The 144179-nt window shown below is 38.1% G+C and overlaps 1 protein-coding gene and 2 pseudogenes across 5 annotated transcripts; 2 read left to right on the top strand and 1 right to left on the bottom strand.

Annotated features, from left to right (window-relative positions):
• Positions 1 to 32399: 32399 nt before the first annotated feature.
• Positions 32400 to 33094, bottom strand: LOC125920443 (40S ribosomal protein SA-like; annotated as a pseudogene).
• Positions 33095 to 47798: 14704 nt separating this feature from the next.
• On the top strand, positions 47799 to 129160 carry KITLG (KIT ligand). Of its 5 annotated transcripts, XM_049626056.1 has the most exons (11): positions 72311 to 72846; positions 73172 to 73312; positions 82177 to 82290; positions 92943 to 93005; positions 106781 to 106951; positions 109093 to 109252; positions 109990 to 110073; positions 118904 to 119013; positions 119958 to 120025; positions 120949 to 121025; positions 127711 to 129160. In XM_049626056.1, the coding sequence occupies exons 2-10, from the start codon at positions 73289 to 73291 to the stop codon at positions 120986 to 120988; spliced, it is 834 nt and encodes a 277-aa protein (XP_049482013.1). In that variant the 5' UTR covers positions 72311 to 72846; positions 73172 to 73288; the 3' UTR covers positions 120989 to 121025; positions 127711 to 129160. The 5 variants fall into 5 exon arrangements, with proteins under 5 accessions (XP_049482015.1, XP_049482013.1, XP_049482014.1 ...); XM_049626058.1 differs by lacking the exons at positions 72311 to 72846; positions 73172 to 73312 and adding an exon at positions 47799 to 48013; XM_049626057.1 differs by lacking the exon at positions 127711 to 129160 and adding an exon at positions 123514 to 125754 and having other exon boundaries at positions 72311 to 73312.
• Positions 125358 to 141607, top strand: LOC125919894 (ras-related C3 botulinum toxin substrate 1-like; annotated as a pseudogene).
• Positions 141608 to 144179: the final 2572 nt, after the last annotated feature.

Raw genomic sequence — 144179 nt, 5'->3', positions numbered from 1 at the left:
AAGCTCACAGTGTAGTTGCCAAACTGCTTTCCAAAAGGGATATAAAAGTTAATGCCAGGAGACTAATCTGCCTATATCTCAGCTTTAAGGAGCTTCAAGCTCCACATGGAAATTGGAATTAAAGGACTTTTTAAGTGGCTTTTGCTTCCTCCACTCTCTTTCTCTTGGAAAGAAACTTGGTGTATATTCCACTCAGCTTTGTCAAGTCTGTTCTGAGTCATTGTTATAGATGCATTTATCTATCTCGAAATATTTTCTGTAGTAAGGTACAGTATAAATAAATAAATGATACATTTGCCAACCAAGCACAAGGCATGTTTTTGAAATTGTTTTAAAGTTTTGGGGGAACATAGTATTCTGGGTCTGGGCATTAAACTCTAAATTCCAGTTAGTGTGTAACCTCAGACAAGATTTTTTTTCTATAACACCCCTCCCAGGGAAATTTCTACTTTAGTGTTACATACAGTTAGCCCAGTTAGCCCTGTTCATCATAGTACAACCATTTTGAAAAACATACAAAATAGATTATTAAAAAATACTAATATACTTGGACCCAATAATTTTGTTCTTAAAAATTAATTTTAGGGGTGCCTGGGTAGCTCCATTGGTTAAGTGACCGACTTTGGCTCAGGTCATGATCTTATGGTTCGTGGGTTCGAGCCTCGCATCAGGGTCTGTGCTGACAGCTCAGAGCCTGGAGCCTGCTTCAGATTTTGTGTCTCCCTCTCTCTGCCCCTCCCCTGCTCACACTCTACCTCCCTCTCAAAAATAAAATAAAAACATTAAAAAAATTTTTGTAATTAATTTTAGAAAAAAATGCCCATTGGAGCTAAATGCTCAAAAACAATTTAAAGATTCAAATGTAGAGAAATGGTTATGTAATTCATGAAGCATCAGGTGAATAAATAATAGTAAAAGTGGACATTTATGATATTTTCCTGCCCAATATCTGTAACCTCTTTTTTTGGTAACAATTCCCAAATTAGCGTTTCCCAACAATTCTCAAATTAGCCTTTCCCGTATCCTGAGTGTTTCAGTCAAGTCTTTCCAGACACTATAAAGATATCCTATGCTACATGGAATAAAGGTGTTAAAATGGCATCATTCTCAAAATAGCCAGGAGTAATTGTTATAAATATACAGCTAGAAAGAAAGACTTCTGACAAATGTATTTTAGTAAGAAAAAATATTTAAGTATTGAAACTGTGAACAAGAGTAGCCGCTCATCCTTTTTATGTCTTGATTCAATATCAAAGAGCACTTGAGCTGAATAAAACTGAGTTAGAACTGAAGCTTCAAAATTACTTTGGTAGAGACTAATAATACCCTACACACTGTTAAAAAATATAGCCCTATTTTCTTATATATTACTTAGGTAAATTCAATATTCATTTAACATTCATAACATAATGTTTTAAAAAGTTTAAATAATTATATAGATATATATATACACTTAATTATTACAATGGAAAAATAAATAGTAATATACCATGATGATGAAAATATGAAAAATATGATATATTCTCAATTAACTACATTAAATATGTTCTTAGTGATATCTGATTAAACTTTTTTTTAACTCTGATTTTTTTAAGGGCTTCATTCAGCAACATTGCTTCATTCACCAATTCAGTCAGCATATATTTACCACCTACTATTTGTAGGTATTGCTCTATGCTACTTTATTTGTGTGTATTTCCCAATATGTATTCTTCAGGAAGGAAACTGAATTGAATGTCAGTTCAATAAAAAATATAATTGGGAAAGCAAGACTGCAATAAGAAAATCATATAGCCACAATATCTAAAGTTTAGGATTTAGATAGTCATTTAAATTCCATATATTATTGGATAGTAAATATTATGAATATGCATGAATAGCTATGTGTGAATATGTATGAATAAATACAGATGAATTCCATATATTACCAATGTCCATACCAGCTTCTGAAATTTAATTTTTATAAGCAGTGCTCAAAGACAAGGGGGAAAATACATCACAAAGAAAACTAAAAATTTAAGAAACATTTTAACCCAGGACAACAGAAATCAGGGAAAGAAACCATTCCAAAGAAATGAAACTTAACTATGACAGAAAACAAAAAATAGATCTTATTTGAAATCATATACCACAGAGTGGATTCCTGGCCTAAAGGTTATCCATTTCTTTGGAAAATATTTGTAGAAAAGGCAATGGTGTGACTATACTGAATCCATCTAAACATTCATTGCTAACAGATAAGACATTTGTGGAAATCATTGTCCTTGATTTTCTTAGGTCCTAAAATATGTTTACCCCAAAGCCTAAGCACTTTTAATATTATTCTTTCGAAAGAAAAGTTTTGTTTGGTGTTCCCAGAAACATAAACAGTTCATTAGAAAAGAGTAAAACTCTCAGACTTGTAATACAATGTTATATGGAAGTACAGCCTCCCCCCAGCCCTCCAGAAGCCTTAGCCAGGCTTGCTAACATAATCCCCCAGTTTATCCTTCAAAGCTGCTCTTATCTTGGCAATGTTTCTTCAAGCAGCTGTGGGCTTTGCTGTTAGTGCTTGGGGCCTCCCCCATCTTCATTACAGACAGTGAATCTTTGACAAAGTGCCTAGAAACTTTGGCAAAAGTCTCTGTATATGTACTTAAGAGAAGGGGTCAACACATTTCTAGAAGCGTAAGAGCTGATTACCTTTGTATTTGAGCACAGGCAATTAATTGGCGGTAGAGATGGACCAGAATGCACTGAAACAGACAGTAGCCTGTGGTTTAGTCCAGTTCACTCCTGCACAAAGAATAGGAGAGATAAGAAGCTACTTTATGTGATTAGGGGAAAGAAAAATCCATACTTTCCATATGGGAATTTCTCATCTGTTTTCTTAATGACACAGAGAGAAGTTGAAAGAGACTTTTAAGCTGTTAAAACTCTTAACATATTCTCTTTGGGGCTGGGAGAGTATGAATTTCCTAATTTCATCAGAACCATTAATGACTTCAGTTCCTTCCTTTTTCAACAAAGGAAGTGAAGGGATTCTTCACTGCGCTATGATTTTGAAAAGCATTAGACAGCAGGAGAAATTATTTGTAAGCATGCTGTGGAAAGAAACAAAATTTTTTCTTCTCACTCTAGAAGTGATTCTCATTGTTGAAACTCTAAAAGCTCTTTAAAGGTTAAATAACTTATTGTAAGGGAAGATACTTATAAGTTAGCATTACATAATAATTGGGATGTCATCTTTTCTCCCAGGTTTCTTTCTATAAAGGATGCCTTAGCCTCTATGAAGATTGCATGTTTTATTTCAACTATAAACTTAAGATAGAATTAAGCAAATGTCAAGAGGGGTACCTTTTCTTCCATGCCCTTCAATTACCATGATTTTTTTAAAAGAATCTTTTCCTTACCCAAATAACTGAGATCAAGAGAAGTAAGAAGTGAAATGTCAGATATATGGAGCAGAACCAGGAGACAACTACTGAAAGCAAGATAAGGAAGATTGTTCAAAACCCAGGTAATTTGAAGTGAAGCAAAAGGAAGAAAGGACAACAGGGAAAGAAGTACAAGATCCTGAAACCAGAAAGAGCAAGGAGCTACAACCTTGGACTCAAAATGTAGGGCTGCAAATACTTTGTAGGGCAGGAGAGAGAGTGAGCAGAAGAAAGCTGCAGCTATTGTGTGTGCCAGCAAAGCCAGACAGAGACGGATTTAAATTAAGTGATACAAGTACTAGGAATATTTTTTTTTAAGATTTAGGTATAATTTATTTGAGTAAATTAAGTAAAATGAGGCATTTGTTTAATTCTGAATTCCACCTTTGCAATTCATACACATACATGTCTTATAGATATAGGTATATAGTTATAGCATTGAAGAAGAGACAAGCCCTAACATTGTAATGAGATGGGCACTGTTTTACATGGATAGTCCATAAGTAAATCACTCTTAAACAACAATATACTTGGCTACTTAGATGCTTACTCGAAAACAAAAATCAAATTATTTACCTTAGGGACTTAGATTCATTACATCATAATTATTTATAATAAAATATAGATGCATTTTTCTGTACAGTAATAAAAGTCAGAATGAATAAAAATTTATTATACTATGAAAAATATGGAACTTTGAGTTTTTAGTTTATTTATTGTAGTTGGGATTTAGTAAACTCCAAATAATAGTATCTTTACAATTATTCAAAAAAATGAAATCAATGGGTCAAGGAAGAAGCCTCGAGAAAACTTAAAATATTTTGAATTAAATGTAAATAAAGATTGCTAAATTTGTAGGATCCAGCAAAAACAGTGCTTAGAGGGGAATTTATAGCACTGAAACCATGTATTAGAAAACGGGAAAAATCTAAACTCAGCACTCCTTGCCTTCACCTTAAGAAAATAGGAAAAGAAGAGCAATATAAGCTTAAGTCAAACAGAAGAGGAATATTAAAAATTATAGCAGAGATCAATAAAATTGTAAAGAAGAAATCAGTAAAGAAAATTAACAATATACACTGATTCTCTGAAAAGATCAGTAAAATCAATAAACTCCTAGCCAGGCTAACCAAGAATAAAAAAGACACAAATTACTAGTATCAGAAATGAAAGGGTCATTACTACTAACTCCATTAACACAAAAAGAATAATAAAGGAATTTTATGAATAGGTCCGTACTCAAAGTTTAATAACTTAGATGAATTATGCCAATTTCTTTAAAGACATAAATACACAAAACACAAAAAACAAAACACACAAAGGTGAAAGATAATTCAAGTAAACGTATATCTGTTAACAATATTTAATAAATAATTAATAACATTCCAAAAAAGAAAGCAAAGCCTAGATGATTTCTGTGGTGAATGCTACCAAATATTTAAGGAAGAGATTATACCAATTCTCTATAATCTCTTCCAAAAAATAGAAGCAGTGGAACATTTTCTAACTCATTCTTTAAGGCCAGAATTACACTAATACAAAAACTAGTTAAAGACATTACTATAAAAGAAAAACCATAGACCAATATCTCTTATGAACATAATTATAAAAATCTTCCATAAAATACTAACAAATTGAAACCTAAAATGTATTAAAAGAATATCCACAATGACCAAATGGGATTTATTCTAGGTATGCAAGGCTAGTTGCAAAATCAATTAATGTATTATTTCAATAGTACATGTAAGTCAAACCACTGTGCTTTATACCTTAAATTTATATAGTGATGTATGTCAATTACATCTATAAAACTGGAAATAGAATCAGTTAACGTAGTCTATCACTTCAATGGGCTATAAACAAGAAAAGTCACATGATTTTATCAATAGATACAGAAAAAGCATTTAATAAAATCCAACAACCAATCATGATAAAAATTAAGCTAACTATGAATAGAGAGGAATTTCCTCAATTTTATATGGAATATCCACAAAAAAACAATAATTATACTCAATGGTGAGCTTTCCCATTAAGATCAGATACAAGGTAAGCATGTTGCCTCTTATTATGCCTTTCCAACATCATACCTGAAGTCATAGCTATTACAATAAGAAAAGGAAGTAAGAAGAATATATATTGGAAAGAAAGAAATAAAACTGTCTTTGTTTGAAGTCGATACAACTGTCTAGGCACAAAACCCAAAATTATCAATATTCAAATAACAATAATAATAATTCAAAATAATTCAGAATAATCAACAATCAAACAACAACAAAAAACCTCCTGGAACTGATAGGTAATTATATCAAGTTTTCAGGATACAAAGTTAACAGACAAAAGTCAACTGCATTCCTATATATCAGCAATGAACACATGGAATTTTAAATTAAAAACAATTACCATTTACATTACTACTCTCCCAAAATGGGACATTAGGTATAAATAACAAAATATCCACAAGGTATATATGAAGAAAACCACAAAACACTGATGAAAGAAATCAAAAAAGATCCAAATATTGGAGAGATATTCCATGTTCATGGATAGGAAGACTCAATATCAGGATGCTTGTTCTTCCCAACTTGATCTCTAGATCCAATTAAATCTCAATAAAAATTCCAAGCAAGGTTTTTCATGGATTCCAAAAATTAATTCCAAAGTTTATAAGGAAAAGCAAAAGTTTATAAGGAAAAACAAAAATATTGTGTTAGCTAACACAATACTGAAGGAGAAGAGCAAAGTTGGAGATCTGGCACTCCTCAACTTAAAGACTTATTATAAAGCTATTTTAATCAAGACAATGTGATACTGGCAAAACAGACAAAGAAAGAAAGAAAGAAAGAAAGAAAGAAAGAAAGAAAGAAAGAAAGAAAGAAAGAAATGGACCAGAACAGAGTCCAGAAATAGATACACACAGGAGAAAACCTAGATGACCTTGGGAGTGGTGAAGACTTTTTAGATAAAACACCAAATATGCAATCCATGAAAGAAATATTTGATAAGCCGCACTTTATTAAAACCAAAAGCTTTTGCTCTGCCAAAGATAGTGTCAAGAGAATGAGAAGACAGGCCACAGATTGGGAGAAAATATTTTGAAAAGACACATTTGATAAAGGACTGTAATCCAAAATATGTAAAGAACTCTTAAAACTCAATGATAAAAAAATCCAACTAAAAATGAGACACGAACCATATGATGACATCATATGTCATCAAGAAAATGTAAATTAACAAAAACAGACACATAGACCAATGGAATAGAATAGAAACCCCAGAATTAGATCCACAAACGTATGGCCAACTAATCTTTGACAAAGCAGGAAATGTAAAAAAGACATCCAATGTAAAAAAGACAGTCTCTTTAACAAATGGTGCTGGGAGAACTGAACAGCAACATACAGAAGATTGAAACTAGACCACTTTCTCACACCATTCACAAAAATAAACTCAAAATGGATAAAGGACCTGAATGTGAGACAGGAAACCATCAAAACCCTAGAGGAGAAAGCAGGAAAAGACCTCTCTGACCTCAGCCGTAGCAATCTCTTACTCGACACATCCCCAAAGGCAAGGGAACTAAAAGCAAAAATGAACTGCTGGGACCTTACGAAGATAAAAAGCTTCTACACAGTAAAGGAAACAACCAACAAAACTAAAAGGCAGCCAACGGAATGGGAAAAGATATTTGCAAATGACATATCGGACAAAGGGCTAGTATCCAAAATCTATAAAGAGCTCACCAAACCCCACACCCGAAAAACAAATAACCCAGTGAAGAAATGGGCAGAAAACATGAATAGACACTTCTCTAAAGAAGACATCAGGATGGGGGCGCCTGGGTGGCTCAGTCGGTTGAGTGACCGACTTTGGCTCAGGTCATGATCTCATAGTTTGTGAGTTCGAGCCCCGCGTCGGGCTCTATGCTGACAGCTCGGAGCCTGGAGCCTGCTTCCGATTCTGGGTCTCCCTCTCTCTCTGCCCCTCTCCCTCTAATGCTCTGTCTCTCTCTGTCTCAGAAATAAATAAACATAAAAAAAATTAAAAAAAAAAAAGAAGACATCTGGATGGCCAACAGGCACATGAAAAGATGCTCAACGTCGCTCCTCATCAGGGAAATACAAATCAAAACAACACTCAGATATCACTTCACGCCAGTCAGAGTGGCCAAAATGAACAAATCAGGAGACTATAGATGCTGGAGAGGATGTGGAGAAACGGGAACCCTCTTGCACTGTTGGTGGGAATGCAAATTGGTGCAGCCGCTCTGGAAAACAGTGTGGAGGTTCCTCAAAAAATTAAAAATAGACCTACCCTATGACCCAGCAGTAGCACTGCTAGAAATTTACCCAAGGGATACAGGAGTACTGATGCATAGGGGCACCTGTACCCCAATGCTTATAGCAGCACTCTCAACAATAGCCAAATTATGGAAAGAGCCTCAGTGTCCATCAACTGATGAATGGATAAAGAAATTGTGGTTTATATACACAATGGAGTACTATGTGGCAATGAGAAAGAACGAAATATGGCCCTTTGTAGCAACGTGGATGGAAATGGAGAGTGTGATGCTAAGTGAAATAAGCCATACAGACAAAGACAGATGCCATATGTTTTCACTCTTATGTGGATCCTGAGAAACTTAACAGAAACCCATGGGGGAGGGGAAGGAAAAAAAAAAGAGGTTAGAGTGGGAGAGAGCCAAAGCATAAGAGACTCTTAAAAACTGAGAACAAACTGAGGGTTGATGGGGGGTGGGAGGGAGGGGAGGGTGGGTGATGGGTATTGAGGAGGGCACCTTTTGGGATGAGCACTGGGTGTTGTATGGAAACCAATTTGACAATAAACTTCATATATTGAAAAAAAAAGTTGAATAAAAAGAAATACAATATCCCTTAAAGAAAAAAAATTTAAAAAAAATAAATAAAAGGTCACCTTTCTGGAATAGGTTGAAACTAAAAAAAAAAATGCAAATTAAAAGAGCAATAAAAATACCACTAAACACCAATCGAGAACACTGTCAACACCAAATGCTGGTGAGAATCTACAGCAATAGGAACTCTCATCAATTACTGATGGGAATGCAAAATGCTACAGCTGGCTATCTTGATTGCTTATTTTCAGATTTCATATTTAATTATTTTTGTTCTGTTTTCAAAATGTACTTTTATAGGTCTCCCCCTTTCCCTTTAATTAAACTCCTCAACTGAAGAAGAATTTACTAGATGCGATGGATAAATTATTGATTTTTTAAAGCAAATCGACTTCTCAGAGCGCCCGGATATCTCAGTCGGTTAAGCGTCCCACTCTTGATTTTGGTTTTGGTCGTGATCTCATGGTTTGTGACTTTGAGCCTCAAGTTGGGCTCCGCGTTGACAGTGCCCAGCATGCTTGGGATTCTCTCTCTCCTCCTCCCCACTCTCTCTCTCAAGCACTCGATCTCTGTCTCTCTCTCTCTCTCTCTCTCTCTCAAAATAATTAATTAGGGGCGCATGGGTGGCTCAGTCAGTTAAGCGTCTGACTTCAGCTCAGGTCATGGTCTCACAGTCCCTGGGTTGCAGCCCCGCATCTGGCTCTGTGCTGATGGTTAGGAGCCTGGAGCCTGTTTTCAGACTCTGTGTCTCCCTCTCTCTTTGCCCCTCCCTGTTCGCACTCTGTATCTCTCTCTCAAAAATAAATAAACATTAAAAAAACTTTTTAATTAATTAATTTTAAAAAGGAGTAAAACAGTTTAAAAAAATAAAGTGAATCAACTTCTCTAAGTAAAATATACAGGGTGGCCATAAAGACTGGCAACATAAATAAACATGCATACTAAATAGTTTATTGCTGTTCTATTACAATATGTAATCTGTCCAATATGTTGTTCCTCATCAACAGTGAATGCGGTACCTTAAGGGAGCATTTTCATCAATCTCTGCACACGCATCTGTGATGTGTTGCTTTAGATGGCTTGTATATTAGTTTGCTAGGGTTGCTGTAAAAGGATACCACAACTAGGTGGCTTAAACAACATAAATGTACTGTCTCCAGTTTTGGAAGTAGAAGTCTGAAGTTCTGGAGACAGATTAAGGGGTTAGCAGATTTGATTTCTTCTGAGGGCTCTGAAGAGGAATCTATTTCATGCCTCTCTCTCAGTTCTGGTATTTTGCTGGCTTTCCCTAGCCTGTAGACACATCATTCCTATCTCTGCCTTCATGTCCAGGTGGCATTTTCACTGTGCGTATCTATGTCCAAATTTCCTCTTTTTACATAGACATCAGGTGATTAGAGCCTCACCCTACTCTGCATAACCTCATTTTGACCTAAGTAAGTACATCTATGACAATTCTATTTCTAAAAAAAAAAAAAATCATATTTTTAAGTACTGGGGGTTAAGATTTCAACATACGAATTTGAGAGGGATACAATTTAACCCATAACAATTGGTATGTCTAATTGTCATTGAAGAAACCTGCACCTTAAGCATATTTCAAAAGAAGCAATCAAGATGTTTCATCTATTTTTTAAAAATCTATCTTCCTAGTCTTTGTGGCCATCCTGACTAGTGTGGCAGCATTGAGCACAGGCTTTGAATGTGTGGATTTTAATAGTATCTCAAGCACTTATAGGCAATTTAAACTTTGGCAAACCACGTAAGTGTTTTCCATTTGTTTCCTTATTATAAAATGGGACTAATAATTTATAATTGAACACAGAATTATTGCAAATATTAAAGAAAATAATTTACATATAGCATTTATGACAGTGCTATCATCATTTTAATCATCTTGTCCCAGAAAAATTCCTCATAAAATATAAGTTCTGGTTCACAGCTATACCCCAAATCCCAATGCCAATTACAGTACCTACAACATAATCGTGTCCTGTAAAGTCTTTTTGGGATGAATACCTGATTTTTTACTTGACTAATTCATACTGAATTATTGATATTTTCACATATAAACACATACAGACACACACAAAATCTGTTCAATCTAAGAGACTTCTACACACAAATCCTAGGATGTCACTGTTTTATACCAGGAATACTCAAGCATTCACTTAGAAGCCTCTAACACCATTCAAATAGAAACCGTTACTAAACAAATGTAACAGAACAATCAGGGATGAAGTAAATTGCACTTTCTTTTTCAGTAGGCTCACCAGGAAAATAAGAACCATTTTTCTTCCTCCCTCTGTAGAAGACAAGGAAGATTTTTGTGTTCTAAAGACTTACACTCTTGAATTTAACTAAAAAGAAGTTGGATTATTTTAGAGGCAGAAGGCCTCACAGAGATTAAAGAGAGAGGAGTATTGTAACTTCAGAATGAGATAAGATTCCATGGGACTAGAAAATATTCTGAAAGGAAGCAGTAACCTAATGTCAATAGGCCTGGAATGTTTGGGGACTAAGGCATAAAAACCAAGGCCTTGGAAATGTTATACAAAGTCTGAGAAGCCAAAAATGCATGCTGTCAGCCTCAGAGCCTCCAGCCATCCTATAGGCCATGTAAAACTGACAACAGGTATATTTTGAGGTATATCCCCTCTTAACTCTAAGGGAAGGGAGAATTTAATTTAGAAAAATAAAATCAGTTTGTTTTGGAACAAACATATCTGGAATAACAATGTAACAAATCCAAAGCTACTGCTTGACCGAACCTATTCTGAAACACCATTCTGTTCCCTTTCAAGTTAGATTTACAAGTCAGCTGGAAACTTCCAAGGATTCCAGGTTGTCTCTCTTCTGAAAAAAGAGTAAAGAAAAATAAATACGAGGATCTGGTGGTTAGATGGAACACCATCTTATTTACTAAACTGCAGAATTATAGAAAGATGGCATTCTTCAGCATTTAGAAAGGTGGTTTAATACGTTGCCAAAATATTTGATATAACAGGTGGTAAAGCCATGTTCTTTGCTTGGTATATTGGGGATGATTCAGGTAAAAAACAAACAAACAAACAAACATAAAAACAAACAGGAAAGAAAGGAAGGAGAAAAAAAGAAAAGAGAAGAGAAGAAAAGAAAAGAAAAGAAAAAAGAAAATCAAAACAAAACAAAACAAAACCCAACTTTGGATGGTACGAGATAAATTCATGATACTAAATGGGAATTTTTGGAAATAAGAAGATAGATGTTTTTCCATACCAAAAGCAACCATGAAGTGGTAGGGAACCTCTCTCTCAATCTGAAATCTCAGGACAGGATAGGCAACTGGACCAACTGGAAACAGCACACATTTCCTATATTTTTCTATTAACTTCTAAGAGAAGATGAGATATATGCCCTCTTGTGGTAGGGAATAAAAGGGAAAAACGGGGGGAAAAGCCTTTAGGAATCTTAATCTACTCAGTAGATTGAATCTGACATTGAGAATTTATAAAATATTTAGACATTCTGTGGGGGGAAATTGTGTTTTATATTAATAACAGAAAAAAATGCTGAATGAATAATCATGTAGAAGAAGAAAGAGGTCAGGGGCACCTGGCTAGCTCAGTCGGTAGTGCATGTGAATCTTGATCTCAGGGTTGTAAATTTGAGCCCCATGTTGGGTGTAGAGATCAGTTAAAAATTTTTAAAAAATCTTGGGAAAGTGTCTATTCATATCTTCTGCCCATTTCTTCACTGGATTATTTGTTTTTCAGGTGTTGAGTTTGGTAAGTTCTTTATAGATTTTGGATACTAGCCCTTTATCTGATAAGACATTTGCAAATATCTTCTCCCATTCCATTGGTTGCCTTTTAGTTTTGTTGATTGTATCCTTTGCTGTGCAGAAGCTTTTTATCTTGATGAGGTCCCACTAGTTCATTTTTGCTTCTATTTCCCTTGCCTTCGGAGACATGTCAAGTAAGAAGTTGCTGTGGCAGAGGTCAACTTGCCTGTTTTCTCCTCTATGATTTTGATGGTTTCCTATCTCACATTTAGGTCTTTCATTCATTTTGAAGTTATTTTTGTGTATGGTGTAAGAAAGTGGTCCTGGTTCATTCTTCTGCATGTTGCTGTTCAGTTCTCCCAGCACCATTTGCTAAACAGACTTTTTTCCATCAGATACTCTTTTCTGCTTTACGAAGATTAGTTGGCCATACATTTGTGAGTCCGTTTCTGGGTTCTCTATTCTATTCTATTGGTCTATGTGTCTTTGCCAATACCATAATGTCTTGATGATTACAGCTTTGTAGTACAGGCTAAAGTCTGGGATTGTGATGCCTCTAACTTTGGTTTTCTTTTCAACATTACTTTGGTTATTCGGGGTCTTTTCTAGTTCCACACAAATGTTAAGATTGCTTGTTCTATCTCTGTTAGGAATGCTGGTGCTATTTTGATTGGGATTACGATGAATGCGTAGATGGCTTGAGCAGTATCGACACTTTAACAGTATTTGTTCTTCCGATCCAGAAGCATGGAATGTTTTTGCATTTCTTTGTGTCTCCTTCAATTTCTTTCATAAGCTTTCTATAGTTTTCACCATACAGATCTTTACCTCTTTGGTTACATTTATTCCTAGGTATTTTATGGTTCTTGGTGCAGCTGTAAACGGGATCTATTCCTTGATATCTCTTTCTGTTGCTTCATTATTGCAACCGATTTCTGTACATTGATTTTATATCCTGTGACTTTGCTGAATTTGTGTATCAGTTCTAGCCATTTTTTGGTGGAGTCTTTTGGGTTTTCCATGTACAGTATCATGTCATCTGCAAAAAGTGAAAGTTTTACTTCTTTGCCAATTTCGATGCCTTTTATTTCACTATGTTGTCTGATTGCCGAAGCTATGACTTCCAACCCTACATTAAACAACACTGGTGAGAGTGGACATCCCTGTCGTGTTCCTGATCTTAGGAAGAAAGCTCTGTTTTTCCCCACTGAAGATGATACTAGCAGTGGGCCTTTTATATATGGCTTTTATGATGTGAAGTTATGTTCCTTTTATCCCAATTTTCTTGAGGGTTTTTTATTAAGAAAGGATGCTTTATTTTCTCAAATGATTTTTCTGCATCTATTGACAGAATCATATAATTCTTATCCTTTTTTCTATTAATGTGATGTAGCACATTGATTGATTTGTGAATATTAAACCAGCCCTGCAGCCCAGGAATGAATCCCACTTGATCATGGTGGATAATTCTTTTAATATGCTGTTGAATTCACTTTGCTAGTATCTTGTTGAGAATTTTTACATCCACGTTCATCAGGGATATTGGCCTGTAGTTCTTTTTAGTGGGGTTTGGGAATCAAGGTAATGCTGACTTCATAGAATGTGCCTGCAAACTTTACTTCTGTTTCTATTTTTTGGAACAGCTTGAGAAGAACAGGTATTAACTCTGCTTTAAAGACGCATGAAAAGATGCCCAACATTCCTCATCATCGGGGAAATACAAATCAAAACCACATTGATTTGTCAGAATGGCTAAAATTAACAACTCAAGAGACAACAGATGTTGATGAGGATGTGGAGAAAGGGGAACCCTCTTGAACTGTTGGTGGGAAAGCAAACTGGTACAGCCACTCTGGAAAACAGTGTGGAAGTTCCTCAAAAAATTAAAAATAGAGTTACCCTACAACTCAGCAATAGCACTACTAGAAATCTATCCAAAGGATACAGGAGTGAGGATTCATAGGGGCACATGTACCCCAATTTTTATAGCAGCTCTATCAACAATAGCCAAATTATGGAAGGTGCCCAAATGTCCATCAACTGATGAATGGATAAAGAAATTGTGTCTCTGATATTTCAGGAAAGTGCCAGTCACTTTATATACATCTTTGTCATTTAATCCTCTCAACAACTCCACAAAGAGCATAATTTTCCCTATTTTAAAAGAAGAAAAGGAGGCTCTGAGAGGCTGAAGAGCTTGGCCAAGTTTCCCATAGCTAGTAAGTAACACTAGAGCAGAAAACCAAGATTGAAACCTGTGTCCACATTCTTTCCAGAATGAAGTACTGTTGCTTCTTCCTCCTATCTTTCCTAGATGAATAAATAATACCCCTATTCATTCTATTTCCCAAACGAAAAAATTAGTCATTTAGTACTCTTCCTCTTCCATTATGTCTACCTCTTCTTCTCTCCCTCATCGGCCACCAGCTCTTGTCAAGTTTACCATCTCCAGACAGTTCTCATATCCCACCTGTCCTGTCTCCTTCCATTGTAAGTACTGCATCTGACGTGCTCACATTTGCCTATGAATTACTAACTTGCATTGCTGCCATTGCTCTTTCTTAGAAAGGACCTACTCCCCTTTCTGTTATCAAGGTGATCTCTCTAATACATGCTGTTTCTTTTTTCTGCTTAAGTGGTACATAAACCCTTTCAACTGTTGTATCCCCAGCCTTGTTCCCAGTCTCACTTCCTGTCCCATAGGACTTCTTACTAGTCCTCCTGCACTACACTCATGATGGTGCTTTCAACTCAGATACTCTTCTCCTTATGTCCTCAGGACGTTTCTCAAACATCCTCTCCCCTTGGTAACCTTTCTGAGCCATCTCACCTCTCCCTAAACAGAATTTAGTGTTTCATAATTGGTGAGTTTCTGATACTTTATGCATACTTCTTTTATAGCACTTAACTAATTGCACTATGATTCTTTGTCTCCAAGCTTATTTTTCCTCAAGACTGTGTTATAGGTAGCGAGCACAATTATCTTTTATAGGTGCTCAGATTTATTGTGTTTTTAAACAGAAGTTTCAGTTACCATTAAAACAGCAAAAATATCTACACAATCAGCTGGCAAAGAAACTATTAAAAAGAACACTTAATACTGGGTGCCTGGGTGGTTCAGTCAGTTGAGCGTCCAACTTTGGCTCAGGTCATATCTCATACCTCGTTAAGTTCGAGCCCCGCGTCGGGTTCTGTGCTGACAGCTCAGAGCCTGGAGCCTGCTTCAGATTGTGTGTTTCCCTCTCTCTCTGCTCCTAACCCACTAGCATTCTGTCTCTGTCTCTCTCAAAAATAAATACATTAAAAATAACACTTAATACTGGAGTTTTGAAACAACAAAAATTTATGGTAATTGAAGTGTTATTTAAATAATTGCGCATAAATGTCTTTGAATATACTTCCTCACAAAACTATTCAAGAATAACCATCATCTATAAAGACACAAAAAAATAAAGTTCTGATACTTTATTGCGATAGAGGACTAGATATTTCAGGAGGTTCTGACCAGTAATTACAAAAGTTTGAAAATTTTAAATCAAACTTCTCCTAGAGTGATCCTTTGTAAAAAGTGTGTTAATGAGTCCAACTCATAAACTCTTGTAAGAGATCAAATCACATAGTAGCTGGCAGCAGTTCTGTTCTATAGAAAGCACTAAATTGTTTCCTAAGAGAATAAGTATATATTAGATAAAGTATACAAAATACTCCATTAACTTAGACAAATAGAGTGCCTATGTACAAAAAGAATAAATTTAATTCCAAAGCAAAAGAAAAATTACTCCATAAAATGTTTTCAATTGTTGTTTAAAATTAAAATAAAGCATTGAATGCATGCAGTTATTTCCCTATTTAAAAAAAATTGGCACAGAATTTAAAGACGTTGCTTAATAGGAAGGCTTAAATACTCTAACTCAAACAGTAATTGTTTTCTAAACATTAGTTTAAGAAAGAATGCCTCTGCAAATTTTTTCAAGTCTTAAAGTATTTTACAGTCACCAGATCTCCCTCTTTTCCCTTCCCACTGGTCCTGTGGCCAAATTATATGCATGTCAAGACCCAAGAGAAAAGTCCCTCAGTAGCTTTTCCTAGCCCTCCCTGACCTGCATGCGTGAAAGCAGAGTTAATTGCCCCCCACGCAGCAGTTCCATTGCACTTTGTAGGCACCATTATTATGGTTGTCGCTTTTGATTATCACTATTTATTTGTGAAGCTTTCTCCTGTTGAACTGACAGCTCCATGCAGACCAGGACCAGTCCTACTGTTAGGTGACAGGAACATAACTAAGAAAAACCTGTTTCAAGAGATCATGGTAGAGCAGCAAATTGGCAGAACATGAATGTATTGCATTGTTCGTTTACTGAGGGAAAAGTTATGACAGTGACTTTATCCTGTCACTGTAGCTTACAACTGTAAAAATCTAGGCATTAAACGAACAGCAGTATCCCAGAAGTATTTGTTGGAAATCACTGAAAACCCTAACACTGAACTCTAGTGCCCTGAAATAAAAGTGCGATGAGGGGAGGAGACATGTTGGAGGAAGCAGGAAAAATACGTCTTTTGCTAATATGCATGCTTAGGAAACATGAGGTATCCTAAAATTTGAATAAACACTGAACTTGTGTATGTCCTGAAAAGCTTAGCAACTACAGGATTTCCTTGAGAAAGTATATAGTTGGGTTTAACCTTGAGCTATTTTTCTCACCCTAAGAGAGCTGCAAATGCTTCATATGTCCTTCTGAGAAATAAGTATATGCAACCTTTTCCGTCAATGGGAGGGCACTTAGCTAAGAAAGTGCTAAGATACTGCTGAACTTCTTGGGCTCAACAAAACAATCAATGCTTTGACTGGTATCTCTTCCCTGGGAAGGAAAAGAAAAGAACCAGACATAGATATAGATATAGATATAGATATAGATATAGATATAGATATAGATATATATAGATAGATAGATAGATAGATAGATAGATATAATCTGGCATTCCAAGGTCTCTAAAACCCATCCATCTATATGAGAGTAAAGACCCCTGAAGAAGTCCGAGGCAGCCCCCAGTAGAAGTGACCAAACTGGGGGGCTTTGAAAATAACAAGAGCAAAGATGAACTTCAGAGGATGGGTATAATCTTCCAGAGGCCAAGTGAGTCCTCTAGCAGCTAAGCTTCAGCAGTTGAGAACTGAGCAAGTGGCTGCCAGATCCTAAAAGCACTTTGAGTCTCTAAGCCAGAGGAAAACAGACCTAGAGCTACATGAAATGAGCTTGAGGTAGGTGTTTCAGAGCAGGACTCTGCTTAAATGGGGTTGCCCTGGGACAGCATCTAGCCCCATGAATAGGAATGGCTCCCCTTTGCTTTTCTCTCTTGGAGCTCTCTCTTTAAAGAGACTTTGCAGAAAGGAGTGCAAATCTTTGAAGCTAGTGTGTTTATGGTAAAGTTTAGCTCCTTCTGATGAACTCATGAGAAAGGTAAACAGGTGACTGCATTGGTCAGGATTCTCCAGAGAAAAAGAACCAATAGAATATATATACATATAAAGATATTTATTATAAGGAATTAGCAATGCAATTATGAAAGTGGAGAAGTCCCAAGATCCGTAGTCACAAACTGGAGTCTCAAGAGAGCTGATGTAAAAGTTTGGGTCAGAGTCTGAAGGCCTGAGAACCAGGCTAGCTGATGGTGTAAGTTCCAGTCTGAGTCTAATTCGAAGGGCATGAAAAGATTGATGTCCCAACTCAAACACAGTCAGGCAAAGAGAGAAAATTCTTCTTTACTCAGCCTTTTTGTTCTCTTCTAGCCTTCGACTATTTGGATGAGACTTACCCACACTGAGAAGAGCAGTTGATCTCCTCCAGAAACACCCTCAAAGATACATCGAGAATAGTGTTTAATCAAATATCCGGGTACCCTGTGGCCCAGTCAAGTGGACACACAAGATTAAACAACATAGTGACCTCAAATGGAAAGATGACCAAAGAAACTTTTAGGAGAACCAATCACAGTCCAAGGCAGAACAAAAAAAGACTTCAGATGCTAATGCTGACTATTATAAATATGGTTAACAAAGGCAGTCAAGAGGGCATAGCGGTATTGTACCACTTCTCTGTAACATGAGCAAACTAAAACAACACAAACATGAGCTGCTTCTTAGATCTTATCTCAAAATATAAGCAAAAATATTTATATTCCATTTAAGATAAAGTATATATTAAATGTCTATCAAGAATGCATTGCATTGACTGCCTTGCTGATCATGCTTTCTGTAAAAGACTGTTTTCTTTTTATTTGTTGTAACTTTACTTCTGGGCCATTATAATAGCTCGGGGCTTACACAATATTTATCTTGGATGAAGTGGCCTAATTTTTGCAAAAATGTATATGTAATACTCTAACCCATCATAAGTACAGAAAATTAGAAGCTTTTGAAACTATTTGAAACCATATATATATATATATATATATATATATATATATATATATATACAGTTGTTTTTTTTTTTAACTATTGCTTGGATTTTAAAATGAGGTCAAGAGTGATTCTGAGAAAATATCAAAAGTTCAGTCATTTAAGAATGCAACTATCAGTGATTTTATAGTACTTGATAGTCTTCTTATTTATGAGTTCCAAGCACCAGAATTTGGTCAATTGGCAGTTAACTATACTAATGAAGAGGAGTAATTTTAACAACATAAATAATCTCAAACCATAGAAGATCTAAAGCATACCGTATTTGATTTTAGACATTCTGTATGTTTGAGTTATTGGGTTTTTTTTCACATCCAGCTTTCCTATGTTTCGCTGACACACACCACAGCCTTCTTCATGAATATATATCAACTGAACAGTGGGAGGAAATTCAGACCCTAAAACCCTACTTAATATTTGGATATTTTAAAAGGAGTCTTAGATAATCCGTGAAGTAAATAAACCTTGTGCAGTTAATTTAAAATTGAATATATACAGTAAATCCAGCTTGAGGAAAATGCTGATGGTGACTTTAGTAAACTAAGGCCATGGGAACAGAGGCGAGCAGAAATATTTTCATCCCCTTTACTGTAAGTTTCCTCACTAGCATCTCCCCAGTAAGACTCTTATGTACTCTGGTCCACTGCCATGCAAGGTTTTAATGGCAGAAGAGAAGAGGAATTTTTTTGTGTTAATAATGACTTAAGGAAAATCCTCTGAGGCCTTTCTTTATTAGGTTCTGAAGACTAGAGGAGGGAAAAAGGAAATTCAATTTTTACATCTAACAATTGAATTTATTTTTATGAACTTTTATAATATATATCCTTACACATATTTAATTATTTATTAGGAATACCTCTGCTTTGAAGGCTGTTAACTTACACAAAAGTTCTCTTCCTAACCAGCTCCTTCTTTTCCTTCCCATTCTGGCTCCCTTTCATTTTTAAGCTATGATGCTTTCTTTCCCAGGTAACACCCATATGTCTGTCCCTTTTTGCCATGACATTCTTTGAGAAAAATCTCTCATCTGTCAAGTTTTCCTGCTTGATATCTTCCCCCTCCTAAGATTCTCCTTATAACGTCCACATTTTCTGAGGTTGTGCTCCTTCAAGTTTCCTGCAACGGGGGGCTTCTTCTTTAACTCCATTTCAATCATGGTCCCTCAGTCAACCTCTCAAGAGTCACTTTCCAGATCATACTCTTGTAACTACTGATGAGCTAAAATGAAGAAAGGGAGGCCAGAGAAGTAAAGGAACACAGAAGCAAAAAGACAAATTAACAGCAAGTTTATTCAATACTGGCTCTGCTTCCCAGGGCAAGGGAGCTGGTAATAGGTCGCAACATCCAGAAATCACTTTGACAGTGCAACATGGTCATGACTGAAAGCCAGGCCCTGTCTGTGCCTGGCGCCAAGTCTGTAGCACCAATTTGTATCTCCCTTTGAGGCCTCTGACTCCTGATATAATCACTGATGTAGGGCGTGCAGTGTCAGCCACAATTCATACCCACATTCACCTTCCAATCCCAGGAACTGGACTACTGACTAGTAATAAAGATTCTTTTTCCCCAAAGATTAAAACTAACTATGCTTAAATAATATTATCTATAAAATCTTCACTGTTTGGGCTAGAATGAGGCCAATATGAATCAGATGATTTTTAACTTGAGGACAACAAAATAATTTAATCTTACCAGTAGTGTCTCTATTTATTTTCAAACTGAAAAAGCTCAAGGAAGAGAAAACAAATTTGGAACTATAGAAGGACTTGGGATTGTGAATTTTTTATTCATGAATCACTATTACTGAGTGTGGTTTTGTATTTCTTAATCTGAAGAGAATTTTGGAGAAGAAAGCAGTGATTAAGAAAAAAACAGATTGCAAAGCAGGCACTGTATCAATGGCAGAATTCCAGGGTGATTGTGAAAAACAACACTGTGACTGATTACAAAGTCAGATTGTTTTTCCATCAAAATTCTCTTTTATGAGATCTGTCAATCAAATAAACTCCATTCATCATTTTAAAGTTAGATGACCTCTAAGAGGTCCTCCAACATTACCCATCTTTTTTATTGCCATCAAATTGCAGTCTTATATGGACAAAATGTAACCCTCACCCCATCACATAGGGTATAATATTATATAAAATTACTTTTAACAGGATATCCCTAAACTTAGGAAAAAATTTTAAATGTTGACTTATAGAATGTAAAAAGTATGATATTCATGTTTACAAAATGTATAATCCTAAATGTAGGGCATTTAGAAAACACAATATACCATGACTAATCTGAGGGCCTCAAGTTTGCAAGACTTTGGAGATTCCCTTTCCTTTAATATCCAAATATAAATCATTCAACTCTTCATCTTGCATGATTGCAGATATCCATGTCGTTTTCATATTCCTGTTTCTTAATTTTTCATTCAACTTTGAAGAATACTTGTGCATTCTACTGGCCAATCTTGGGTGTCACTAGTCATTTCTTGCTCTTTCATGAGCCACTTTCATTATTGCTGACCAATTCACAGAATTCACAAACTGATGACATCTATTGGAAGGATGTTGTTACCTTCCCATTAATCTCAGGGAAAAACAAACAAACAAACAAACAAACAGCTACTCTCATGTCATGAGCTCAATACAACTGTGATCAAAAAATTGTCTCAGATTTCTCTCAGCAAAGTTTAATCCAGACACTAGCGATTGATAAAGCTTAAATATAAATTTAAGTATAAATAAAGAAATGAGAATAAGGAAAAAATTAACAACAGATATTATTTGAGCTCCTAAAGTTCATGGGTCATGCCCTTCCATGAGAAGTTCCCTACTTATAATCTCCCTGCTTTTTCCCTTATTCCCCACAGTGAGCCCTAGACAACAATTCAAGGTCTTTTACTCTGTTTCTCATCATCCCCCAGTGACCCCTATCTCTTGTACCTACCATCCACCAGCCAGCAGAAGCAGAATCAGTTAACCTAACCATCTCTCAAAATTGCCTGCTTTCTCAATGAATACTGCCTTTTTCACTAGATAGCATAGCAGTTTTTCTTCTTTGTGCAAACCTCTCCCAACATACTCTGGACTTTGATTTTTCATACTAATGGGGTGATTTTTCTAAACAAAAGGAGAGTCTCCACTCAAAATTGAATCCTGCTTCCTTTCAACCTTCCCTTACCATAGAATTCATAAGTAGTTGTACTTTTAAAAATATGACCTCATTAAAAACTTTATTTATTAAAAGTGAATAAAATATGCCTCCACTGCATATATTAAATCACTGCAGTCTATGAAAAAATTCTATTGGGTCTCAAATGTATTACACATCAATTTTAAAAGGAAGAAGGAAGAGAGGTTGAAATTGAGGGAAAAAGGGAGAGAAAAAGGGAGGGCAATAGTTCTAGGACTGAAAAAGGAAATATAGCCAAGAAGGGACACAGCGTCTTACAAAATACAACTGGGACTTTGGTATCCTAAGTACCATTAGGAAATTTCAGGATATTGTTGTGTGTGTGTGTGTGTGTGTGTGTGTGTGCGCGCGCACGCGCGCATGTGGTTATTTTTGTTGTGGTTATGATATACTAGGCTATACCAAATTCAGTAGAGTGTTACACATACCAGGGAAACCACATTTTTATGTCCTTAACAATTATAATTTTAAACAAATATAAGAAATTCTCATGAATTTCTGTACAGTGAAATACCAAAAGTATATCAATCCTTCTTCCTTTTTTCTTCTCTAGGTTGGAAGCAGAGGAAAGGTCAACAGAAGAGAGAGTCTCTACCCTGATATTCACCAACCCCTTACTCTAGCTTTCTCACTTTAGGGTGTAACTCCAAGGTCATTTCACCAAGTTAACCCTCAATCACTGTTGCCAGAAAATGGGGAATCTGGTCCAGAGTACCAGAACAAGGCCAAAACAAGCTTGTAGGAGACCTAATTACCTATTTAATCAGCTAATAAAACAAAGACAGGAGGTGAGAAAGATCATACCCACACTAAAGGAAACACAGAATTTCAATAACCTCCAACGTTAAGGAACTAAACTTCTTTATGTTTGCAACACTCCGTCTGTTACCCATACCTACTCCACCAACCCCATTTCCCATCCCAGCCGCTTTACAGACACTTCACATCTAAGTATTTACAAATCAGGAAGAAATAAGGGAAATTTTAATGACTGCTGTATTATGTCAGCAAGGATTCCCCCGATGACTGACACCCAGTGGCAGCAGGAATTCCTATCGCAGAGAGGCACCTGAGGGTTTGGTAAGCCAGGATTTTAAAAGTTTGAAACAATAAACACAATTTCACCAAAGGCATCTTACTTGGTAGGCCCAGGAACAAACACACACATGACAACAAGGAGATTTATTTAAAGGTAAGTTTCTTCTTCACAGTGCCACATGATGCTTACAGTCATACATATCACAGAATCCCAGAACTGGGAGGGAATGCCAACTGTCCGATGAGAAAATGAGTATCAGAGAAGATGTGCCATTTGTGCAAGGCCACCTAAATGACAAGGATTAGAACTAAAACTCGGGCCCTTGGGTTCTCAAGTTAGTACTCTTTTCAATGTACCAATGATCCTCAAAAGTTGGTATAACTGGGGTACCTGGATGGCTCAGTCAGTAGAGCATGTAACTCTTGATCTTGGGATTGTAAATTTAAGCCCCACATTGGGCGCGGAGCCTCTTAAAAAAAAATGTTGATATACCTGAGAATCACCAACAGTGTTCTTTAAAAATACAAGCTCCCAGGTATCACCCTCAGAGCATCCTATTTGGTAGATCAATAGTGGAACCTGGGAATCTGTGTTTCTACTTAGAACCTCCCCCCACCCCTGCCATGAGTCACATGCAAGAGGTCTACCCTCTGAGAAAGTGTCCTGTACCATTTGCCTGCTCAAAGAACACCAAATTTGGTTCACCATATTTATACACATTTTTATTATATCCTTGGTTAGCCTCTCTCACATTGTTCCCTTCACCAATAGGCTCATCATTAAGACTAACTTGTCAACAAATAGATGTTTAAACCCTCAATGCATTATACACTCTAGTATTTTGTGTGGGGGTAGGTGTAGAAAGGAGTCTTCCACATCAGGAGATAGTACTTCTTTTAAAGAATTATACAAGTAATCCATGAATACATGTTGATTGAAAATTTTATATAGTACAGGAGAATATAATTAAAAAGCAAAGTTCTGCCTTTATGCCTTCCCTAATCTCACTCCCCTAACCAAAGCTTTCACTGACAACTATTGGGTGTGTACTCTTCAGATTTTTCTATATATTTACACATATAGATACATAGCTATATATGTCCTTTCTTTCCTTTTGCTTTTGGACAAAAATTCTGCTTATAAAATGATCTCGGCAATTTTTTTCATCATATAGGTGACAGAGGCTATTATCATGAGCTCAGAAGCAATCAAACCTAAGTTAAGGACACGTCAGGATAGGTGACTACTATTGATAATCAGAACATCCACTCTTGATTCTTTTAGAAATGAAGACTTCCTCACCCACCGCCTCAAACACATTTTGTTCAGTAAGTGATATTCCTCAGTCATAAAAAGTATCCGTGAGGGTGCTAAAGGAAAAGGAAAGGGCTTGCAGTCACATTGTATAACTTGTGAATACTATTATAGAGTTCGCATGTGAGCACAAGGTGCTAAATTAATTCAGCTCACTGCAAGCCCTGCATGACTGAGAATCTGTTTCTGTGGAAAAGGTTGCATGGGGCAGGGCCAAGGGTGCAGTATGGGATGCTGCTATGCATTTATATAAAACGTACAGCATTGATTTTGCTTTCTCATATTTCAGGCCTCACAATCCAGCTGTCACTTCCATCACCCAACTGAAATGTCTCTTTTTAAGGTCACCCAAAACTCTTAACTGCTCATTCTCTTGACTTTTGCAGCAGTTTTTGGTTGATGATTCTTCCTTCTGCAGATTCCCCTTCCTTTCTCTCTCCTCTGGTTCTGGTGAAACTGAGTATTTATTCTCCATCTTTACCAATTCCTCTTAAATATTCATGCACCTCAGAATTCCATCCTAGGAGTGCTTGTATTCTTGCTTTGTACCTTCTAGCAGATGGCACCCATAAAATCCTATAGCCTCAGCAATGACACCCAAACCTGCCTCTACAGCCCCATTTTACACTGAGCTCAGGGGTCTTCTTAATAGCATCTGGCAACTCAAACATGGCATGTTTAATAGCAAACTGGTGTCTCCCTCCCCTTCTTTATACCAAGCCTGCTCCCTCTACCCATGTATTAGTCGTACTAGTTAAAGATAAAACAATATATCAGTTCCCTGAATTAGAAACTTTTTCATTCTTTGTTCCTTCCTTTACTTTATTCTTCTCTTCAAATCCTATAGATTCAACCTCCAAAATATTTATTTACTCTATCACCTCCTCTCTGCTCCCACTGCTATCACCCTAGTCCTTATCACCTTCACTTGGACCAAAGTCATGGCTCCCTAGCATGCATCTCTATATGAAATCTCTTTCTTCCTCCGTTCCCAAACATTTTGCACCAAAAATGTTTATGTTTCTGAAACATATAACATATATGTCACTCCTCACTTAATAACCTTAAGTAGTTTCTCAGAGCCTACAGGATACAAATTAAAAATTCTTAAGATACTTTCTAATTCTGCCCCAACCTACATTCCCAGTCTTATCTCTGGTCACAAATAACTTGGCAATTCCCCTCAAATGCCATAAGCTTTCCCATTTATGTTTTTGACCATTTAGTTCCCTCAGCTCAGAGTAAGCTCTCTTAAAAACTCCTTTGGCATGTAAAATAAATTATTTTTCCTCAGTAGATCCATGACTGGCAATATCTCTTCACAACCTCCCTAAAGGCACTCACGAGTTTCTCTGTGCTCCTACTTTATATCTACCTCTATCAGGATGCTTATTCTAGCATTCATTCATACATTCTTCCAGCCAGCATGTAAGTAAGCATCCATACAGTATATCATAATAATACACATCATTTCTAAACCCTACTTGCCTTAGCAAACCTGCTAACCTAGAACTCTGTACCAACTCCATCATATAGAACAATGCCTTTACGTAAAAGGTTCTCAGCAAATGTTTAGGTGAATGGATGAGTGAATGAAGCATATATTTATACTAAACAATAGTCCTGCATGGAAATTATGTTCATCTCCTTTCTTATGAAGCTGGCAACTAGAAAGCCACAGCTTTGACCCTATTACCAGCTCTGAACCCTATCCTCAGAATTTGTTCATTCATTATTTTATTCACTCAGGAATTCAATAACTATCTAGTACCTACTGTGTACTATGTACGGCTCCAGGTGCCAGGAATACAACAGTGAAAACAACACAGATATAATCCCTGATATTACGCAATTTATATTCTAGTGGAAAAGAAACAAACTATAGACAAATACAGAAGTAGAATATAAGGCATTCCAGTCAGTGATGAATATTAGGGAGGAAAAGAGAGCTGAAAAGGGGATAGAGAGTATGTGGAGCATGGTTAAAGGTTTGAGGGAGGGCAATTCTAAGTAGAGAAGTCAATAAATGACTTTGGGTAACATAATACAGGCTTGTACTCCAGGGGTGGCTTCTTACGAAATCCAAGGGAAATGGAATACCAAATCTACCTCCCCAGCCCTTCTCAGGAAAGAAAAAAAAAGGAGTTATAAACAGTACATAATGGTATGGTAAACAAAGAAACCTACAACTCACAAAGAGGACTATAGCACTTCACCATTCTGTGGATTCATAAGGAGCAGGACAGAAATGTTGTTGACCCAGGCATACAACTGTAAGTGCATACCTCTCCCTGGGAGAGCCTCTGGGCTTTATGAGAAAGAGAAAGCTTAAAGCCTAGTGACTTTGGGAGGACACTGTGCTGTCAGTGCAGAGCCTGCTTGGGATTCTCTCTCTCCCTCTCTTTCTGCCCCTCCTACCAATCAAAAGAAATAAACAAGAAAAAAGAAAAAATTAAAAAATGGTATGTATGTAATTAAATATATGAAATTATGTAAAATCATTGGAAGTCGTGGAATTGGAAGCAGTTTGTGGTTGGGTTCTCTGTCTCTTGCGAAGGGGAAAACAAGATATATAAACAAAAATTTTAAATATTAATTTAAAAGTCACCCTACCCAAGCCTACTGCCCACTTCATTTCTCCTTCCATAACTCTTAACTAGGCCACTTCTACTTTTCCATGCTACCAAGCCTGCCTCTACCTGATTAGAGAGTTCAAGTCCTAGACTGTCTCTGATAATGTGCCTGAGCCTCTTCTCCAAAGTCCCAATGTGGGGCTCAAACCCACAAACCACAAGATCATCACCCGAGCCGAAACCAAGAGTTGGACACTCAACTGACTGAGCCACCCAGGCACCCCATTATATATACCATTTTTTTAAATTGTGTCAACAATTTTTATGGTATAAAGCTGATGTGTATCCTTAGAAGACACTGTTTCCACAATTATTTGCATAAGGATATTTAGTACGACTAACAAAAAACATTTGAAAGGAAAGGGAATAGCCTAATGAAATTTTTAGTTTCATTAACAAAATTTAGATCCTTTAAATACCATATTTAATTGTTTTATTGGCATTCTGGACTTCTCTGGGCTTCTCTAAACTTCTAATTGGCAGAAATTATCAATGGGGATACCATTACTAAAACTGTACACAAAGGTTAACGCATAAACAAAAATTGGTATGTTAGAACAGCCATTTTTAAAAGATTTATTAAGTGATGAAAACTACAGTCGTGTCATTTTGGAATTCTTTTTACTATTATTTAGATTGTAAATTTCTTCTGGAAATAAAATCATTTCACAGATTTTTTTAAAGTTTATTTATTTATTTTGAGAGAGAGAAAGAGAATGTGTGTATGTGCACAAGCTGGGAAGGGGCAGAGAAAAAGGGAGAGAGAGAATCCCAAGCAGGCTCCATGCTATCAGCCCAGAGCCCAATGTGGGGCTGGATCTCACCAAAGATGAGTTCATAACCTGAGCAGAAATCAAGAGTTGGATGCTTAACTGACTGAGCCACCCAGGCGTCCCTCATTTCACATATTTAAACACTGAAACTCATCCTAGAATGTGAGCTAAAGAATATTTTTATAGGGGTGCCTGGGTGGCTCAGTCGGTTGAGCGTCCGACTTCGGCTCAGGTCATATCTCACGGTTTGTGAGTTTGAGCCCCGTGTTGGGCTGTCTGTGCTGACAGCTCAGAGCCTGGAGGCTGCTTCAGATTCTGTGTCTCCCTCTCTTTGCTCCTCCCCCACTCATGCTCGCTCTCTCTCTCTCTCTCTCAAAAATAAATAAAGCTTAATAAAATTTAAAAAATAATATTTTTATAATACCATATTTATGAATGGTGTCACTGGGAATGATAGCTTGCTTTAAGCAAGACAGAACTTAGTGGGTGGGACGGAGGGAGGCAGGGAGGGAGGAAGAGAGCAGCTGAAAGACTTGTAGAAATTGTCTCATTTATCTCATTTTTAAAGCTGGTTAGAAGCAAGCAACTCACTAGCAGATGGAGAAATGCTTTCCCTCAGTGACTACTTTTACCTTTTCCATACTTAGAGAATGAAGCCTCTAATCAAAAGGAGGAGGCAAAGCCTTACCAATGACCCAGAAACCTATCATGTCTATCCAGGAGAAAGAAGACAGTGACTGCCATATTCTTAGGTTCCTTGCTCACAACTCAAGAAGATACTCCAATTTGCCTCCACCTATCTCTGACCTACCCCCCCAGAGAGGTGAAAGAAAAGAACAAAGGGAGGCCATGGCTCATAAAATTTTCAATAATATAGCCAGCTTTTTCTTGCTGGTGATATTGGTGCATATCACTCAGATGCTTTGCCTGGATTCAGACAACTTCTCATCCAGTCTGTCTAAGTCCCTGATCCCTGGTCCATTATCCCTGCCTACGTTACAAATCTCTGTGGCGGCACTGGTAGTGTGCTGGAGCTGGCCCCATGATGGCTCACGAGAATGGACTGTTTAAATTTCAAAAATTTTGTGAGCCTATTGATCCCATTTTGGTAGCTTGAAATTGGTTGTGGTAGGAATATTTACACCAGGGAAGCTGGTACATGCTACAAATTCTCCTCTCCTCCCCTCAACTCCACACCTGCCTCATGACCCCTTATAACCACTACTAATCCCCTGCCTAGTTTAAACGTGCATGCTGATCCCTGTTTTACCTAATTTCCAGATGTATCATTATACTTACCCAATACTTTCTGTCTGCAGGTTCATAGTCCTGACTCTTAACTCACTTTGTCTTAGCAAGGCAGTATATTCTGCCAAAAGTTGCCCCATCAGGGGAGACAAATATCCCTCTCATCCAGAGTATTATCTGGTATGATCAGTATGATAGAATACAAGTAAACCCAAGTCTACAGGTGGATTGTACAGTTACTAGCTGTTTAATCCACCCCATTTCTTAAAAGCAACTCTTCTTTCTTGGCATCCCTAATAAAGGCAATGTGATATGTGTAAGAAAGCATCTTTTGGCAAATAGGTGACCATTTCAAAAATGAAAAACTATTAAAGCAGAAAATTTTTTTTCTTGTTCTTTCAAATTCTCCTACACTCTACTGTCACATCATTTACTTAAAATATAGATCTTATCATGACATGAAAATGCTCAACAACTTTGATGGTTCCCTCTTGCTTACCAACTCAAATCTAACCAGAGTGTTTGAGATCTGATCTGATATCAGTTTACCACTCCAATTATACTCCAAGTACTGGCCTTCACAGAGTAATGTACCAGTCAAAATTTTCTACAGGCATCTGGCACTTTTAGCCATCTGTTTTTGCACACATAGTTCCCTTCATTTGGAAAATTCTCTTCTCCAAACCCAAACCTAACGTTCAGATTCTATCTTGCCTTAAAATGTCATCTCAAATAGTCTTTTTCCCATTAGACATCCCTGGTCTTCTCAGACACAAGTGATCTATAGGAATGCATTACATATCCATTGAGAGTGATGAGTTGCCCTGCCCAGAAATTCATGTGGGGTGGATTGTAGTTTTATTTTTTATTTTTATTTTTTGGTAAATCTTCACTTTTTTAATAATTATTTTTGTAATTCTTTAAATGTATTTATCATTTCTCTTAGAGTTGCCTGAGTCTTCACTCCTTTATCTGATTTCAAAGTTTGTCCAATTCGTATATATCATCTCCCTACCCACAACCTGTATCATAATGTGGTTCAAACATTTATGTTGAGTAATTGAATAGTAGTAAATCAGGTTAGAAAACCACAATTTTTAGCAAGACAGCAGACTGAACATTGCTGTAGCAATAAATTAACATTGGTTACACCTGAATTTTTAAATTAGGCATTATTATTCATTATGGGCATAGATGTATATTAATTGTTCAAGTATCCAGTTTCAAATGCAAACTCATTATAAAAAATATCCCCAAACTACATAATTATCAAATATTCATCATGCCATTCAGTAGAAGCACAAAAATTCTTCCAAGAATTTAATAAAATGTCCCATAGATGCTGTACATTTAAGTCTTAAAATTTTCTTTGCATAGCTCTCACATACCTTTTGTTGATTTTTAAAGATTTTTTATATTATTTTAGAAACTATTTTCAGGTATATTTAGCATACAAAAGGGACATATTTAATGTGTACAATTTGATAGGTATTAATATATGTGTATACTGATGGATCCATCAGACTAACCAAGGTAATAAACATATTCATCACACCAAAAGTTTCCCATGTACTTTTGTGTCCCTCTTACCCACCCTCCACTGGTATCCCCAGGCAAAAATTGATCTGGTTTTTTGTCACTATAGATTATTTTTCACTTGCTAGAATTTTGAATAATGGAATCATACAGTGTGTACTTTGACTGTATTTACTTGTCTGACTTCTTTCACTCCATATAATTATTTTTATAGAGATTCATCCATGATTTTATGTGTATCAATTGTTGGTTTTATTGATTGTTGAGTAATATTTCATCATATGTATATAAAATGGTTTGTTTATCCATTTACTTATTGGAAATTTGGGTTGTTTCATTATTTGGTTACTACAAAAGAAGCTGTGAACATTTGTGGCCATGTCTTTGTGTGGACATATGCCTTCATTTCTCTGAGGAGTGGAATGACTGAATCATTTGAAAAGTGTATCTTTTAAAAACTTTTTTTCCTGGAGCTGTATATGGTTGATAAGGATCTTAAAATTAATATTAAATTTTATATCTCAACAATAAAGAATAATTAGGACTATATAACAATAAGCAAAATTATGCAAAACTCACTTGAAATCCAAAAGTACAAAATCTGGGATTTACTTACACCCCCTTGAATTATTAGCATCTTGCTCCTATTATCAATGGTGATTAAGAATTAAACGTAATTCTACTGAGTTTGAAATCTTCCTAAAGAATTGCACAACTACAAATTACTCCAAAAACTTTCTTAACCATAGAGTCATATCAAGGTCCTGTTAAAAAAAATTCTTTTAATTTTAAAAAAGTCTTCTGAGCACTTCTCCAGACCTACTGAATCTCTATAAGGAGGGACTCAGAACATTATAACAAATGTCTTAAGTAATTTAATAATCATATACTGATTTGATATAACCTCCCATTTTTTAATGAGAAAACTGGCCTAGAAAAGCAAAATGGGTACAGCTCATGACAGTCAACTTATTAATGAACATTTCACTGGTTTATGTCATACTTGAAGACAGTAGACAGAATAATCCAAGATTCATAATATATTACTTCCACAATAAAAACAGATGGCTATTTTATATAGAATGGCAAACAAATGTATTAGATGAGAACACCAATATTCTATGAATCATGAAAAAGAAACTAAGTAAAAGTTTGAACTATAGGCAGCATTAAAAAAGCAAACATATTTGAAGAACTTGCCTAAAAATAGTCAAATAAACAAAAATAACTGTTACATCGTCTTTTATGACCTGTTTTCAGATGTCCCATATTATCCCTTCTGCTGCGTTCCATTTATTGAGGCAGTCACAGATGCCCACCAAGTTTTAAAGGTGTAGATGGGGGGAAGGCAGAGACACAGGCTCCACCTCTTGACTGAAGGTTGCAAGAGCCTGTGGTATTGGAAATGTTGTTGCTGCCACTTTTGGAAAATTCAATTGAAAACAGCAAGGCCCTTGCTGAATGTACTCGGGATGACGTTTAACTCGGTACAGCCGCAGATAATTTATTTTAGTCTATATAAACATACCCCAAAATCAGGCTTAATATAGCATGAAATTGTGTTAATCTAAAAGAGAAACTTAGCCAAATGCATTTTTAAAAAAAATGCTTCTAGCATGGTAAGAATATGTGATTCTTGCTACTCGTTTGGTTATGTCTAATTAATAAATGGATGCATACTTTTGGTTGTAAATGTGTGAGTGAATACAAGGTAGCTATAACCACAGCCGTCTCTTTGCCTGCTAGTGTGTGCATACGTGTGTATTTATATATGCACACACAGATATATAAAATATCCTACTAAAGCTAATTCAGGAATATCTTTTTTTTTTTTTTTTTTGAAACTTTCTTTTCCAGCAATCTCATTTCCATTTTCCGTTTAAGAGTGCGTGGAAAAAGAGGGACGCCTGGGTGGCTCAGTCGAGCGTCCAACTTTTTGGTTTTTCACTCAGGTTATGATCTCACCGTTCGGGTCCGTTGGCGAGTTCAAGCCCCGTATGGGGCTCCGTGCTGACAACGTGGGGCCTGCTTGGGATTCCCTCTCGTTCTCTCTTTCTCTCTCTCTCTCCCTCTGCCCCTCCCCCTCCCACCCCGCCCTGTGCGCTCTCTCTCTCTCTCTCTCTCTCAAAGTAAATTTAAAAACAAGAGTGTGTAGAAGAAGAGCTTAAGACCACGCAGTGGTTATTCCTACCCATTCAGTAGCTGGAGCAGTGTCGCTGCAGTCTTGAGGGGCAGGCTGGGCGCTGCACTCCAGCAGGGAACCACGGAAGAGGCCAGAGGACACCTGCAGGCCTTCACTCTCTTCTGTGACCTCAGGTTGAGTTACAGTAAATTTGGGAGCCGGAGCAGTCCACTCACCCTGAAATTCTTCCTTGGTCATGGTCATTTCAGCAGCGGCCTGCTCTTCCTTTCCAATCCCTTCAGGATCTCTGCAGACACAGAGATCAAACGTGACCTCACACGGGCACCCACGCAAGACTGTGGCGCGCATGCGTAGAACTTCCCACAGCGGTAGCCACCCTATCAGACCCTCAGAGAGACACGGCAACGTGCACCTGGTGCGGAAGAGAGTCTGTTCTACGGCGAGGCGCCGTGGCGGGCGGGTTAACCTAGGAGGCCACCGTGAGCAGATGGTGCTTAGACCTGGGATCAGTAACCACAGGAAGTCGCAGCTCCCAGAACCTGCCTGGATCTGGTTAGGGAAGGTTCCAGGAGCTACGGGGCCAGCCACAGGAATGGCTCCAGTGGCAGCAACAAACTTCAGGCTCGCTGGCCAGTATTCCTGGGGGCTATGACACTGACATTGGTCAGGTTTTCAATGGCAACAATGGCACGAACTACCAGCAGAAGCATCTCTCAGGTTCTCTGCAGATTTATGAGGTAATTCCACGGCTTTTTTTTTTTTCCTTCCCATTATGTACTGCGCTGTTTGGAAGTCAAGGCTGGTGCCACATCAGTGGGTTCCTGCTGCAAGGAAATTGAGCACATCCTCCTCCTTCATTTGCAGGACATTTAGGGCTCCAGACATTGTGAAAATTTCCCTTTAAGTTATGAAGGAAACCCAGACAATGTAATAGGGATCTTCTCTGCATAGCACAGAAAACCGGGAATGTCATTTTTAAAAAAGAAAAGCATTTATACAGTAAAATTAGATTGTGGTCAATTTATATGCAGTGAAAATTTTGTAGAAGAGACACGGAATTCTAGATCTGGAAGAACTCTCAGTTCTTTACAGCTAAAGGTCGCTGTTAGGGGCTGAATTGTTTTCCCTCAAAATTCATATGTTGAAGCCCTAATTTCCAGTAGCTTGAATGTGATTGTGTTTATAGAGAGAACCTTTAAAGACGTAATTAAGCTAAAATGAGGCCAATAGCATGGACCCTAACCCAATCTGACTGCTGCCCTTATAATAAGAAATTTGGACATGCAAAGAGATACCCAGGGCCTGTGTGCACAGAGGGACACCCTTGGGAGGACACAGCAAGAGGGCAGCCATCTGCAAGCCAAGGAGACGCCATAGAAGAAGCCAGCCCTTCCAGCCTTCAGAACTGTGAGCAAATAGATTTCTGTTGTTGAAGCCACCTAGTCAGTGGTAGTTTGTTATGGCAGCCTGATAAACTAACACAGACACTCAATCTACTATTTAAATGCATGAATGGATTTAGAAATCTCTACTTTTCTAAATATTCTACCAAGAGTTTTCTATATGCAAATTTTAAATAAAATGGGGGGGGAGGAGTCTATTCTTTTTTTAAAACTTCATGTTTCTCTGAATTTCCTTCCTATACGTGTGCCCCTCATGCACACATGTCTGAGGTTCTCCAGCCTTGTGTGTTTGGGATCCTTTTATATGTATATATATTTTTATATGAAATTTATTGGGATACTTTTATAAAAGACAGTTCTGAGTATATTCAAAGAATGCTATTACCATAATTCTGTAGGAAAAACACAAATGTGGTTTAAGAGGAGAAGTTTTATTATGAAGTCAACTGAAAATTTAAATATCATTTTGGTTATAATTTGTCTTTAAAAAAATGAACAAAGTGCAGTGGTAGGGCCAGAGTATTTGAGACTGGAGTTAATAGCCATGAAAGGCTTTTGTGCTCCTCTGTTATTATAAACACATTGCCCTTTCTGCATGATAATGATGACACTATCACATAGTCATTATTTAAACATAAGCTGGCAGGAGAAATAATACTAACAGAAAGAACACCTCGGCTTCAATTAAAGAAGAAAAAGTATATTCATAGTTTTTTTAAAGTTGCAAGTATTTGTGTCTACTTGTGTAAGCATGTTGGTTTGTGTCTGCATATCTATGTTAATATATTAATTAGGTGAATAAATTAAGCCATTTATGAGCTGTGTGTCCCTGGATATATTCCTTAATCTAAGCCATTTTTCCCTTATCTATAAAATGGGTTAATATATCTCCAAAGGATGTTGTTGGGGTACTAAATAAGAAAACATGAGCAAAACTTAGTGGTGTGGCTGATACATGCAAGAGATCAATAAATTTAACTATATGCTTTTATTATCATAAAGCTCAGACAGACACTGAATTCCTCAAAGACCTTAGTTATCTTAGGGCCAACAGTATGCCCTAAAGGGTAGACTCTTTATGGGTATTATAGGTTGAATTAAATTATTGTAGGTTGGACTGAACTAAAATAGATAGTAAATTACATTTACACAATGCTTTATATTTCTGATACTTTCTAGAAGTATTCTAATAGTGCAAAAAAAACCTATCGAACATTATTTTCCAGGGCAAAATAAATTACATTAAGGAATTTAACTCAGTTTGGGCTTGATTCTTATAAACCCAATGCTTTTAAACGATGTGTGGTAAGTAGTCATGTACTGTAAGCAGACATGTTTCAAAGAAAATTAAATAATTTTGTTGATATTCCAGTTTTCTTTGTTGGTCAAAATATGTTTTCCTTAGCTATTTAAAGTTGATGAAGTTGATTTGTAATCTTAAAAAGCTTCAATCTTTGTTTCTGACAAATGGCAAAACATTTTGCTAATTTTCAAGTTTCAAGGGTCTGAAATCAGGTCAAGGCTCAAAATTGATAGTGGCACGAGTCCACTCAATTTAGCAAAAGTGTGTTCTCTCTCTTCTTCTCTAAATGTTACAGAGAATTCAGTATCTTTTTTTTTTACATTTAAAAAACTGAACCAATAAGCCAAGGATATCAACACATCATGAGCTCATAAGAGGAAAGCCTATTTTAATTATTTTTGTCTTGCTCTTGCTGTTTACCATAACAGAGGATTTCTAGAAAGGTGTGCCATACCCACAGAACAGAGAGACTCTTCTGTAGTGAGGAGATCACTGGGATGGAATTCAGGAATTCAGAATCCAAGCCTAACTTCCTACGTAAAGTCACATCATCTCTGGTAAGTATTGCTAAATTTCTCTGGATCTCAGCCTTCCTTTCTGGAAAATAAGGGGTATGATATATGTGTGTCCTTCTCTAGGAGGATATGATTATGCTTTGGAAAAAAATGGAGAACACAATTTAAATATGAGAAATTTTTATCTCATATGTCATCTACTATGGCATTCATTTTTTTCTGTGAAAGCAAGTTTTGAGTAAGCCAATGCCTATAGACCTTGTATACCTATAGACCTTGTATAAATTTAATAATGTAGTTCTAATATTTACTGCATACCTACTATGCACCATTTATAGCCTGGCTATCATAAACTAGAAATCTGAAAGAAATTACTGCATAATCTTTAAAATGCCACTACTAGGTAGTCATTATTATTCTGGTTTGACAGAACAAAAGCCACCAAGGGCATCAGTCCTGTATGTTTGGTCCACATGTATGGGAAAAAGTTCTCTAGTGGGACCAGGGAGCATTATTATTCCCTTTTTAAAGAGGGGCTTCTGACACTCAGTAGGGTGATTTGCCCGGAGTCAAAAACAGACAGCTAGTGACAAATACAGACTCCAACACAGATACTGGAAGCTCCATTTAACCTCTGGAGAAAGTGAGGCCCAGAGAGGTTAAAGAATGTGCTCTAAACTTCCCAGGTGGAAAATGGTAGAGCCAGCTTTAAACCCAGGTCTGTTTACTGAAAAGTTAATATTCTTCCCACTAAAAAATGAAACATGTTAGATAAGTGATATGTGCCTCTTCCTTTCATCTAATAAACAGCTGTAAATAAATCATTTTGTGTTTTACAGCTCTCTTGTTCACTTTCCCCTACCTCCTTGGCTACAAAGCCTCTCTCTGCTCGTCCATCTGATTTAGCTGGTCTCCAAAAGTCAAACCTGTGCTATTTTCTTTCCAGAGAGGAAAGCTTATGTAGCATTACACTTTTTTTTTTTTGCCAGCTCTGCTTATATTGCTAACAGTTCTTAGGATTATCTTCCTTAATGATGCCAGATCTTTGATGCATTAGATTTAGGAGAACTGCTTCAGCATAAGGATGAATTGACAAAAACTCTTTATTGTAGTTCAGATAGGAAAACTTTGTACCATTGCAAATCAAGATTTTAGCCAACCCTCTTTGTTCGCAATGTCCTATGGTGCCAATATCCTTTAGTGAACCTTCTCCCTAGGAAGTCTTCCTTCTTCAAATACCTTCTTTAGATTCAATGTTAGGTGCTTTAATACCTTGGCTACTTTATTTCTGCTCAATGTAAACTTTTTAGTTTCTCCTTTTCTAGTTAGCACCCTTGGAAACCAGATGAAAGACAGCTTCTCACTTTGCACTGATAGTTGATCAAGATAAACTGACAAACACAAAGGTTACAGAGATGATATTGTACAACCTATACTAAGGTCAGGTAACCAGAAACCCAGTAACGGGGATTAGGGTAAAAATCAGCGCAGATAATCTTCGGCTTCCAATGTTTGCCCTGAAAAGACTCAATGCTAACCTAACTATTTCCTTTGGTCTACATAAAAGAACCTTGTTCCGCTTTCAGAGTCCTTCATTGTCATGAAATCAGTCATTTGAACCAGAGTCCTTAAGGACATTTTCCATGCTGGGCGTACTCCTTTGAAAGGTATCTAATTATCCTATAGTCCTGACAGCTACCCAGCATGCCCTAGGATTTGACAAGTTATTTTCCACCTTTTGACCACACAAGAAAACTCTACAGTGTAAATACTGTAGTATCAGAAATTAACTTACTTCTTAGTCCCTAAATTCTTTTTAACAGCAAAGAATCATTAACAGATGCAGTAAATCATCATAATTAGAAGGATGGGTTTTTAGAGTTACTCAGGCACAAATTAAATCCAAAATTGGTCACTTTCGAGCTCTGTGACCTTGAGTAGTCACTTAACTCCCTGTGGCTTAATTTCCTAATCTGTAAAACAGGGTAATTGTACCCATCTTTAGCTGGATTTGATCATCTTGATTCTCTTTCTCCAAATAATGGCAATGATTAGCAACACCCTATGCATAGATGGTTTACCAACCAAAAAGTAACAATTGTGTTAGGAGTATTGCAAGGAGTGTTGTATAGATTACTATGAAGATTAAATAATATATGCAAAGTACTTAGCATTTGGTAAGTGCTCCATAGATAATCATGAACTGACCTCAAGCCAATTTAATATGCACAGCTTTTAGGTTCTTTGTGGTATATTATGTGGCCACCAGATCATACTGAAAGCGAATTACAAACAAAATTTTGTAACACATATAGACCACTATATCGACAAATAGACACAACTCAGGTCATATAAAATATTCTTTAAAGTTTGATAAAGTCCTAGCTTTTTGTACAGTTAAGTGCTCTCATTAACATCTTGCATGAAATATTTACTCAAGACAAACACGTCATTAGAAATCCTCCCACACCGGTAACTGGAATCAGTCTGTTTACGGCTCAAGTCTCACGTCTCATTTCTACTGCCAAAGGCTTCAGACTTCCTTGAATTCTTATACCCTATTCCTGTCCATGCCTCTAAAGCAATTTTATCCAAACCACGTATCCTGAAGAGCTTTAATTTTACCAGTGAGCCTTTCTTACATTAATGGTGTAAGTCAATAAGCAAACATTTTCCTGCCTATTTTGCCATATAGTATGCTATTAATGAGTGATATCCGACATTCTTATTTCTAACATATTTCCAACATCTATTAATAAGGTAAATGTGGATGGTATAGATATAGATAATAGAAGTACTGGCATTGATATCTTCTAGAGCATGTAACTTCTAGTTAGAAAGCTAGCCGGCCAGCCCTGGACTGAAATTCTTAAATAGAATACTTACAGCACCTGGGGGATGCACTTTCAATGATACAACACACACAATATCATCCTACATATTTTAAGGCAAAGGAAAGGTATCATAGAAATAATCAGTCCAATTTAAGCATGCCTTCTTTATAAATGAAAAATAAAGTACATATTTAAAAATCAATTGTTATGACAACAATCATCTTACTTTTATCTACTGTCTCACACTGTCTCACCTAGAGTTTAGTTTTCAGAATAAGAAAGGTGCTATCTGGGATTTGCCATGAGAGCCTCCATAACATGGAATGGCAGCTTTGAATAGAAACAGAATAAAGCAAAGGAAGGTGAGTGAGGGTGGCTGGTGTATGTGGCTAATGATGACAATGTCTAGGGCTTAGTAGCCATTTTAAGGTTGAATCTCTAAATTTTGAAAGCTCTCTCTTTCCCCAAGGCCTCTGAAGCATAGGTTGAAAACTGGTCAAGATCCCCATAACCTCTACAGATAGGGTCATTGCAAACAGTTTCTAATTGAGGGAAAACACGGACAATGAGGTACATTGTGAACAAATGTCTTTTATCCAAACTTGATAAATGGTCTTTGATAAATGGTCTGATGACGCTGAGAGAGACATGAAAAATCTGCTACTTGTCTAATTAAGTTGCACATCCACTAAAAAAAAAAAAAAAAGGAAAAGTATCTACAATGCTTATTTCAGACTGTGGAACCCACAATAGTAAAGTTTTCTGTTGCCTAGCCATCTTAATGTCAAACTCATCCTTTATCACCTACCACTCCTTCAAAAAAGAAAGAAAGAAAAAAAATTCCAAATATGCGAGTTTCTCCAATATTCCCTGTTTCTAGTTTTTATAGAAAGAAATAGCCAGGGGAGTTGAATTACATCTTGCCATAGAGCTTTGCAAAGTAGTATATTTATCTATTTCTCTACACTCTATTAACTGTGCCATTCAAGAGTTGTACAGAAAACACTTGTCAATTAGGAAATAAGCCATGTTCAAAACTTCTCATTTAAGTGATTTGTGAAAGAACACACATTTCAAAAGAACAATATAAAAAAAAATATTGCCACAACTGGAGCCATGAATCTCTTTTAAAATCAGATAACTGAAAATGATAGCGTCACTGCCAAAAACACAATGTAAATTAATTTTTCTTATACACATAACAGTTATGAGACACATATGAAAGTCATAACCAGGAAAAGTATGCAAAAATGTACAATTAGATGATATATTTTTTAAATGTCATGGAGAAGAGGGATCTCTGGCAAAATATTTCAAGTTGGTAGGTAATATCTCATGGTATTTAAGCATCTAAAATATATATATATTCAGGGGCGCCTGGGTGGCTCAGTCGGTTGGGCGGCCGACTTCGGCTCAGGTCATGATCTCACAGTTTGTGAGTTCGAGCCCCGCGTCGGGCTCTGGGCTGACAGCTCAGAGCCTGGAGCCTGCTTTGGATCCTGCGTCTCCCTCTCTCTGTGACCCTCCCCCATTCATGCTCTGTCTCTCTCTGTCTCAAAAATAAATAAACGTTAAAAAAAATTTTTTTTAAATATATATATATATTCAGTAGACCCCTATATACATAGAATATGTATAACACACGTATCATTTAAAAAATCAATTTCAACTTTTCTTCTTCTCTAGAAATCCTTCTCTGAATAATCTTTAAATCATTTGCTTATTAATAATAAATCACTCTTCAAAAAATAAATCACTTTTTTTCATATTTTTAAAGATTATTTATTTATTTCAAGAGAGAGAGAGCACGAGCAGGGGAGGGGCAGAAAGAGAGAAAGAGAAAGAATCCCAAGTAGGCTCCGCATTTTTAGCACAGACACTTGAACTCACAAGCCATGAGATCGTGACCTGAGTGGAAATCAAGGGTTGGATGCTTAACTGACTGAGCCACCCAGGTGCCCTGATAATAAATCACTCTTTACTATAAACAAAAGTGGAATATTTACTCTTTGATCTTGATTCCTTAGAAGTAGTGCTTTTGGACCAGCCATAAAGTGTTTCATAAGTCAGTCTGGAGATATGGAGTCTACCCCCTCCTTCAAATTAGCCCTTTGTGGCCTCAGTTTCTTCATCTGTAGATTAACTGTGTAAACTACATTTATCAAAATTGCCTTATAGTTTTAAAAACTATGTGTCCACGGGGCGCCTGGGTGATTCAGTCAGTTGAGTATCCGACTTCGGCTGAGGTCATGATCTTGTGGCTCATGGGTTTGAGCCTTGCGTTGGGCTCTGTGTTGACAGCTCAGAGCCTGGAGCCTGTTTCAGATTCTGTGTCTCCTTCTCTCTTTGCCCCTCCCTTGCTCGCACTTTGTCTCTCTGTCAAAAATAAATAAACATTAAAAAAAATTAAAAACAATGTGTTCATGAAATAACAGCTTCTGTAATCTCTCAGAATTAGAAAATGACAAGCAAAATGTTGATATAAGTTAATTGAAATAAGTTTTCCTCTTTTATTAAAAAATAAATTTGAGTCAAAAAAATATTTGTTAAACTTTTAGTACCCAATATAATGACATGAAAACATTGTTAACTTTTATCAAGCCCTTTTTTCATATTCTTTCCCAAGAATGTTCCATCAAATTCCCACAGCTTACTTTACTCTTTTACTCATCACATTGTGACCAATATCCTTTTCCCTTTCACTGAGTGAGGACTCATGTATTACAAATTAATTTTCCCATTAATTGTAAATGTAATTAAGGTTATAAAGAATGAATGGCACTCTGCTTCAAAGAGGAAGTGTTATTTGCACCAGGATTTGAATGATGAAAAGGAGATTTCAGGCAGAAAATAGGAAAAAAGCTACTCCATGATCAAGGAATAATGTGAACACAGGAACAAAGGTGTCAGAGAAAATGTTAAGTCCAACATGGCTAGATGGACAGAAGTGGCTCATACAATAGATGAGCGTAGGGAGCTATAAATATTGTGGCCAAACTGTGAGGAACTTTGGATTTCATTCTCTAGATACTGAGAATCAACATACATTTATAGACAGTGAGGTGATATGACCAGATTATTACAGATGCTACTGAAATGTTGGCGCTGAATTTGAAATGGACTGGAAAAAACAAAAACAAGGAAGACCATTGGTGTATCTGTTGAAATAATTTAAGTGAAATTCTTGAGACTCTGAAGTAGGGCAGTAGATAACAGAAATATATAATATGTTTTAAAGAAAATTATTAGTCATTTGGAGGTATTCAAAAATATTTGTTAAATTGATTAATGAATAGTACACATGAATAAATGATATGAGTTATCTCCATAAAATTTAACAATTTTAAATATGCCAGGAAATTCCTTCTCTAGGATCCATTGGATTTCTTTTCTCTCATATTCGTAACAGAATGTTTGAATAAGTTTATAACTTTAGAATTTCTTGGGGCACCTGGATGGCTCAGTCAGTTAAGCGTCAGACTCTTGATTTCAGCTCGGGTCATGATCTCATGGTTTGTGGGTTCAAGCCCCGTGCCAGGGTCTGTGCTGACAACATGGAGCCTGCTTGGGATTCTCTCTCTTCCTCTCTGTCCCTCCCCTGCTCATGTTCTCTCTCTTTCAAAATAAATAAATAAACTTAAAAATATTTCTTGATAATCTCAATTTTTCTTTGAATCATATGGTTAATAGCTTCTTGATTACTTGATAAATGTAGAGAATAATGATCTATCTTTATTATAATTATCTCCATGAAACACTAATTCTTTTATTTTGTCAATTTCAAACTCCATTTGATATATGATCAATTTTTATTGACAACATTAAACAGAACATTCTGAGTTAATATTATAAACATTTCTAGAATTTCACAAGCATTTAAACAATTTTTTTATGTTTCATTCATTTTGTGTGTGTGAGAGAGAGAGAGAGAAGAGAATGAATGAGGGAGTGGCAGAGAGAGAGGGAGACACAGAATACAAAGCAGGCTCCAGGCTCTGAGCCATCAGCACAGAGCCTGATGCCGGGTGGGAAGTGCAAGATCATGACCTGAGCTGAAGTGGGACATTTTACCTACTGAGCCACCCAGGTGCCCCAAGAGTTTAAACATTTTTTTTAACATCCCTCTGATTTGGTATTACCCAGGCTCAACTCTTTTCAGAAATGTAATTATTTACTGTTAATTTTTAAATTGGACCTATGATTCATTTTTAGGCACAGTGTAAAGGGAAAAAAATCCAACTACCAATAATTTAAGTATTTAGTATCTTTGGCAATATTTGCTAATCTTTGTTCTATAACCAAGAAAAACAATGAACTAAACAAATGGGTTTGATGATATTCCCTGAATACTAAAAAATAGGGTTACTCAAAGAATACTCCATTAACTGATGCTTTTCATCATTTTTAGGGCTGGTAAAATCATACACCTAGAAGGATAAAGGAGGATTTACATTTTTGTAGCTTGGCAACTCCACAGGAAAGAGTTGATCTTTTCAATTAACTTTAGCAGCTAAGTCTCACAGTGGATTCTGATTGGTCCACCTGAGGCGATGTATCCCAACCTCACCAATCTGGGGATTGGACAGGCCTGGGTCATAAACTCACCCCTACAGTGGGGTTGCAGATGAGGGAAACAGAGCCTGTGAATTACAATCCATACTGAAAGACATGGAATCCATGTGAATTCTACAAAAGAAAGTAGGGTGCTGGTAGCAGAAGAGGAATAGCAAGGTGTGCTGGGCAGATAAAACATGCTTACCATAGTCCACATGCCTGGATTAGATCAATGCTTTTTCTACTTACTGATTGAGGGACCTTTTAAGAAACTACTTTATCTTGTTGTCCTCAGTTTCCTTATTTATCAAATCGAAAAATTATCTCCCTTACATGGTTGTTGTGAGAAGTTAGTGACATAGTATAAGCTAAGAGCTTGGCACAGTCCCTGCCTCAAGCCTGGCATCAGCAACTTAATTAGAACAGAGATTCACTATGTTCTGCTCACTATACTTGACACTGAAGATAAAAAAATGAGTGAGGACAGTCATAGTCGGTGACTTTAATCAAATAATCATACAGACAGATGTTAAACTGCAGCTACTTTGTAAGTGCTACAGAAGAGAAGGAATTCACACTTGAGTTTATAATAAAAGCAGAGCTGACTAAATCAGAAGTTAAGGAAAGCCTGCCTAAGGAAGAGAATATAGAGGATATTGAATTGAGATCTAATGAGAATGAAAAGTTATTTAGGCAAAGAGGAAAGGGTTGAGCAAAGCGATGCAAGTGGAGTCTAAAGGAAGGAGATATGCAGAGGCTCTGAAAGGGTAAGGAACTATGAGGAACAGAGAGAAGGCCCTTGCCTCTGGAGCAGGGGAGCACAAAATGAATGGACTTTGGAGAGGTAGCAAGGGGCCAAACCCTGGAAACCATGAAGTCTTTGCTAAGGTATGTACTGCTTTATCCCAAGAGCAATGGAAAGTCACCAAAGAGTTTTCAGCAGAGGAAGTTGCATGATCAAAGAACAATTCTAATCCTTCTCCATTTCCACCTCCCCCAAAGATGGGAATGGATGGAAACCCTCTGGTCCAGCCTGGTCAAACAAAGAGATTTTAGTTTGGGGTGCCATTTTTGTAAAGAAAGGTACTGAAAATAACATGTGTGTCTAACACAGGGCAGTCACAAAATGGTGAATGAACAAGAGATGTTTTACACGCATGAGACAAGATTTACAAGACTTACTTGCTAAATGAAAGTTGTTTCTTAACAACAAGTGTTAAGCTCAAAACCAAAAACTGTTTCCAGCAATTAATCAGAAACAGCATGATGGACAAAGTAGCAGTGAAAGAATGCAAGCATAGATGAGATCATCATGGAGAGACTTTCTTCCCAAAGTACCGAAGTTGAACTCCCTGAACCCTGTAATGGGAAGCTACTATTTCCACAAGAAAATATTCCCCATGTCTCCTTTTCCACTTGAAGCATAGCCCTGCCTCTTGTTCACTTTTAAGTAGCTCCTAGTTTTCTTCTGCTAAGGGACTGGATACTGGCCTGTGTCTCCTCCAAAGGCCTACCTTAAAGGAAGACCTCCATCTTTCTGGCCCACTTTGGACTACCTCATGAGCTTGATGGAGAATCTTCAAATTTTATATGAGCTCTTCCTAATCTCTTTGAGATATGCTTTTTTATTCTCTTGACCTGATTTCAAATAACATGATTCTACAGCAAAACTGTGATGCAGCAATATGAAGGAAACAAAAAATACAGTTATGGATAAGAAAGTCAGTGACGATATTAATGTAGCTAGGGCCATTGATTGGGCTGTGCAGGTGGGAGGAGGAGACAGAATGGAGAGGGAAAAGAAGGGAAGGAGGGAGGGAGAGAGCGGGTGAGAGTGTACACTATAGGAGATGAATGTATTGAGTACTGAGATGAATGACTTAGTTGAATAATAAAAAAAAAATTGACCTGAATTTCTGAGAGTTTTACCCCCTGGGTTCCTTAAACCTGGTCTAATTTATTAGCCTTTCCTTCCTATTGATTTCATAAAATTAATATGGTTAGATTGATGTTTACTGAGCTTTTGTAATTCTACCAACTTCATGATTTTTGTCACAAACACCCTCCTTTAGTACTAGTTATTATTTATTTAATATTATACATTAAACTGTCTTTAAATTGACCCTTCACATTTTTTTACTAAGAAACTACTTAGGGTCATCTGATGTGATATATATGTGTATTATATATATACACATTTAAAATGTATACATTTTGATTCATACTCCTCTGATAAAATAAAAATACTAATCTGTGTACCATCCTGGGAACCTTTACAGTTATGCATGTTACACTGTTATATGATTTGAGACAAGGTCATATAGCCTGCAGCACAATCTGAAACAACCTTGCTCATACTCCTTTCCATTAGAGTATAATAATACATTTCAGGAGTGTAGATCCTTTAGACATAATATATATGCAAGTGTTTGGAAGATTTTTTGGCATAGCAAAATTACCCCGAAGGGCTGGTTGTGTTAAGATTGGGATTACCAGGGAGGAGTCAACAATTAAATGATTGTCTAGTACTGTCATACTTGCTTCTGTTTTCAGGCTTCTTTCCACTTCTGCTTAAAATGATTTGCAGCACTATTCTGATTGAAAGTAAAAACGGTCATTTAATACTGTGAACTTTTCTTGTGTCCTTTTTTTCAAACATTTATTTTCATAATTGTGGAGGGGTAAGTAGTCTTCTCAGTGGGAGCTCTAGCCTCCTGGAGCAAAGCACTTGCTGAAGGCTGCATAATGACATACGAAGTTCACATTTCCAAGTCCCCAGAGTCCTTTGCCATTAAGTGAATGCAGTAGTCAGAATAATGACCCCCCCAAAGATGTCAAATCCTAATTCCTGGAACGTGTGCATATGTTATGTTACATGGCAAAGGGGAATTAACATTGCAAAGAGTATTAATGTTGTTAATCAGCTAACTTTAAAATAGGAAGATTTTCCTAGAGTATTCTGGTGGACATAATGTAAGCACAAGGTCTTTGGAAGTAGGAGAGTCCAAAGGGAAAGTCAGAGTGGTTTGATGTGAAAACTCAACTCACCTTTACCGATGAAGATGAAGGAGGCTATGAGCCAAAGGATGTGGACAGCTTCTAGAAGCCAAAAAAGGCAAGACAAGGGATTCTCCCCTAGAGCTTCTGTAAGGAATGCAGCATTGCCAACACTTAGCCCAGTGGAATCCATCTTGGACTTCTGACCTTAAATGTGTAAGATAATAAATTTGTGTTGCTTCAAGCCATTAAACTTGTGGTTGTTACAGCATCCATAGAAAACCAACACAGTGAGCCTCAACTTTTTTAAAAATTTTGTTTAATGTTTATTTATTTTTGAGAGAGAGAGAGACAGAATGTGAGTGGGGAGGGCAGAGAGCAAGGGAGACAGAATCTGAAGCAGGCTCCAGGCTGTCAGCACAGAGCCAGACATAGGGCTTGAACTTACAAACTACGAAATCGTGACCTGAGCCAAAGTCAGATCTTAACCAACGGAGCCACCCAGGCACCCTGTGAGCTTCAACTTTTACCTAGTTTCTTGATCTCTAATGGTTATAAGTTTGGCATATTCATTTTTTAACAAAAGTACACTGAACTAATTAATGCAAATTTGGAATCCTCTCATTAAAATACCTAATTCCTAAATTTATACATTATTCTTGTTCCAAAAAACTGTTGGTGTTATGTCTGGTTATCATTTTCTTTTAAAAAATTAATAAAATGCTTTTTAATGGTCTCCAGTTATAAGAACAAATATAGAAGGGTTTTGGAGAGGCAATAAAATATTTGTTCTAAGTATTTTTTTTAAAGGCTATATAGCCAGAAGGCTCTGGATTCCAATTAACCTGTACAATTTACTAGATGTGGTTTGGGAAAATTGACCTAAGCCTCTGTTTCATCACCTATAAAATGGGAATAAAAATGACAGGACCTACACAATAGGTTTGAGAAAAGATTTAACAAGATAATCTACAAAAAGTCCTTAGCATGGCACCCGGTATATAATTAAGTGCATTACATAATGGTGTTAGCTATTATCACTGTTTTTGCATTATTTTTCCTACTTCAAAACTTTCCCTAACAGCTTTCAAAAAGTACAGCTTTTCAAACACTTGCTATTAGAGACCCGCACATTTAATAATCTATCCCTTCTCTTTTAATGTTAATTTATTTTCTTATGTTTATTTTTTGATTTCTAAAGAAACAACAGCAAACCATCCTGAAAATAGCATCTCCCTTAGCAATACTTAACCCTGAGTCAACAAATTTTTTTTAATTATAAATATTCATTCATTCACTGAAGAAATTGTTAAAGCAAATAGAAGGTAAGACAATGGCCTGCTACAGATCCCAATTAAGCTTTTTTTTAAATTTCCCTAAGGCGGGGCGGGGAGGGGGGTGAATTCTTTGCTAGGCACCCAGCGAACTCCTCTCGAACCGCCTGTGTAAAAGGGGGGCCTCCCAGCTCTCTCCAGCGCGCGTCTATCCCCAGGCGGTGCCAGGTGAGCCCCGGCGGAGCAGAGAGGCCGAGCTGGGACTCGCCGCGCCAGGCACGCGGCGCGAGCGGCGGCTGCAGGTTAAGCTCGCGGAGGGAAGCGCCCTCGCGGCTTCCCTTTGGTGTGCGCCTGCGGCTGCCACGCCAGGGGAAGCGCCTTGCCTGTTCAACTTCGGGGGCATTCGCTGCGCTCCGGCCTCCCTCCCGGGTCTCCCCGCCGCGCCCCTGCCCCGTCTTGCTTCCCCGGGGCTCCGGAAGGGAAGGAGGCGTGTCCGGAGCAGGCGGGAGGGACCTGTATAAAAGTGCTGGCGGCGCGCCGGCCGGGGCTTCACTCGCCGCCTTGCGCCGAGACTGGGAGCGCTGCGGGAAAGCACCGGCCGGGGAGAGGGCGCTGCGCTCGGGCTACCCAATGCGTGGACTATCTGCAGCCGCTGCTCGTGCAATATGCTGGAGCTCCAGAACATCTAAACGGAGTCGCCATACCGCTGCCTGGACTGGATCACAGCGCTGCCTTTCCTTATGAAGAAGACACAAGTGAGTAGGGCGCGCCGGGAGCTCGCCGGGTCTCCCAGGAAATCGCGCCCGGAGCTCGCGGGAGGCCGGCTTGTCTCGGCACCGGCTGTCGGGGCGAGTGGGGCTCTGCCCGCCGCACGAGCCAGGAGGGTGCGAGGGAGGCGGGCGTGGCGTGCGCGTCCGAGCGGCTGTGGCCGGGTGAGCCAGAGAGAGGAGGAGTGGGAGCGATGAGAGAGAGCCGGTGTCAAGTTTGGAGCCGCAGCCGTTAAGTTTGGAGCTGTCAGTCGGGAACCGCAGTTCCTGTAAAATGGAAGGATCTGCTCTTTGGCCGGAGAGGGTTTTGTTTTTTGTTTTTTGTTTTTTGTTTTTTTAAGTTATCACGAGAAGGCATTTCTTTGCACGGGAGATGTTTTCCCGTGGATTCCGGGAGATTGCAAAACAGCTCCCAGCGCACCACGCTCGCTCTCGAACCCAGGTTTTTGTGCAGCCCCCCAAGTGGGCGTGGGGCTCGTGTGGACTCGGGTGCAGCCGCGGGAGCGAAGCCAACGGGAGCTCCTTAGCAGCTGCGCTCGGCGGGGCGGAGAACCTGCCCTGCCCGGCCAGCCCGGGAAACTTCGCTCTGCGAGGCGTTTGCCAGGTTTGCGGCTCTGGGTGAGTTTCCAGAGAGCCACAGATGGGGTAATACCACCACACTGCACCCACCTTCTTCCATTAAAGAGGAGAAGGGTTTTTTTTTTTTGTTGTTCGTTTGTTTTGTTTTTAATAGGCACCTCTAATGATAGTTATTGAGGTAATTCCCAGTGCTGCTCAGTTGTGCATTATACATAAACACTGTGGGTAAAGCACCGCCCAGGGGTACAATTAGACTTTTTTTTTTCCCTTGAAGCAAATATTTGACTTATCGTTTGGAAAGGACTGCCGAGGTACTCCCACCCACAGTTCGTTCTGCATTATGGTTCTTACCTCTTCTCACTTCTCCCCTTAGGAATCTATCTGCGTAACTGCCGCGAGTTGAGTAAAACTGCCCTTTCACCCCCAAGAGGATCTCTCAGAGACTGCACTATCTGAAATGTGTCCAAGGGGTGGAAGTGGTGGGGAAAAAAGGAAATTGAGAATGTGTCCACATCGTCAGTTTAGAATGAAGGCATCCGTGAGCAGAAAATGCTTTACTGAATGAGTTGCTTTGTATCCTACTTTAAATTGATATGTAGGCCTGGGAAATGTACACATTCAGAAGGAAGTAGGAAGAACTGAGCTTAGTGCACAGGTGTGGAAAGGTCGGCAGGGGGCGGGGGGAAGGGATGCTGCCTGGCAGAAAGGAGGTTTGTGCAGTCTCCAGGGCAGCCGCCCAAGACTAAGCGGAGCGCGGGTTCCTCTCGAAAGCAGGTTCATAGGCAGAGCATTGAACGCAGCCACACCTGAGATCTGCACACTGTGATGTTGAAATGCAAATGTTAAAGACTGACAACAAAAGTTATAATGTAATTATTTGACTTGTACAAGCCTTCTGCTTTGTGGAATGTAAGGGCGGTGGGGGGGGGGGGGGGGGGTGAGGACCAATTCCTTGTTATAGTAGCATCTCTTCAGGTGGATAGTAGTGGTGGGATCTGGTGGAGAAACTGTTACCTTCTAGTTCAGAAAGAAAAAAAAAAGCCTAAACTTTCCTATTTAAACAACACAGGAGACAGATCAGGTTAATGACCAACACTCCAAAGGGAGACGATGTACTATCCTGTCACTTTGAGAGTCAGTAGGATTGATGATCCTTGCACCCTTGCTTTGCAAAACAAACGTGAGCTCTGTAATCTCCTTTCTCACTTTGATTAAATGGCTGTGTAAATCGGATTACATGGAATAATTCCATTGAAAACCTGAAAGAGGTCGATCTAGGCTGAAACGCTGCGGCGTCAGTGACTCAGTGCTGCCGACCAGGGACATTTGAGAGGGCTAAATATTTTAGAAATGTGACCTGCTCCAACCAAGTTAAAGTGCAAGCCCTCTGGGGATCTTGCTGATGTTAAAGGGTTTGCAGGCAAAGGAGGGCAGTGCCCTTTGTTGAATGAAGGCATTCATTGCCAGGGATTTGATGACCTTCAAGGTTTCCTTTAAGGATACTTCTAGCAATTCCACATTCTTGCCACTAAAAAAGAAGACACTTGGAAATAGCAGGAAATCGATAAAATAATCCGTGGAAATGGGGGAGGGGAGTTAGATTCTCCTTCATATTGTTAAATTTCCTAATCCAAAAGTTGGAAGTTTTCTGTGCAACTGTATGAGGATGGAGAATAGTATAAGGAAATTAGACATTAATATGTAAGGTCATTTGTTCTGTAAGGTCATCTAATAGATGTCTAATAGATACCATAGATGTAAGGTCATCTAATGTTCTTGCCAGGGAGGAATATCTATTAATGCTTAACAGTTTAAATGATCATTTATAAAGATGGCATCTCGATACCAGAGTTCTAAGGCATATGGTTCTATATGTTTCCATTACCCAATACCTAAAATGATAACTTATTAATTGTAATAGTTTTAACTTGAATTACAAGCTCTCCAAGAATCCCAGGGACACCAGGCATTCTGGCTTTTCACTCACACCAAATAAGTGTGGAAATTCCATCAACAACCACTTGGGGTTTGATAAATTATTCTGTCATTTAGCATGTGTGATAAGACTTTAGTATTTGGAAAATAATTACACGGGCAGTAGTCCTTAGGAACAATTGTAACAAATTCAATCAGCCTATAGAAATGAATGCACTTTGCATTTTTCCTATTTCTGATTGTATTTGTGTGGTTTTTACAGTTTCTGAAGAGAATGGTGGCTCTGGCTGAGAAAGAACATCTATTTCAATGTGTAATCATTTTTTTTCAACGTAATGCTCTGTTATACTGGTATATTGAATAACAATTGTGCAGCATATTTGGTAAGACCAATTAGAAGAGTGCTGTCAGTTTAATGGGCCTGGTCCCATGTTTATCGATGTTGTACTTGTATTTTAGTTTTGAGATGGTTTGTGAGAGTTTTTATGACTGCTGTCAGTTTTAGAAATCGTAACATAGGAAAAATTCATCTTGCAAACAGTGTAGAAAGGCCATTTTAGGCACATGTTAGTTCTCTGAAAAGAAACAAATAGAATTCTTGTTAGCTTATGTTATTCCAAAAAAAATAATCCTCTTTTGTTTGTATGAAGTTTGCATCTGGGTGATAATGCAAGTTTATAGAAAATAGCATTTATGAAGAGAGCATTTTAAAATTTTGTCTTTAAAATCGCTCAATTTGGATTGCGTGCTTTGAATAATTCTAATTTAGATAGCTTTTAATTGATAGATTCTGCCAAGACTTTAAAAGTCAAGTGCTAAGTCAATTACATTTAATATAAAACAAGGAAAGAAACCATATGGAAATCTGAAGGCCTGAGCCAAACCAATTAAAATTGCTAAATTTTATGTCTAACTACTGATTTGAAGATAGCAATTGTGAGTTACATTTTTTCTTTAATGATAAGTGGTTGAAATTCTTCCATCACCATAAATAACATTGGAGAAAAAAAAAAATCCCTGCCCAAATAGCTGGTCTAAATATTGGAGGATATTTTATTGCGTGGTCCATTGAACCCCACTGCATGTGCCTTCTCCATCCATGTCTGGGGAGTGCCTCAACTATAATGGAAAGATCCTAGGATCTTGCTTTTGAAGACTTAAACTCTGATTTCTGTTTTACCACTGGTAAGACAAATGACTTTAGGCAAATGGTTAAACTTCTTAGGATTTCTGTTTTATAATCTGTATGATGATAAACTAGTTATAAAGATTCTTTTCCTGATCATTGTAAAGGGCTAAACAAAATTTTATATAGGTCTTTATCCCAGTACTGTGACTTCCTATAGTTACAGTCAGAATTTATTATCCCCCAGAAGAGAATTGCCTTGCTGGCCACTTAAAAACCAAAGAAAAACTGGCTATTGCAGCTAAATGATGCTTAGCCAACAAAGCAGACAGACGAAAATTTTATAAATTTGGATCTGTGGATTCAGTGCCTCTCATTATACATGGTTTTATTTTTATAGACTGTAATTAATACACCTCAAATAGGAATGTGTGAAGACAGAGGCTCTATGTGGCATGAGAGATGTTAATTTTTCTTTAGGCTACCTGGGTGGCTCAGTCGGTTAAGCATCCAACTTCAGCCCAGGGCATGATCTTGCAGTCTGTGAGTTCGAGCCCCGCCCGTGTTGGGCTCTGAGCTGACAGTTCAGAGCCTTGGAGCCTGCTTTAGATCCTGTGTCTCCCTCTCTGTCCCTCTTCTGCTGTGCGTTCTCTCTCTCTCCTCTCTCTTTCCCAAGAGTAAAGCCATAAACATTAAAAAAATAAAAATAAATTGTTTCTTTTAAAGGTAAACCTGAATGAGGGAATTAGAATTGAAAATAAAAATAGAAACTGGAAGTATTATTACCATATCTGATTCATATCCATATTTCACTTACTTTCTGTGTTCCCCTGGTAGGATTCTGAGAGTTTACTGTAGACTGAATATACTTGGTCAGCTTCCTATCCTTGATGTTCTTTCTTGCACTTGCTCTCCTGAGGAAGGCCATGCATTCATTTCTGCAGAATGTCTTTACCGGGCAACATGCAGTGACTTTTTTTTTTTTTTTTCCCATTATGCAAGTTTGTGAGACTTCCCCCTCCCCCTTTTCTCGATTACCTTAATGTTCCCTTTTGTAAATAAGGGTGTAAAGCATTTGGATATAAATCTGAGGAATGATCTTTTATCTTTGTTTTCTACTACATGAATCATGAGCAGCTGCAGGAGACCCTTTTTTGGTGTTTGTCACCTGCGTAGTTAGACCAATTTATAAAACAAATGGAGGGAACACTGGGATGCTTTTATAATAAATACTGTTTTCAGTTATTTTGTGTAGACTTTGTCTCATAGAAACCATTGACTATACCCTTACTAATTTGTAGATGCAACAAGATGTTTTTGCCTTTTCACTTAATTATGGGTATACTAAAAACTGTTTACAGGGGCCAGGAGATTGAGAAACTGTCATTTCATCTCTACCTATTTCCTTCTGCGCAGAAAAAAAAGGAGATGGGCGGGGGTGGTGATTTTCTTATAATTAGGCCTCATGGTTCTTTTTTTAAAATCACAATGTGTGTCATCTAAAGAAAGACTGTTCTTTATGTAGCTCTCTTTCTCTTTTGGCTACATTTTACTATGTTTCTAGGCTGCCACATTGACTTGGATATTAGGGGATAGAGTTCTCTTATTAGCCCAGATAGAAGTTGTATGGCTTTGGGAAGGTATTTTAGTCTCTTTGAACCTTGGTTTCCTCAACTGTAAAGTGAGAAAGTAGGACTAGGTGATTTGTTTTTAAGTTTATTTATTTTTATTTTTTGTTTTGAGAGGGAAAGCATGAGCATGGGAGGGGCAGAGAGGGAAAGGCTGAGAATCCCAAGGAGGCTCCACACTGTCAGTGCAGAGCAGGATATGGGGCTCAAACCCATGAACCAAGAGATGATGATCTGAGATGAAATCAAGAGTCAGAGGCTTAACCGACTAAGCCACCCAGGTGCCCAGGACTAGGTGATTTCTAAGTGCCTTCTAGTTCTAAAATTCTCTATTTCTAAGATCCTAGTAAAATAAAGGTTTGAACCACATGACTTTTGAGCTTTGATTCTGAGATTTATGTAACCATTGCTTTGGTTTGGTGTGAATACAAATTATAACCATTGGTTTATGATTATGAACTAGCCAATGGGGAGAAATGAAGGTTTAAGTATAGACTGTTCTACTTTTAGCCATTTCACCTACTACATGCAATTTCTCTATAATAATAATAATGGTATTTACACTTTTCCTGTTTTAGCAATATCCACAGTTGACGAGGTTTTTTTTTTTTTTTTTCGCTTCTAATCTTTAAATTCTCCAAGTGAAGAAGAATCCTAAGGCAAGGTCAGACAGCCAGAAGAGGTAAATTTACAAAAGGTAATGAAGGCCTCCCAGTATTTATTTGCTTCTCTTTGCTGCCTCTGCAGCCCCCCACATCTGTGTGCAGGGAGTGGAGTAGAAGGAGCATTTAGTGGGCAGAATCAGAGGAATGGGTCCAATGTTCACGCTTGTTCCACTGCCCATCACTGAATCTTAGTAGTCTTGGGCAAGTCTTGGGCAAGTCAGGGGCAAGTCATTGGCAAATCATGGGCAAGTCACGGGCAAGTCTCTGAGTGGTAGTAGTATCTGTGCATCTCACTCAGAGTTAATCCTGAGAAGATCATGAAGTGGAGACCTGTAGCTGGAGGCACTAAAGCTGGAAAAAAGAGGGAATAACCCTTTTGCCGCAGGGAAGAGACCTTTCCTGCGGATAACACATAGGACACTTGGAGTGGCAGAGTCTCTCCTTGCCCTGGCTTTTTTGCAGTTCTAATGTGGTCTCAGTTTCTGGAACACCTCTCACCTATCTCCTTTCCTTAGCTTTCCTTAAGGACTGATACTAGCTGAGAGTTGGGGCAAGCCCAGTAACAGGCAGTCGGTTTTCCTTAGCAGTCAGAAGCCATGGCTGCCTTTTTTTCTTATTGTTGGCATGAATTCTCCTATTCTTCTTGTTGACCACATTCTTAGTCAAAGGTCAGTTGGACCTCTCCTCCAGCGAGAGAATGTGGATGCCTCAGAAAATAGAGCCGAGACAATGATGGTAATGCTCTTCTCAAAACGCCCGCAGAGTCAAATGTGCTACCCATGAAAACAAAGTCAAAATTGAGTGATCCAGACAGTTAAACTAGCAGTTACCTGGATGCAGGAATTCAGTACTTGACTTTGCAGGTTGCCTTGAGGCCTTGAATACCGTGGATTAGAATATGGTCTTAACAGGGGCAGTTAGGGTGCCTTTTCTGTGTTCCTGGTGCATAGATGGCAGCTCAAAAATCCCGCAGTTGCCTTGCAAAGAATGCCTTGCTCCCATGGAAAAGGGCGTAAAGGGCGAGAGCAAGAGCAAACCCACCATCAGCTCACTTGAAAGAGCAAGCCTCCCTCTGTTTCACCTTTGAGGAAAGGGCATCCCCACTGCATAATAGGCCTCCCCTGTGGACCTGGGAGGAAAGAGCACAGCCCAGAGCAGGGCCTTGTGTTTGTCTTGTATACTATACACATGCTGTTGCTCTTTGAGGAACAGAAGTTTATCTTCTGAACAAAAGCCCTGTGGGTGCTGAGAACTTTCGCCTCTTTTTCACCTTGACATAAAATCTCTGAAGCCAATGACCTTTCCATTGAAGTGCCTTGACTAAACTCCAGGACCACAACTCCTCTCCTAATTGGCTTGTTTCTCCTTAATGCACGAATTTGAATCGTTGTAAACCAGGGCACTGATAGAAATGACAATTTAATAGTAGCTGTCTATTGTGAGGGTCTCTCTTCTGCTGAGTTTTCCACTGTTTCCTTGGGGTCCCTTTCTAAAGCCCTCCCAGGCAACTGCCTTGTGAAAACACAGATTCCTTGATTTCCAAGAAGAGTGTTGCAGAGAAAGCGGGTTGTGTTATAAAGGTCTTGAACCCCCTCCTGGGATGTGCTGTCCATACGGATTGCTCTCAAAATTTATATTCACTGCAGAACTTCAGATGGGGGGCAGGGTGGAGAGGTTTCATATGAAATGTGATTTTGAAAACCCAAGGATTGCGAAACAAACCTTGGCAGTCACACATCATTATTTATGGTTCTGTGTAAACCTGCAATTTAACGCTTCTGAAACAGTCAACACATTAGGGATTTACGTTTTTCATGACCAACTAAAACCTCCTGTGATTGCTTTAGTTGGGATCTTCTGGTGATTTTAGAAAACTGCTTTATTTATCTGGCCCTGCCCAGACATCTCTGATGTGTTCCATTATGCAGAGGCCTAACACATGTTATTCTATTGTTTGTTAGATAAATTATCACAGTACAGGGGAGTTGGCTGGTGTTTTCAGCCTCCAGGTGGTCCAAAGTGGACACCAAAATGCCAAGGATAAAAGAGGAGCTAGAAAACATTCATGAAAAATGAACAGGAGGTTATTAGCATAATGTGTTTAATATTAGATGAAATAAATTCTATGTAGAAAAGCACAGAGCTGCAAAATAGGGTTTATATAATCTTTGTCTTCACAACAATTGTAACAGGCTTGTTTTTTTCATTTTTAAAACTTTTTATTTCTTAACCCCTGCCCAGGAAAATAGTTTTTAAACTTCAGTACGTGTTTGTTTATAATGTTCCATGGCCATAGTGCTGTGTCTTAACAACATTCAGAAAGTGGGCTTTTCTTCTCCCATTTGAAACTTAGATCTTTTTTACTTCTGAACAATTCTATGCGCTTTTAAATCCCAAACTGATTTGACCATTGTTTGTACCTCTGTACAAATGTCACACATAAATGATTCATCTTGGGGGAAAATAAAAAGGAAATTTACTGTAGTTAAGTGTTAAATGTTTGACATTTAAAGGTGTAGCCATTTTAAATAGCTCCCATCATTGTTTTTTATAAAATCAAATCATCCTGATACTAAGATCATGCCAAAATGACACTTAGTAGAACACTGATCCAAGATTAATTAATTCATAGAATTTTTCTTCTGGGAGGTAGGTGCTGTTTGTTGTTGTTTTTTTTCCAAATCCCATTTCACAGATGAGGAAATTAAGATAAGGTCTTTTCTCTGCCAACTCCAAGTGTTGATTGCCAACACTAACACCCAAAGATGTTTAGCTGGCACAACCACAGTGCATTCGTGAGGCTAATTCAGTACCTCAAAGATGCATATTCTGTTATAGGAACATTGAATCCAAAAACAATTGCAATTCAGATATTAAAACAGCTGCCAGTGATACTAATTTGAACAACAAAAATTGCGTGATTCTAGTTCCCTAACCGAGTGGTTTATACTAGATGCTTAATAAATACATATCAAATGTTGTGGAATGAATAGATACCTGATTCAGGTTGTTAGGTACTGATATATTTTTAAGAATTTTTTTTTGTTTTTTTTAACAGAAGGCAAATTTTAACTACTATATTGAGTCTATTATACAAACACATGTGTTTGGTTGATGATTGGAAGGGTTACTCTGTTCACCATTTACAGCATTAATTTTCAGTATATATGCAATATAATTTACTAACCAAAACTGGAGACCATGCAAGAAAATAGAAAACATTGGATTGAGTTATAGCTCAGATGTGTTATTGGTTCTGCCACTTATTATTTATATGACTTTTAGTGTTTCTCTCTGAACTTTACTTTCCCAATCTTAAAATAACTGCCTATTATACTACTGAAGAGGTAATGATTAAGTGAGATCATGTCTAAGGGCACAGTGACTTGTACTTACTAAATAATCTTCTGATTCTCTGCTAGAATAGTGCATCACAGAACATTACAGCAAACCCACATGCTATAAGAAATAAATTCATTATTAGCAATACCTGGTTTTGGCTATAGGGCTTGAATGAATAAATGAATTACAATAATCCTTACAGATTAATTCCTTAACTGCCTTTTTTGTATACCATCTACCTTCTTTTTTTTTTTTAACGTTTTATTTATTTTTGAGACAGAGAGAGACAGAGCATGAACGGGGAGGGGCAGAGAGAGAGGGAGACACAGAATCGGAAGCAGGCACCAGACTCTGAGCCATCAGCCCAGAGCCCGAGGCGGGGCTCGAACTCACGGACCGCGAGATCGTGACCTGAGCTGAAGTCGGACGCTTAACCGACTGAGCCACCCAGGCGCCCCTATCATCTACCTTCTTTAATACTCAAGTACTCTTAGCAAATTCAGCAAAATTCCCCCCCCCCAATTTTATCTTTTACCTTTCTCCCCTTTCTTAGAAAGGAAACAGTTGTATAAATAGGCCAAAAGACAAGCTGGTTAAGAAGAGAGACAGCAGCTAATAGAATATGGAAGTAAGACTAGTTAGTAAGTTAATAGTGTTGATTATGTACCGTGGATGAGGCACCGTGCCACAAACTGCACAGGTGGATCTCATTGGATTCTTGGGGGGGGGGGGGGAATTTAAGGAGATAGTGATGTTTTTTTGTAAAAACAAGGAAACTAAAGTTCAGAGAGATTAAGAAAATTTTCCCAAGATTAAGAGGAAAAAAATACAAGTAAGTGGAAGACCTTGGTTTGCAAGACAAGCCTGTTTAATTACAAAGACTAGATTCCTCCTAACCGCTGCAGTAGAATGCACCTGTATTTTAAGTATGTATACACACATGTGGTCCAGAGGACTTGTGTGTGTGTGTGTGTGTGTGTGTGTGTGTGTGTGTGTGTGTGTAAATTATGCCTTTTAATCTAATGTGGGCAAGACTGAGAGCAGGTGGGGCTGAGTTTCTGCTTAAGTGACCTGCTGCTTTTGACCCAGGAGTATAAATAGTTGTGAAGGCCAACAGGAGCCTGGGCTTGGTCCCCAGCCTCTCCCCCCATCCCCAGCCCCCGCCCCCATCTCCTTAGCCATCAGATGCATCCCTCATCTGTTATAAGGGAGGCCCCCTTAGAAACTGTAAAAATGCCTTTTACTTACAGAATTAAGAAGTACTGCCAAATCCTTGGTGTCTTTCAAAGAAAATTGTTTTTGTTTTTGGTTTTTTGTGGGGTTTTTTTGGCAGAGGGAAATTTTAAAATATTTTAAAATTGTGTTTCAAAAACTTCTTGGAGGAACAGGGAGGCTTCAGGGATTACTTTAATCAATTTGCTCTGACCTTCTTTCGTGCTATTTTTGAAGACAGTTTTAAGTGGCTCTGATGATACTAGAAAACTATTTCATAATAATGCCCTTATGCTTATTATGTCTGGCTTTTAAAACTACCAGCCATTTAAGTTGTGACCTTTGCATTGTCATTCTTTGCCCAAGTGCAGGAGTAGTAAAAATTTATTTTCTGCATTGATGTTAGGATTGTTTAAATAAATGACAGTCACAATACCTTTATCAGCAGCATCAGTATGTAACCTAGCAGCACTTTATTGGAAATGAAAGTGTTAACTAGAAGGAATCATTTGAGTACAGGTGAAGGGAACAGAACAGGGGTGTGATGAACCAAACAGACACCAAATAGATGGCCTACTTTGGTTGGCTAAGCACATCATCTTGAGCCTCAGTTTCCCCATCTGCCAAACAAGGGGACCAATAGTGCATTTACCCAGGGTGGTAATGAAGATTACATGAAATCCACAAAAAGCCCTTAATCCAGTGCCTGGCACATTGGCAATAATACATGTTTGCTGTTATCGTGAGCATTAAAGACGTGGTAAGTTTATCAGTGTCAATGACTTCTGTCTTAAAGTGACTTTAATTGTCAGGTCTCGACTGTCAGAATGAAAGGGAGAGTTGAAGCAGTTCACCCAGATAACTCAGGCTTCAGACTCCCTTTAGTCCTGAATAATTTGATTGTTTTCATTCCCTACTTTAACAAAAACTGAAAAAGGGCTAAATGTGCATGATTTATAATCGCAAGATAGTTTACCTAGGAGCAATTACTTCTTTCTGTCATGTGCCCAAGGCCACAGAGCTAATCCGAGGTAGAGCTGCTTCACGAACCAGCCAGTTCAGAACCAGAGTCTCTATTCCTAAACTCTGTGATTGGAGCTGGAGGCACGGAGTAGGAGTCCTTCCCCTGAATTGGTGAGTGGTTTCCTACTTTTCCCCGTCCAGAAGGAGAAGTCATTTTCAGCATCAGCAGAAACACAGCCACCTGTCCAGGGAGAATGGGAAGAGCGTTTGCGTTAGAGGACCTAGGCCTTCCCTCCAGCTCTTGACTCCAGCTTGCCAAGGGATCTTATACAAGTTATTTAACTCTGCTTAACCTTTTCTTACCTGGAATTTCCTCCTCCATTTAAAAAAAATTTTTTTTTACATTTTATTTATTTTTGATAGAGAGCATAAGCAGGGGAGGGGCAGAGAGAGAGGGAGACACAGAATCCCAAGCAGGCTCCAGGCTCTGAGCTGTCAGCACAGAGCCTGACGTAGGGCTCGAACTCACAAACCGCAAGATCATGACCTGAGCTGAAGTCGGACGCTTAACCGACTGAGCCAAGCAGGTGCCCCAAATTTCCTCCTCCATAAAATAAAATAAGAATACTTAGAGGCTTTCTTCCCTTTCTTCCTCTTTCCTCCCTTTTCCTCCCTCCACCCCCCCCCCTTCTTTTCCTTGTTTCCCCCTTTTTTTTTTTTTTAACCGAGAAAGAGTATCCTATGTACCTGCTTTGTGATTGTCACTCATGGAATTACACTACTATAAAAAATAATTGTCAGGCTTAACACATATTTTCCTACTATACTGTTAAACACAAAATTATATGTTTGTGGAAAGTGCTTGACTCATTGGCCTCAAAGACACTTGAAGGAGAATGGACTTTGGGGTTAGAAGGAAGCCCAAGTCCTAGCTCTGTTACTCACCAAGACCGTGTGCATGTTGTTAACATTCTTTCTCTAGGCCTTGATGTTCTCATGTGTATAATGGGTTAATATAGGTAATAGTACACAATTGGAAGAATACGAAGATTAAATGACATAATCTATGGAAGTTGGCTGATGCGAAACCGATGTTTGATAAGTGGTATCTCTAATCTTTGGGGCTATATTTTACCAGCAAAGATAAGATCAGTATATGCCAGACTGTGTACTCTGTGGGTTTGTTCCATTTGTGTGATGGCTATAATAATTTAAAATCTGTTGTTGTTAAAAGGCAGAGGTTATGGGTGATGTGGGAAATGGGATTGTGTATGGTAATTGGAGATGAGTAAGGGGTCTGGCTCAGGATCCACATCCTCCTTTGTAACTAAGGATGCTGACATACGTCTTGGCTACCTCACAAGCTGTGTGTGTGTGTGTGTGTGTGTGTGTGTGTGTGTGTGTGTGTGAGAGAGAGAGAGAGAGAGAGAGAGAGAGAGAGAGAGAGAGAGAAGATAATTGAGCAGTGAGTGCTCTGTAGACCATGCTGTTCCACTCAGGGGTCTAGGTCATGTTATTCTAACTCTTGAGTGATTAAAAAATTCAAACTTTCTAAATATACAAATGCTTTGTATTAATGTCTTCCAAAAATGAGCCTCAAACAACCTTATGTGTAGTATATATTGATAGCTTTGGAGATTCCTAAATCTGGAGTCATCTCTTCAGAAGGATGACCTTGAGTCACAATATTCTGATTTTCTGATTTGTAAAACGAGGTTTACAACAGTTCTAATTCCTCAGGTGGTTGTCAGGATTAAATGAGCCAGTACCTGCAATAAATTCTAGGTGCTTTTAAGCAAAGTGTGTTTTTGCTTTCAAAGCTTTTTTAAGTTTTTTTAATTTGACTTAATTATTTTGCAAGTACTAAATTTAATAAGTGTGTAGGGATCAATAATTTGGTAGTGTTTTCCTTGTGAATTCAGGTTCTATTTTCCTGAAGGTAATTGTGTTTAGAGTGTGAGGGCTTGATTGTCCAGGTTAATCTTCAAGTAAGTTTGTATCAATCAAACAAGCTACTTTTATCAGTCTGTTACTTCAGGTAAACAAGCATTCCATTCTTTGAGGGAACATTAAACTGTTGTGTTCCTTTTGATGGAGTGCTGACTGGTTCAAAGCACTTGTGAAAGAAAACAGCTCCTGTTTCCTGACATTGTATAATCTAAAGAGCCTTTCTAGAGGTTTCTTGACTGAATCTCTTACCATTGCTACCTCAGTGATTAAATTACCAACCTAGAAATGTACGATGTGATTTTTGGGTTCAGTTCAGAGTAGATTTAACAACAACAAAAAAAATTGAACCAAGACTGTGAAACCAAGAAGCGAAATTTCTTTTAAATGGTAAGGGGGGGAAAAAGTATAAGTCCGTTATTTTCAGACCCAAAGGAGAATGGGATGGAACATCGTCACATATTATTTTTGTTAGTGGTCTAGGAGGAGAGTTGGAGTACAAGGGAGCTTAGTTTTGCATCTCTTCCCAAAAATTTGTGTCCTGACATTTGAAGGGTTCTGCAGGAATGTCAGAACAAGAATTTGCCCACACAGGAGATCCATGTCCTGAATACGGTTATGTGGTCTTGATGTTTTAGTCTTTCCAAGGGTGTCCATTTCATTATCCAACAAAACAAATGGTGATTTCTGTAGTTTGAAAGAGTCTAGGGCACACAATCTAGAGTGATTAGAGGGAGTCTCACTGTGTAACTATCCTGGTTTAAAATCCTCCCCTGCCTTTTCATTATCCGCAGGATAAAGTCCAAACCCTCAGCACACTATACAGGGTTCTCTGTTGGCTGTTGCTTATTTCCTCTGCTCCCTGAGTGGTAAATTTTATTATGGTGTCATCTGACACTGTAATAAAGGTGTAGTGATGCACGTAGCACACCAGACTTGGTCTTCTGGCCCTGTCAGCCCTTCTCCATCCTCTGAGTTACTTCCTCTTCCAAGAAGGCCTCTGTGATGTTTGTTTGCTCTTATTCTTCATCCGTACTCCCCGGATCTACCCTGTGCTTCCGTAGCATTAAAAAAAAAAAAAAATCCCATAGGAGCACCCTGGTGTCTCAGTCGTTTAAATGTCCGACTCTTGATTTCCGTTCAGGTCATGATCTCACGATTCATGAGTTGGAGCCCCACGTCGGGCTCTGCACCAATAGTGCAAAGCCCGCTTGGGATTCTCTCTCTGTCTCTCTCTGCCCCTCCCCCACTCATGCTATCTCACTCTCAAACAAAACAAAACAAAACCAAAGCAAAAAATCATAGAATGAAAACAATGTACTGAAATTATCTTCTTACCTGTCTGCCTGTCTAAATTGCCTCATGTTGGTATCTCAAGTTAGTGGCCCAGCACCAGAATCTTGGTAAAGATTTTCCGAACCAAACTCTGATCAGATGCCGCATTCTAAACTTGGATCTGGGTATTTATCATTTTTATGCCTGCTGACCTCAGTTGATATATGGGTTGGCACTAAGGAGAGCGATTTAGTTAGGAGGTAAGAAGATCACTTTAGAATAGTACTATTCTGCATTGGTATCAGTAAGAAGTACGTATAACCATGCAGATAACACTGGCCCACACAAACGTACGTTGTTCAAACATAACTCTGTTTGGAGAGAGAAATGGGCCAGTTGGGCTTGTAGAAGAGAATGGAGACCATGGATTAAAACAGAGAGGAGGGTGGGAAAGTTCTGGCCATCTTTTTTTTTTTTTTTTAAGTTTATTCATTTTGAGCGAGAAAGCGTGTACACATGAGAAACCGTGTGCACGAAGAGGGGAGGGGCAGACTGAACGGCAGACAGAGAGAATCCCAAGCAGGCTCTGCACCATTGGCAAGGAGCCTGACACAGGGCTTGAACCCATGAGCTGTGAGATCATGAACTGAACGGAAATCAAGAGTCAAATGCTTAACTGACTGAGCCACCCAGGCACCCCAAGTTACTGGCCATCCTTAAGGAAATAATACAATAGGTCGAATATCAGGTGCCAGCAGTGTTGCTAACTAAGATGTATAGAAGGTTTAAGAGCCAGAAAAGATTTGAGGCATAATACTGTTGCTGATGAAAAAAAAAAAAAATACATGCTTTATCTCCCCTGTCTGTGGATGTTCCTTTTGACAGAAGAGGAATGTGGGCTTGGGGAGGTTGAGCAAGTGACTTCGCATCTTCTATCTAGTCAGTCTTCAGACCTGATCTGTTTGCTCCTAAGCCTTTGCTTTGTACTGGTATTTGTCATCTTCTTGTATTGCCTGGATAGCGTGTTTTCCTTGATATACAATTAATAATCATATATAATATAATGAATACGATTGTTGTAAGTAAAGTAGGTTCTTACTCCACAGCTTACCTACATTCAAGATGCTTCCTTTTAGATTTTCTTTTCATAGTTTGCGTTACTTAATAGTTAGCCAGTGCAGTAGACAGAGACAGGGTGTTCTATACATTCTGATACTGATGTGTATAATCCCTGTCTGGAAAGTGATAAGAGACAGAAATATGACAATATGAGAAATATTAGATGGCTCAATTTGAGTGACAGTTAAGAATTTAAGACCGATGTGGTTAAGGAATTTAGCAAAAAATGATGTTTCAGTACTTAAGATCAAAGATCTATTTACATGCAGAGGAAGAAGGTTAGAGGAGGATTAATAAGTGATGTTTTCAAGTTTCATCTGTGATTAGAATACACCATGTTAGTGACTCAGGGAAGTAATAATGCTGCTTTACCATACAGTGCTAGAGTAACAATATAGTATAGGATTCGTATACTTTAAAAAATTCATAAAACTCTTTGGATGCCAAGTTTTCAAAGTTCTGAACTTTTTTTTTCAAAGTTTACTTTGAGAGAGAGTGTGAGAGGGGCAGAGAGAGAGAGAGAGAGAGAGAGAGAGAGAGAATGAATCCCAAGCAGGCTCCGGGCTGTCAGTGTGGAGCCCGATGCTGGGCTCACACTCAGAAACCATGAGATCATGACCTGAGCAGAAATCAAGAGTCAGATGCTCAATTGACTGAGGCCACCCAGGTGCCCCAAAGTTCTGAAATTTTAAAGTTAGGCAACCTTGTAGCATGGTCTGTCTATTTTTCTTAATCAGGTAAGCTCCATTTGGGGTGTAGAACTAAAATGTTAACATTTCTGGAACCCATAAAACTTCTCAGATATTAAATAATTATTACCTCAAAAAGAGCAAAGTCTACCTCCTGCCCTGATTGGAAAATGAAAGCTCCAAAAAGTACCATAAATGAGAAGAGGAGATAACCTACAAAAATGAAACCATGAAGTAGATGTGTATAATTATCTGTGCGGATTTGGCACCTAAATCATAGAGCAGCTGAAGCATATCTTTTAAATTTCACTTAACTGGAGGTGCTGCCCACACAGGCCTCTCTCCACGTCCCGAGGAAGTAGATCCCCATTCTCCCAGCTATGGTGAGAGAGCCTCTATGCTACCCAGGCAGTCTCCCTGTTTACATTTATTCCCTCCAGCTTCCTTTAATTCCTCAGCAAAGCAGCTGCTTTGAAAAAAAAAACCCCCCCCCCCCCCCCCCCCCCCCCGCAAGGATTATCTTGCATGGCTACCCACTCACCCTCTTTCCTGACTCAAGAAAAAAGTTCGTTTTTTGTTTTTTTCCTCCCGGACTTAGAGTAAGAACTTGAGGGTTTTAAAGTACATTTTTCATCTTCTTTTGTTTTTTAAACCAGGGAATATTATCAAGTAAGCTTCCAAGTCCAACTTGAGAAAGAATTTCAGAACACAAAATAGTTTACATTTACTTTGAAGACTGTTAACTCAGAATCTTTTTAAAAATTTTAAAAACCTGTGATGCCTGTACTGGTATCCTGATACACTGTAAAAGCTCGGCCTTTTAATTTCTGTTGTTAAGTCTTCTTTCTGTGCTGAATTTGGAGTCTTCTCCTCCATAAGTGATATCATGGAGAATGCTAAGTATAACTTCATGAATATCATGGTGAAAAATTGGAATAAAAGGGCTGACCACTTACTATTGCATTTTCCTACTGTTAGGCATGACTGAAGCCTATGGGAGTGGGGCAGAGAGTGTCATTTGAGTTGGGCATGAGTTTTCCAGTTTGCTTATGCTTATGCTGTTTTATTTCTTGCATACAAGTCAAGGGAGAGGGCAGCAGTTAAAGTATGCTTGTGTTACTCTCTTGAAGAAAAGGGAGCTTTTTATGTCTTCAGTCATACTAGGAATAGGTCTGGATGACAAAAAATAATAATAATAGCTCTAAGAGCTTGTTTTTGCCTGCTGTAGTAGGTCTCTAGGGATGACCTAGAGATAAGTCAACCCATGCTTTGGGAAGAGATAAGATTAGCATTTAAAAGCTTAACCTGTGTCATTGCTTCTGAACATATCTGCTCCCAAGTGAAGTCCTAGTCTCTGCAAGTGTTCCCAGTGCAGACGCACCATGAGTAATTTTTTTTTTTTTTTTTTTTTTTTTATTGACTGTTTGAGAAATCTTGATGGATTGCAGCTCAGTGGGGAGACAGGGAGAAATTTACAGTTGTTGTATTCTGAATTCTAAATGAAGTGCAGAATTTTAGGATTCTCAGAGATTTCCCCTGAACTTACCATAGGAAAGTGTCTGCATTCCAGATCTGTGGGGTTTTTATTGTTGTTTTTGTTTTAATATGCTCCTGTTGGGTCAATAAAGGAAAGTAACTCCAAAATTATACTTAATCTAGGTACTTTAGAAAGGGAATTCTGAGGGGGGTGCCTGGATGGCTCAGTCGGTTGGGCATCCATCTTGATTTCGGCTTGGGTCTTGATCTCCTGGTTTGTGGGATCGAGCCCCGCATCAGGCTCCATGTGCTGACAGTGCAAAGCTTGCTTAGGATTCTCTTTCTCCCTCTCTGTCTCTGCCCCTCCCTTGCTTATGCTGTATGTATGTGCACACTTTCTGTCTCTCAAAATAAACTTAAAAAAAAAAAAAAGAATTCTGAGGATTTTACAGGCAGGTCAGCACCTTGGCTTATTGTGCTTTGGCCACATCTGCCAGGAAAGGCATTTTCTAGTAGTTCTTTATTCATTAGTTGTTTCTGTAGAATTTACTGTAAGGCACTGTGCTAATGGCTAGAAATACTGTAGTGAAAAAAATCACCTCATTGCTGTGCTTCATGGAGCTTACAGTCTACCCCTGGTTTTATATCCCAATTTACTATTTTCATGGAGCTAGAAAAGTACTTAAAGGTACAGAGATAATGGTTAGAAGTTCAAACCTAAAAGCAGTTAGCTAATGTCACACTTTGAATAATTAAGAGAATGTGGAATATTACTTATATATGTCATTAGGATTTAGCACTTACCGGACCCTCGAGTGAGAAGTAGGACAATGGTTTATGGCCAACTGATGAGCAAAACTCTTCTGTTTATCCTGTGTTCATTCATTTAAAAAATATTCACGAGAGGCTTCCCAGTGGGCTCTATCCATTCTGGACAAAATGGTGAGACACCGCAAATACTGGCCGGTGGTGCTCAGACCCCAGTGCAAGAGACAGATTATAAGCAAAACTGGTGGATGATGTTGCAATTCAGTTGTGTGAATCTGGACACTGGCTGCTGAGAATTGAAGCCTGCGTTATCCAGACTTCATCTGTACCCCAGTTCGTAAACCCGCGTTTGCACTCTAACCATCGTGGTCTGTCCCGTATAAGAGAAGGTTTGCGTTTTGTGGATACTTCGGTAGCAGGTTGCACCGTGTGCAACGCACACATAAGGAGCCTGTGCTGTGAGTGAGGAGCAGCTCCAGGTGCTGGAGGTAAGAGTGAAGAGCAAGAACAATAGACTTCTCATCTTCACACCATTGACATGCTTGTCAGTAGGGACAGGTGATAAACAAGTAAACTAACTGGGTAAGCAGGAGAACTTTCTGATGAAAAGTGATTCCGTGGAAATAAAACTGTGATAGGAGAAGGTTTGGAGCTGCTGAAGACAGGTCACTTTGGGGAGGCTTCTCTGAGCAGGTGGTATTTGAACTGAATCCTGAGTGACAAGAAGGACTTGCCTTTGCAGGGCCCAAGAGGAGAAAGCTCACGGCAGCGAGTGCAAAGGGCTTATGGCAAGAATACATTTCAGGTGTTTCCGGAACAAAAAGGAGGCCGGTGGGGTTGTGGTGAGTATGGTGGGGAGAGAGGGCATGCTAAGATGGGAACATGGAGGTAGGCAAGTTTATGTTAAACAGAGCCTTTTAGGCCTTGGTCAGCAGCTCACATGTTGTTGTAAATGGAACGGAAAGGTATGCAGAGATTCGAAGCAAGCAGTGAGTACTGTCGTGTATTCCCAAAGGGCCACACTGTTGTAAGTAGCAAGCGTGAAAGCAGAGAAGGCTATTTAGAGGCCTTTGAAGGCTTCTGGGCAAGCGTGGAGCCTGTACTGTAGCCGTACAAGATGAGACGGAGAGAAGTGAATGTTGCAAGATTTATTTTGCTGGTAGAACTAACAGGGCATAAGAGACTGGATATGGAAATAGGGGAAGAATCAAGGATGGTGCCCAGAGTTTTGGCTTGAAGTTTGGAAATAACATTATCCGGGATGCTTGTTCTAAGTGTCGTTGTTAACAATGGTAACTTTTACAGGGGTGTGCCTCCTGTCCGGTACCGTACCAAGTGCTTTGCATATTAGTCCTCAACAGGCCTGGAAAGTGGGTTCTATTAGGCCCATGGTACAGGTAAGAAGACTAAAGCACAGAAAGATAAACTTTCCATAGGCCACAAGGCAGGTCAGTGGCAGAGTGGGGATTCAAAGTTGGGCAGTCTGATTTTAAAATTTGTTTATTTATAGAGTGGGTAAGGGGCACTTTATATTTATTTATAGAGAGGGAGAGACACCAAGCAGGCTCCATGCTCAGTGGAGAGACTGATGCGGGGCTTGACCCCATGACATGAGATCATGACCTGAGCCGAAGTCAAGGCTCGGACACCCACTTAACTGAGCCACGTAGGTGCCCCTTGGTAGTCTGAATCACTGTCCCCCAGGCCCTACTCCACACTGCTTCTCTGTGCATGAGTACACACATTCTGTTTTCGAAAGCGGTCTTGAATTTATTTATTGCTGAAGCTCAAGCTGACTTTTGAAACTCTGTTGTCTAGGTTAACATTCACCCATGGCCCAAACAGTTCAGCCTCACTTTTACACCAGGTCAAGATGGCCACCTGCTTTGGGAGAGCTGATCCAAATCCAAACCCAGGGCAGTTTCACAAACTCTTTATCATCTCCCTGTGCTGATCTTTAATCTACAGGGAAGCAGAACATAAATGGAATGTGAAATTCACTATTAGTACAACTATTAGTTTTGAATTCAGCATCTAAAGGAGTAGTAATAATGATAAAATACCTATAGCATTGGCAGTCATGTCATGATCTGTTCCAGGCCTCTTGTCAGTGCTTTACATAATACTGTCTTAATTAATCTTTTCAAAAATCTAAAGAAATGCTATTCCCTCCCCGCCCCATGAGAAAACTGAGGCTCAGAGAAGTTACATAATTGGTTCAAGGTTATAGCATGTCAGTGACAGAATCAGGATTTGAATCCATGTCTTACTTTGCTGATGTTCTTCTGTTCTAAACATTATCTCCTGCATCAACAATGAACTTGCTGATGAAGTGTACTGTTACCAAAGGAACATGTCCCGGGCATGTCAGAGATGGATGCTTTGCTGTGCTTTAGGTGGTAGAATTACATTAACATTCTCCGGGGTTGACCATCAAAAATTTCTCTTTTTTTTTTTTTTTTTTTGTTTTCTTAAATTTTAAAGTGATCCTTATCTTACAGTTTCAATTTTGAAACACTAATGGAAAATTCCTGTGGAAAGTTTAGACTAACCTTCATAAGAAGTGCTTAATAACTTGGGTTCTTTTTCTCCAAGTATTGCTTAGGGTTTAGTTGCAGATGGGATAAACCGTTCCAGCTAAACAGAGTGGGGCATATAATGAAATGTATTTGATGGCTTATAAAACCACTGGGAGGGCTAGAAGAGGAGTCTCAGCTTCCAGAATACTCTGGTTGCCAGTTAAATCCACCACTGTCTGTAAAACTGTGACAGCTAGTGCAGGAAGCTCTTACTGCTACTGATGGCAGGGAGTTTCTGCCCGCATTACCCCCCAAGGGAGCAAAATGCATGCCCAACACCCAGCTTCTTTTCTCAAGAATTTCCTTCCCACATCAGTCTTGCAGAGTTGTGCCTGATTGCCAGAACCTAAGTCGCATCTGCAATTGTAGCTGACTACAAAGGAATGGAAGTTTTGCAGCCACCACAGTGTAGGAGAATATGCTAGGAGAGAGATGGAGTAGGAATTGAAAGAGCCAATCCGTAGTATCCTCTACGCTCACTACTCCTACACTGTTCGTTACATTTAGCTTTCCTTTTTTCAAGTTGCTCTAAATCCAGAGCATCTAATATGTAGCCCTTGAACCAAATGTAACCTCATTTACCTTTTTAGACCTTTTTGTTTTCTGTAATGATATAGCACCCATGAGCTAGTACAGCCTAAAATAGCATGTCTCAGATTTTAAAGAACACCTAAAAATCACATGGAGGGCTTGTCATAAGTGCACATCTCTGTGATGCACCCTCAGAAATTTTGATTCTGTATGATGCTTAGGAATCTGAAATCTTCATAAACGCCCCGGATGATTACATTTTCTTCTAAAGGTAAGACAACCAATTCCCCGCCCCCCCCGCCCCCCCCGTTTCTGGTTAGGGCACCTTCAGTGAAAGCAGGGAACATTTGAACAGTTTATTCAACTCAACCAAAGCAGTTGGTGTATCTAGCACACGTTGCATGATCAGGAATGCTTATGCCGTGACCTTTGCAAACTGGGCTTATCATCTGATGTGATGGAGAAAATGATCAAGATTGTGAGTGTTCTTTGAGTTTATGCCTTTAACTCCCACTGGTTTTGATGCTGTTGGAAACAGTTAAAGCAGAGTATAAAGATTTAGTTTATTTTAATGTGGTAAAAAAAAAAAAAAAAAAGCCCAGGTGAGAAGACCTTCAGAGATTTTCTGAGCTGCTTCCTCAGATTAAGTTCTTAAAAATTAAAAGATTAAAAGTCCCTTAGAGACCCAACTTGTAAGACTCCTGGTAGCTGATCTGACAAGACATCTGAGCCCATTTAATTGCAACCATAGGACAAAACAAAACACAAGAAGTTCTATAGGGGATTCATTCAGTCCAAATTCAGCGCATGGGATCAGATAGCAGCTGGAATCTGCATTCATTTTCCATCTCTCAGTTGTTGGGAGTGCAAAAGATTTTACAAGTTTTCAAAAATTGCAGAGCTTTTGATTTACATGCGATCCCACTTTCAGAAGTGAGTCACATAGTTGAGAGAGTATAAATTACAATTTGCGTTTTTGTAGCTGTTTGTTGGAAAGCTACGACACTGGGAGTGCATATTGTTGTTTAATTTTAAGAGCAGCTAATTGACATAATAGTGAACAAGGTCCTGTGCCTGTGGAGTGTTTGAAGGTGAATATCTGAATTTCAAAACTGCCCTAAATTTTTTTTCTATGTTCCTATACTTTTGCCAATTTGGGGGCCTGTCTCTTATTTCTTTGAAAATGTATACTTATATCAAAAAAAAAAAATCTGGCAACAAATATGTACATCTAGGTTCAACATTAAACTAGCACCTAGCAATTTTCTAGCGTAGTTTGGTTTGTTACATATCATCCTCATAAAATTGATTAGAATTAGTCATCAACCAGCATTTCCCTAAAATACGGCAGATTATACTGCTTGGGGGAATTCTTTCCTTCCGTTTTTATATAACTGCTGTATTTATGAATAGCTAATGACTTACATTACCATTGTTTCTAATGACGTAATGTCTACTGCGGGCACAAATGCTTCTGCCTTGTACATGTCTATTCCAAAATAGTAACAGCAAAATTTGAACACCTAGGCCCTAGATTCTATCCTGAGGTAGAAGTTCTTTGCAGGGATTTCCACAGTGGCCAAGCCTCGCAGTTCACCTGGCTGTCATGGACCACAGGGGAGTTGTTCCCAGGCACAGACCCTTTAAGAAAGAAGAAAGCTTAGTGCATCATTACGGCTCCATTCTTTCCAAGCTGTCTTTGCTTCTACCCAGACTAAAGTGAACTCTCTAGGGGCGCCTGGGTGGCTCAGTCGGTTAAGCCTCCGACTTCGGCTCAGGTCACGATCTCGCGGTCTGTGAGTTCAAGCCCCGCGTCAGGCTCTGTGCTGACAGCTCAGAGCCTGGAGCCTGTTTCAGATTCTGTGTCTCCCTCTCTCTGTGACCCTCCCCCGTTCATGCTCTGTCTCTCTCTGTCTCAAAAATAAATAAAAGTTAAAGTGAACTCTCTAGCCTTTCCAGATTACCTGTTCTCCTTCCTTTTCAAGCTGTTGTAGTATATCACCTTGAAATTTCCCCCTGGCTCATTTACCACTGTGGTTTGATTCCTAGCTCTGTCACTCCGTGGAAACTATCCTTAGCAGCGTCAACCCCATTAGGTATTTTTCAGCAACCATCAGGTTGACCTCTTTCAGTGCTTGTTTTATTGCTCACACTTGCCCTCTTGTGCTTTCTTTTTACAGTGATTGCAGATCCCACAATCAACAGACTTGCCTCTCGTGCTCCGCTTCTCATTCTCTCCTCTACTATGCAGACAGTTCTTCTCCCCCTTAGAGGGGTTATCCCCCAAGGTTTTCGGTGATAACTTCCAATAATCTCCAGCTACCACTTCTCCTACATATCCTGGCTCAGTGAATAGCTCTACTTTTTACCCCGTCACCTAAACTGGAACTGGAGGTCATTTGTGACTCCTCCTCCTTTTATCCCACACACTTACTGCCCATCACCCAAGTCCCATTCAACTTCATATCCTCTTGAACTCGTCCATCTCTCTTCACTCCCACTGCGTCTGTCCTAGTTGATGACTTCAGTGACCTCCACAAGCCCCAGTCTATCCTTCATTCTGATGCCTGATAAGCCTTTCTAAAATCAGATCTTGATCCTCCCCTGCTCTAAGATAAAGAGCCCCCCATGTCTCTAAGATAAAATCCACACCAGTTAGCAAAATTGGGAGGACCTCTGCCTATCTCTCTAGCTTCCTCTGTTTTATTATTTATTCCTTGAAATTCACTTTCCAGTCATGTCATCAATGTGAAGTTCCATGAAAATGCCCTGTTTTCTCAATTCTATGGGCACTTCCTACTTCCTCTGCCAGGTGTCTTCACCCCTGCTTTCTTTGATCTGGCTACCTGCTATTCACCCCCGAAGAAGGGGTCATCTCCCAGGAGCTATCTCTGAGCCTCTCCTTCAGTTCCCCCAAAGTCAGATTTAGCTGTCCCTCCTGGGCCAAAGAAGACATCTGCTGTCTCTGTATCTTACATACTTATCAGGTACGCCATACGTTTTTTTTAAATGTTTATTTATTTTTGAAAGAGAACACAAGAGGGAGAGAGGCAGAGAGAAAGGGAGACGGAGAATGTGAAGCAGGCTCCAAGCTCTGAGCTGTCAGCACAGAGCCCATCGCGGGGCTCGAACTCCAGAACCACGAGATCATGACCTGAGCCAAAGCCAGACGCTTAACCAACTGAACCACCCAGGCACTCCCATACATGTTTGTTAAATGAATAGGTAGCTCTTAGAAGTCTGAAAGCACTTAATTTTGTTTTTATCAGAAGGAACAACTTATCACTTTGTTTTTTTTTCCCCTCCCTCTAGCTATGCAATTTTTTAAAAACCTACAGTGAAGTGTAACTTGATTTACCTGTACTACTTGTTTACCCAGCCTAGTAATAATTTGATATGGTGGCTTCAATCAAAAACTGATTCAGCTAAATGGACCTATACGCCATCCACAGCGTAGGTATTTTTGAAAAAATTGAATAGTTCATTAAATATAAATGAAATCAGTTTTATTATGTGACTAGCCCAGGATTTTCCTTCCTAGTATAGTGTAGATACTGGTTTAAACCCAGCTCAGGGGTTTACTAGCAGAGTGGCCATAAACAAGTTACTTAATCTCACTGAAGCATGTTTTACTAACCTGTAAAATCTGGTTGGTGGGAAGGTTATATGTAATATCTGCAAACTGTTCCTCCTGTGTGTGGCCCTTAGTAGAAGTCTATACATGTGAGTCATTTCCTCTTTAAATAGCATTTACATTTAGAGTAAGGACTATCAATAGTGACTTTTCTCATTTTTTTCCATATATTGAATCCACTGAAATCCTTAAATTCCCTGTTTACATTAAAGCCATTGTCTTTTCATATTAAAAAATTCATTTCTAGGTTGTTCAGTTTTTGTTAGTAGAGCATATTAACATGTTTTAGCGATCACCAATACTTTAGGATCTTTTTTAGTGTTTTTTTAATTTTGAGAGACTGCAAGCGGTGAAGGGGCAAAGAGAAGGGAACAGGGGACCGGAAATGGGCTCTGTGCTTGACAGCAGCTAGCCCATGTGGGGCTTGAACTCCCAGAACTATGAGATCATGACTTGAGCCGAGGTCAGACACTCAACCGACTGAGCCACCCAGGTGTCCCTAGAGTATTTTTATTTCACTTCTTCACAAAAGCATCTGCACGGAGAGATATGGAAGTAGATCTTCACAAGATTCTAGTGCACCAATCTGGACTTGAAGCTGGCTTGAGTTTCACTTAGCTACCCTGTTAACATCTGCTTTCCTGAGAGGCTTGTACTCAGTGTTTACTTTGCCCCTTGAGCTTACTGGATGATCACTAGAGAAGAATTTGTGTAGGATGATTCGGTATTTTCTCTAGAATGTTTAGTGGTATATTACTTAAGGATTAGAAATCAAGGGGCACCTGGGTGGCTCAGTCGGTTAAGTGTCCAACTTCAGCTCAGGTCTTGATCTCATAGTTTGTGAGTTCAAACCCCACGTCGGCTCTGTGCGGACAGCTGGGAGCCTGGAGCCCACATCAGATTTTGTGTCTCCCTCTCTCTCTGCCCCTCCCCTACTCATGCTCTGTCTCTAAAAATATACATGAAAAAAATTTTTTTTAAAAATCTGAAGGAAGAAATTCTGTAGAATTAAATGGTTATTCACTGAACCAGAATCTGTTGGTAGTTTACATTACGATTATTTTTGAAGGATATGGTTCATATGACCTCAAAAGACCTGAACTCAGGACTAATTACTATACCTGTATCTTGGTAACTTGCTTTCCTGGCTCTGGGTAGCTAAGCCAGTTGGCTTGTTTCCAAAGCACATTTGGGCTACAAGGGAACTGCCTGCTTCGCTAGCTGGCATTCCAGATTAAAGAGAAGATGAATGTTGTTTTTGGCAGCAGCTGCTGTTTTGTTCGGGGCAGACCCAATACCACTTTGTAGGTCTGTGCATAAAGAAAACAAGCTATGCAGACACTGCACTACCTTTTTGACTTTGAGAAGTCTGTAACGTGGGCCCTGGCAACACTTATTTTAAAATCGCTTCTCAAGTTCATAGAAAAGTTTGCGGGATTTTTTTTTTTTCTTTAAGTTTAGAAGCTATGAATCTTCTGATTTCTCAAACAGCATATGTTCCCCTGATGTTCTTGGGCTGCAATCATGTTAGTTTCTACCAAAGGAAAGAAGTTTGCAAAGCGACTTCTGTGTCATAACACATGTTCAGATCAAGTAAATAGTTTGCTTTGGGGGGATTTTGCAGCTCCTTTTCCTGGCATGTGGCTTTTTATTGTAAAGAAGGTTCTTATGTTCAGGAAGAATTAACGAGCAGATGAATGTCCCACTGGGATCTACTGAAACTGGTTCTCAACAAAAATGAGATATCGGTCTCAGGTCTTCAGGGTCTCTGGCCTCTTCCTGTAACTTTCCCCCTCTTATTCAAAGGATCTTTTCAGTATGATCTGCCACTATAAAAACTCCCCAGAAAAAGATCTGCTTTTCTGTCATTCATAATTATGAATGTTAATTCCCTATATTTCCCTCTACCAGAACTATTTCTATTGTATGGCTTAGTTCTAACAGTACATACAGATTTCTCATTTTTTTTTAATCATGTAAATAATTTCAAGGCAACTATTAGCAATGAAAGGGTTATTGGAATTCTGCGTGATGTGGGGAGTATGTGGGGGACACTTTTGACGCATGCCTCCAAATAAAAAATCTAGAACTGCCGACAATAAGATTAGTTTAATGTGTCTGTGCAATGAAAGGTTATCATGAAATGAGAGGTTATCACACAATGAGTGTGACCTAGAGAGAAAAGTTGTAGGATGCTAAAACAAAGTAGCCAAAGAAAAATGTCGTCCGCAGAAGCAGAGAATGTTACAGGAAAAACAAAACAAAACAAAACAAAAAACCAGTGAGATGATTGCCCAAAGTGAAAAGATACATTTTAGAGCAGAAGTCACAAACACAGGGACATTTTGCTTCAGCATTCTATCTCCAATAGGGTGTGTGTGTGTGTGCGTGCACACCCCCACATTTAGGTACCCCTGTACCTTTGTCAGGGTTCCCAGAAATTAGAGAAAGAGGAAGAGTGTGAAACCAAAGATGGGGAAATACCTCACTTGATTGGAAGTGCAGGGTTAACTGAAGCTACTCTCAACACAGTTGAGAACTAAGAAATACATTGAAAAACGCATGTGAAACCAGTACCAGTGTCAAAATATCCATCCCAAAGGTCCTGTTCTTTGTTCATGAAAGATTGACTATGTAAAGTCCTTTCCCTGAGTGTTCAGTGTGAAGCCCTTCTTTCCCTGGTTTCCTTGACTATCTAAAACCTACAAACCGCACAGCAAATAATTGCACAGCACCTGCAGTTGGAAAAGTTTTTATTTGATCCCCTCACCATCGCTCCATGAAGTGCGTGAGGCAAAAATTATTGTCCTCTTATACACTACAGACATTTGGAAGGACTAACTGGCTTACTTGAGGTCACACGGTAAAGGAGTTGAGAGGTTTTCTGGATTCATGTTCTGTTCTCTGCCATCACACCACCAGTTTTCAAAAGCATGTGTTTTTTTTTGTGTTTTTTTTTTTTTCTCTCTCTCTTACCCTTGGAAACCTTTGTTTAAACAAAATCTTACCCAGAAGCATGAACAAATAAAGCAGGAAAAAAGCTGAGCTGCTTTGCTTGAAGCAGGGGTTGGGGGCCCAGAATACTGACAGAGGCAGTTTATTTTCCTTACCAGAAAAGCTTGGGCATTGCAACACTATACCATTCATGCACTGATTCATTCAAAAAGTGAGTTTCTTAAGCTCTGATTTTTTTTTCTATTGCTGCTATAACAAATTATCACAAACTTAGCTACTTAAAACTATACAAACTTACTATGTCACAGTTCTGTAGATTCAGAAATCCAAACTTGGTGGACTTACTGAGCTAAAGTCCAGGTGTCAGGGCCACTATGTTCCTTCCTGAAGGCTCTGAGGTCGACTTTGTTCCTTGCTCTTTCAGCTTCTAGAAGCCACTGGTATTCTTTGACTCCTGGCCCATTTCCAGAAATGGCAAGTAAAGTCCTTACCATGTCACATCTTCCTCCTCTTCCTTTATTGTGGTTCTCTCACCAGAGCTGGAAAACATTCTTAGTTTATGAGGAGCTGTAGCACTCTCTTGGACCCAGAAGATACGGGGTAGGCTCTCCATCTCAAGGTTCCTAGTTTAATCACATCTGTAAAGTCCATTCTGCCATACAAAGCAAAAAATTCACAAGCTCCAAGAATTAGGGCATGGCCATCTTTTTGCCAGAGTTCTGACTACCATAGGCACACACTGTGGTCCGTGTGTTGTGTTTTGCCATTGAGACTGCAGGAGGCTAGAAACAGGCATACTAGCAGTAAACTATGTTGCAAGTAATGACCTGACAGACTGGGAGAAACTGGTAAACTGGGAAGCCAGCCGACAAAAACTAAAATAACATTTTAAAAACAGTCATTCAGTCAAATACAGTAATTTGGAGCTAGTTAGGCAAAGGTCGTCACAACTGCATACCTGGAATGTTTTTTCCCCTCACCTTTATTGAGGTATAACTGACAAATAAAAATCGTATATATTTAAGGTGTACAATGTGATGGCTTTGATATAAGCATACATCATGAAATGACAGCAAACTATCCCCTCATAGTTATCCTTTACAATATAGTATTAACTACAGTCCCCTTACTGTACATTAGATCCGCAGAATTTACTCATTTTATAACTGGAAAATTTGTATCCTTTGATCTAGATATCCCCCAGTGTCTGATAACCACCACTCTATTTTACTCCGTTACCATTATTATTTTTTCTTTCTTAGATTCTGCATGTAAGTGAGATCATATCATATTTGTCTATGTCTGGCTTATTTCACTTAGTCTCTCTTTTATTTGATGAACCTGAATCATCAAAAAAAAGTAAAGCTTAGTACTTCTTCCCACTGTTTAAGAAGTCAAGGAAGTGCGTGTACTATATGTTAGAAAAATGTCTGTATTCTCTATAGAATAATACTGAAAAATTACTTTTCCATGCAAAGAAATAGGCTTTGCATTTCAGCGCTCTCACGAGAACACTGATGAGGGACATTTCTCTATGATTTTTCCTCTATTGTAATGTCTAGTTTTGCCAGAGTGAACTGTTGAATTTAACAAAAGGTGACTATTCCTTACTACTAGCTAAGTATATACAAAGTTAAATTACAACATAAGTTTATTTAACAGCTTTAAAATAAAGTGCTTCAAGAAATACAAGTTTGTCAGAGATGTGTGAATGTATTAACAGATTTAATTTTAGCCCTGACCAAATAGGCTTTTGCTCATTTTACAGGAATCTATCTTCACTGGTATTTGTATATAACTGATGCAAAAAAAATATTTTGACGCTGCCTTGGTGACATTATTTTGCAATTGTTATAGAAGTCTGTATTAGTATATTTTTAAAAACTAATAGAACATACTAAAAATTACGGTAATCTGAAAAACATATTCAACTGACATGGATTATGGAACATGCTTGTCTTAATATGCTCAATATTTTAAAAATTATGACTATTTTAGAACTGTGCTATTTGGAATTCTCACCAATGATGTGACAGCTTTGTGGGAGTACTGTGACAGTATTGGGTGGTGAAGAGCACAGGATTTAGAATTGTGGACAGGCCTGGGTTTTTACCACTTAGAAGTCACCAAATCTCTCTGTAGCTCAATTTCTCCATCATTAGAATTAGAATATATGAAACTTGAAGTTTGTTTATGATCAGATACACAAAATGCTTGGCACACATAGAGGGTAGCTGTCATTCACCCTATTGTTGAAAAATCACCCACATCTGCACTCACATTTTCGGACATCCTGTCTGATAGCACTGATAAACTGTATGTACTCTTACGTAAGGCCAGCCCCTGTGCTTGACGCCTAGATCTCCCCGCTTCTTGCCTTCTCAAGAACATTGCAATTAGTTGCCTCTCTTCTGACCCGTCGCCCAGTTGCACCTTCCTGCTGGATCAGCCCCAGGGGCATACACACTTCCCAGTGCTCCTACCAACTTGCAGAGAAAACTCTCCCCTCCCTCAAGTCCTTGCCAATTACTACCCCACTTGTTTTTATTTATTCATTTCTTATTGGCTCCCCTTTGAAGGACAGCTCTTTAAAAGAGCCGTCTACATTCACCGTTTCTAATTACTCCCTCATGTTCTTTGAAACCCACACCCCACTGGCTTTTTCCTGCACCTGCCTCAGTAAAACCGTTTTTGATAATGTCACCAGTGACCTGAACTCTGCCAAATCCAGTGGTCAGTGCTCAGTTCTCATCTTACTTGACCTGTTATGAGTATTTGACGTAGTTCGACCTCATTCTCCTTAACCTAACTTTTCTTTTTTTAAACTCGGCTTCCTCCTACTCCTTTGGCTTCTCCCTGAGATTCTTTTGTGCTTTCTAAATCTTCTGCCAGACCTTTTACAGTTAGAGCACTGTAGGACCCAGTCCTTTGTTCTTTTTTTTTTTTTTTTCCATTTGTACTTATTCCCTGGATGGACTCAGCCACTCTTTGCTTAAAATTCCATTTATACATCAGAGGCTGTCATTTATATATCTAGCCCAAACTTACCTCCTAAACCCAGATTCAAATATCATGACCTGGTATCATCAGTAAGATATCTCAAAGACATTTCAAACTTCACACGCTCAAAATTCGACTCCTAATCTGACCTCCAGACCTTCCCACCATCAGCCTTCCCACTTCAGTTGATGGTAGTACCATGTTTTCATTTGCTCAAGCCAGAATCCTTGGAGTCACCTTTGACTCTTTCAAATCACACCCCAGCTATCAGGAAATCTTATTGGCTGAGCCCGCAGGAGACATCCAGAATCAAACCAATTCTGGTCAGTGCATTGCTACAGCCCTTTCTTGCTTGGGTGATAACGATAGCCCTTAAGTGGTCTGTTTCTTCTACCTATTGCTACCCTAAAGTTTGTTCTCACCACAGTGAAGTGATTTTTTTTAATGACTTTTTTTTCTTTCTTTGAACAGTTTGAGGTTCACAGCAAAATTGAGAGGAAAGTACAGAGATTTCCCATATGCTCCCTGCCCCTACACATGCACAGAGTGGTATGTTTATTACAACTGATAAACCTGCATTGACACCTCTTAATCATCCAGAGTCCATAGTTCATGTTAGGGTTCAGTCTTAATGTTACATTCTGTGAGTTTGGACAAATGTACAATGGCCAATATCTACCATTATAGTGTCATACGGAGTATTTCCACTACCCTAAAAATCCTGTGTTCCACCTATTCATCCCTCCCCCTACAACCTCTGGCAACCACTGATCCTTTTACTGTTTCCATAGTTTTGCCTTTTCCAGAACGTCCTAATAGTTGGAATCATACAGTATGTAGGTAGCCTCTTTGGATTGGCTTCCTTCATTTAATAATATAAATTTAAGTTTCCTCCGTGTTTTTTTCATGGCTGGATAGCTCATTTCTTTTTAATGATTAGTGATTAATATTAATTAATATTTTAATAAAAATATACCATTGTCTGATATGCCACAGTTTATCCACCTGCTGAATAACACCCTGGTTGCTTTCAGGAAATCATTTGCACAATTTAGTCTTCATTTCAATCCAAGGGAGACAGTGCTATGAACAGAATGACCCCTCAGTGTTCAAAGTAGCCTTAACCAAACTTAAACAGGATTACTGCTAGAATAGGTCACAATGCTAAAACAATGAGAAGGCTTAGGTTTTGTTTACAAGCCACTCTTATCTATGTAGGTAGCGTTGTACTCTCAGAAATTTTGTAAATGCTGATGTTCACTTGGTCCAGTGTGACACCTAGTTAGTGTGCAGATATTAGTTGAAAATAACCCAGTGTTTTTAAAAAGTACCTGGCTAGCTACATAAATAGGGAAGGTTTCTAGTCGTGTGCAGATGGACTTCGTGTAATTGTAAGATGCCATAGACAAATGTTAACTCCTAAAAGATTACCGTCACATTTTAAAATGTCTTCAGATATCCATGCCTTTGCTCATGCTGTTTATTTTTCCTGGAATGCGTGTCCCTTCTTTGTCCACTCTTGCAAGCTCCTCCTTGTCCTCCAAAAGCCAGCCAGAGTCCCATTTTTTTTTTTTCTGGCTTTTCTTGGCACTGTCTTCCTGCCAAGGGGTTCTCCTCCTTTAAGGTTAATTGATTAATTGCTTCCTTCTTTGTGTTCTCAAAGCATTTGTCATAGATTGTATGTTTCTCTAGTGACTGGCACAGTCCCTGTTTCATAATATGTGCTCAATAAATTGGATTTGAATTTGAAGCATTAGACAGTTTTTACTTTGGTCGCTGATTCATCCAGCCAATATTTACATAAAGAGCTCTTAATGTGCAAGGTGCTGTGTTGTGTGTTATAAGGATTAAAAAAAAAAAAAAAAAAGAGAGAGAGAGAATCGGGTGCCCAGGTTCTTAAAAACCTAGAATCTAGTGTAGTAAGAAAAAATAAGTCCTGCATAAAAGTAACTACAAAACATGGTGGGATTTTCAAGGAGAAGGTGTGTGAGCACACATGTGGTGTGTGTGTGTGTGTGTGTGTGTGTGTGTGTGTGTGTGTGTATGTGAGAGAGAGAGAGAGAGAGAGAGAGAAAGAGATCATGCTAGGGTTCAGGAATGTCTTCCTCTTCACTAAGGAAATGTTTTTCCTTATTAAGTGGTTTAAAGGCTGTGATTAAAAACGATGATTCTTTTGATGTCTCTTAAATGAGGTTAAATTCTGTCCCAGATCTAAAAATACATCTCTCTCCCTCACTTGGAGTACTATCATATACTATCAGATTTAAAGCACTGCTCAGGGGTTGCTGCTACTTGCCAAACAGTCTACACTTAAAGTATAGAAAGCCTTTTTTGGTGCCTTAAGGTATGAATTTCATACATTCCTAGTTTAAAAAAGAAAACACCTTTAGTGGTAGATCCTTTATAAGTTGCTACATGTTCATTCCTAATTGCCATTAGGAAATTGGCCTTAGAAAGCTTTTGACAAGAGTTAACAATAATGTCATTGAAATGAAAATCCAAACCACATTTTAACAATTTTTTAAAAATTTGGTCAGCATATTTTGAACACTCAGCATTTAAGTTATATTTAAGGCAGTAGTTTTTTGTTTGTTTTTTTCTTTTTTTTCTTTTTTTTTTTTTTTTTTAATATAGATTGTCCTTTCCACCTTAAGGTATAAGATGCAATCGTTTGAGTGATTACAGTTTTTCACTGGTCATCACCAGCAGTTTTTCTGTTTTCATCTAGACTTGGATTGTCACTTGCATTTATCTTCAGCTGCTCCTATTTAACCCTCTGGTCAAAACTAAAGGGCTCTGCAGGAACCGTGTGACTGATGATGTGAAAGACGTTACAAAATTGGTAAGTAAGGAATGCTTTCGATAGCTGTGAATTTTTGTTTCTTGTGGTTTTTGAAAAAGACTTCATTTTTTTTGCTGTCCCAAGTTAGTATTTTTCTAAGACAAGGAGAGAAATCCTGGAGTTATTCTGAAGGGTTTATAGAGAGCAGGTAGGGAGATATTTAAGGTCATGGAGAATCTGTGGGTAAAATTGGTACATCACTGCAGTGACTTTGTTTCTTTGCTCATTTTTTCATCTCCATCACAGGCAGTGAAGGACACCGAAGAGTTCTTTTTGTGCTGATGTGGCAGCACCAGCTTGTTCCCCATTTTCTCTTTTGTGGGTTCCACAGTGTGTCTTATCCCCCTCCACATGCCTTCCTACTATTCTCTAACAAGCCTAGCAAAAAAGATCTGAGATGGCCATTCTCCCCTTTCCAACAACACAAAGACCCTGTCACATGTGGGTGGGTGGGTGGGTGACCCGTGTGAGAACATAGCTGGAGGAGTGGTTTGTTACCCAAATGTTGAACGACTTCTCTCCCACATTTGCCACATGGGAACTCTTCTCTCAGCAAAAGCAATTTCACACCGGTGCCCCTTGGTCACTGCCAGTTTCATGCCACCATTCTCTTAAAATGCACACCACAGAGAGGGAGATAATACAGCATCTGGAATGGATTCTTCCCAACTCTCCTGATGTAGGGGAGATTTTATGTGCCCACTTGAGCGGCAGTATGTGATTTCAGGATGAACAGACTTTGAGAAGCGTTTTCACAAATTCCTGGTTCAAAATAGCCAAGTGGCATTCTGTTACTTGAAAACTGTCTAGAGAACAGAGATGATGCGAGAATAAGGAAGAGATAAGGGTTGTGATATGGAGGAAAGAAAGTGCTATTTGTTGAGATACTTCCCTACTCTTTATATACGTTTCCTGGTTTATATTTTATTTGGGGTTCATAGCCAAACTTCAAAAAAAAAGTTTAATACTAGGGTCAGAGTCTTTCTGGCTTAGGCTCAATGCAGAATTAATAACACACACACACACACGCAATTTATGTGGATTCCTTAGAAAGATGCCCTGGGGTCCAGGCTTAAAAAGTATTCTCTGATGCAATACCTGAAGATATATCAACACACTTTATTCAAGGGGCTGGTGATCAAAGCAGTACACCGTTTTCCTGCTATCTGCCCTGCTAGATATTGGGTATAAAGATGTGGTAAGGAAAGTTGATTTTGTTTTTTAAAGAACATAGAGCATGGACCTATTCCTCAAGTTACTTGTTAATTTGTGATCCAAGAAACTATACTAAAAAGAAAATATATGCTTATATTCTAAATTTTATATCAACAGAAGGCACTCATTAAATGTTTGTTCAGTGAATGAAGACCTGATGAGTTTTGCTGTGATAAGCATCGTGATCACCTGTGGTGCTTATTAAAATTACAGGGGTCTGGGCAGCACTCCAAAAAACTGATACAATGATCAGTCTGAGGAAGGGCTCCAGGCGTCTATATTTTAAAGAAATTTCTGAAAGATTTAAGAACTCCTGTCCTAGATGATCTGTTCAGTCAACATTTGGAAACCAAAGTGTCTTGATCCTAGTATGTCCCAATTCTTACTATGACTAGCTTTATCTGTGTTACGTGAATTTATATGGATGTCAGATTAACATGAGTCTCAAAAACATGCTTAAAGTAGTTCATAGCTGGGAAATTACAGTTCTCCTGGGGATGCTGGTATGACCGTGGAGCTGGGGATAAGCAATGGAGACCTGCAGTGGTCTTAAGGGACAAATGTCAAGTATATTGGCAATGAATCATAGTTGGAAGATGATTGTATATTTGACCATAGGCCAAGCATGTCCGAGATTAACATGATATTCAAGGAAAATTACTAAGCATTATTACTTGCTAAGCGTTTAAGGAATACTACTCACTAAGCACTATTTCCTGTGAAATGTCAAACTAGTATTTTGAAGTGGCCTAAGTAGGTATTATAAGCACCTTCCAGGATTTTCCATCCTTGTCTTTAAACATCTGCTTATTCTCCGTCTGTTACCTGTCAGGTGATACAATGAAAAATGGCAAGAAGCATTACTGAGAAAGAAGTACCTGGAAAAGGGATAACTTGTTAATGTTGACACTAAAATATAGTTCCTCACCCCAAGGGCAAATGTGAAATCCTAAGACTGAAAAAAGGTGTTTGTTTGTTTGTTTTGTTTTGTTTTGTCTTGTTTTTAACCCCTTCCAGCAACTGACTTGGGAAATATTTTAATTTGAAGAGTTGATTTAGTGAAATTAGTGTGTTTACTTTGGATTAATGAAAAAAAATCAAGTTAATAAAAACTTGGACTCAGATTACTCCTAACTAAGTAAAGATTGACATGATTCACAGCCCATATTTCATAGCGTAGGAAGTAGAAAAATAATCCTTGACCTCAAAATGTTCATAATCTAGTTTGGGAGATAAATCATCTCCATAAAAATATGAATACATATCATTAATACCCAATAATAAGACATGCATGGATGCCATTTAAAAGATTTCGTGGTAGGAACACCTGGCTGACTCAGTAGCGCGTGAGACTCTTGATCTGGGGGTTGTGAGTTCAAGCCCCATGTCGGGTATAGAGATTAGCTAAAAATAAAATCTAAATAGATATAATTTATTTTGTGATGTACCAACCTGTGCTGATATATTGGTTAAGGAATGGATTTTGGAATTGGTGGTAGACCTGAATTTTTTTTTATAAGTTTGTTTTGTTTATTTATTTATTTAGAGTGTGTGTGTGTGTCAGAGTGAGCAAGGAGGGGAGGGGCAGAGAGAGAGCATCCCAAGCAGGCTTCATGCTGTCAGTGTGGAGCCCGACACTGGGCTCCATCTCAGGAATCGTGATATCATGACCTGAGCTAAAATCAAGAGTCAGCCCCTTAACCAACTGAGCCACCCAGACGCCCTGGTAGACCTGAACTTAAATCCCAGTTTTTTGACCTTAGATGAGTAACTAACTACCTTTCTAAATCTCAGTTTCTATTTCCCAATTTTGTCTTATAGATTAAATAAGAGAGAACGTATGTACAGATTTTTAAATATAGTTATTGTCAGATAACTTCTTTGGGCCTCAGTTTCCTCATCAGTATTAAGATTAATAGTACTTCACAGAGTGATTTTTAAGGATTGAATCAGTTAGTAGAACAGTGTTAGGAACATAGCAAGCACCTGCTAAATATTAGCTATTAGTGGTAGCTATTAGCTATTAGTGGTAGTTGTGGTGTTGTGGGATCATAGGATACTGGAGCTGAAAGAGAACTTAAGAGATAATCTAGACAAACTGTTTCATAAATAAAGAAACTGAGACCCAGGAGCAGGGAAGCACAGCTCCTGGCCCCATTTACCAGTGATGTGCCTTCTACAACATTGATTTTCAAACTGGCTCCTAGAGCCTGCTCAGCCACTCTGCTTTTGTGTATCTGGACTCCCAAATAAGACTTGATTGGAAAAACAAAGAATTGAGCTTCTGAAAAAAATGTTGGAAAGTCACTGCTGTAAACCAGCATTTGTAGGATATCATCTGAGCATCATTCAATCATACTTTTTTAGGGTACTTATTGAAAGTACAGCTATCAGGGCTCTACTGCAGAAATAGGGAGTCTCAGCTGGTGGAGATGGGGTGTAGGAACGGTAATGTTGCCAAGTAGCAGCCTAGGTGATAGGGTGCCAGGACTGCTGAAGCCATAATACTTGTTACGGTTGGGTTTTTTTCATCTTTGGGGGGTGGGGGGGAGAAAGTGTTCTCATCCTTACTCATGAATTTCACCAATTCAGACAGCAACATGAGTGACTTCAGAGTTGTATGGATACAGATAATCACAGCCTCACTCTAAAGTAGAGTGGGGCGGAGCATCTTGAAGTCAGGCATACTGGCTTGTTTAAGCGTCAGCTCTGCTGTTACTTTGCTGTGTGATCTTGGACAAATAAATCCGGGATTCAATTTCTGGATTTTAAAACGAGGAACAAGGACATGATCAGTAGTTCTGAGTCTAGGATTCATAAACTTCGAACTCTTACAAGTGGAGCTCCAGACTGTGCCTCTGTACGCTTTATGCACATTTCTGGGAAGAAGGTATATACTTTTAATTTCCCAGAGAAGCCTGTGATACCCCTCCCCCCAAAGAGAAGCACAACAAATCTTCTTGGAAGCCCTTTTCAGCTCTGCAATTCTTTCATTCCATAATGATACTTTGTGCGGTTGCACCTTTCAGAATAATTCAGTAATGCCTGGACTCCAGGAGGTTGCATAGAACAAGAGGTAATTGTTCTGCAGGCATAACCTTGGTATATTCTATTTGGGAGAAATAAAGTAGGTTGACAGTACCTTTTTACCTTTGCTCACAGTAATTTCTTTTGACTGAACTCATTTCTTCACAGTCTCTACCGATTCTGCCTCGGCATTAGGTGGCAACTTGCACTGGGGCCCACCAACCTGAAGTCTGTTTGCTTGGGGTGATTCTCATGTCACAGAAGCACATGATTTACGACCTTAGTGTCATTTTTTTTTGTTTTTTTTTTTATTTCTTCTTGGATCCTTTGTGCTGTCCCTACAGTCCCTATGGTTTTCATTTGAAATCCTTCTGGCATGTTTGCTCAGCATAATAGTTCATCTATTTACAGAACATTTTGCTTTGTTTCTAAAAAATGTTGCAAGACTTGTTTTAAATGGCAAACTCAGACCTACCTAAAGAAAAGGTCAAGTGTCTGGGAAGAGGATGAATCAAACTTTAAAAAACTTGTATCTGTGGGACAATTAGGCTACAGCTTTTAACAGTTGTGTTAATATAAGGAGGCATACAAATATTGAAATAGTTCAAATTAGTTTCTCCTTTTGTTCTTCCTACTGTTTCTTTCATTTGTGATCATAGTGTTCTTCCATTTGGGGGTATTTGATTAAATGTGACCATGTTGCTTTTTAAAACCCTATTTATTTTAAAATATCTTTTGAATAATGTTTAAGGCAGGCTGCAGTCCCAGCCCCATCTTATAAAGGTGAAATTACTCTTTCAAGGTCAGTTTACAAATCAGTGTAATAGAATTAAAACACAGGAACTTATGGTTTTCCTGGTCTTGTGATAGGCACTTACTTTAACATAATAGGAGTTCAGCATAATGGGAGATCATAAAATATCTTAGATAAATTTCACTTCGGACAGTTTTGAATAATTCTGATTTTTATTCTTCAAATGCAGTGTTCTTCAAATAGAATTCTCGCCGCATAGGTTTTTGTTTTTTTGGAGCTTTGAAAAACAATGGTTTGACAACTGGATAGTTTTTAAATTTTATTAGTTTGCTATATTTAGCATTTTAATTTCTTCTCCTGTGGTCAGTAGAAATCTTCTTTTCCACTTAAAACTAAATTTTGGACTTTCAGTATTCAAAGAAAGGACAGAAGTATATTAGAAATAATATTTGTAAAACTAACAAGTATGTGGCCTGCTATATTACCAAGCATGTCCAACTTACTGTGAAGGAAAAAAAAATATTTTTTCCTTTGCAGGATGACCCACTTAGGTACTATGTCTCCTACTCCTTGACTTTTTAAAGCAGTAGTTACTGCGTGAGTATCCAGGTACCATGCAAAGCACATTGTCCCCTTTAATCATTACAACCCTAGGAAGTAATTATTTTTACCCCCTGTTTATTGATTAGGAAGCTGAGACCTAGTGATAAGTGACCTGATCATCCTTATCTGGAAATAGGAAGCTGAGTGGAGAGGTTTGAACCTGTAACTGTTTCTGGAACACAAGAACCTAGTTAATAATGTATGATGTCTTAATTTAAGCTGTAAATGTCAATAAACTGAGGGTTGATGGGGGGGTGAGAGGGAGGGGAAAGTGGGTGATGAGCATTGAGGAGGGTACCTGTTGGGATGAGCACTGGGTGTTGTATGGAAACCAGTTTGACAATAAGTTTCATATTAAAAATAAAAATAAATTTTAAAAAAAAAGATGTAAATGTCAACTGCAGTTTTAAGAACTATCATTGTAACCTCTTGAATTTTACTTCCTAAGTAGTAGTCACATGATGAGGGAGTGAATATAATCTAGATGTTCTTTTAATCTCTCTCTCTTTCTCTCTCGTTTTTGTTTTTGGTGGGAGAAGAGTCCTCTAACTTTTAGGTATTCTTCACTGAGAAACGATGACTCAGAAAAGTCTTGTAAAATTGCCATCTTAACTTTGTTTTAGTTGCTAATTGAGTTATTATCAAAAAACAAATACCTGTGAAAACCGAAGACAGCTGTCCTGGTGAATTAGATTGTTAGTATTAACAGGAGATGACTTAACAAGGGAAAATTTGAAAAGCAAAAAGCTTCCTCCTGTGTTATTTCTGAAAATCAGCATTACACTGTAAAGCTGTACATGAGTAGGCTGTGATATTTAAATATGAGCATAGATTTTTTTCCCCCCTCTACAGCAGCAACTCTTTAACTTCTCTGGGTCTGAAACTCTGGAAACTGTGGACTCTTTTCCCAGAGGCTTTGTTATGTGCAACATTTTATGTACAGTGTCAAGGGAACCGTGAGTTACCACTCCTGTATTTTGATTGTTGCCTTGAACTTGGGGAGAACAATGGAGACAAGTATGTGTCTCAGCAAAGACATTTAAGAAGCCACTATTTCATTAGATTTAGAGACCTCAACGACATTTGAATTATGAGTTCCAAAGATTTTAGATTAGCGATCTAGAGAGGGCATTAAATGTTCTAACCTTGAGTTCTTTTTCTCCTGAGTCCAAACACCTTTAGGGCCTGCTATGCAGCCAGTGACAATTTGGCATAAAAAAAAACTTTTTCTTGGCTGAGTTTTCAGGATTTCTGCATGCTGCCCCTTATGCATTTTTTTCTTTGTTCTTCCCAGTGTCACTGAGTATAGTCCGTCCTCAAGACATCCAAAAAATACAGCCAAAGGGGCCCATCTAGTAGAGTGGGCCCATCATAAAGTGACTTGTGTTGCTGTTTTATGCATTTTACAATCTGGCATAGTACTGACATCCTCATACTCCAAATCACAAAGCTCACTGGGATAATTTGGCGTTCAGTAAAATTTTTAATCAGTTAAGTCCCATTCCATTATTTTATATTTTGCCCTGAACTTATTTTAGAAACTAGAATAGATTTGTTTTCAGAATCTACAGTTTTGATTACTTATCTGTTTGACCCTACCAACAGGCTACTTCCCTAGATTCTAAACCTCGTTCCTGGGTTTTGTTTTTGTTGTGTTTTGTTTTGTTTTCAGCTTCCAGTCTCTACAGGAATATTTAATACATGTTGAACACTTTCCTAGTGGTCTTCTAAACTGTTCCTGGTCTCTCTTCTGTCCTTGCTGTAATCCATCCTTGCAGACCAATCTTTCTGAATTTACTATCCCATCCCTCCCTGCTTAGACATTTAATGCAGCACCACTTCTTCTGTGAGAAAGTTAGATCAGACTCAATTTTCAGTAACTAGTTTGTTCCCTTTATTTTAGAGACAAATAGAGGTTCTATAGAGAAGAAACGATGTGTCTAAGGAAGAAGTGACTTGCTGTAGGGTTCTGGTAAAACGTGTCTTACCGAACCTCACTGTCTCCTAGTGGGCTGCCTTCACCCAACACTCAAGTCCTTCTCTCATGTGGCTTTCCTGGCATATTTCCTACCTCTTACCTGCTGGAGCTTGATTTATCTGTCCACGATTTCCCAAACACACCTTGTGCTTTCCCATTTCTTTGTCTTTGCATACGACCTCTCCTCTAGGTAGGAAAAAATTGAGGCTGAAGTAGATTAAGGAACTTGCCCGAGATCTCGGAGTTACCAGGCTGAGGGCCTGGATCCAACCCGAATGGCATATTCCCAGCACCTGTTCAGTGACTCCTACATCAGACTAACTCAAAGGAACATCTAAACTCCGGGCCCAAGGCTCCCTCTATACTGTCACACTTCCTATAATAATCCATGTATATCAAGCTGAATTTATCACAAGGTTATCTGTGCTGAGTGCTTTTTAACACACTCTTGTGTGCTTGGAAAGTAATACAGTAACTCATGAAGCAACCATAAGAATCTACAACTTGACTCCCTAAGTTCTCCCTAAGTTCTCTTCCAAATATAATTGGAAAGGAACCAATGTAAGCTGAGAAAATAATAAAGGGAGACTGCCCTATAGATGACTTACTGAGCCCAGCACGTGGGGCCAGGTTTGTATCCTTCCTGCATCTGGAACTCTTGAGCTCTGCTACCTGGAGACGCCAATTAACCCCTCTGGGCCTCCATGTCTTCATCTATAAAATAGACCTAATAATATATGTCTCATGAAGTTGTGGCAGACTGTATATAAAAATTTGTTATGGATTATGAAGCATTTTTAGAAATACTATTACTTTTCATCCTATCAGAAATTAAATATCAGCAAATCAGTTTAATGCAGAATTTATTATTATATACCCCTTCCCCCCCAAGTAATAAGGCATAGAGATTTCAGTGTGTTGGTCAGAGAACTTCTTGTAAGGTTTCTTTGACTTCTTTGAACCAATTTATATATATAAATTAATAATAAAATTAATTGACCATATCCCTTATATTTCTTCCTGCTTGTTAGGAGTATGTATATATATACTCAGGTCCTAAATTTGCTGAATACGAATTCTGTCAATTTTATAAAGATGGATGGAAATAGATAATGTAAATTATCCCGAAGAAGGGGCTAGCAGGTTGTGTTCGGAACACCTGCCACTTCTTGTCCAGTTTTTCCATCTGGAATGGCTTTCATTTACAAGGTTGGTTCATAACATAATAGAATGTTGTTGCTTAGTCTAATTCCAGTTTTTACACATGTGGAAGTGTCCACTGTTTCTTTGCCAGCAGGGCTTACATAAAATGACTGGGTACTTTTGCCTTTCAAACATGGGGATGAAGATCCAAAAGACAAAAGAAATCATGGAAGCATGGGGAGAAATTTGAGAGGAAGAACGTACCCAGGACAAATGTGCAGATAGTAGATGAAATGTGTAGTAGAACAAAGAGGAAAGGGAGGCACTGCTGTCCAAGATCTGAGTTCTAGTTCTCGTCCATACTCCTCACGTCGTAGCTGTGTGACCTCTTTGAGCCTCAAGTTCTCCATCTGTTAAATAGAGATAATGTGTCACAGGGATTGGAAGACTAGATGTGATGAGGCAACATAAGCCCTTCATGACCACAGTGCCTGGCACATACTACATATTCAGAAAAGGTTAGGCTCCAGACTAAGGTGAGTGTAAGACGAGTAAGATGTACCCTTGGAGGTAGAATGGTGGTAAGCACGAGGGAGCAGTCGCTCCCTTGGCTCCCTTCTGATTACTTATGCCTGTGCCTAGATTCTTTTCTCACCAAATTTTTCTCAGATTCTAGAAGCTATTGGCATGGCCAGGAAGAAACATACAGATTGTGTTACAGGAGACTTGTCGGAGGTGACCCAGTCCAGCAAACGTGAGCAAGATCCTAGCTTAATGTGGGGAAGAGCAAAGTTTTGGGATGTATTGAAGACGTAATAGTGTAAAACCACACTTTTCCACCATATGTTGTCTTAAGACTCCATGGTCTGAATCAGTTGTTGGCTGTATTCAGCTGGAAATGGTAATAGTGGTGGCATGACCGAGCTAGTACTGTTTGTAGGAAAGGAGATCAGGGAATCTAGAACTCTAAGACACCAGGATATATATTCTAGAAGTCAGTTGCCAATATATCTCTCAGTAAAGAATCTAGATTGTGTTTATGATGTGTTTGGCACATTCAGTTAGTTCATACATTGACTATTTGGGCATGGGTACTTTTATCTCCATTTTATAGATGAGAGAAACCAAAGTACAGAATTTAGCTTTGGTTCCAGATCAGATGTTTGGTCAACATATGCCACAATGACTCATAAAAATGTGTGAGATATTTTTTAAAAGCCTGTGAAAGAAGCTAGGTAAACATTTGAGACCTTTCTTAAGTCCTGGGGAAGCAGATTAAGCTCTCTCACAGAACTGAATCTTTACAAGTTAGGTTAGAAAGCACTTGGATCTCATAAGTAGTAGTTCTTTGGAAGTTTCACTGACATTTTTTTCTAGGATCAATAAATTCTCAAACTTGCATCAAAGTCATCTAGAGAATTTGTTAAGTAAGATTCAGTAGGTCTGATGTGGTCTGAGAAGTTACATGTCTAGCAGGTTCCCTGGTGATGTTGACACATCGCTTTGAAAACCACTGGCAAAAGAACCCAAAACAAAGAAGACACATCATATTATTGATTCTTTGGTGAAACAGTAGGAAACTAGTCCTGGGAGGGAATTCCAAGACCACAGGTAAAAATTGAAATTTAGAGGTTTCCAAAATTCAATGGATTATACTTAGCCACTCATTATTGAATTTGGAGTCCAAAAGACTTGTATGGTCACTTCCTTTTTTTTTTTTTTTTTTTTTTTTTTGAGAGTGCCTGTGATTACAAAGGGAAATCAAGAAAGGAAAATCACTATGTAAATATTGAAATTCAGTGGTAACTTAACAACGATATCACACGTGTGTATGTGTTTTCCTCCAAACCATTAAAAATAATGATTAATTGATATATATGAATTTTCTCATGGATTTTTTTTCCTTCTTTGTTTTTCTTCTGGTCTCTGTAGGTGGCAAATCTTCCAAAAGACTATAAGATAGCCCTCAAATATGTCCCCGGGATGGATGTTTTGGTATGTAAACTGTACATTTCTGCGTTTCTTTTTCAGAGCTGACAAAAGAGATGAGAACATTCTATTGAGACAGGAAATTATCTGCCATTTAGGAGTTTACTGACTGTTAGTATTTGAAGAAGGTATTTTTGGAATTTGACTTGCATAGTTTTTTTTTTGGCTTTTTTTTTTTTTTTTTTTTTTTTTTTTTTTTTGAGCAAGCAAGAGCAGAGGAGGGCCAAAGAGAGAGAATCCCAAGCAGGCTCTGTGCTGTCAGCAAAGAGCCCAGTGTGGGGCTCAAACCCATGAACCATGAGATCATGACCTGAGCTGAAATCAAGAGTTGGGCACTCGACTGACTGAGCCACCCAGGCGCTCCATAAATGTGTATTTTTAATGAAACATTATAAATACTACCATGCCTCTTTCCTATCTCCAGTGGTCCCCACTTTGTCTCGTACAGGCAATTTGACTCTTAGGAACAAGTATTTTGAGCTGGAATCTTTCATTCTACCATGTGTTTTCAAGTCATGGCCTGAGGAGTTGTGTTGAGTGCAACAGTGCATAGTAACTCTGCCTGCTCTTTCATATTTAGCAAACTATGCACCCATACAGAAGATACTGTATTTTTTGCATATTTTCATATTTATGTTAATTGCACTGTAGTACATATACCACTTTGCAACTTGCCTATATTTTGTGACATGCCTTTGACCTATAATGTGCCGATCCACGATGATTCATTTTAACTACTGGATTGTGTTCCTTGACTTAATTTAAAATCATTTGGGTTACTCTGCAAGTAAACATCTTTCCACGATTTATGAAATGCTTATTATAAATCCACCCTGTGCAAGTTGTCTTAGGCTTTGAATACTTTTTGTGGCTTAGTCAATCAAAATGATGACCATTTGAAGTGTGTTACATCACTAAGTGTGCTTAAAAAGTCATTCAAAGACTATAAGGTTATTTTCAAGAGAATGTCAAAGGCCAATTTTCATTAAGAAAGTAAACATTTTAGCACGAGCTATCTAAAGTTCCTTAGAACTCCTTCGAATGTGTTTCTTCATGTTGAACCAGATACCCTCAAGTTTAGGTTAGTGTCTGTTCCACTGAATTAGGGGGAGTTCTTTTCAAATAGGAATGTAAAATCATAGCAGCTTGAAAGTTAATTCATCTATTCAGTCGATCACTCAGGCAGCAGGTACAGTATTTGTTAGGAAAAGTTCTGGAGCCAGCCCTTTGGCAGACACTTTAAGGAACAAACACATCAATTAGCTTTATGTGCAAAAAATTTAATAACTAGCTGAGGGGGACTATCTGGCCTTTTCATAATGCTTTTTTTTTTTTTTTTTAACTTTCATGATGATTTCACATATTTATTTCTTTGGATGGTTAGAAAAACCCTTCAAGGAAGGCAAGACAGCTTCTGTGATTTGTATGGGTTCTTGTTTTACAAATGACACACTGAGGTTTATAAGAATTTTGCCCAGGGTTATCCAACTAAAAAGTGACAGTCTTAAAAAGAAACCTCTAGTCATCAATAGCAAGGGAGGGTGTCCTAAGTGAAACACATAAGTAATAAAGGTGCACCCTGCTCCTGACAGAAGCATTTAGGTCTGCGATTGCCAAACTCAAAGAAATCATGCAGCTTTTCATGTTAAATTGAAAATAACAAAATAGATTACTTTGTGCTGATAAAATCCTAGGTTGTGCTCAGTCACACATTTTAGTATGGGCTGTGGTAGCAAGAGCCAAACTTGCAAAAATAAAGCTGATTCGTTGCCACGTTTTTTTTTTCTTGTTTCTGTAATTGAGAAAAGTCCACTATTATTTGATCTTGGCACACCGTCCTGGCACAACTGGAGAAACTTTGTTCTTGGCTACCACAGTTGGCAAGAAAAATAAGCTCGTGCATAAGGCTTTGGGTAGAAACGGGGTCTTACACTTTGTTTTACCTTTATTTTAAAATGTTAGTTTCTGCCAAGACCAGAGGAGTTTCCCAGTGGAGAGGCCAGTGATTATTTGTCAGTGGTCAGAGACCCAGCTGCGTTATATTTTGTCTTTAAACAATAAAGGGTGGAGTAGGAATCAGAATGAGCACCAGAAAGATTGTCTGGGGCCACGGCAATAAAATTCCGTCTTGAAGCACCGGGCAGAAGGTGGCTCTAGAATAGAATACGCTTTATTGTTGTAGTTTTGCTTTAAAATTCTGCTAAGTACTCCTGAAAATGGTGGGGGGAGGGGAGGTACTTTTCTAAGGGACCTCTTAGAAAATTACCTAGGAGTTTCCTTCTCACAAATAGCAGGGTGCTACCAGCCAGTTGGTATTTAAACCTGATGATAATCACCAATTCTGTCTTAAGCTCTTGAAACTGTAATATTGCCAGACTGTTAGGATTTTAAGTCACTAACCTTAAAAATCCTAAACATTTCTGATCCTTTCATTTACCAGTGACGTTATTGCAGAAAGACCAAAAATTGGATTGCTGAATTTGTGCCCCACATCTGCTGTTATCCCAATGTTTATAAAATGATATATATTATGACTTGCTTATGGTATTTGAGTAAAAAGAAGATTTATCCATTTTTAATTATAGATTTATCAGCTTTAACTTTTTATTTGGAAATAATTCCAAACTTACAGAAAAGTTGTGAGTATTCCAAATACACTCACAAACTCTTTAATGCGTATTCGTCTACTTTTAACATTTTGCCTCATTTACTTTACTAAAGTAAATGTGCAAGCGTGTGTGTTATTGTTTTTCTGAACTCATCGAATCACTTGTATATATAAGGGATGTTTACCGCTACATGCTTCAGTGTGTGTTTCCTAAGTAAAGGCTTTTCTCCTTTGTAACCACAGTATGGTTGTCAACTTCAGTAAATTTAGCAATAACTAAAATACTTAAATCTATTGGCTGTATCTTTTTAGTATTTTCCTCTAGTACAAGATCCAGGCTAGGATAATGGCTTGCATTTTTACATCAGGTGTGAGACGGCCAAATGTCTCCCAAAGATGTCCCATGCTGTGACCATATCACCTTACATGTAAAAAGGGATTTTGCAGATATAATTAAATGCCCCATCTCTAAGTCCTTAAGCTATCTGAAATTATCCAGATTGTTCTATTCTAATCACATGAATCCTTATATGAGGGAGGCAGAAGTATCAGAGCCAGAGAGAGTGATTAGAAGATGTTACGCCATTGGCTTTGAAGATGGGGAAGGGGCCACGGGCCAAGGGACGCAGGTGGTGGCCTCCAAAGGCTGAAGAGGGCAAGGAAAATAATTCTCCTGAAGAGCCCCTTTGAATAAACCAGCCCACGTGCACACCTTGATTTGAGCCTAAACAGCCTGGAGTTGGATCTGACCTCAACAATTGTAACATCATAAATTTGTACTGTTTTAAGCCCACCAGTCTGCTTTAAGAGTTCCTCAGCCTTTCTTTTGTCTTTATGACACTAAGATTTTTGAGTAACACAGCCCTCCTCTTTAAGTAAAACGTGTGTCTCTGAGACACTTGATTCGTGTTTCTTGATGACTGTTATATTCAGGTTATGTGTTCCAAGCCGTGAATGCTGTATAAGTGATGAAGCATCCTCAGGTTATCATACCCGGAGGCACACAGTGTCCATCTTCCCCCTTCATGGCGCTGTTTGGATCACCTGATTAAGGTGTTACACTGTTTCTGTGTGTTTACTCATGAGCAACTCAGAAGCAATATTTGGGGAGATGTTTTAAGACCATGTACGGTTCTTCATCAAAGTTTATCCCATAAATTGAGTATGTATTGACGATTCTTACCTAAACCAGTCTTTGCCACATCAGTTTCTATTTTCAAAGGCAGGGTTAAACAAAGAAGCCCTTGGCAATATGTAACAATAAGCCTGCAGGCCACCTTCCCTTTAGCACCTTCACCCTCGTGTCCAGGATTCCCATTCTCAATTCTCCCCACCTTTCTCTACCCGGCCCTGCGGCCTCTGGGCTCTTCCCATCTCCCTTGCCATTTCAGGACTTCTCATTTGAGGTTTTGACTCTTCTTGAGTAGACAGAGTAATTAAAAAAAAACAAACACACCTGATTATTTTACCCCTCCTTCTTCATACACTTTGATGTCTGTGTGCCTGTTGCTCTTAGGAAACAGAAAAAGGAGCTCCTTAAATAACACCTTCAAGATTCTCATGATCTGGCCCCTTTCCAAGTCCTCTTTTAGCCGCACATCCTCACGTGTTTTCTGTTGCCACTGTTCCTCTGCACACGGCTTTCTGTGTACCTGAGTAGTCCTTTGATTCCGGCAACTTCTGACTCTTGCTTTCAATTTCACTTCTTTAAGGGAGCCTCCCCCTTCTTCCTCGAAGAAGCCAAATCCTCCTGTTGGAAACTCTTTTTGTAACATCCTTCAAAATAGCAGTTTTCCATTTATCTGCGGATTTATTTAATTGATAACCTTCTACTTAACGCCTGTAAACATCTGTAAGGCAGGAATTTGTCGATGTTTGCTCTTATGTCTTCGGTGCGTGATGAACAATAGGCACTTAATAAATCCCTGCTGAAAGTGACGAAGGAAGAAGTTCCCATGTCATCTCATGTAATTTCTCTAAGGAGCAAATTTGACCTGAGTAGAGTACATGAGATTATTGTGTTGAGTGCCTGTAACTCCTCACACAATACCTGCACTTCAATATTATTGCTGTCTTTTTTTTAGATATGTGTATTTTATTAAAAATCTTAGATATGAGGTATTCAATTTTTAAGGGTTTTTTTACGTTTATTTTTGAGAGAGAGGGAGAGAGAGAATGTGAGTGAAGGAGGGGTGGAGAGAGAGGGAGACACAGAATCTGAAGCAGGCCGCAGGCCCCAGGCTCCAAGCTGTCAGCACAGAGCCTGACAAGGAGCTCAACCTCACGAACTATGAGATCATGACCTGAGCTGAGTCGGACACTCAACCAACTGAGCCACCCCACGTATTATGCAATTTTTAGGAATCATGGTTTTCTTGAGGCTTCTGTCCAACCGCTTTCACTGAGTCATTTCCATATTCAAGAACATTCTCACTGTTCCCAGTAACTAAAGGCTGAAAGCCAAATTCCTGAATCTAATGTTCATAATCTTCATAATCTTGCCTCCTCCTAACCACCTCATCTTAATACCTATTTTTGCCCAACACAAACCAGCCACCCCAGCTAGATGCATCCCTGCCTCCTAAAATTACATTGCTTATTCTCAACTCTGACTTTGCTCAGTGCTACTTCCCTTGGCCAGGGATGTCCTTTCCCCTTCCATCCAGCCATCCCAATTCTACCTGTAGAATCCTGCAGTGTCTCGCAGCTAAAAGCATCTTCTCCATGGCCTCTTGTCCAAGATCAGGGTGAGATCTACCTTTCTCACCAGGGCTAGTTCCTACTGTTCCATGCTCTCTTCCCTGCATCATCCAGTAAAACTGGCTTCACCCCTACTCTGCTTGCCTCGGGGGATGCAGTGGTCAGGAATACCAAGATGGTGTCTGATCTGTAGACTTTACCTTTTAGTTCATCATCTCTGAATTTTTATAGAACTTGTCCAAAAACAACTCATTTTGGGTACCTGATCATATTATATCTCACCTAGCTATTTAAAATTGTATGTGTTATATATTTGTCTCAAAGTGTTGTGAGAAATAATTAAGATAGGAAAAGCCCAAGATATAAGATCTATACATTGTCAGATGCTATCATTATTATTTTCTTATGTTTTCTATTTTTACTGTATTTTATTTGTCTAATGATTAGGGATCAAATCTTTCACTCCTTTATATTTCCTCACCTTTCAAGCAGATAGTAGTTACTCAGAAACTGCTTACCAGTTAGCATTTAACTGTGGCAAAAAAATGTCTTGATTTCCAAATCTTGAAAGGTCCATCTTCATTTGTTTAGAGTTCTTTGGTTCTCACTAACAGTAATGAATTCAAACTTAATTCTAAAGAGGAAAGAAAGAAAGAAAAAGTTCCGGTTATAAGGATACTGAAGAGTAGCATTCCAAGTTAAAGGGCAAGGATGCAGCCAGGCTTCATGAAGGGACTCCAGCCAGTTGTCCAATCAGTTATGGCCACAGAGCAACTTCACTAGTTGTGAGTATGATTCCTGAGGGGCAACCCTATGGTTAGAAGTACTTCCTGTAGAAATAGATGAAATCAGCCAAGCAGACACTGTAGTTATCTACTTCTATCTCCCATAGAATAAGTATTTATTTAAAAAGAATAGGTATAAAATGTTAGTCAAATGAATAAAACATAACATTAAATACTAATTCTAAGAAGATTGTCTTTTTTTTAATTTATTTATTTTTAGAGAGAGCACATAAGTAAGGGGGGGGGGGGGAAGAGTCTTAAGCAGGCTCAGCTGACTCTGGAGCCACCCAGGCATCCCAAAACTATTTTTAAGTGGCTCTTTTGTGTACTCAAACTACAGGCAGCGTCCATCTTTAGTGATTATGTTAAGATGCTGTTCAGAATATCTAGACCACTGCTGTCTAGTAGAAACATAACGAAAGCTATATATATAATCTTAAAAATTGTTCAGTAGCCACATTTTAAAAAGTTAAAGCGGGGGGGGGGGGGAGACATGGGGCACCTGGATGACTCAGTCAGTTGAGCGGCTGAGTCTTGATTTCAGCTCAGGTCATGATCCCAAGGTCGTGGTATGGAACCCCTCATGGGGTTCCTGCTGAGCGTGGAGCCTACTTGGGCTTCTCTCTCTCTCTCTCTCTCTCTCTCTCTCTCTCTCTCTCTCTTTACTACGATATATCCAAAATATCATTTTACCCTATCAATATAAATTAATGGAATTTTACATTTTTTCATGTTATTCAAAATCCACAGTGTATTTCATAGCTACAGCACATTTCAGTGCAGACGTTAAATTTTCATCAGAAATATTTACTCCATGTTTAGATTTTCATAAAGTTTACAGTTGAAAGTGCAGATTCACAAACCTAAGATTTTCTAAATATACTTAAAAATTTTTCAGTCATTGAATCAAGTATTGATTTTTAAATGTAAACAAATTAAAAGTAAGTAAAATAAAATGTTAGTGCTTTATACTAGCCACATTTTGAGCGATCAGTAGCCACAGGTGGCTAATAGCCCCTGTATTTTATGACCCCTTTAGTCTATGGAGAAATTGAAGCTCTGAATAGACGAAGTGACTTGACTGAAATCACAAAGTGTGTTAACAGTTAAGACTAAACACCGAACCTCTCGTTCATCCTTTCTGCCCTCACCTCTCTGTGCTGTTCCTTCCTCACTGTGCTATTTTGTGTCTGGCTCAGGCACCATTTATAGGCCATGGGAAACAACACATATTTATAGTATGTGGGCTGATTACCATCTTAATCAGGTTAAAGTTGCTACATCACTTTAATTCAAGCAAGAAAATGCAAAGTTAGATGCCTAAAGTAAATACCGAAGACCCAAATTGTTTAGGGAGAAGACCAAAATAAATCCTGACAAAACCCGGCTCCTCCAAAAGGGAGTTAAGATTTTAGAGATTCCACACTACTAATGTGAGCACACACTGCTTTTGCAAAGTGCTTTTATAGAAATGTTTGAAATTTGCCTGCTGTGGAATGTTTGTGAGTAGCAGGGGAGTGTCAGTTCTCTAGCCTTTAAGAGTAAATACCAGAAGGAGGATAAAGAAAGGCCACTAAAGGCAATTGGCATTTGCCGTTTGGTTGTGACCATTGGCTCGGAGAAATTTATTTTCATCAGTAGACTCTGAATTCATTGAAATGAGACGGAACCATTTCCGTTCCCAAGAGATGTCTTAATTGAGTCCAAGGGCCAGTATAGTCTGGTCTAGATGTGAGACCACAAGACTCATAGACAACCTGGCAGAAGAAATGCTGCAGCTGTATGTGCTTTGTATCACTGACAAAAGAACTAAGTGAGTGCTTGGGAGTCTCGGTTTTGTAATGTTTCTGTTTTAAATTTATTGTACAACCTTGGACAAATCACGTCATTGCTCTAAGTCTTGGCATTCCCATCTGTGAAATTATGGGGCTGGACCAGGTGGTCTTCGGTATTCCTTCCAGATCCAAACTATTGTGATTCTAATGGCGTGGCTCTAGGTTCTTTTGATTTCTCAGAAGGGAAATGCTGGAAACAGGAGAGGAAACAAAGGAATGCTTTGTGCCTTGGGCATTCATACCTCTAATACTGGCACACACACATTAAAGAAAAGAAAACAAAAACAATCTAAGTGGGCGGTAATGCTAGTAATTAGATTAGTTGGAATAGAAGACTGAGTGCATGCTTCTTGTGAATATTCCTCAGAGGGCTCATGGTTATGAGCCAGTGCTGTTTCTCTGTAAGAATCCTAACAGATACATTACCCCAGCTCCTTTGTCAGGAACCCTCACAACGCAGATACCAACCTTAGACCCAGTAAGGAAGCACACAGGTATCTGTCTTCAAATAGCTACCAAATGGAAAGAAGCGCCAAGTGCTTGCATGAAGAAATTTACAGTACATTGTGTCCACTTTCACCTTCTGATTCTATAAAGCTAATGGTGACTGCTCTTAGAGACTCCCTCTGCATCCAAGATTGATGCAGAATAATGTGTCAAGTTCTTTCAGCTAATAAAGCAGAACAATTTCTTGAATGAAGCAGAGGACAGAGAAGAGAAAGTATGGCAGACTCAGTAAGTCCCCAGGATGTTTGTTTTTTAAATTTTTATTTTTTTAATGTTTATTTTTGAGAGAGAGCTCATCTGCAAGTTGGGAAAGGGCAGAGAGAGGGTGGGGAACAGGATCTGAAGCAGGCTCTGTGCTGACAGCAGAAAGCCCTATCTGGGGCTCAACTCATGAACGGTGAGATCATGACCTCAGCCCAAGTCGATGCTCAACCGACTGAGCCACCCAGGCACCCACTAGGATGTTTTTAAAACACACAATTTCAGCCAGGGTCTCAAATGTATCAGTTCTGGGATTGCAGAGGTGTTATATCACATATCATATGTTATCTATTTCATATATTCGTATATTATGTATTTTAAATATGTGTGGTTTTAGAATGTGCATGGATTTTTTCATTATTGATCTTTAGAAGCAGTAGTATTCCTAGTTATGTTTAGAATGTTTTTAAGTATAATAGTTTTTATATCTTTCATTTAATCATTTAGTTAAATCATCAACTTAGTCATGATGCTATAAACTTTAAAATCCCTTAGGGGTACCCAGATGGCTCGGTTGAGCACCCCACTCTTGATTTCAGCTACTGTTGTGATCCCAGAGTTGTGGGATGGAGCCCCACATCTGGCTCCGTGCTGAGCATGGAGCCTGCTTGGGACTTTTCTCTCTCTCTCTACCCCCCTCTCTCCCTCTCCCTGTCCCTCCCTTCCTCTGCCCCTCTCCCCAGCTCACACACTTTAAACTTAAAAAAAAAAATCACTTACAGGAGGTTCACAGTTTTAAGCAAATCTTCAAGGGTAGGGGCGTGGTAGCCCGTTAAGGATATTGATGCATTATCATTGACTAACTTAGCATTCTAGAATGATATGTGTTATATAGGAATTGAAAGCATATCTTTCCAGTGGTTTTATCCAGAGTTGCTGTAATTAACCCAGAAAATGTAAGATGGAAGCTACCAAGAAAGAAGATAAGAAATTGAGAGTACGGAGTTAAGGAAAACCTAGATAGATTTTCCCTTTCATTTTTATTTTATTTATTATTTTTTTAATTTTTTTTTTTTTTTGATAGAGGCAGACTACAAGTGGGGGAGGGGCAGAGAGAGAGGGAGACACAGAATCTGAAGCAGGTTCCAGGCTCAGAGCTGTCAGCACAAAGCTCCTTGCGGGGCTCAAACCCATGAACTGTGAGATCATGACCTGAGCCGAAGTCAATCACTTAACTGACTGAGCCACCCAGGCGGCCCTGGATTTTCCCTTTCAAAGCAAGGATTGTATTTCTTTTTGTATGTATATGGGTGAGTCGAACATTAAGTTATATGTACTTTAAGAATTTGAAAGGTACTTTTTACATCACTTCATTGAACTCCTCTGTGGCTTTATCAACTTTCCTAATTCTTCACATTCTTCTGTTAGTAAAATAGAGAACATTATTTATATCTTACATTCTTCTGATGCATGTTGTGAGTTAATATTTATATGGAACTGTTTGAGCTTAAAATTGTCTCTGAAGGCTAAGAAAGTGTGACAATAATGCCTGTTATTAAGGCAAAGGAAAAGATTACATTTGGGAGCCCCATAGCCTTAAATCATCCATTTCCTAATCATAATCTTGGAATCAGTCAAAAAAAAAAAAAAAAAAAAAAAAAACAGGTCTGTCATCTCACAAATGAAATATTAGCTTACTGTATTTTGTTCTCTTTTGCAAATCATTGACTATATTTAATTAAAAAGAAAATATGAAACTGCTTGATGATATAGTCAGAACTGGTTTTCTTTTTTGCAGGGAGACAGGTCAAAACTGGCCGATATTTGATATATTTTTTTTAACCTCAGATCTATCTTTAATAAGTCCAAGAATCCTGGGGTGCCTGGGTGGCTCAGTCAGTTAGGTGTCCGACTTTGGCTCAGGTCATGTTTTCACGGCTCGTGGTTTGTGGTTTGAGCCGCACATTGGGCTCTGTGCTGATAGCTCAGAGCCTGGAGCTTGCTTCCAATTCTGTGTCTCCCTCTCTCAGGCCCTCCCCCACTCACACTCTGTCTCAGTCTCTCTCTCTCAAAAATAAACATTAAATTTTTTTTAAATAAAAAAAATAAGTCCAAGAATCCTAAAATCCTAACATGTAACTCTTTGAACAAATTAATGAAAAGATAGAAGTCTGAATTGTACAGTTTTTTCCAAGAAAATTATTGCAAGAATGAATAATGAATGAAATACAACTTATAAGATGTTTAGAGATGTGTTTTTCAGCAGTGTAGTACAGAAATTTCGTATTGGCTATTGATGAATTCATGTTAAAGGGGCAGATTTGGCTAAGATTAGATTGTTGGATTGCCATGATTTCACTGTAAGAAATTACAAGTTTAGGCTTGAGGATTTTCCTGGAAAAAGTTGATTGCCTCAGCTGTTGATTAGGTATGTGGACAGAACGTGGGTGGCCATGAGGGAGTCGTCATAGCTAAATGAGAACTTGAATGCATAATGCAAACCTAGAGTTCAGCTGAAAATAGAGATAAACAGAAGTGGTAGCAATAAGCACCCCCAGAGTTCCCAGGTTTAAATATAAGAAACCTATAAACAATTTTTTTTTTCTACTTTAACCACAAAAAAGAAAAAACCTCACTGAAGGCAAAGATTGCAGAAACTAAATGAATACCTTATTTCAGATTAAGGGAACTTGATTTTGGTTCTTCCACATCAGAAGATCTGAGGGGAAGGATAGGCAAGAATATTTATAAAGTGGAATAATGACAGAGTTTGAAGAGACCCAACACCTAAAATCTTCTTGCCACAGTAAAATTTGCACAATTACAACAGAATGAACTAATTGGGGAAGGCTTCCCTGCCCTATAAATACCCTTCAAACAGTATTTCCAGGATATGCTGTGTCCTGTATCCTAGGAAATGTGCCCCTTGCTGATAGGGCTGGCTATCTAAAAGGGAATTATCACTGCCTAAATGGTGGGAGACTTGGAGAGTGATTAAGCCCCGTAGGAAAGACTGACATCTTGGAAAAAGACGTGCGAATGATGTGAATGTGAACTTGCATGTGCTTGGGATAAGCACTGAGTAAACAAAACAAAGAATCCATTCTGAACATACTTTGGAAACACATAGTCTTTGAGAACTTGGTTGATGAGTTGAGTGAAATGGCCTAATTGAACTAATTCCCATTTGGGGGTTTGTTTATTCTACTTTTCTGAAGCCAGAGCCAACACTCCTGAAAGTTTTGAATGTCATTTAGTGCTTCCAGGAATTGGGGCTTACCATTCTGTAGATAAACCAGTCTCCTTTTTAGCTGTGTTCTATTAATTAAAACTGTTCTGTTAAATGAATAGATGGCCCCCAAATATCCTAATTTAGGATAAATTACTTGGCCTTCCCTTAGAGATATTCTGCTGGTAGAAATCGGATTTAGTGGTTTGATTCATTTTACGTGGCATCAGTTACTCCCTGTGATTATAATATATTTATTACAGCAGAAGTTATTTTAAATAATTTAGGATCACATAAGCTATGGCAATTGTAGCCATTCCCAATCTTTTTTCCCTCACTTGTTACATTTTAGCAGATTAAAGAAAAAAATCAGAGCTTCTACTTAAAAGATCCTTGTGAGAAAACATAACATTAAAATACAGAATATATATGAACTTAAGTAATTATTTTAAGTAACGCCGCACTAATTTAAAAAATCCTGAAATCCATTTTAATGTATCAAGGAGGTTTTTTCCTAATAATCTAAACCTCTACTGGCCCAGAACCATTCATAGCCAAGGTTGGGAAACTATGCCCTGTAGGTCAGATCCAGTCTGTACCTGGTTTTATATGGCCAGCTAACTGAGATTAGTTTTTACAGATGGACATTTGTGGTCTGTTTGATAATAGAGAATGCTGTGAGGCCCAACCACACCAAATGCTGACCCAAAATAAAGAATTCCATTAATTTTATTGGTAGACCTGTACTAAAAAAGATTAAATTTGGTTATTATGCAAAAGAAATTATATTCAATTATATTTTCTGTAATAAAAGTTTTGTAGAAATTTTCTTTCTATATATGTACCTGCATAATATCCTTTATTTTTGCCTCCTAGCATGCCAAGTCTAACATATTATCTGGCTCTTTACATAAAGTATAGATCCCTGACAGAGTAATTTTTTTCTCATGTATTTTTTTCTTCACTCATGCATCTGTTCAGCAAATAATTTCTGAGCAACTTTCACATGCCAGACACAGTTCTAGGCCATAGGGACACCATGGGGAACAAGCTTTTATAAAAAAAAAAAAAAAACTGCCTTCATAAAACTTACAAATTATGTACATTATCTCCCCATAACTACCTTGTTCCATTATTCCCATTCCCATCCAAGAGAGGTTCAGAGAATTTACGTGGCTTGCCTGGAGTTTCTCAGCCCAAAACAAACCCAGTTATACCTGACTCTTAAGATTTGAGCTTCTAACCAATGGGCAGAGCTAGCATCATGGGCAGGACTCTGTGCTTGGTTTAATGCTTTACTGTCACCATCTTGTAATTAGTCAGCTTTGAACAACTTTTTGAACAATAAATGTATTTTCATTTTGTCCTTGGACCCACAAGTTATGTGGCTGGTCCTGCTGCTAAGGCAAAAGTGCTTCTCTCTCAGACTACATTCCTGCCATGATTGTTGTTTGATTTTTAAAGACCCACATGAATTTATGTGTAGAGAAACCTTGAAATCTATCAAGCAGTTTGGAAAAACAGGCTATTTTTAATCCATTGCTTATTATTTCAGTTCACCAAAAGACTGCAAGTTCCTTGAAGGCTAGGGCTCTCTCCTACAGTTTTGTTTTTTTTTTTTTAACTCCTTCTGTGCTAAAGCTTTTCTAAGAACAGTGAGTAAACCTTGTCAAGGGTAAGACTTGGCTCTGTCTTAGTTTACTTCCATACGAGAGCAATATTGTTCATCATCAATATTGGCTCTGATCTTTATTAATTTGCAAATTTTGAAACCGATGTTAAATCTGAGGTAAACAAAACATCTGACCTGTTCTGATATAAGGAAATTCTTTATCCCGCAGTGACTAAAACATTGATGTCTTTGAGGGGTGACTGACCATAGAGATTTTATCTTCCTTTCTTTCAATTTCTTTCAGCCTAGTCATTGTTGGATAAGCGTGATGGTGGAACAGTTGTCAGTCAGCTTGACTGATCTTCTGGACAAGTTTTCAAATATTTCTGAAGGCTTGAGTAATTATTCTATCATAGACAAACTTGTGAAAATAGTGGATGACCTTGTGGAGTGCGTGGAAGGACACTCATCTGAGGTAACTTTGTATTCCCTGGGATTCCTTTTTTACTACTTTTCTCCAAAACCTATGCCCTTTGGCAGTGGCAAGAGTGGGGTTGTCTCTATTTGTGAAGTTTTTAATTTAAAGACTTTTAATTAAAAATTCTTTTCAGATGAGCACAGTGAATAGGTGTTTGTAGTTACCCTGCAATGCTGAAATCTACATTAAGGCTTAAATGTTGTTACTTAACATAAAAATAAAATTTATTCACACCTCAACGTAAGAAAAAAAAAACACCTTTATTTCAGAAGGTAGTGAAGTCCTTCTAACCTACCTATTAGGTTACAAATGTTCATTTATCTTTAAATGGAAAATTACCTATAATGAACACTCTTACTTAACCTTTTATCCATAGTAATCCTGTCACAACAATGAAGTGCATTTTCACATCTCCAGTCCAGGGCATTTGATGATTCGTTGTCACCAGCCTCAGAATGTGGTCATGGCAGTGTTTTCAGATCTAAGTATATTGAAGAGGCAGAGTACAGAGATTAAAAATGAGGTGTTAGGGTTCAAATCCTGACTCTGTCACTAATTAGCTTTGTGAACTTAACCTCCCTGTGCTCACTTTCTTTATGCCTAAAATGAGGACAATGACAGGATGCATCTCACGGAATTGACATTGGATGATTTCTGATTAATGCCTTAGTACCGTGTCTGGCAAAATAAATCCTAATAAATATTTCTTATTCTTATTTGAGAACACCTCATCTATAATAAGATAGGTCTTGGGAGGCCTGCTTTGGCATAGAGTTTACAGTTCAGGGTTTATCCTACAGGCCTTCTAGATGCTTAAATCTAAGGTTTTAAACATGGTTCTGTACTGTAAAACTCAAATACTACCTTCTCATCCATCTTCCAGTCACTCTTCAAGACCCAATGTCAGTCCCATTTGTGTTTCAAACTGAGAGTTCTTACCATACTAATAGCCTCCTCACTGTATTTCATCACTTCTATGCTTTACTTTCTAATTTCTGAATAGTGTGTCTTAAAATCTATAGCCTCTTAGAGTTAAGGTGTCTTTTCATATTGTTAGTACAAATAGTGTTCTGAGGTCAATGATACAAGGTCAAGGACCCCAAAAATAGGGCATATCAGGAACAGTGTCACGGAGGAAATAAGCTCCCATTGGAGCTTGAAAGATGGAGTTAGGTGCTAGGTAAATGGTGATGTCGAGAAGAGTACCCCAAACACTGGAGAATGTACACTTACTAATCATGGCACTTTGGCAAGAACCCAGCTGGTATTTCTCAATTTTTTTGGCGATTGAGTTAATCTATAGAAAGCACTTAGAGTGGTATATAGCAAGTGCTACATAGGTGTTGTTATTACCTGCTTTTCTTTATAGGTAATCATGAATTTACAAATTCCTAAACTATACTGTTGGTTTGCTTTCTTGGGGAACTTCTAGAAATTAATCATACTCTTTATTCTTTCATAACTTGGTTCTTTCACTTAGCATTGTTTATAACTTATATTCACTTTGATGCATACAGCTGAAACTCAGTTTTTTTCCTGCTTATAGAGTTGATTCAATATACCAATATTTATTAAACCACTCTTCTGTTGTTTGATGTAAGGGTTATAGAATACTGCTGCTAAGAACTTTCTTATATGTCTCCTGGTGCATATGTGCAAGAACTTCACTACAGTATTCACCTAGAAGTAGAATTGCTGGGTTACAAAGTGGACACATGTCCTACTTTACCAGAGGATATCCAATGTGCCAGTTTACATCATTCCACCAGTGTATGGGTCCCCTTTGTTCCATATTCTTGGCAATATTTAGTATCATCAGAATTGTTAATTTTGGGCTATTTGGAGAATGTGTTATGTAAGGGTATTTTTTTTTTGAGGAATAATTATTTTAAAGCATGTCTAGTCACCTTACTCATCCCCACCAGCACCCCATTCCTTTTATCTGGAGTTGAGCCCCAGACCTAACTGGATGGGATCACTACCTTGCAGTACCAATTGAATTATGTGTGTTAAAGCAGTTGTCTAAAAGTATCAATTTTACTTGAGTTTTTGGAGGACATGTTTATAATCTATTACCTTGACGTCAGTTAAATCTATAAATTATCTGAAAAACACAATCCTTTTTTTTATTCTTCTAGAATGTAAAAAAATCATCTAAGAGCCCAGAACCCAGGCTTTTTACTCCTGAAGAATTCTTTAGAATTTTTAATAGATCCATTGATGCCTTCAAGGACTTGGAGATGGTGGCATCTAAAACTAGTGAATGTGTGGTTTCTTCAACATTAAGTCCCGAAAAAGGTAAGACATGTAAGCATTTCTAATTTAAATGTCAAAAGCAAGCTTGAATCTTGAATGTTTAGGTAAGAATCTACTTCTGACTCAAATATATGTGTAGCTAGAGAAAGATGTATGTGTATATGTGTAATACAAAGACCTATATCAATGGCATGAAAGAAATGATCAGTTAATTTGTTGGTTTTCAAGCCACAGCAACACTCCTCATTTTCAAATATAAGAATTGTGTGTGAGTAAACAATATAGGAATTAGTCACTCATATTTTTTATCTGGTCTTTGCTAGCATTGTGCAAGTATATTATTCTTCACCTCCACTCTTCTTAATGTACCCTTTTCAAATCTTTTCCTTAAGGTCTGCCTCTGGGTCATGAATTCTGATCTTCAGTAGTTACTCTGTATTAAGAACCTTTTTTCCCACTGGGTCCCAGTATTACAAAATCTAATTTCATTGCTTTTTCTGTTTTGTTTTGTTTTGTTTTGTTTTGAAGACCAATTACCAACAATTTGTGTTACTCATACTTATTAACCTATGTAAGCAATGAATCCTTGTTCTATAACGTGATTGTGGTGCATTTAATAAAAATAGAACAGGACTCGGTGTGAAATAAATAGGATCTTAATAATCAAGATTTGGGAAGCAGACCTAGAAAATATTCTGGTATTGCACTTCAGGCTTTTGCGGACTCTGTAATTCATTAAATCGCCATGCAACACTGACACATTATTGCTTTCTATTTAGATTCCAGGGTCAGTGTCACAAAACCATTTATGTTACCCCCTGTTGCAGCCAGCTCCCTTAGGAATGACAGCAGTAGCAGTAATAGTAAGTACATATATCTGATTTAATGCATGCATGACTCCAGTTAGCATCTATAGGAGTATTGCATGGGCTTTAAAGGAAATTTCTGCAATTACTACTATTAATACTGTTCTGTTACTGTTCTTCCTGTTATGGTCTTCCTCAGAATTAAATATTAGGCTTGTATAAGTGGGTTTCCCTATAACTGGAAATAATTTTTAGAGAATTGGGTCAAAATCTTCTAAAATTATTTTACATAAGGCGTGTAATTAATTTTAGATACTTTTAAGCTTTATTCATTGTCAACTTACATTTTTATGTGAAATTTGCCTGACAAAAATGGAATTTAAAAATTGAAAGTACAAATGTTGGTTATATAGAATTCCAAGGATATTTTCAGTTTTGTTTATATTTACTATTCACAGTATTTACTATTGTGTGTTTGTCCATTTGATGATTTTATTTTACTATAAAATTATTTTAGAGGAGAATATGCTGCTTTGCCTGATATTTCTTTCCTTTTAACCAAGAACCCAATTTTGTGCAAGTCTAATGTCCTCTTTTCAAATACAGGCAAGGTCATTATAAAGATCATTGGGTTTTACTAAATATTCTGATCCTCTAGTTTCATGGAAGCTGTAGGAGGAAGAACTTCATCCTGTGATCTTAGCTAAGAAAATCATCCCTCAAAACTTCGTAATGGGGCACTGTCATATGATCAGGGACATAGGAGAACTACCTGTAAATAAGAGTAATCAATTTAGTACCAATCCACCATAACAAATCTGCAATTCAGAAAAATTTTAAAAACCTCTAAAATCCATTTGTTTAGGAATTTTGGCCACCAAAACTGGACCTGACCCGTGATAAGGCTACTTATATATAGTATTTTTCCTTCCAAAAGTGAATATTTCTTGATTTCACTACAGAAATACTGTGTTTGATTACAGTGTGCTACCCAGACCTCAATGAGGATATTATATACAATATTTGTAAGACAGAACTTTGTAAAATCTGAAATTTTGAATTACATAACACGTCAGATCTGAAAAGTTTTAAGAACGGACTACATGGGTTAAGATCTCTACTGCCAATTTTATTAATCTTTTCAAAGATGCAACTTTTAGCTTCTTAGTTTATATTATGTCATTTTTTTTAATTTTTTTAATGTTTATTTTTGAGAGAGAGAGCACGAGTGGGGGAGGGACAGAGAGAGAGGGAGACACAGAATCCGAAGCAAGCTCCAGGCTGAGCTGTCAGCACAGAGCCTGATGCGGGGCTCGAACCCATGAACCGTGAGATCATGACCTGTGCCGAAGTCAGATGCTCCACCGACTGAGCCACCCAGGCGCCCCTATTTCATTGATTTCTAATCTTTCTTATTTCCTTTTACTTGGGGTTGAGTTTGTTCAGCTTACTTCTAGTTTTCTTCAAGTAGAAAAATCTAATCATTGATTTTTAAACCATTCTAATTTTCTAATATAAGCACTTAAAGGTATAAGTTTTCTTGTAAACAACTTTAGTTGCATCCCATACACTTTGATATATTGTGTTTCCATCATTTCCTCAAAAATATTTTTTAATTATCCATGTGATTTATTCTTTGATTAATGGGTAATATTAAAATGGTTGCTTGATGTCTAAACATAGGTGGTTCTTCTGGGTACCTTACTGGTTTCTAAATTCTGTTGTCAGAAAACATACACTGTAATCTTTCAAAATTTATTGAGACTTATTTTATGTGTATCATTCAAATACGGAGTGTAGCATTCTCAAATTTGATCAAAATGGTTATAGTGTTCAGATCTTCAATATCTTTATTACATTTTTTTGTCTAATTTTTTTATCAATCACTGAGGGGTATTAAAAATCTTAAGATTGTGGATTTGGCCATTTGTCCTTTTGGTTATGAGTTTTTTCACTTCATATATTTTGAAGCTGTATTATTAGGTGGTTATATTGATTATTATTATGGGTTCCCTGATTAACAGACCTTTATATTGTTACTGAAATATTCCTCATTACCTCTGCTAGTATTCTGTCTTGAAGTGTATTTTATCTGCATTAGTAGAGCCAGTTTTTCTTATCCTTACTTTTTTCATGGTATATTTTTTTCTTTCCAATCTATTGTCTTTATTTTTAAAGTACATCTCTGGTAGACAGTATATAGTTGGGCCTTGCTATTTTAGCAAGTCTTTGACTTTTAATTGGAGTGTTTAATCCATTTATATTTAATACAGTTATTATATTATTATTATTATTATTATTATCATCATATCAACATATGGTTGGATTTGGGTCTACCATTTTGTTTCCTATTTGCCTCATTTCTTTATTTCTCCTTTCCAGGTTGATTTTGGGTTAATTTTTTTTAATTATTTTGTTTTCAATAAAATTTAAAATTTATTATTTTGTGGTTGTTTTAGGAGTTACAATATATATCTTAACTTGAAATGTTCTACTTAGTTAATATTGTAGCACCAAGAAAAAAATAGGAGAAATATCTTTTGTGCTACATAGTATATTTAATCACACACATGCCAATAACACATATATTAGGTAGTTTAATATTATCTCAGATGTTAGAGGTTTTGTTCATTGTTTTCCCTTGCCCCGATCTCTTTTCTCTATTCATCAAAATGTATAATTTCTACTTACCTGTTTTCACGTTCCCTGACTCTTCTGCCATTTGTAAGCTGCTAAACTTTTCATCCAGTACATTTTTATTTTTTGCTATTTTTAATTTTTTTATAGAAGTTTATGATTCATACAAAATTGAGGAGAAGGTACAGAGATTTCCCACACCCTCCCTGCCCCCACACATGTGCAGCCTCTATTATCAGCATCCCCCCCCCCCCCCCCCCACCAGAGGTAACTTTGTTACAACTGATGAACTTACATGGACACATCATAATCATTGGAAGTGCATATTTTACATAGGGTTCACTCTTGGTGCTGTACATTCTTTGCGTTTGGATCTAGTGCATTTTTTTCATTTCTAAGTCTGTGTTTTGCATTCTAGAATTTCCATTTGATTCTTATTTTCCTGCTGAGATTTGCATTCTGCATATTCATTATGATAATATTTTCTTTTTTGGCCCCTGGAACCATGGAACAAGATGGGGTTGAACCACATGGGTCCACTTATACATGGATTTTTTACAGAACTATAAATGTATTTTCTCTTATGATTTTCTTAATATTTTTTCTCTGGATTACTTTATTGTGAGAATACAGGATAGACATACAAAATATGTGTTAATCGATTGTTTGTTATTGGTAAGGCTTCCAGTTAGCAGGCTATTAGTAGTTAAGTTTTGGGGGAGTCAAAAGTTATATATAGATTTCAACTGTGCAAGGGGGTCATGCCCCTACCCCCACATTGTTCAAGTGCCAACTGTAGTTAATAAAGCTCTAAAAGTTCTTGTCTCCTAATCTCACCATGTAGGTCATCTCAGGGTTATTGTATATTGACTGCTTTTTTCTCCTGATTATGGGTCACATTTCCCTTTAAATAACTAGTAATTTTTTTGATATATGCTGGATATTATGGATACTATGTTTTTGAGAAAGCAGATTTTGTTTCATTCCTTTAGAGACTTTTGAGTTTTGTTCAGGTAGGCAGTTCAATTACTGGCAGACTATTTTCCTTGTCAGTCTTGTTTTTAAGCTTTCATGGAGGAAAGAGGGAGAGTAGCCTTATTTCTAAGGCGTGAAATTTCTGAGATATTGAGTGCTTAGAAAATCTCTCCATTCTTGCTTGTCAGAGCTCCTTTGTCTCTGAATGCCAAGGTCATAGCTTCCCAGGTGTTGTTTATTGCCAGGTTTTGTGAAGTCTCTTTCTGTCCATGTACAGCTTATTTCTTAACTGGTGACTTAAGGAGATTCCTCCAGAGATTTCTTTTCAGCCCCGCTCCTTTCCCACAAATAAACCTGCCCCACAAACTGTGGCCACTGCATCCCTGAACTTCAGTCTCTGATACCCTATCTCAAGTGAGACCGTTGAACTTTCCTTGGGCTCTATCTTCCATACCTCCTAGCTAGAAAATGAAGACAATCGTGGGACTCACCATGTGTGCTATTACTCTCTTAGGGAATACATTCTTGTGCTATCTGTTGGCTAATGTATGAAAGTAACTGCCGCCTATAATCTGTCTATGATAATAACTATTTAGGTTGGGAGGGCTAATCTGCTATTATCATGGTTGGAAACAAAAGTCTTTTCTACTTACCTCAAAAAACAACTGAATATAAAACACCTATTCAGTCCTGTGCCTCTGAGTCTGAAGGTATTTTTTAAATTACAGAATGAATGGTCAGTGTTCTTTTTTGTTTTGCTTTTTCTTTTTTCTTTTTTGTAAAAAATATGGATCTTGCATAATTTGCTGCTGTCAGATGTCACTCATCAATATAGCACTTAGATAGCCATGCACAAAGACTAGCTCTTGTAGAGCTTACATCTTTCTAAAAGACACATACATAAATAAAATACTCATAGTATTTTATCATATATACCATGTATGGATTACAATATGTATCATAATAGAAGTATGTAAACGTTTTTAGTTGTAGCATAAAGGAGGTAAGACTTTTGGGGGGAATATGGCCAGAGAAATTTGAAGTGATCACACTAGTTTTCAGGATAAGAATCAAAAAGTGGCCATGCTAGCCGGAAGACCAAAGTCTATGAAGGAGTCCTGAGATATGAGTGTCCTCTCATATCTTGTATTATCCCATGATTCTCCCTTATAAAAGTGTTCAAGTTACCCAAAAGGAATTGGGTTTTCACAGTAAAAGTAATTAACTTTATATACCAAGCTAAAAGGATGTTTAAGATCCTTGCAGACAGTATTTGAGAAGAATATTGGAAGAAATTCTTACTTTGACGTTACCTTATACATCTTCTAAAAAGAGAGTCTTTGAGTCAGACCTCCTGGGCTTATATCCCAGCATTAGCCCTCGGATAACTGTGTGACCTTGGGTGAGTTACTTAATTTCTCTGGACTTGCCAGTCAAATGAAGGATAATAATACCTCCTTCAGAAGGTTTCTGTGAGTTTTAAATGTGTGAAGACACATGAACTTGGAGCCTTGCCTGTGAGAAGTAAGGGCGGTATTTTCAGAAGTACCAAATAAAAGCTGTGCTATCTATGTATGGGGCGCCTAGGTGGCTCAAGTCTTGATCTCACAGCTCGTGAGTTCAAGCCTTGCATCAGGCTCTGTGCTGACAGCTCAGAGCCTGGAGCCTGCTTCAGATTCTGTGTCTCCCTGTCTCTCTCTGTCCCTAACCCACTCTCATTCTGTCTCTGTCTCTCTCAAAAATAAATAAACATTAAAAAAAAAAAAAGCTGTGCTCTCTAGTTAACAGGTTTACAACCTATTGGAAATAAGTACGGACCCCCCGACACACACAATGGAAACCCAAACCCTTAGACATTTCACTTCCTGGTTCTTCTTACCCTCTCTGTTTTTCAGGCTTTGCAATGAGCATGTGCCAAAGAGCAAAGGGAGGAGGGACTGAAAGTCTCTGTGTCACCTCAGGGAATGTACATTTGTTCCAGTCAGACTGCTTTCTGCTTGTCATGGGCCATAGGCATTGTCTGTGTCCCAGGCGGTAACCTCTATTACTCAGCCAATGAGGAACCAGAGGAAGGACTTGCATGCTAGGAAAAAAATGGTTTGCCGCAACTTCCCTGAGCGTGCCTGTCCCTCAGACACCCAATCTTGCAAGAACGTTGATTAAAGCCTCACTTCACTGTGCTCCGAGTCTCCATGTCCCTCCTTTGATTGGGCCAGTGGGCTTATTTCTCACAATGCCTTATGTATGTGTTCATCATTAATTGTTAGAATTGTCAGATACACCAAGCCTGTGGGTCAGTAAATGTGGCAAGCCTACAGTCAGCTTTGAATCTGAATCATGGAGGGAGACTGAGCTACAGGTTTTCTAAGCACCAAGAGATCCATGTTCACAGACATGGTGATGCCCATAAGCAGAATCATTCGAAATAGTAGTTCAGCAAAATTGTAGCGCAGTTTTTTGTGTCCTGTGTTTGAACAGATGTTGTGTATTATTAGTCAAACCAAACAAATCAGTTCCCATAAATTTTGGACAATGGACCCTTTTCATAATAACGAGAGAACCATTATAACAACAACCCAGGGATTTGGGATTACTCAAATCCTGTCCAGATGAGCCCCCTTACCTCACAAGTTTTCTGGGATAATCTTTACTAAAAGCAAAGCCTTGTTACTAGCTTGGGCTTTGACCCCAGACACCCACCATATGGGCCTTGAGGTAGACAGTTCAAATCTCATTGATCCCACATAGATAGCAGCAATAGAAATTCTTGGGAGCCAAACTATGAAGGTGTGAACAAGCCTTTTCTTACAACATCCTTTTTCTTTCTCTGCAAGAGGGATGGCAGTATCAGTGGAGAGAACCAAAGGCTGGCTATTAAGCTTTTTGCATTAATGAGAAATAACAAAAGCAAGGTAACATTGACCCCTTAAGGAGGTGAAGCTCTCAGTTCTCCTGGTCCCTTTCTCCTCCCGGTCTTTACCAGGCCCCTCCCTCCAGCAAGTGGATTGCTTCTGTGTCTTAGATGCTAAGACTTTGGGGCCAAAGTCCTGGAGCAGGGAGGGGAAGGACTTTTAAAATGGTTAAAAAGTCACAATACTCTGGAAGCGTGAGGTGAGTTCTCTTTAATTAGCTCTCTCCTCCAGCATGGCTTTGTTTGGAACACCTTCTTTAGGGGCCGTCCTACCTGAGAAAGATTGTGAGTGGGGAATCCCAGGATGCCTCTTTCTCTAGTAGCCTGCTTCTGCTTGTTGCTGTAGTGGGCCTGGTCCTTCCTGTGGTCTGAATGGCTCAATTCAAGATTTGGCTTTTTGAAAGAAGGGAAAAAACAGGGTGTTTGGCTGCCTTGATTCCAGGGCATCTGGCTACCCAAACATACGTAATGGAATTTTCCATAGCACCATCCTGGCTCATTAGTTTTCCATTGGAGTCGGGGGACAAAAATATCAGAAGCTTCCTCTGTTCTCTCTGTATACCTTCATTAGGGGATCCCTCCAGGACGTCACCTGGTCAAATCTGTCATAACTACACAGCAGTCCCAATAGACACTGTGGGCCATAGCAGAGTGGCCCCCTGGGAGAAATCAAACTTGTTACTGGAATGCAACCACAAATAGCCAAGTTATTTACAGACAGTGATATTAAAATGCCTAAAATGGCAAAAATTGCTTATAACTCTGAATCCATTTTCTGAGAGAAAACCCTTTTATAAATGGTAGTCAAATCCCAGACTAGTACACATAATCTTCTGTAACCCTTAAAATAGCTATATTATCATGACAGTAGTACTACTTCAATTCTACCAAATCCCATTTTGTAACTCTGGCTTACTTTGCTGAAAGAATTTCATGTTGAACTCCACTTTAAAACTCCTGAAACTTCTTTCCCATGGGGCTGTAGGATGGGGGGTGGGCCAGAAGATACAGTAGTTGAGTCTTAAGGAAGTGATTCAGGATGGATGACCCCACTTCCCTATCCAGATAGTCTCCCTGTTCCTTATGTGTAAGGGGTACCCATGACTCACTAACCCTCCTCTTAACACACACACACACACACACACACACACACACACACACACGAACTTCCTATTAGAGCCTTTGGGAAACAGGAATCCTAGAATTGAACTTCCTGCTCCCAGTTTACAAATGGTGGGGAAATGGGCAATTCCTCTTCTCCCTGCAGTAGATCGCATTTGTTTCTTGCCTCTCAGGTTAAATCTGTAAGTTCATTTTCTCCTTATAAGTGTTTATACACGTAACAGTGGTTTGGTTCTTTTACATTATATACTTTAGGTACTTAATATGTTAAATAGGTGACCGTAGGCTGACACAGTAACCCAGATCTTGCGCAATATTATAGCCCCAAATGGTCACTTTACCTTGGATTAGTTTACATTTTGTTCTTATAATTGCTGAAAATGTATAAAACTTTTCAGGTTTGACTCTCACCAGTTGGCATGTGTGTCCGTGTGTTCTAACAGCTAAGCTGTTCCTTGTAAGGAGATACAGGAGAAGAGACCCTTGTGGGAGATGTGTTTTGTTTAATTCATCGATCATTCTGCCAAGCAGGATCAAAGCCGAGGAGGACCAATTTAATCTCACACGTTTTCTCTCTCACGCTGTTACTTTATTTAGAGTAAGCAATGAGAGGACACTGGTTCTTTCAACCATTCTTAGTGTTTGGTACTCTGGGGCTTTCCAATGTAAGTCTGAAAAATTAAACCTTTAGTCCTTAGCACCGTGTTGGGCATTCTCTGGCGTGCAGTAAATGTATACCGGAGATGTGGTGAGGCAATGCCATGACTCTGAGGGTGAGGTACCTAAAAGGACCCTAACCACAAAGTATATTTAATGACTTAATATATGCAGCAGGCCAAACAGCATAATGCATACCGACCTTGATCCAGAATGCAACACGTCCTCTAAAATTTCTTGGCAAGATGTCACAAGTGAAAAAGTGAAAAGGTTTTAGATTTCCTTGATAGTATAAATAATTTTTAGGAAAATGTCGTCTGTGGTCCATATGTGTCAACATTAACCAAGTCAGATAACCTTCTGTGGGTTTTCTTTTCTTTTTCCTCGTACGTATTTTGGAGACGACATGGACTTGTATTGCTGTCCCAAAACAAGGCTCAGCAGAAAAACCAGTTTTCCAAATATTCCAAACAGAGATAGGTCAAGAGTACGTTATGGCAACAGGTGGGGCCAACCACACACAGCATGAGAGCAAACCACTAGCATGGATATGCCGTGTTCACCACTGTACTGTTTTCCTTACAGGGAAGGCCACAAATGCCATAGAAGACTCCAGCATACAATGGGCAGTCATGGCATTACCAGCGTGCTTTTCTCTTGTAATCGGATTTGCTTTTGGAGCCTTCTACTGGAAGGTAAGGGTTACTACTCTTTTTATTTCTTGATCAAAACTTAACTTCAGATGTGTATTTGCTCATACTACATTTACATAAATGATTAACAAGCCACCCCTTTTCTGAGAAAAGATCCTACCTTAATTTAGTCTCAATAAAATCTAAATCTTAAGGCTTTGCCCTCATTCCTTATCATGCTTTGGAGAAAACCCCTCTATCTGAAAATGTATATCTAAAGGGCTCCTGTGTGGCTCAGTCGGTAAAACATCCGACTTTGGCTCAGGTCGTGATCTCATGGCCCTTGAGTTCGAGCCCCGCGTCGGACTCTGTACTGACAGCTCAGAGCCTGGAGCCTGCTTAGGATTCTGTGTCCCTCTCTCTGTCTTTCTGCTCCTCCCCTGTTCACACTCTGCCACTCTGCCTCCCTGCCCCTCCCTCCCTCTCTCTCTCTCTCTCTCAAGAATAAAGAAATGTTAAATTGTTTTTAAATGTACACCTAAGAAATGATAACTGGTTTTAATAGCTTGAACTAAATGTAAAAAGGAAGAAATAGACTGAAAAACCTATGATGCACTTAAAGCCAAACAGAAATGTCATTTGTATTATCTGCTATTTTGGATTTTTCTTCTTTTATTCTCTTCTTACAGAAACCTGTCTCAGATTTTAAAATGTGCTAAATCATTACGATTCAACTTTTTGAAATGTCTTTTGAATTTGATTACCATTTAAATCTTTCTGTTTCTTCGTTGCTTTTTCACCTCCAGCACCCTGAAAATGTTAAGTCGCTAATTCGGTGCATTTTTCATAACTTTTTATTGTAGAAATATTTTACATGCTACATGCTGGGAAACAAAACCCTGATGTTGGAGTTATTGACATAAAGATCAAAGTAGAGACCATTTACCTCTTGAATATTATACTGTCCGTTGATGTTTCTACAATCTATGTCCTTGTTCTTTTCCCAGAAGAAACAACCGAATCTCACAAGGACAGTTGAAAATATACAGATTAACGAAGAGGATAATGAGATAAGGTATTTTGTTTTGCTAAATATGTGCATAAGTAGGCTTGACATTGCCATTTCACTTGCCCTGCACGTGCTTATACATCTTTTAACAAGTTGTTTGCTCTCAGTGGTAGCTCCCAATGCGTATCTGCAGTCTTTATCCACACTTCCTACCTCTCACACTTGCTTCAGTCCTACATCTCTGCTTCCCTATAGAATATACCTTCACGTTGTCTTCGTGACTCCTCTTAAGGTATCAGTAGTGGCTGTCTCAGCTCTATTTCTGTACTCAGCAGAATCTTGCTTAAACTGCCCATCATGGGGCTCTGGAGGCACACTTGTGCATAATCTCCATCTCCACACTAGCAACCAGGACATGCTCATTCCTCTGTCTCTTAGCGCTTTGGAAACCGTCATCCTCTTCATCCACCCCCTTATGATGTCTTGACTGAGCTGCGACAGAATCTTCCCCTTTGCCCTTCTAAACTCCACCTGCAACCCTGGTTCATAAGGTTACTTCCTAGTCAGGATACTTGAGTGACTTTTCTCTTGCATACTTCATGTATTTGACTTCCCTTACCCCATATTGCTCCAGCACTAGTACTTTGATTTACCCTCCGTTTATAGTTTTCATTTGGCATGTTACTTTCTCTTGTATCATGCCTTCGTGTATACAGATACACCTATGAAGTACAGATAGGCATGTTTAGTATGTGTATTTGCATATGCGAGAGAGAGAATTTTTTTAAACAACTTGGGGAAGACTGTGTTGAGGTCTTCCTTCTTCCCTTTAGAATTACTGATGAAGATAAACTTTCCACTCGGTTTTGCCATCTTTTGTTACTGTATTTACAGAAAAAAAAAAAACTGCCTTTTACAATGCCCAGATCATGGTGTACCTCAGAATCTCTGTCCAAAAGCAAATAAGCATTTTTCTTGTTGTTTTTCAGTATGCTGCAAGAAAAAGAGAGAGAGTTTCAAGAGGTGTAATTGTGGCTTATATCAACACTGTTACTTTTGTGCCTTGGTAAGTTTTTAGAATTTAAGCTGAAAGATTAAGCAAGAACCCTACAGAATCTTAGATGCCAAAATTTAGAAACAAAATTTATTAAGTTGACTATTAAACTGATGTTGGTGTGGTAACTGAAGCTGTTACAATGAATTAGATGTGCACAATGCAGTCATGTGTGTTCTTACATTTTGAAAGGCAAACAGTGATTAGTCGTTCTGATTACTGGATTCATCCTGTGTGGAAGGGATACAAAAAACTAACAGCCAAGTGTTTACTATTTTTGAGGCCAGAAAATAAGTTAACCAAGGGAAATAGAACAAATTAGGGCTAAAATAAGATAATAGAGGAAGTAAAAATAAGACTAATTTCAGTTAGGCGTGACTACCATAACATAATAGAAAAAAGCAACTCATTTGTTAGATGCTGTAAACAAGTGCATGCCACAAATCTTTCCTTGCTATCTTAAGGAAAAGGATAAATGATCAAAATAGCTTGTAAATCAGGAAAAGAAAGTTGTCAAAGTAAAGGGCCACCTGCCCCATGACTGTCCAGAGCCAGGATGCAGTAAACCTACACCAGAAACAGATACCTGATGTTCATACCTCCTCTCCTGTCTACTTTCACAGCTGCTGAGTGGCAGACCCTGGATTAGTGTGGGGGAGGGGGAGGGCACCCTGAATGGCACCCACCTGAGCCAACGTCAGTTCTGCCCTTCTCATTTCTACTTGTGCTAACTGGCTGTTAGTTTTGTTACGGCCACCGGATCGCGACACATTGATCACAGTGGTGTATGAATGTCCTCTCATCCTCCTGAGTCTTCAGTTCTTTCCCTGCCCTCCCTCATGGTCAGAAGATCACCCACTCTCCGGGGTTATGAGATACATGGTCTGTGGTGAGCTTCGCCTTTTCTTTGTAGATCACTGTCCTTCCAGTTTCATTTCTGTCCCAGATTCAGAGATTTCTCTCCAGAGAGCTTTTTGCCTTCTCCAGGAGCTCACTCTGATAGTTGGAAAACATTTTCCAACAGTCCCAAATAAGATGATACAATAACAATGTCGCCTATTTCTCTAACATTTTAACCCTGCTATTACACAGACTTCATTTCAGCCTTTAATCGTGCTCTGGATCACCATATCCAAACCATAAATAGCACTTTTTTCCCCCCCCTGCTCACGATCTTACCTCCTCTCTAAGGTCATGTTTTCTGTCAAATAATGAATAGACCTTTCATTCAATACTTTTTATTTTCTGGAGCAGTACTCTTCAAGTTGAAATCCTAGCTTTCTAAGAAAAATAATTCCTCTGCCCTTCAACCTCAACATGAGCCTGACTGTTGCTTTCCTGTCTGCCATTTCAGTTCCCTTAAGCTAGACATCCAGAAACCACACATTAAATAGTTAATTGAGTCTTAAAGGCTCAAGTAATGTCCTGGTTGGTTTTGGATTGCATCGCTGGGATCCTGTTTTGGCACACAGGTCTTTAATCATGCGGTTTTTAATTGTGGTATTTGCCCTATGACGTTTGGAGAATGGATTATGATGGGAAAACCCAGGGCACCTGTTTAGGAGGGAAAAAATGGCATTTGAAAACAACCATGGTCAAGCAATTTCTGCATATGTCTGCTAGTCAGGGAACATTCAGGGATAGGAATTGAGCCTGTTTTGCTGTATCTCCTCATAGCAACTCAGCTTGTTGCCTATGTGTTGTAGACTCAAACCAAATACTTGTTGAATGACAGAGTGAATAAATCCTGAATGAAAGTTTAACCACTGGTAAGGAAGATAGTTCTTCTGAAGTAGGGTTTTTTATGTGCAAGATGAGTAAATTGTAGAGACCTGCTATAAAACATTATGCCCCTAGTTAACAATGCTACATTGTGTACTTAAATATGTGGTAAGAGGATAGATCTCACATTAAGTGTTCGTACCTCAATAAAATAAATTTTTAAAAATCTTTAAGAAGGTGAAGTAGGACTTATTTTTATCATGTAGGTGTGTGTGTGCGTGTGTATTTAACTTATTGATTTGGGTCAATAGGAAAGTAAAGCGTCCAAAGGGGAAATATAGTCATGAGAAATGACTATTTTTCTTAAAATGTAAAATGTTATTCATGTATACATTCAATCACATTAGGTTTAAAAAGAAGCTCTGGATCATTTAGAAATAAACTCCTCACACATTATTGAGTAGTCAATGTGAAATGGATAAGGAATGAACTGGCATTCTCCTTCATAAATATCTTACTCATCAGGTGTGCAAATCTCTCCAAGACTCAGATACCACCACCTCCAAAAAGCTGACTTCCCAAATTTATAGCCTTCTAATCCTATGTCATATGACATGTAATACTCATGTAATATTAACACATTAATAGGACTTCACAGTTACTTTTATAGTTATTTTGTGTCCACTGCTAAACCATAAGCTCTTACAGGGCAAGGTTTGTTTCTGAGTTTCATTTTGGAATCCCACCAAACTCTGTAACATCTACTTTGTGCATACAGTAATGAATAAATATTTGTTGGAGGACAAATGGAGAAGATGAGAATCTCAGAAAATTGCAATAATATGAGAATAAAATTTATGAAAATAAAAACAAAAATAGACCTGGAAAGGATAGGAAAAAGGAAGACAAAAGAGCCAGGTTTCATCATGAATCTGCAGACTCCAAAGTGTGAATATGTAGGTATCATTTGTTACCATTTACTGAGTACCCACTGTGTAGAGTAAAAGCCTTTTGCTTGTCCCTATACCAACAGAGGTTTAAGGCCTGATGAAGAACTTTGTAATTTGGGGAGAGGATTGTGGTGAAGGAAAAGGTTTGGGAGAGCAGAATAGGATGCAGTAAGAGGAAATTTGCTGAGAAATAAGAAAGCCGTAGTAAAAAGTACCAAGATAGAAATGTAATATGCAGTTGTTGTTATATATTTTAAATATTAGATATGATTTGGATTATAGTCATTTTCTTGGTTAACAAGGAAGGGGAAATTACAGGGAATGACTCAGATTTATTGCAAGGATTTCTCCCTCAAGTGGAAGTTTCACCAGCTAAAAAAAAATGAAGACAAATATTGGAATACTAGAACAAAAAATGGAATAATTAGTTCTTCAAATGAAATAACCTGTAATTGGAAAATGAAAAGAGGAAAGGTTTGATATTTTGAAAACAAGGAAATAACATGGAATATAAGGTAATGAACTAGAAACAAAAGAAACCGGTGCTAAGAGAAAATATACTAATCTATATAAACAGTTTAAAATCGACTTAGTTGACTAGCTGATGCCAAGTATTCATAAGTGGCATTCCACAAGAATTTTTCATTTATTAGCTTGTGTGTAGCAGTTTGAGAAAGAAAGAAAAGAGTATATTATAGGAAAATTTCACTCTTAATTCTTCCCACAAATGTGATTTCAACACACTCTAGTAGATACATTGTTGGATGCAAAGCTTAATATAGCCTACTTGTGTCCTTAAATTGCCTATAGCCTACCAAAGGAAGTAAGACATATGCATAATAACCTATTTTTAAAAGCAAACTAGAAGTTTGCAAAGTTAAAACAATGAAAGGAGCTTACAAGGAAAATGCAATAAGAGATCAAAGGCACTGATTATGGTTGTACAGGATGTGTCCTTGACTCAGAGATATAGATGGTGATATGTATGGATAGACCTCTTAGAACTGTAGTATGCACACCCATAAACAGTTGCTTTATCTGAAAGGAGAAAGAAATCACTAGCAATAGGAGAAAGGCTTCATCATGTAGGTGATGGAGGTGGCATTTATACTGAGCTAGATCTTGGATGACTGGTAACATTTTAATAGCAATAGGGAAGGGGAAATCCAGACACTGCAATTGGTATAAACTAAGAGAGGCCAAAAGTACAGAGAAAGTGTTCAAGAGTCCATTTGTACAGTTGGACTACAGTGGGAGGTCACACATGAAGGGCTGAAATGCTGAGAAGCAAGGATGTGGGCATCAGTTTGAAAAATTACAAATACAGGACGTGTACTCTATTGAGTAATGTAAGGAGCTATGGGAGGGCTTCAAAAAAGATGTGAGTAATATATTCAAAACCGAGTATTATGAAAGTAATGAAATGTTGGTGTGGCCGGATGAATGGAAGCAGTGAACTGGAGTCAGGCAGTCCACCTAGGAGGCCAATCTTCCAAATAGATGTGAGAGAATGATGATGTAAACTGGGGTGAGGGCCATGGAAATAGGAAAGCATGGATCTGTTTGGAGATATGCAGTGAAATAATCAACACATTCTAGTTACTGATGGAATGTGAGGCTTGACATCACAGGTAGTACTCAAGGATAATTTGGAGCCTATGAGACTAACCAGATGGCGGTGCCATTAAAAGGAAATAAGGAGTTGTTAATAAATATTGATGGGGGCAAATGTCTTAGACTGGAAATTCAAAGAACAGTCAGGGCTGGAGGTAATAGATTTGGGGTTTGGGAGTCATCTACAAAGAATTTTAATTGAGACCTTGGAAGAAGGACTGCATCACTGAGAAGGCCCTGTTTGGTTGACAGTAAATAACATGAGTTTGTAGACACTCATTTGTCAGTGTTATTGAGACACCCCAGCATGGTAAGTGTTGAAAGTAATTTTGGGAGGTCCTGGGTGGCTCAGTCAGTTGGGCATCCGACTCTTGATTTCATCTCAGGTCATGATCTCATGGGTCATGGGTTTGAGCCCTGCATGAGGCTCCATGCTGCCAGTGCAGTCTGGGATTCTCTCTCTCTGCCCTTACCCCCACTTTCTCTCTCAAATAAACTTAAACTTATTACAAGTAGGCTGGTGGAGAGATTCATAAAAGAAACACAACCTGGACATTTCCTGCAGATCTGGGCTAAGATAGGCGATAATAGATCCTAGATTTGGAATATGGGTAACGTTGAGTCAAATTTTTATCATTTGGCACACACAGGATTTGCCAAAGATCTCTGACTCTTTACCAGATATTTCTTAAGAATTTCAGAGGATTTGCTTTTGAGCTCTTTCTGAGGACACACACATAGAGGATAAGAAGGGATCAGACTTGGGTTCAGGCCATGGCTCTGCAAATAGTTAAGCTGTAGGTTATTGGATGGGTCAGTTGTCTTTTAACCCCTGTTTTTTCAAGTTCTAGTAAGGGGATAATAAGACTCACCCTGCTTATTTCATGAGGTGGTTGCAAGGATCCCAGGGTATCATTATAAAAATTGTTGTTTTGTTTTATGGGAAAACTGTTGTCAACCTTCAAGTTTATTTTCTTTGCTAAGAGACCTGGGAACAAAACTAGAAATAGATTTCCAATCTTCTCTACTTAAGTTTAGAATTTCAAGCTATTCCTTTTTAAAAAAATATATCCTTTTTTATTCTGTGTGATTCCCTTTTGGTTTTTTAATCAAGGCTTATTTAAAAAATATCATCTACTTATATATTTTGGATTTCTGAAGTTTTCTCTTAATTGTTTAATTTTCCTCTTGGGATTTAATTATCCTTTTCCCAGATGCAGGTTCTCTAGTTTCTAGAGTTCTCTGTTTGATAATTTGTCATAGTACAATTTGTAGTAAATTCATTTAGAGAGAGCGGAAAAAAATAGTGCACTTCTTACCATTTATACTGTGGAATGTTATGCAGTTTATATATAACCTTTGTGTTGATGTCAAATATTTAAAAACTGAGATATTTGAAGTCAGGAAATAAGGACGAAGGGTATTGAGTAGGGAAGAAAAAGCAACATACGCGGTTATTTAGTGGTGGTGATTGAAGATATTGTGAAGATACGATCTTTGAAAAAAATAGTTAAGTAAGTAGAGAGACTTGATGTGAAAGTTGAAAATCTAAAAGCTGAGTCCAAAGCTCAGTGGATTAGCACCAGCTCTGAAGAACTGAAACAATGTCTGGCTTTAATGTTTCAACAAGTATAAGTTATGTTAAGGCCAAATGAACCTCCCCAGAGACTTTGTCCGGATGTGATGGAGGATTTCTTCCTTTTCTTGGCTGACAGTATTGAAAGCCCTCTTGCTGCTGCTGTTTCCTCAGTTGGGAGAAGTGATGGCTTAGCAGTTAAGATACTGGCATTGCTCAGTGACCAGAAGGCTGCTGTTTGTTGATGGTCTCTTATTAGCTTCTCCACTGATGTCCCCTTAATGCTACTGCATTTCTCTCTAGACACTGTCTTTGTCTTTCAAAAACCCTCTCCCCTCACTATGTATATACTACCTTTTCATAGCCTGGTTAGAGAAATTCAAGGCTGCAAAATAACCCTCTTACCACAAATGGAAACAATCTATAGTATGCAAATGGGTGTGAAGGCCACTGGGTATTCATTCATCCATCCTTATGTTCCAGGAATATTTATTGAATATTTCCTCTGCCAGGTATTATTCTAGGTGTTGGAGTACAGCAGTAAAAAAGATAGACAAAGGTCTCTGTCCTCATGGAGCTTACATTTTAATGAGAGGAGAGAGTCAAACAATGAGTAAGATCATTCAGATAATGTTAAATGTTCCCAGGGAGGTCACGGAGAGTGACTAATCATTGCATCTAGGAAAAGATTTGTCAAGTTCTTGTAGCTTGTGTAAGTGAAGCTTGTATTTTAAGTATATTACTCATTCTGTAGTCCTATGAATTCAGCTATTGAGAATGGAAAGAAGGCAGAAAGCAGATACACCATAATCTCTCTCTTTTCTTTCCTCTCTAGGCGGGTAACAGTTCATGTTTGCTTCATAAATGAAGCAGCTTTAAACAAATTCATATTCTGTCTGGAGTAACAGACTGCATTTTTATCTGTTCTTGCTACCCATGACTCTATATGGATGATTCACAAATTGGAACAAAGTGTTTTACTGTGAAACTGGCACTGAATTAATCATCTATAAAGAAGACCTTGCATGGAGCAGGACTCTATTTTAAAGACCTGGGGGACTGGTGGTCTCATTTAGAACTTGCAACTGACGTTGGGAGAGAAAGCACGTGTCCCCGATTGCATGCACCATTTTGCATGCCTCCAGAAGTGTCTAATTGCTGAAAAGTCACATAGCTTTATTTTCAGTTACAACCTGCAGTTCATAGTAATCTTGGTCTTTGCAAGTAGATTTCATCCTGTATAGTGGGGATAATTTTTCTGAAATGAATCTAGAAAAAATGTTAAAAACAAAAACTCAACAGCATCAGCCAGTCTACATTTAGAAAGCAGTAGGAACAAAATGATTGGAGTAGGCAACATGTCAGCCTTGTAGCTGCTAATTAATGGTCTGGGTCTGATCTTGGTCTCTTCTTGACATAAACCTATCTCCCACTAGACAAATGGACATGGTTAGCTGGATCTATCCATGCTTGGGAGTCAGTATTGTAGTAGAACAGTGATGACATCAATAAAATGGAAAAAAAAAAAACCTGAATGGGAGAAAATAATTGCAAGTCAAATATCTGATAAGGGGCTAATAGCTAAACCTACCAAGAACTCCTACAATAATAGCAAAAAAAAAAAAAAAGAAAAAAGAAAAAGAAAAAGAAAAAAATCTCTAACTTAAAAATGGGAAGATCTGAGTAGATGTTTTTCCAAAGAAGACCTGCAAATGGCCAACAGGTACATGAAAAGATGCTCACCATCAATCACCAGAGCAATACAAATCAAAACCACAATGAGATATCCCTCATACCCGTTAGAATGGCTATTATCAAAAAGATAAGAATTAAAAGGGAACCCTGTGCACTGTTGGTGGGACTGTATATTGGTGCAGTCGCTATGGGAAATTTTGAGTTTCCTCAAAAAAATTAGAACTGCCATGTTATCCAGGAGTTCCACATCTGGGTATTTGAGGAAAATGAAAACACATTCTAAAAGATGTATAAGCCCCATGTTCATTGCATTATTATTTATAATAGCCAAGATATGGAAACAATGTAAGTGTCCATCAATAGATGAATAAAGAGAATGTGTTACATGTGTGTGTGTATAACACACGTATTATACATACAGTTGATTCCGCTCTAAAAATGAAATCTTGCCATTTGTGACAACATGGATGGAACTTGAGGGCATTATGCTAAGTGAAATAGGTCAGAATGAGAAATACCATATGATCTCTCTTATATGTGGAATCTAAAAAAAATTTTTAAGTAAAAAAATTAAAAATACCAAGCTCATAGATACAAAGGACAGATTGGTAGTTGCAAGGGATGGGGGTGGTTGGGAGAAATGGATGAACTGGGTTGTTTTTGTTTTGGTTTGCTTTGGTTTAAGTAAGTTGAATAAAAATGTAAAAAAAAAAAAAAAAAAAAAAAAAAAAAACCACCCCCTAAAAAAAACATTGATGCCTTTGCAGAGAGGAGACTCTCCAAAGGAGGTATGGCCCAAAGAAGCCATGAACACTGAACAGCACGGTCACTGAGGAGGACATTTTGCACCCCTTTCCCCTACCACTTATAGAGTGTATAAATTGTGCTTGCAAAATATATTATGAAATGTTTATATTCTAAAACTATTACAGAGTTATGTAAAGGGACTTAAGAGAAATTGCTGAATGTATGAAGGTCTCATTTTCAATTTACATCATGAGAGAAACTAAAAATTATATTTAGTATCTAAGATTAGAAAACCACACCCACATGGTAATATGGGTATTGAAAATTAGGTTACTTGGCTTTTATAAGAATGAAAGGAATCAGGAAATTTTAGTTATTTCTCATATAATCACCATTATCAGTTTAAGGGATCCATTTATTTAAAATCAGGCACTCTATATTAATATTTATGAATTTAAAATAGCGAGCTTTATGTAGTTACGCATGTCAGTTTGCTGTTTAAAATGTGTGACAGCGTTTGTTGTATTAAGAGTGAATTTGGTAAGAATTCTCAAGATGGACATCATGCTTTTAAACTAAAACTTGTAAGACATTTTGTGAATTTCCCTTGCCATTTTTTTTAATAGTCGAAGATCTGACTAAAGAAATGGTTTCTTGTGGTTTAAGATTCTTTCAGTAGATCATGAACATACAGATGAAGGGATCCAAAGCTTTCTATTATAATTTAATTCTTGTTATAACATTATTGTCATGTTCTACCCCCTCAGATGATCATTTTCAATGTAGTGATACAAAAGGGCATGAAAAACTGCTAGCTTTCCTTTATTTCAAAAGTCCAAGAATTTCTAGTATAGTTGGACTTCATGTTAAAAGATCCAAATACAACCCCAGTGAAGCGGCTTTTGCGCTTTTTTGTACCAAAAAGCCCAGATGATTTCTACGATCCCTTCCTTCTCTAAAGTGCTGGGCTTCCTCAGATGGTAGTCATTTCTCTAAGATACAACCCAGGTGCTTTGGGAAGCTGCATTGACTTACTCAGGCCCTTAAATATCCCATGGATCAAACGTTTAGTAATAAAACCAGCGATCAGTTTAATTGCTGAAAGGACCTGACTCTCAGTGTGTGACTTTGATTTTTTTGAAGAAACTAGATATAAGTTAGTATGAGTCATGTGTGTAGGTCAGGTGTAGATTGAGAAGATTAATACTTCTCAATTTAATAGTTTATTTCACCAATGGTTTTGATTTTCTTAGCCATGAGAAAATGCTGTTTAATGAGCTTGAGAGTACAATAAATGCACTTTTATTCTCAAAGGCAGGAGCTGGGTTTTAACGCTCAAGGACATGGTCCTAATCAATAGAGTTAAATAACAAATTCAGCAAGTTATGAAATCTGGCATCATAGGCAAGGGGTGATATATTCTACCTAATTAAATGTATTAGTTCATTGAGAGTTACGTGAATTACCAATTTTTAAAACACTAAAGTTCAGTAAAATGCATGAACAGTAGAAAAAGGCTGAACATGATTTTGGATGCTGGCTGCTTGGGAATTATATGTCATATCTGCTTTGAGATGAATATGTGTGTGTGTATGTGTATGTGTGTGTGTATATATATATATATATATATACACACACATACACACACACATTTGCTTTATTTTATCTGATATGTGTGCTGAATATCCTTCAGAAATCATGGAAAACTCACAACTGATATTATCAATCATGAAATCACCTTTTAAATTGGTGCCATGTATCTGATATCTTTTGTAATGTTCCAAAATTGCCTTTTAAAATGATCTCAGAAGTCTGCAGATTCTAAATTATACTAAAAGCTTTGCACCTCTTTGGTAGAACACAAGTCTATAAAGAAACTGGCTCTGTGATAAATGGTGCCTGCCCAGTAATATCAAAGTGTTGCCGGATTTTGTATTATAATCTAACGTGCTTACCACACTGCCATTTTTTAATGAGTCAGAGACAAATTTCAGTTTTTTTCAATATGATAATAGAATAAGTACCCTATTCTCTTTAAAAAGAATTAAGTATATGAAGAATGAAAACATGTGTTTTTTAATGTAGTGTTTGCTTTTCGTAAGAATTAACACATTTAATTGAGTATGAAAGTACTTCGGGGAAACTTTGTGGCATATTTTGGTATTCTAATTCAACTGAGGTTTGAAATTAACAGAAAAATCCATTCATGATTCATGATTTATGGATATCTCAATATTTTTCTGCAGCTAGGTTTTGGTTTCAAAATGTAATTCCAATATGGGGCTTTTAGCCATTTCCCACGTATTCTTAGAAATTTTTCAAAAGACAGTTTCGCATAGTGAGGCAGATGTTGGAAAAAATTGTGAGAAACTTCTCTGCTGTTAACGGATATTGGTAAGTCACCTCTTCTCTTTGGATCTTCATGTTTTATTTATGGTGAAGTTGGAGGTCACACCTTAGGTGTGAAACCTATTGATATCTGACTGACAAAGACAACAAAATAGATCTGAAACTATTCCATATGAGATATTCCATTCTGATCTGTGAATAATCAGTTTGAACACAAAAAGTCATTGCTATTCTTGTTTGTAATGTAAATAGGATCCATTAGTAAAAGTAAAATTCAATCTCCTAAAGGGTGAATTGGGTAACCATTTACACAAGAGATGGCTTTTTCCTTTGCTTAAGTAAACATTTTTGGATCACCTCTGAAGAATGAAAACCACAAGTGCATTTTAGTCAGGAAGAGATACTATAAGATATGTGCAACATTTGGAAATGCACCAAATTAAGCATTTAAATGCTGTCATTTTATTAAAAGCTTAGAACAGAAATGTAAGATGCTTAAAGTTTTTGAGTGCCAAAAAATAATTTATAATCCATTTGGAAAGGGGTCATCCATAAATTTCATTTTAAAATTAGAAGGTGGGATAAGAATTTTAAAGTAAGCCAGCTTGTCTTTGAAACAGTATTATTTTGTAAAATTGGCATTAAAATATAAACATTGAAATTCTAACTAGTTAATTTATGATATTTTATTGCACAAATTATGGTTTTGCTGCTTTTCATTAACAAGTCTGGAAATGCCTTTGTTACAAATAAAGTAATGGTACTTTTATTTCCTAACAAGATGTTTTAGAAATAATTTAAAGTGGATATTCATAATCCTAAAATGTTTCCTAAGCATTGTAAATTTATAACTGCCATCTCCAACTACATCCTTATGATGTTTTTAAAAATAAAATTGTTTTAAAAACATAGTATTTTCAACTACTTGATTTCTCAGCTATAAGGCTCAAAATTTTTCAATAAAAATATCCTATATTCTAAGGATTAATGTGTGATTATAGTGTCCATTTGTTGCTATTTTTTAAATTGATGGACTTGAAAAGTATTCAAACATTTAGATGGATGCATAGATACATTGCTAGTTCATTCATAGATTGGAGTTTGCATATTGTAATGTAAATGTATGTCAACACTATTCTAGTTTATTATGACTGAAGTGTAATTAAATAAAAAACGTTGTAAAATGTGATGTGTATGTGTATATACTATATGTGTACTTTTTAAACTAGGTATATGTCCTGACCCTTTTTTATACAGGTTTGAATTTGAAATTACATTATATATATACATATACTTTATTGTTCTAAATAAAGAATTTTATGCACTCTCATAAGTTTGCCTTGTCATTTGATATCAAGGTTATCACACATATTTAAAAAATGGTTGAGCATATAAGCTAAAATCTAGATTTTGTTATAATATGGACGTATTTACCGGTTACTAAAATAGGTAAGGTAATCGAAGAAGATAAAGTTAACACTGTTTGACCTCAAGAGGTTTCTAACTTGGTTGGGGAGAAGATCTGAAAACGACTATAATATTTATAAAAACACACTGAAGTTATTACCTAAGTATAAAGCTGAGGTCCAGTTAATGTCCTTAGAGCATGCAGAAAGGAGGAATGGATATAGACTACATGGGATTATGGAGGAGTTGGGTGTTTGGGCTAATAAGACTTAGAAGGGTGAGACAAATTTTGACAGAGGAGAATTAGGCCCAGTCTGAGCAGCATCTTCCAAAGCAAGAAGCTATACAAGTTCTTATTCTATCAGATCAAATCAGTGCACCCAGAGTATATAATGCAAAAAGAGATACACAGAGAGATGAGAGCATGACCTTGAATGTCACAACAAGGAGGGTAGACATTCTTAGGGGCCATGGGAAACCACTGTGTGTTTCTCAGAAGAGGAATGGCAAGATCAAACACCATGGTGGCTAATGTGGTTTAGGCAATAAATCATTATCCTGCTAACCTCTGGTCGGTATTTGACTTTTCAGACCATATACCCTAGCTTTATGACATAATATTTATTCACCCACCATTTCTTTTCAACTTCTTTGCTTATTCTGCCTTTTCTGTTCAGCCTTTGTATTGCAATTTCACCAATTTAAGCCTAGACAATTTTAATAACCTCCTAACTGATCACACATACCTAGCCCTTTTTCAATCAGTTCCTCAAGTTAGAACAAATAATATGGAGACATCTGATATTTTTCTCTGGTTGGAACACTTAAATCGTTTCTCATTATTTTCAAAGGAAAACCCAAATGCCTTAACATGGCTTACAAGGCCCTCCTTGGTCCATCTCATAATTTGGGGGAAGGAGAGGAGATTGCTAATTGTTTTTACTTTTAAGCCATAAACAATGTGAGGGGTAGGACCATGAATATTTATAACACTATGTTCCCCAAATTTAATATAATAAAGTGTGTAATGAAACAAAATTTTAACTGAGTAGATACTACCTATTGTAATGTCTGAAAAGTTATTTTCTATAACATTTTATTATGAACAGTTTGAAATATGTATAAAAATACAGTAGTGTAATGTAACCCCATGTAACCATAGCCTAGGTTCAACTTTACTCAACTACAGAATGATCTTGTATCTAAGTCTCCTATCTATACTCTTTATCCACTCCCCCTTTCATATTACTTTTAGGCCAATACCCAAAAATATTTGATCTGTAAATATGTATTTCTAAATTTAAAAAAAAACCTTGATATACTTGCCACACTTAAGAAAAATGAACAATTCCTTAATATTAAAGTCAGTAAGTATTCATATTTCAATTGTCTCATCATTATACATTTCAATATTGCACTACAGCAGGCTATAAAATAAAGGCAAAAGTATCCCTTCAACATTCATTGTATTTAGATCCCCCCACACACACACACACACAGATGAACACCATTACTTTGTGTTAACTTTGAGAACTTTTTGGCATAAGCAAACTATATACATATATGTGAATATGTGTGTGCGTGTGTGTGTGTGTGTGTGTATATATATATATATATATATACACATATATATGCATATAATGCTATTCTGTAGCCTTACATTTTTCATTTATTAGAAGAATGTGTAACATTCAATAGACCTCTATTCACTGTGCCACAATAGCCAGGAAATTATAGATGGACACTGAGACTGTAATATAATGTGTGCCCTTTGGAATTCCAAAGCCGATACTTTGCAAAATCCAATGTATTTTCAAAACTTTTCCTTCATCTTACTCAAAATTAAAGTGAGTCTGTCTTCTGAGGATGTATCTATCTCTTCAGCCCTCTCATTTGGTGGCTGTGTTTCCTCCATAACAATCACAGGGTCCAGAAGTGAGTTATCTGTTCTCACCGCTTCTGTATTACTTTCTCCTCCCTCCTCCCTCCCAGATTTGAATCTCATTAGATTTTCCACTGCCACTCACTGTTCCTTCCATATATAACTCCCAGGCTCTACGGCCTCATTTCTTGATGGTGTTAGCATCTGGTTCACTGTCACTCATTTGTACTCCTGTCTTCATTCTTGGGATTTTGATATGCACATAAATGATCCTTTCAACATCCTGTCCCTTCAGGTCCTCGAACTTTTCTCCTAATGAACCAGTCCTCAACACCATCCTAGTCCCCTAGTTTGATGGTCTTCCTGTAGCCTTTGTCATTGCCATTAATTGCAATCCATTCATCTCTTCAATTCCATGTATTCCATCTCTGACCACCACTTTGTATCTTTCCAGTTTATTCTCTTTGATCCAGTGGGCCTGTCAATCTATCGATTCTACCGTTTTCCACTAATTGTCAAACTTGATGTCCTCTCTTCTCTCCTTATACAGGTTAAAACCCACAATCCAGCATTAATAATCACTCTCCTGCATATACCTTCTATTTAATCCCTCTCATTTCCTAATATATGCTTGTTAAATGACAACCCTGCTCAAATCCAGTTCTCTATGCACTCTCTGTCTGCACTCGTATGGCTAAACACGTCTGGTGTACAACACGCCATCATGCCTACTAATTTCTCTGTAGATTCCTTCCCATCAAGTGGGTCTTAATGCTGCTCAACAATTCTATTTCTCTAGTCCATTGCTTTTCCATTCTCATAGCTATTTCATACATTATTTTCTCTTCCAAACCACCCATTACATTCCTCATTCCCACTCTTAGCCGATAAGCTTGATTGCTATTTTACCTGCAAACTGAAAGAATAGAACTTCCGAAGACCCCTAATGCCTGGAGGCTGATTTTCTGTGAAGCTAAAGAAATTCAGGTTTCTGGTCCTCACTTATACAGGCCCTCTATATGTCATAGAGAGGAGCTAGCAATGTATTCATATAGTAATATATTTTTGTAAAATTTGCAGCCATTTGCATTTATCTTTAAGATATTAAAGTACCTCTCATGTGGGAATGGCTTCCAGAAACACTCCCACTGGACACTGTGCCAATTTACTAGGACACCATGACCTAAAAGTATATGTGAGGTTGTATCATGATGCCCTAGTGAATGTGTCTTATGGATCTGGCACCAGAAGTATGCGGGTGATGGATGAGAAATGAGTTTTGAAATGAATGGAGGCAGAATCCAGTTTGTGGGAAATTTTCACAATCATCACAGTCTCCTGATATGTAAAACTGTAAGTGGAAGACTAAGGTTTCATTAATGCCTGGTCAAAATAATAGCTTTCCCCAATCACAAAATGCTCAGTAGTACAGAGTATACAATTATAAACAAAACCATCTCTTAGTGGTGAGGAAATACAATAGAATTTAATAAAATTGCTGTGTTTATAGAACCAGAAAATCCATATGTGAGATAACATGTTTTCGGCTTCTCAATACACTGGTCTCAACAAATGTGTAGTGTTGTATATCCACTATTATAGAACATACAGAATTGTTTAATTGCCCTAAAAAAAAATCCCTTGTGCTTTACCTATTCAAAATCTCTTCCATTCCCCTGTACCTCTAGAAACCAGTAATTTTTTTTATTGTTGTTACAGTTTCTATGTTTTCCAGAGTATCATATAATTGAAATTACATAATGTGTAGCCTTTTCAGACGAGTTTCTTTCACCTAGAAATATGCATTTAATACTCATCTATGTCTTTCATGGCTTGGATAGCCCATTTCTTTTTATCATAGAATAATATCCCTTTGTATGAATGTGTCACACTTCGTTTATCTATTTACCTATTAAGGACATCTTTGTTGTTTCCGGTTTTTGGTGATTATGAATTAAGCTGCTCTAAACGTTCATGTTTTTGGAACACAGAAGTTTTCAAATCAGTTGGGTAAATGCCCAGGAGCATGATTTCTGGACCGTATGGTACACCTATGTGTAGATTTGTAAGAAAACATAAAACTGTCTTCTAAAGTGGCAGGGCCATTCTGCATTCCTAGCAGCTATGAATATAAAGTTCTGCTGCTGCACGTACTCACTAGCAATTGTTATGGTCAGTCTGTTGGATTTTAGCCATTCTAATAGATGAGTACTGGTTTATCATCATTGTTTTAATTTGCAGTTCCCTAATGACAAATGATGGTGAGGATTTTTTCATGAGCTTATTTGCCATCTGTTTATCTTCTTTGGTGAGGTGTCTTTTCAAATCTTTTGTCCATTTTTTTTTTCAACTTTTTTTTTTTTTTTGGGACAGAGAGAGACAGAGCATGAACGGGGGAGGGGCAGAGAGAGAGGGAGACACAGAATCGGAAACAGGCTCCGAGCCATCAGCCCAGAGCCTGACGCGGGGCTCGAACTCACAGACCGCGAGATCGTGACCTGGCTGAAGTCAGACGCTTAACCGACTGCGCCACCCAGGCGCCCCTCTTTTGTCCATTTTTAAATTGGGTTATTTGTTTCCTTACTGATGAATTTTAAAAGGTTCTTGTATATATTTACAGGCAAACCCTCTGTCAGATATGTGTTCTACACATATTTGCTAGTTTGTGGCTTGTCTTTTCATTCTCTTAACATTGTCTTTCATAGGGCAGCTTCAAGCATTTTTTAACATATTTTAAAACTTTCTAAAGAATTTTTGTGTAACAAGATGGTCTCCCTAACATAAGGCTGTTGGGACATAATGACATTTTAAGGACTTGGAACTTGTAATGACTTCTAACATAGTTTTAAAGACCCCAAACAAACAAACAAATAAACAAAAACAAACAAAACATTAGAAGAAAAAAGATAAAACTCAGACATTTAACTCCAGTCTGGAAAGATGTTTTGGAATCGTTCATAAAAATAATTGAGAAATTATAAACTAATTCAAACATATAAAATCGATATAAAGGATCCCTTTCTGTAATCATTGTATTTATTTATTAAAGACCTAGGAGTTTTAAGAAGATGGCAGAGTAGGAGGATCCTGAACTCATCTCATCCCATGGACATACAAATATAACAGCTGCATCCATACGACTAACTCTGAAAAACCACCTGAAGACTGGCAGAACAGACTTTTCACTGCTAATCATAGAAAAGGGTAGAAGAGATAGAGACATAGTTGCGAACCAAACCCCTGGTCAGACTAACCAGAAACAGGAGGGACATCACAAGTATGGAAAAGCAAGAGGATCAGACACCACACTGGGCATCTCTGGCACTGGGGACCTCCCCTGGGAAGACCGTTCCCATAGCATCTAGCTTTAAAAACCAGCAGGACTTTATTCCAAGAACTTTAAAAATCAGTGGGGCTTCACTCCAGCAGCTTTAAAAACCAACAGGCTTAACTTCAGGAGAGCCAGAGGGTGGTAGAAAACTGAGACCCTGCCCTTAAAAAGTCAGCATTCTAAATAATTTGGCCCCAGACACAGATCAGAAGCAGCAGTTTGAAAAGCGTTTGGGGTATATGTGAAGGAGATTCATTGAATAATCTTAGAATGTGTGTAAGAGGGACAGGGATCTGTAGGAGATTTCTCCTAGAACAAAAGTTCTGGTGGCTGCCATTTCTTTTCCCATCCCCCAACCTAGATAGCCAGACACTTTTCTGGAACCAGTGCTAACACCTTCCATTTATCTTGTTAGAACTGCACGACTTACCCCAACGTTCCCCTGTGAACCCACTGCATCCCAACTGCCTGCTTCCGCAGGCACCCACCTCACCTGGAGCAGCCCCAGCCATGACTGGCACCACACCAAAGAGGCTCATGCCCTGGTGAGGCTGGTGGGAGATAACCCCACACACCAGTGCACCTCTAGGTCCTGCAGCTGTGCCCTGCCCTTTGGTGCACCTGCTGCTGTGACAGAGAGGCTAATTGCAGAGAGCTAGGGTGAGTACCTGCCCTGCTCACCAATAAGCCCAAGTGGGCCACAAAGAAGGTCCTTAATAATATGGGGAGGAAACCCTGCCCAGTGTGCCCACAGCAAGCAAAACAGATCCTTGCAACCAGCTAGGCCAAAGGCAATCACAGCTCAGTCACAAGAGGAGGGTGCATTCAGCCCACACGGGACACCCTGGGAGTGCCTGGTTCTGATGACCAGAAGGCATTGTGCTACAGGACCTCTTCTATGCAAGGTCACTACTTTCAAGACCAGAAGACATAACTGGCCTACATAATATATAGAAACAAGCACAGAGAGAAAAAATGAGGAGGCAGAAGAACATGTCCCAAATGAAAGAACAAGATAAAAATTATAGCTAAATGAAGTGGAGATAAGCAATATGACTGATAAAGAATTCAAAACAATGGTCATAAAGATAGTCACTGGACTTAAGAGTGGAAGAACTCAGTGAGAATTTCAATAAACAGAAAATATAAAAAAGAGCCAGTCAGAGCTGAAGAATTCAATAACTTGAAATAACAAGTACACCAATTGAATCAACAGGGGATTAGAGAATGCAGAAGAACATATTAGCAATCTGGATGACAGGGTAATGACAAGTAACCAAGCTGAACAGCAAAAAGAAAAAAAAAGAATAAAAAAAATGAGAATAGGTTAAGGGAACTCTGTGAGATCAAGTGTAATAACATTTGCATTATAGGTATCCCAGAAGGAGAAGAGAGAGAGGAGGAGGCAGAAAACTTATGTAAAGAAATAATAGCTGAAAACATCCTAATCTGCAGAAAGAAACAGACATCCAGGTCCAGCAAGCACAGAGAGACCCTAAAAATATGGACCCAAAGATGTCTACACCAAAACACATTATAATTAAAATGGCAAAAAGTAATAATAAAGAGAGAATTTTAAAGGCACCAAGAGAAAACAGTTTCATAGAAGGGAACTCTCACAAGGGTATCAACTGATTTTTCAGCAGAAACTTTGAGGGCCGGAAGGAGGTGGCATAAGGTATTCAAAGTGCTGAAAAGAAAACACCTATAACAAAGAATATTCTACCCAGCAAGATTATCATTCATCATAGAAGAGAAAAAGGGTTTCTCAGACAAACATAAGTTAAAGGAGTTTATCACTACTAAACTAGCCTTACAAGAAATGTTAAAGAGAATTCTCTAAATCGAAAGAGAAGGTCATAACTAGAAGAAAATAATGAACAGAAAAAATTTCACAGGTAAAAGCAAACCTGTAGTAAAGGTACTAGATTAATCATTTATAAAGCCAGTATGGAGGTTAAAATACAAAATTAGTAAAATCAATTATATCTACAAAAAATTAGTCAAAGGATATACAAAATAAAAGATGTAAAATATGACATTATATACATAAAATGTGAAGTGGACAGTAAAACTTTCGTGCTTCTGGATGTGTTCAAAGTTAAGAGACCATCAACTGAATATAGACTACTATACACATAACAGGTTATAATTGAACCCCATAGTAACCACAAGTCAAAAATCTGTAATACACAAAAAACAAAGAGAAAGGAATACAAGCATAACACTAAAGAAGGCCATCAAACCACACAGGAAGAGAACAAGAGAAAAAGAACAGAGAAGAACAAAAAGAATGGGCATTAAGAAGTAGAAATTTTCAGTTATAATATAAATAAGTCACAGGGATGAAAAGTACAGCATAGGGAATATAGTCAATGAAATTATAATAACACTATTTGGTGACAGATGGTGACTACACACTAATTGTGATGAGCACTGTGTTAGTATAGAATTGTTGAAACATTATGTTACATATCTGAAACTAACATAACACTGTATGTTAATTATAATTTAAAAAGTACCTACAATTAACAGAATGGCACCAAGTACACACCCATCAATAATTACTTTAGAGTTTTCTCCAGCTTTTGGGTGGTGGCCACTTCTGGGCTCTGTCTTCCAGTAGGTGGAGGATGAGGTAGCATGGACAGCAGCCCTGGCACCCCGCACCCCGCCACCCTCAGCCACCCGCCCACCTGCCTGCCTGCCTCCCCTGAGCCTGCTGAGGCCCAGCAAGCGGCCCAGATGCAGGCCATCAAACGTGTGGAGTACTACAGAGTTGTAGTAAAACGTGCCTACTGATCAGTTACACAACCAATGCATTTCCTGGAGAATATATCCCACTGTCTTTGACAACTATTCTGCCAATGTTATGGTGGATGGAAAACCAGTGAATCTGGGCTTATGGGATACAGCTGGACAAGAAGATTATGACAGATTACGTCCCTTATCCTCTCAGCGAATGGATGTATTCTTAATTTGCTTTATCTTTTGTGAGTCCTGTGTCATTTGAAAATGTTGGAGAAGAGTGGTACCCTGAAGTGCAACACCACTGTCCCAACACCCCCATCATCTTGGTGGGAACTAAACTCGACCTCAGGGATGACAAAGACAGGATTGGGCAACTGAAAGACAAGAAGCTGACTCCCATCACCTACCAGCAGGGTTTGGCCATAACGAAGTTAGATGGGTGCTGTAAAATACCTAGAGTGCCTGGCTATCACGCAGAGAGGCCTCAAGACAGTGTTTGATGACGCTAGTCGAGCAGTTCTCTGGCCCCCTCCAGTCAAGAGGAGGGAAAGAAAATGCCTGCTGTTGTAAATATCTGGGCCCCTCTCCTGCCCTGTCCCCCTCGGAACCTTTGTACACTTTGCTCAAATATGGTGGAGCCTTCACACTCAATGCCGTCTTTGTGTTACAGATTAGTTTTTCCATAAAACCATTTTGAACAAATCAGTAATTTTTAGGATTTATTTGTAAAGTTTAAGACTTCAAATTTTCACATTAAAATGTATCCCTAAAATGGCAAGCTTTCTTAAAGCCTTATTTTTCAAAAGCCCTTACTCTTGCTCAGATTAAGAGTTGCTCAGATTAAGATCCTCATGGATCGAGGGTAATGACTCAGCTCTCTGGATCAATGTTTTTTATTTTGTAGTGAGATTTTTGTTTCTTTAAGTTAGTGTATTAGCTCTGGCTGAGATCTGGAACCGCCCTCTGACTCCCTTCCCTGTGATGAAGTCTCCGCTGTGGTCGCGGGCACACGGGGGCGGGTGTGTGCTTCACGGGAGGCCATCAGAGGACAAGACAATATTCTTACAAAATATGGAGGTTAATTTACACGACACTGTGCGCATCATTATTAAACTGAGTGAAAGTGTCACGAGTAAAATCTTAAAAAGTTAGTTTCTGTCAGATGCAGTGAATGATGAGAGGTCAGTATCATCACTAAGTGTTTTAAGATTTTTTTCTTAGACCTGCCATCCCTCCTAAAATGGGGCATTTAGTTCATCTTTGAACTGGTCATTCCCATAGTTGCTAACTTAGTGCTTTTATTTTAGAACCCCTTCTTAATGAACAATATGCCTCCTTGTATTATAAAATCTTTCTGATAATGCATTAGATTATTTTTTAGATTAGTAAAAGTGCATTCCTGTTCCCTTGTTACTTTATTCAAAGCTAATAAGTGTTTTCCTTAGTTTTCTAGTAATTAGGCAAAAAAAAAAAAAAATCATGTGTTGCAGCTTTATAGTTTTTGAAATATTTTAGATATTCCTAAACTATGAACTTTCTTAACATCATTGTCTCACTAGATCACCAGTACTGTACCTTGACTAATGCTGACCCTCCTCCTCACCTCACTCCCCTGCCCCCACCCCCCAGACACACACAACCTTCCTGTTGCTCTGCCTAAGTTCTTTTGGGTCTGTGCGGCTCTGTAAGCCCCTGCTGCTGCTAACCAAGTTCTGTACAGTTTACCCACCAGCAAGAATATAAGGTTGGGCCTTTCAACCACTAGAACAAAATTTTTTAAATTGACAGTTTCAGACTTGTGGAGTGTTTTTACATTGATCTTTTGCTAATGCAATTAGCAGTATGTTTTGCATGTATAACTTAATAAATCCTTGAATCATAAAAAAAATTACTTTAAATGTAAATGGACTAAATGAGCCAATCAAACGATATAGGATGACTGCATGGATAAAAAAAAAAAAAAAACAAAAACAAGAGCCATCTATATGCTACCTAACAAGTGACTCAGTTTAAACCTAAAGACACATATAGACTGAAAGTGAGAAGGTGGAAAAATATTAATCATATAAACAGAGCAAAAAAAAAGGAAGCTGAGCTAGCAATACTTGCATCAGACAAAAGAGAATTTAAAACAAAGACCATAACAAGAAACAAAGAAGGACATTACATAATAAATGGTTCAATCCAACAAAAGTTTATAACAATTATAAATATGCATTCAACACAGGAGCACCTAAATATATAAAGCAAGTATTAACATACATAATGGGATAAATTGACAGTGATATAATAAGAGTAGGAGACTTTAACACCCTACTTATATCAATGAATAGATCATCCACACAGAAAATCAACAAGGAAACAGTGGCTCTGATGACATATTAGACCAGATAGGCCTAACAGATATACACAGAACATTCCATCCCCAAACAGCAGAATATGAATTCTTTTCTTTTAAAAAAATATTTATTTTGTGAGAGAGAAAGTGTGTGTACGTGCAAGCAGGGGAGGGAGGGATGAGAGAGAGAGAGGGAGAGAGAATTCTAAGCAGCCTTCACACTGTCAGCACAGAGCCCACCGTGGGGCTCGATCTCATGAACCAGGAGATCATAACCTGAGCTGAAATCAAGAGTCGGACACTTAACCTACTGAGCCAACCAGAAGCCCCAGAATATGCATTCTTTTCAAGGGCACATGGAAAATTTTCCAGGATAAATCACATGTGTCGCCACAAAAAAGTCTTATTAATTGCAAGAAGATTAAAAACATATGAAGTATCTTTTTTGACCATAATGGTATAAAATTCAAAATCAATTACAAAAAAAGGTGGAAAAAACTGAAACACGTGGAGGCTAAGTAACATGCTATCATAAACCAATGAGTCAACAAAGAAATAAAAAAAATACATAGAGACAAATGAAAATGAAAATATGTGGACTAAAATCTGATACAGTAAAAACAGTTCTAAAGGGAAATGTATAGTGATACAGGCCTACATCAAGAAACAAGAAAAAATCTCAAACAACATAACCTTACATCTAACATAGCTAGAGAAAGAAGAACAAAGCCCAAAGCTAGTAGAAGGAAGGAAATAATAAAGATTAGAGCAGAAATAAATGAAATAGAGACTAAAAAGACAATA

The sequence above is a fragment of the Panthera uncia genome, chromosome B4 (genome assembly GCF_023721935.1).
Source record: "Panthera uncia isolate 11264 chromosome B4, Puncia_PCG_1.0, whole genome shotgun sequence".
NCBI lineage: Eukaryota > Metazoa > Chordata > Mammalia > Carnivora > Felidae > Panthera > Panthera uncia.
The sequence above is the reverse complement of the archived record's forward strand: the minus strand, read 5'-3'. Positions and strand labels throughout refer to the sequence as shown.

Bases quoted from the DNA above. Each gene is read 5' to 3' on its own strand.
- KITLG (XM_049626056.1), top strand. From the start codon at position 73,289: ATGGACCTATACGCCATCCACAGC. The intron at 106,952-109,092 runs GTAACTTTGTAT...TTATTCTTCTAG, and splicing joins TGGAAGGACACTCATCTGAG to AATGTAAAAAAATCATCTAA. The intron at 119,014-119,957 runs GTAAGGGTTACT...TTCTTTTCCCAG, and splicing joins TTGGAGCCTTCTACTGGAAG to AAGAAACAACCGAATCTCAC.